General features: G+C 37.9%; 3 protein-coding genes across 8 annotated transcripts; 2 read left to right on the top strand and 1 right to left on the bottom strand.

The window, feature by feature from the left end:
• The first annotated feature begins 1,663 nt into the window (after positions 1-1,663).
• LOC113642922 (cilium assembly protein DZIP1L-like) lies at positions 1,664-13,719 on the top strand. 5 transcript variants are annotated; one of them, XR_007140689.1, is made up of 16 exons: positions 1,664-1,947; positions 4,393-4,930; positions 5,250-5,334; positions 5,945-6,069; positions 6,144-6,305; positions 7,365-7,475; positions 7,935-7,997; positions 8,132-8,278; positions 8,393-8,423; positions 8,643-8,714; positions 8,821-8,942; positions 10,761-10,938; positions 11,100-11,268; positions 12,487-12,633; positions 12,790-12,920; positions 13,298-13,719. XR_007140689.1 is itself a non-coding variant. In XM_047814343.1 (16 exons), exons 1-16 carry the CDS (start codon positions 1,889-1,891, stop codon positions 13,442-13,444), a joined length of 2,334 nt encoding a protein of 777 aa, XP_047670299.1. In that variant the 5' UTR covers positions 1,665-1,888; the 3' UTR covers positions 13,445-13,719. The 5 variants fall into 5 exon arrangements, 4 of the variants coding, with proteins under 4 accessions (XP_047670299.1, XP_047670295.1, XP_047670298.1 ...); XM_047814343.1 differs by having other exon boundaries at positions 1,665-1,947; positions 12,487-12,680; XM_047814339.1 differs by having other exon boundaries at positions 1,666-1,947; positions 12,487-12,704.
• A 4,140-nt stretch (positions 13,720-17,859) lies between these two features.
• On the bottom strand, positions 17,860-19,248 carry LOC113642775 (cilium assembly protein DZIP1L-like). Its single transcript, XM_027146409.2, has 4 exons — positions 18,720-19,248; positions 18,339-18,423; positions 17,964-18,088; positions 17,860-17,889 (listed from the first exon to the last, which is right to left on the bottom strand). The coding sequence occupies exons 1-4, from the start codon at positions 19,206-19,208 to the stop codon at positions 17,860-17,862; spliced, it is 729 nt and encodes a 242-aa protein (XP_027002210.2). The 5' UTR covers positions 19,209-19,248.
• A 14,620-nt stretch (positions 19,249-33,868) lies between these two features.
• Positions 33,869-117,195, top strand: hs2st1b (heparan sulfate 2-O-sulfotransferase 1b). 2 transcript variants are annotated; one of them, XM_027146734.2, is made up of 8 exons: positions 33,869-33,965; positions 34,129-34,346; positions 104,555-104,793; positions 109,974-110,059; positions 111,306-111,444; positions 111,674-111,771; positions 112,523-112,680; positions 115,539-117,195. In XM_027146734.2, exons 2-8 carry the CDS (start codon positions 34,223-34,225, stop codon positions 115,763-115,765), a joined length of 1,071 nt encoding a protein of 356 aa, XP_027002535.1. In that variant the 5' UTR covers positions 33,869-33,965; positions 34,129-34,222; the 3' UTR covers positions 115,766-117,195. The 2 variants fall into 2 exon arrangements, with proteins under 2 accessions (XP_027002535.1, XP_047670144.1); XM_047814188.1 differs by having other exon boundaries at positions 33,876-34,346.
• Positions 117,196-144,179: the final 26,984 nt, after the last annotated feature.

The raw sequence follows: 144,179 nt of genomic DNA on the forward strand, positions 1-144,179 counted from the left end.
TGTGTGTGTGTGTGTGTGTGTGTGTGTGTGTGTGTGTGTGTGTGTGTGTGTGTGTGAGTGAGTGAGAGAGAGAGAGAGAGAGAGACAGAGACAGAGACAGAGACAGAGACAGAGAGAGAGTGAGTCTCTCATCACTGTGCTGCAGGGAAGGTGAACTGCTCATTAAACAGACAGTGAAGGATGGACTTGTTCACTAGGATTGGATGAGGCACTGAGGCAGAGAGAATTCATGCTGATAGATCTATTTAAACATACCAATGTGAGAGTGGAGCAGGCTGGAATACTGGTCCCAAGGGCCTGAAGAAAACACTAGTGTTAGCTTATACTACAGTTGGAAATCACAAGGTAGTGTGGGAAATGAACAAAAAGTGTGTAACAAAAAGATCAGATATTGCACAGGTTTCATTCATGTATTAAAATATTTTGAATCCCTATTTTTACATTGGGTCACCATTTTAGTGTTTTAGATATAGTGAAAATACACGAGCTAGTTCAAGATCATTGTGCAGGAGTTTTAAGACTTGAAAGATTTTGTTGAATTACATTAGGAAAAACTATGAACACTGCCCTCACACAAACTTTATATGATATACTTTCTATTTTTAATGTAAGTAATAAAATACATCAATGAAACCATTCTGAAATCCTGTTTGCTTATCCTAAGAGTGTTCATACAGGTTTATATAAAGATGTTAGTGATTTTATGAAGTTTAAAATTTAATGGCACCTGTAAATTTACAACCTCCAAGATATACTATAGATAATTTGCAGGACTTCATTCTAAAGTTAAACAACATGTCAGTGTGCGTTTTTTTTTGTTTGTTTGTTTGTACATAAGCCTTTTTTGTATGTTTGGTATATTATTGCTTGTAATCCAGAACATTATGTAAAATATTTGAACGTGTTTATATGTCTGTCGTGGTCATTGGCTTCCTCTTGTGTTGTTAAATTTTCGTCTCATCAGAGGCTTTATGCATGTGATTTTTAGCAATTTGGCAAGATCTTCTAAAGCAGCACAAATACTGTAATCTGAGCAGAATCTAATCCAAAAATGTCAGTGTGTTGCTTGTGTTTAAGGGCCATGCTTAGAGGCCCAGCACTGGTGCTCAGGCTGGCGTCATATTTTAAACACACAACCAACCAACCAACCAATGAGTAGGCAGTACTGTCCAAAATACTTTTGCTTCAGTGGACTAGTGTGGCCATTCTCCTCTAACCTCATCTGTGTTTCTGGTTCCAGGAGATCAGCAGTTTGTGAAATACTCATACAGTATCAGCCTATCTGACACAAACAGCCATGACACGCAGGAACTCAGATCACTTTCTGGCTCATTTTGATTTTCCCCCCTCCCATTCAGATCTGACCTGTATCTGCATAATTTTATGCATTTCACATGATAGGGTGTTCCTATTAAAGTGTGCTCTCTCTCTCTCTCTCTCTCTCTCTCTCTCTCTCTCTCTCTCTCTCTCTCTCTCTCTCTCTCTCTCTCTCTCTCTCTCTTTTTGTGTGTGTGTCGTTTACATTCGTTTCTCAGCTTGTTTCTATAGTACATTTGTTCAGAATTTGTGTAAGAATTAGCTGGGTATAGAGTCTATTCTTACACTAATTCTGAACAAATCGCACCTGACTACTAGCTAGTGTACAGTACGTAGTGAACACAAACGTTCCTAATAGAACACAACCAGCGTCGGTGGTCTCCAAGGAAACCGTTTGTGCTTCATTGTGCTGCTCCACCCAAAGTGGAACTAAAACTCCTTGACCGGCTGTTTCCTGTGTTCCTGATGTAACACCCTGCTCTATTTCAATTTAAACTCGAATGCTTAGCTGTAAAACTTTACTGTTGCTTTCTCAGAGCAGCAGGGCTGAAAGTCTCAGCTGCTTCGGGAAATGTGCAGCAGAGAGCCGGAGCTGAGGGAAGACACAAAGCTGTGCAGTAAGTTATCCAGGTATAAACTTCACTCGGCTGCCAGAGGATATATTTATTAACGTTATACCCCCGTTTTCATAAACTGTCCATAATGTTAAAAAGACACGTCCGTTGAAAAAGATATTTTTTCGATAAAAGGAAAATAGCTATTAGAGGAAAATAGCTTGGCTGCACAGACTCCTGGTAAATGTAACGTTGTTAGCATGTAGCTTAGCATTGGTTATGCTGCTGTTTTACCGTTAGGCTGTAGGCTAGAAGTGAAACCAGATTACAGTCAATTTCATAAGTATTGGAAATTAATGAAAATTAATATATATATATGAAATATATAAATAAAGTAAATATGAGCTTAAACGTATTGGGACACATATATTATGTTTTTTACCATGAAACCGTTCCAAAAGTATTAGCGCCCCCTACGTTCAGAATCAAATTTATTGGCCAAGTTTGCTGACACACAGGAATTTGGTTCCAGCTGTTTGTGACTCTCAAAAGTACAGACATAAATAACACTATACTATACAAACTATACAAGACAATGCAGACAATGGGATACAATATAGACAGAATAAGTACTGAATTTGAATACAGAACATGACTGATCAGTTATGTACATAAAGTGTGGGAGAGCAAATAATATTGTGCAATATGCTTTTTGTACAATATATAGCAGCAGTAGTGTGTGTAATATATACAGATGATGTGATGACTGTCAGTTCTGATAATGCATTTCTTGCAGGTGCGAAGGGTCAGTGGTGATTTTTCTTGCCCGGTTTCTTGTTCTTGTGTCGTACAAGTCCTGCTATTTTTGCTATTCTAGTAGTTTACTATTCTATAGTTTGTTATTCTAACAAGATTAGACAGAGCAGTAGAGGGATTTCTGTAGCATTCTTACCATTGTGTGTCTTTATCTTAAACTTTATCAGGGTGAATTGGATTTCAACCTAAAATATTCTGGTATATTATCAGAATTCATGATCAATCTACACTGTAGTGATACTGAAACAAAAAAGAAAAAAAAAGAAATTGAGAATATGAGGTTTCCAGTTATGTAAGAAACCTTTTTTCTTTCCATGAAACATTGATTTTTGTTTCTCAAACACCAGACCTGATCATTACAATGCATTTAATCTTTCCTTCAGTTCAACTCAAGTGTGTTAACCATTTAACTAACAATTAATGTTCTATTGATCCAGGAAATCAATTTTAAACAAAATGGTTACTAATTAATTTTTCATGCAGATTTTAAACCCATTTGGTGTAGAAAACACTACCGAAACATTGTAGACTAAATCATCGTGCACAGATATGAGTGGAATTTCAAATGCAGTGATTTAAACTAAACTGAAGGAGAGACATTTTGTTGTCTAGAAATGAGAGTCAGTGGTTTAGAATGGCGCAGCAGTGCTTAGGAACTGTCGAGTGTTTATATACACTCCATGGAAACAGTAATGCACCGTTCAGCTTCAATGCTATACTGAAATTTAAGATTTAACAAATGTGTTGTGGAGTAAATATGGGTTGTACTAACGTAGCTTGAATCAGAATGAAATATTCAAATTCTGTTCTATTTATCGAAGGTTATTTTCAAGTTATTTCAAATTAATATTAAAACGACTCTTGGCAGGAGATATATTTAGAAATTTTCTTTTTTTTCTTTTGTCTTTCTGTAATTCTACGTAAGGCAAATAATAACAGGGTGTATATTTGTGCTTGGCTGTTTATATCATAGTCAATTATTTAATAAACTAGATCAAACCAGGATGTTCTTTAAAAGTCTAGTCAGAGTTTACTCTCGTACTCATGCACTCCAGACAGCCTGATTAAAAACAGCTCTCCTCTCTTACATGCCTGTATTTTAAAGTACATTTAAGTTACTCTTGTATTTATTTATTTATTTATTTATTTATTTATTTATTTATTTATTTATTTGCCACTTTTCTTTGAATATGTCTCAGTTGGGATACAGTAAGGTTGAATAATTTGGACCAAGACAGACCAACAACCAGATTAGTTTTTGTTAAACTAAACTAAACTGAGCAAATTAGTTAATGTTGTTAACAAGATTGTCTGCAGTTTATTCTGCCTAACAGATGTAGTTAGATATAGTTTTGGTGTTAAGGTGATAGTCTTAAATATGATCTCATGTGATATACAACAATTTTACAGTAAGTGGGAACTGTTCTTTGTTATTGAAGAAACTGTAATTGAACTGTAAAAAGTGTAAACTTGTCTTTTGCACAACAATTATATTATACTGTAAATAACCTTCATACTAGAGCATTTCAGTTTCTACAAAAACTTTCCAGGAATATTTTGAGATTTTATTGTGTATCATATATGTGTTTGTGCTTTTTGATGTAGAAAGGACCAATGAATGATGAATGAATTCTTTATTGTCAGCTGTATCTGCTCTCTGTGTGAGAATTTTTTTAAAAATTTTTTTTTCACTGATCTTGTTTAGAATTGGTCAATCGCCATCATCACTTCCTGTTATCCTTAAACCTGATATCATGCCAGGACAGACTTCCCCAACCTCTCCATCATGGAGTGCCTCAATTCCCACTCAGCCATTCCACTTTCGTCTCCGTACTGAGCCGATTGACTGGCGGCGCATGGCAGCAATGGATGTGGACCGTGTGGAGAGAGAAACAGACATAAATGTGTTGCAGGAGTTTATCAGTGCCGTGACTTTCTGCACCGTGGAGAGTGAACGGTGTCCTCAGTGCCGATGTCCAATTGACATTACACTGCTAAACGTTCTGCGTATGTCCCAGTTCAGCACAGAGTATCTGCTGCACTGCCAGGAATATCTGAGCTCACAGGTGGCAGCGCTGGAGGAACGGCTGCAGAGAACTCTGTCCCAGACACTGCGCGAGGAAGAGGAGCGAGCACGACTCGAAAAAGAGCTACAGGAAGTCAAACTGGAGAGCAGGCGTAGGAAGAAACTTATCTCTACTCAACAGCTCCTTCTGCAGTCCAGTGCCAATAATTACCACAAGGTGAGTTCCTTTATGTCCATAAATAAAAGCAAGCAACCTTATTTTGTCCTGGCTCTTTAATTCATTTAAGGTCAGATTATCTTAGGTCTCTTAGATTAAAAACTTGATTTAAAAAAAAAAAAAATTAAAATGTACAAATTAGGTTTTTTATTTTTAATAACTGTATTTATAGATAACTGTTTGAGTAGATAAAGCATATAAATAAAGAAAAAACACACGTGATTAAAAATGAACATTTGAACTGATGTTGGTTCAGTATATGGCAGAAGAAAATATCTGTTTTACGTAATGCAACCCATTGGTCTTTCTCTCCTTTTAGTGCCAGTTCTGTGAGAAGTCTTTCGTCAATTACTCTTACTTACAGTCTCATGTTCAGCGCCGGCACCCTGAGATCACCGATGCAGGTATAAAATACCCTTTCATTGTGTTCATTGAGCTGTGTAAAATGGGTCAGTCAGAGCAAACCGAGTTGGTATGAACATCTAAACTGTTTTTAAAACAACATGCCTTTTTATTAGGCAGTTCTGCTTTAGCTGATAATAATGATACCACTTAATATAAGGTTTTTTGCCAAATAATCCTAGTCTCCACTCATCTTACATTCAGTAGACATACAGTAGCGAAGTCCTCCGTGTGTAAAGGGTCTTTTTTGTCCAATGCGGTCTGAGTAAGGTTTATTTCTGACTATTGTCACTATATCAAACTTATTAAAAGGTCAATGCAAAGACAAAATAACACAAATGTTCTTTAGATTCAGCCTAATGTTCCCTAAAATGTAATTGAAAGGCTCGGTGTGTTCTGAAGTTTGCACCTGTATGTAATGCTTCACACATGAATAGCTGGAGCTGCAGTTTGCCCTTAAATTCTGAAAGCATTAACTTCAGTGCTAGAACCAAAGAAGCACCAGACAGCAGTTTAATACTTACATTTGGCTCTTTTAATTTGATTTTAATTAAAAAAATTATAAATCAGTTTTCAAATTGTGCAATTGTGCCTACTGTGTTTGTTTTTCAGAGAGACATAAGAAGATGCAAGTGGAGCAGATGAAGAATGAACTGGAGGAACTAAAGGAGAAACTAAGACTGACTCAGAGTCGCCTCGAAGCAGAGAGAGAGTCAGATGTGTATCGGAGACAGCAGGTGGGTTTGAGCCAGCCCTAGAGAACTGTACCTTTTAACATGCAGTCGCATACATATATGTATATATTCTACAGGAGATGGAGGAGCAGCGGAGAAAAGAAGCATCAGACCGAGAGATAATGGAGAGATGCAAAGAGGAGGAGAAAAAGACGTTTAACGATAAAATCGACGTCCTAAGAATGTTTCTTCAGCAGGAGTTTGAGCAAATAAAAAGCAAGATCATCTCCATAGAAGCTGTAAGTGTGTCGCATGCATTTACACATTACAGGCCATAGATGGAGACACATATCCTCAAATCCTAATATGACAGAACTGTTATTGGTCTGGGCCTGTATTCATGAAGATTCTTAGTGCTCCTAGTGACGGACTTCTAAGAAAATCCTTAGAAATGTGTTAGGAGTAGTGAGAAGGACTTTTAAGAGGTTTAAGAGTTTCTTAAGCAGAGGAGAAAATGGCCAAAATGATTACATTTACATTGTTTATTACATTTATAACATACAGTTGTTAGCACATCTCTACTATGATCGATCACAAACGTAACCCCTGCACGATATAGGCTCAAATATCTTAACATAGAGACGTGCACTGAAGGCTTATAATAGAACAGATTTTAAAAGCACTCCTACTTTTTTATCTAAATTTTTATTGGACGACCAGTCACAAAGGTCTTTGACACAAAGAATGTGTCATACCTAGTAATAATTGGTGGACGCCATTACTGATAAACTGATAAGATTAGACTTTTCTCCATGTTGTGGTGGGATGTAGGTTTCAAATAAAGAACGTGACAACTTTTGACTACTTGATTTAACAACTAGTCAAAAATTGTGACAGCCGTTACTCGAGGAAACTTAGCTTAAGGATTTAGAGATTTTCAGGCAGACTAACTGTGTTGTAATCTCTGTGTTGCCCCTTACCCAGTATAATTGTAGGCAGATTTAATTTAAAATGAAAAATTACAGTACATTATTTTGCCAAATTTTGTAGAGATGAGGAAAAAAATTATATCAGAATTCTGATAGCTTTATAAGAAATAATAAAGTGAGGAATCTAGAAAGGCCTGAAAACATATGACATGTTACACTGGCTTTCAAAAGCTTAATAATTCAAAGAGTAAAAAGTCTAAACATTGACTTGAAGTTACTTTCACTTGGATTTTTCAGTGTTTGATCAGCAAAGCTAAAGACCAAGAAATCGGATTTCTTTTTCTATAGGCTTGGTCATTTTCACATATTTGTTATTACATTATTAATCTAAAATCATTTAGTGTTGTGTTTGTTGTTTTGTGTGCACAGAAACTACATGAGCTGGAGAGCAGAGAGAGAAACATGTCTAATCTAAGAGGTCAGAATGAAATTGAGAAAGAACAAAGGAGGATCAGAGAGAGAGAGCTGAAGGAGCAGATGGTTTGTTTTCATATTGATTGCTGTGCTCTCTTCTTCTATAAAAAAAACTGATGCAAATTTTAAGGAAAATGGTGAAATGCATGCAGATAAAAATACCCCTTCAGGTAAAAAAAAAACCTCTCCCAAATGTAGAAATCTGTGTATCTTGTGGTCTTGTTTATGAATAATTAGTTGAGGGAGTGTGAGCTTGAGTTTGGGTTGAGTAAGAGATTGGCAGTAATTAGGCCGTGTTTAATTTACCAGTCAGTCGACATCCCTATCTTTAGTAGGCTGAGAGACAAGGGTTGAGCCAGGAGCCACTGGCAGGGTGTTATCAACCACCTGGTCGGGGACTTCTTAAGGCTCTTCCAGAAGGTGCTACAGTTACTGGGATTCTCTTCTTACTGTACATGAGCTGCAACCTTTAATTTTCAACATGGTAGGATTAGATGATCACGTCTAGAATGTTCTGTCTTTTAGAAGAATAAATGGAAGAAGAAAATTGAAGAGCTGCAGAACAGACACCAGCAGGAGAAAGTGAAGGTGAGAGTACATGATTGTATGTGATTTGTGAAGCTGCCAGGAATTACAAGAAAATTTATCTAGTGTTCTATCACAAAGATGTTGAGGATTCAAATTGCTGTGATAATTAGTGACTGTGTATTTGCTTAATGTAGCTGGAAATTGAAAACAACAAGCTGCAGAAGGCCTCGTCTGTAAAGGAAAGCACTATTTCTAGTGTGCACTCGCTGAAGCAACAGGTTCAGTCTCTCTCTAATCAGCTCAGAGAAAGAGAAACACTCATCCACTCACAGAAAGAGAAGGCGAGCAAGTTACCGTCCTGCCTGAAAATATTATTCTATCTTTATCATCATTTTACGTGTTATGTTCAGCCCTAAATTGTAATTGAACCGAACTGTTTTTATTCTTCATTCCAGTTAATGAAGTTAATGTCCAGATCACTGTCAGGTAAAATAACACAGACTTTTTGAATAGTTTGATTTATAAGAAGTTACATTCATATATTTTTTTATACACAGTAAATTGTAACAACGATGATATTGTAACAACGATGTTTTACAGTATCTACTTAAATACTATTGTAGGATTAAATACATTATAGGAATTCAAACAATCAGAATAAAAATGTATTACAGCAAATATGATTTTTTGTCACCGGTTTTTTAGAGTCACTTCCAAAAATGGCTGAGCAGAACTCTGCAGACGAAGAAGAAGAAGAAGAAGAAGAAGAAGAAGAAGGTAAGGATGAGAGTATGAGTTTGCAAACTGTTAAAGTATTTAACAATTTATATTTAAAAAAATATCACTGGCAGGCATTTAAGGTTTATTCACATTCTTGTCATGTCAGATGTGGAAGTATTCGCTGCATCACGAGTGGAACCAGAGAGAGGAACTCTGGTGCAGAATTTCAGACCCATCATTAAGAAAAGACTGCAGAAGAGACTGGAGATGACGGGAATAAGAAAGGTAGATACACTGAATTTAATGAAGGATTAAAACTATACACAGGGAACATAGGTTAGTAATGAATAGCTGGTATAAGTAGCTAAAATCTAGAAATACTCCCACTTGTACAATATACCTGCTACCATTTACTCAGACTGAAATTCTTTCTTAATTCTTCAAGTGTTTAATCCTGTTGAAGATCATGGTGCATGGAGTACAGTAGGTCACAGCAGGAACATTAGGAATGAGGCAGAAACGTAATTGGGTTGCTAGTCCATTGCAGGGCACACAATTGTTCACACACCCATTCATGCAAGAGTTTTATGAATGGTGTGGGACTTTTCAAACTTACTGTATGTGAACGGCCATCATTTACATGTTAGATACCTGGTAAGATTACTAGATAAAACTAAATCCTAGTAGTGCATCCGTACACTGTAATATATTTTGTACAGTACATATACAACCCCAAATCAGAAAAAGTTGGGACAGTATGGAAAACACAAATAAAAAAGTAGTGATTTCTAAATTTACTTTGACTTGCTGCCCCCGCGACCCGGCCCCGGATAAGCGGTAGAAAATGGATGGATGGATGTATTTCATTGCAGACAATACAACAGAACATTATTTACTGTGTTCCTCATGATTTTTATTGATTTTTTTGTTTTTTTTTTCTTTAAAAAAAACAAACAAAATTCCTATTATCTTACAACACATTTCAAGAAAAGTTGCGACAGTAAATCATTTACCACTTTGTAATGTTGCCATTCCTTTTCACAACACTTAAAAGACATTATGGGACTGGAGACACCAAGTGATTAAGTGTTTCAGGTGTAATTTTTTCTTATACTTGCTGCAAACAAGTCTTAAGTTGGGCAACAGTACGGGGTCTTCGTTGCCGCATTTTGCGCTTCAAAATGCGCCACACATTCTCTATTGGAGAAGTACCTGTATCCTTTTCCTCCACAGCCAGGACTTTGTAATGTGTGCAGAATGTGGTTTTGCATTATCTTGTTGAAATATGCATGGATGTCCCTGGAAAAGACGCCTTCTTGAAGACAGAATATTGTGCTCTAAAATCTCTATGTACTTTTCAGCATTAATGGTGCCATCACAGAAGTACAAGTTACCTTTGCCAAGGGCACTGACACAACCCCATACCATGATAGACCCTGGCTTTTGGAATTGCTTTTTGGACCTCCACATTCCTTGAATCTTTTAATTATGTTATGCACTGTTGAAGGTGAAATAAGCAAATGTCTTTCTATCTTTCTTTGAGGAACATTGTTTTTAAACATTTCAATAATGTTCTCACGTATTTGTTGGCAAACTGGCAATCCTCGGCCCATCTTTGCTCCTAAAGGACTAGACCTTTCTTGGATGCTGCTTTTGTACCAAATCATAATTACAATCACCTGTTGACATCATCTGTTTCAAATCACATCATTATTAAACCAATTTACCTGATTACTAGCCCTAAATTGCTCTTGTCCCAACCTTTTTTGGAATGTTTTGCAGGTCTGAATGACAGGAAAGGATGTATATTTACAAATGAAATTAAGCAATTTTGTATTCACATTGTCTGCAATGAAATACAAGTCAGAAGTAAATTTAGAAATCATTACTTTATTTTTTTCATTTGTGTTTTCCATGCTGTCGAAACTTTTCCTGATTTAGGGTTGTACATAAGTACCTTGTGTAGTCACTTACTGAATGTGTTTACAGACACTATTAGAAAATAGACAGTGTCACTATTTTAATGTTCATTGTACTGAATTATGTGCTGAAGCCATTCTATATTTATTGTATTGTTGATACAGTCTTTGTTGTGTTGTTCAGGGCACTAAGGGAATCTCTGCTCAGACCTTTAAGAGACTAATGTATGAGCGAGAACAGACTTTTAGGAGTAAAGCACATTTGCATGACTTGAGGTTCAGCATTGAGAACCAGCTAGATCAAAGAGTGAGAGAGCTGCAGAGGAGTCGGGGAAACTCTACGCCTAGCAGGCACACGATACGTAAGAACACAACACACCACACATGCACATATTAACACTACAGAAGCACACAGTACATTATATTATGCAGTCAAAGCAGTTTCATTGTATAAACTTCATTGTTACATAGAATGGTCCTGCTTTTTTTCTGATGAATTCTGCTCCTTGGTTGTTTTTTTTAGCGAGAAAGAAGCTTCGTAGTCCAGTTTTAGAACAAAGCCCCAAACTTAGACGGCTCAGCTCCAAACACCCCCCACAGAAACGTGAGCTTCATCAGACTCCTACAGCTGCACCACGCTCCAAAGCACCTGCACCCACATCGATTCGACCAGCACAGCAAAAGAAGAGCAGGTGCTTCCCTACACACACACACACACACACACACACACACACCTCAATAATATAAATCTATGACATGAAAAATTATTTCAAGTAACTTGTTATTTTGTAACTTATAATATTGTCAGTCGGATAACACAGAGATATCAACAGAGAATAAAATAGAATACAAATAGAATATGAATAATTTTATTCCAATGCATAAGTACAACAAAACTGAACAAATACACTGAATACAACTAAACCTACCCTGAAAATTTGTCCTGTTGTGTTAAAGTTTTCTGGACTCTTATGAAGCGGTAGCAGGGCTCTTCATAGTAGCTAAAGATTTACATCAGACTGAACAGCAAAGTGACAGCAAATGATCAAAATTCTCATTCACTGCTAGTCCTGATGTCCACAGAGTGTTTACTTGCAGCATAAGTTAATTCCAGCGACCCTAACACCGGTGTGCTCAATGACCATATCAGGGCTATATGCATACCCAGTGTGACTGACATGAAGGTAGACTTCATCTCAACAAAATAAAAAAAAGTAAAAGAATAAGAGAAGATGGAGCAGAGGAAGGTGTGAAATGCATTAGAGGACAAATAAACAAAAGAGTATGTAGATTAAAAGAGAAGATTAAGAATGCTTAAGAATTATGAAAAGGCTGTGACCCTGATCAGGATAATATATAAGATTGAAATGGAGCAGAATAGAGGGTGAACAAATGAACAAAAAAGGGAAATATTTGAATGCTTTTATATTCCATGTTTCATAGCAACCTTATCTGAGCCTTCACTCGTAGACAGACACTTTGCCCAAAATACAAAACAAAGTAAATAATTCAGATAACTAAATTGTTACTGTTTATATTCTTATATTGTTTCACTGTTCATGTCTCACTTGCTGCCTATGAAAATGTATGTAAATATAAAATGTATAAAAGAACACCATTATTACATGTTAATGCTGCCATCTGGTGTTAATATTATGAAAGGCAGGCTTTTTTTTGTATTTATCTTTTCACCATTTTGTTGCAGCTTGTTCCAAAGTTTAGCAGCTGTCGGGTCCATCTAAAACAACACGCTCTATATATTATCAAAAACCCCATATAGTATCGGATCACTGAGGAAAATGTGCTGTGTTTCACCTCACACACATCATACATGCCAGGCCTTGGTCAATATTCCCTTGTCTTATCAGCAAATGTTGATGTGTGATTAATGTATGCTTTCCTTCTCTCAGAACTCCACCCTTCAGCTCAGAAGAGGAGGATGATGATGAGTCAGGCGAGGACAGTGCCTATATCACCAGCTCCCGGGACAAACCGTCCACCTCTGTCCACCTCACATCAACAAAGGAACAGCAGAGAGCAGAACATAAGTTCAGCTGGTCAGACAGCAATGATTCAGATGAATTAGACACACAAAAACCACATGGTGGGAGAACTAGAGATACAGCAGGTTGTGTCAGTTCTATGAGACACTCTTATTCATAGCTTGTAGGAGTGTCAAGCTCACCTACCTTCTCTGTTCTCTTTGGTCTCAGGTTCAGTTGACAAAACGCTGACAAAAAGTTTAGAAAAGCAGCTGAGCATCACAAAACCTGTAGGAGGAATACGAGTCCTGCCTCCAGCCTCTCAGCCTTCACCTCGACCCTCCATCATCAAACAACAGGCGGTACAGAAAAACACACCAATACCATTAAAGAAAATTAACCCTCATGTTCTAATAGCATTTAGCTATATTGTTGAAATGCAGTTTATTAGTAAACATCACATAAAATGCACAGTTTGTTTGAACATTCATCCACACAAATGCCTTTTCTTGCGTATGCTTGTGAGTGTGTTGGGAAAAAATGCTTTTGTTTGTAACCTTTGTTTCAGTTAAATTATAAATTCACTGGTTCAACTGGTGCACATCATTTTTACTAGTACATTGTATTGCAGTTCAGGAAGACTTTGTGCTGGTTTCATCCTAACCAAGCCGAAAAGCTAATCAGTTTAGTGAATTAAGAGCGTAATTGTGGCTGCATCATGTTGTATTTCTCACTGCAGGTGTCTGATGAAGAGAGTGACCTGGACTTATCCTCCATCGAGGAGCTCACTGCGCCACCCACAGTCGGGCGCAGAAGCTCAGACGTGGCCGTCACCTCAGGCACTAGCGTATGGAGCTCAGCTGCCAGCAGAGCAGGAGCATGGTGAAGGGCTTTAATGTTCTTAAATGAACTCTTCAATTTTATCTTCATTTAAGTTTAAGTCTAAGTTTATAAATCTTAAAACTGTCACTTGCCTTCTTTAATTAGCACTTACATGCATATGTTGTACTGTTTAGCTTCACAGAAAGTGACTTAAATTAAAATGAATAATTCTATTTAAATTGAACTGCATTTAAGGGACATTTTATGTGGCTTTGTATTGCAAATAAATAAAAAAGAGAAAATATAATCTCTGATTTAATTAAATCATTACATTAGTAATATTTATCTACAGATTTCAAGTGAATTCATATGAATAAAAAATTAATTAAAATAAATAAAAAATGCATGAACGTTATTATTATTAATAATAATAATAATAATAACAACAGTAATAATAATAATGTAGCTTTTATATGTGCTAGTGGTTTGATCTGTTAATGTCTCTAATTAATGTGTTTGCAAACAAAACCTGAACTAATGACTTAATAATTATTGGGATACAGACAAAAATAGAGAACCCATATACTAAAAAAATCTATAATGAAGAAAAAAGATGCAATGATCGAATATAGTAATAATAAAAAAAAAAACAGGAGTTGATATCTGTTAACAGTTACACTACTGTATACAGTACACTATAAGCGCTGAACACTGGTAAATGTTAAGAGCACTTACTGCAGTGACTGGACAATCGGAACAAGAATCTGTTTAAAGATTCACATTGCATCTTGAGAACAAAAAACAGGCATGGCTTGATGCTAGCTTAGCCCTGATGGTAGTTAACAATTGAAAAATGTTTTAGAGGAACACAAACACACAGTATTCAACAATATGCCGATAGGCATTAAACTGGATAAGCACTAAAACTGGAGCCATACTTCACATACTGTATAAATTCACAAATCTTCCACTTCCACTGCATCTTCAAAAGAACCTGTGAAGACAGAGCTTATGAAAACGTTCTTCACTGTCATGAATGCAATACCTTCTGGCATAAAAATGCTGATGAGATGTGCCCTTTCTTATGCTAAAGTTAGTCCAGTTCTTACATTTACAATTACAGCATTTGGCAGACGCCCTTATCCAGAGCGATGTACATAAGTGCCTAAATCTCTAACATCGAATACATTAATGCTGGTTCACTAGGTTACATACTTAAGATACCATGAGTTTAAAACATTTGTTCAAAGTTACAATGAAAAAGTGTCAAAGGTTGTATTTTTTTATGCAAAAGATAAGGAAAGAAGTTCTAGTTGAAGTGTTTCCTGAGTAAGTAGGTCTTCAACTGCCGCTTGAAAATAGCCAGTGACTCAGCTGTCCGGACCTCTAGGGGAAGTTCATTCCACCACCTTGGTTCCAGAACAGAGAAGAGTCTTGTAGTATACTTGCCTCTTACCCTGAGAGATGGTGGAACCAGTCGAGCAGTGCTGGTAGTTCGGAGGTTGCGGGGTGCAGTGCGAGGAATGATGAGGGCTTTGAGGTAAGAGGGAGCTGATCCATTTTTGGCTTTGTAGGCCAGCATCAGTGTTTTGAATCTGATGCGTGCAGCTACCGGAAGCCAGTGGAGGGATCGCAGCAGCGGGGTTGTATGCGAGAACTTTGGCAGGTTGAAAACAAGCCGGGCAGCTGCATTTTGGATCATTTGCAGAGGACGTATTGCGCTCATAGGTAGACCTGCCAGCAGTGCAGCAGTTCTTCCAGCTTTAAACTTTGGAGATATTAATTTCAAAAGTGATACTTGTACTAACAAGTATATAAGACAGGACATTTAAAAAAACCTGTTATCCCTGTCAAGTTAAAAGAAACAATTTAGACCACGTTTGATAAGAATACACTGTTATCCCTAAAATTGTTTTAATTCAAACTACTTGGGTACAATAAACATAAACTCCAAAATGTTTGCACAATTACTCCATGTTTTAAGTTTGTTTTACGATTTGCATGATACATTTCATTCTATTGAATTGTTTAAATAGAATTTACTAAGCTTATTTTAGTCTGTTGTCAATGCAACACAATACAAGGAAGATGTTGATTGGCTCTTTGAACTGATGTCAGACAAGGATCTAGCGCACATTTTCATCGTTTGGTCCAGATCTCTTTGGTGCTAAGATACTATTATCAAGGAGCACTTAAGGAAAGCTTCTTATATTTTGAAGCTGCAGAGCGTCTCGATGCTGCTGGACTGACAGGAAAAATAATCCATATTCTTGAAAGATATGGCCTAGATTACCGCGGTAACCTGGTTGGGCAAGCCTATGATGGCGCCTCCATAATGAGTGGCAAGCACTCTAGTGTTCAGGCTCGTATTAAGGAAGTGGCCAAGCAGGCATTTTCCCTCCTATCCTGATTGTAACAACAACATACACAAAAAAGTTATTTTAGAGTAATAATGCAATAACAAATATGTGAAAATGACCACGCCTATAGAAAAAGAAATACGATTTCTTGGTCTTTAGCTTTGCTGATCAAACACTGAAAAGTCCACGTGAAAGTAAATTCAAGTCAATGTTTAGACTTTTTACTCTTTTTGAATTATTAAGCTTTTGAAAGCCAGTGTAACATGTCATATGTTTTCAGTAGGGGTGGCACAGTTCACAAAACCCACAGTTCGGTTCGTATCACGGTTTTAGGGTCACGGTTTTCGGTTCTGTACGGTTCTTGTAATTTTTTCTTTTAATTTTCAACACTCCAGAAATTTCCTTCAGCATTTAATATAAAGCTTGTTAGCTTAATTAGCCACAATTTAGGATACAGCATTAACATTTTTGTAATGTAATCATGCACTAACTGAATTTGACTTGACTTTAAGCACATTATTGGGACCATCTCTGAGTAAAAGCTAGGTGAGATTTTGATACAGCAAGAGAGAAGACACTGATGATAACATGCTTTTCGTTTATTTGGCAAAAAAGGAGAATGTGTATTGTTATCTCTACAGGAACTTGTGCCTTTTTAGCACACAGAGACTGAAATTAACTTGCATTTATCAAACTGCCAACTTCAGTGTAGCTCTTACAAAAAAAAAATTCAAGATAAAGAGAGGGACTCTTACAAGCTATCTTTTAAACAAGTCAAAATATTTTAAACATAAATATATAATATAATGTAATAACATAATGTAATGAGGCTATAACAATAGCAAAGGCCATAATCATATCTCCTCCACTTGCCATTTCTGCAGCACTCCTTACTCAACTTTTTCTGTCTATATGTATGTTCGCGCGAAACTATCTGAGGCGAGACTGAGCACGGGGCTACATTGCGCATGCAACGAACCGTGCGACGCACACAGGAACCGAACCGAGACAAGCGAACCGAACGGTTCGGGTGTTTTTTCATGTACCTAGACTCCTAGACTACTTATTATTACTTTTTACAATTAATTATTACAATTTTTTACCCCTCATTTCTACTTTAAGACAACAGATAAAGTTTGACAAAATAATGTACTGTAATTTTTCATTTTAAATGAAATCTGCCTACAATTATACTGGGTAAGGGGCAACACAGAGATTACAACACAGTTAGTCTGCCTGAAAATCTCTAAATCCTTAGTCCTAAAGCTAGCTTTCCTCGAGTAAAGACTGTCACAATTTTTGACTAGTTGTTGAATCAAGTAGTCAAAAGTTGTCACGTTCTTTATTTGAAACCTACATCCCACCACAACATGGAGAAAAGTCTAATCTTTTCAGTTTGTTATCAGTAATGGTGTCCACCAATTATTACTAGGTATGACACATTCTTTGTGTCACAAAGACCTTTGTGACTGGTCATCCAATGAAAAATTAGATAAAAAAAGTAGGAGTGCTTTTAAAATCTGTTCTATTATAAGCCTTCAGTGCACGTCTCTATGTTAAGATATTTGAGCCTATATCGTGCAGGGATTATGTTTGTGATCGATCATAGTAGAGATGTGCTAACAACTGTATGTTATAAATGTAATAAACAATGTAAATGTAATCATTTTGGCCATTTTCTCCTCTGCTTAAGAAACTCTTAAACCTCTTAAAAGTCCTTCTCACTACTCCTAACACATTTCTAAGGATTTTCTTAGAAGTCCGTCACTAGGAGCACTAAGAATCTTCATGAATACACGCCCAGACCAATAACAGTTCTGTCATATTAGGATCTGAGGATATGTGTCTCCATCTATGGCCTGTAATGTGTAAATGCATGCGACACACTTACAGCTTCTATGGAGATGATCTTGCTTTTTATTTGCTCAAACTCCTACTGAAGAAGGTTTATCAGGCTGTTGATTTTATCGTGAAACATCCTTTTCTCCTCCTCTTTGCATCTCTCCGGGGGAGGAAACCGGAGTACCCGGAGGAAACCCCCGAGGCACGGGGAGAACATGCAAGGTGGAGGCGGGAAATGAACCCCAACCCTGGAGGTGTGAGGCAAACGTGCTAACCACTAAGCCACCGTGTCCCCCTCCTCCATCTCCTGTACAATATATACATATATGTATGTTACTGCATGTTAAAAGGTACAGTTCTCTAGGGCTGGCTCAAACCCACCTGCTGTCTCCGATACACATCTGACTCTCTCTCTGCTTCGAGGCGACTCTGAGTCAGTCTTAGTTTCTCCTTTAGTTCCTCCAGTTCGTTCTTCATCTGCTCCACTTGCATCTTCTTATGTCTCTCTGAAAAACAAACACAGTAGGCACAATTGCACAATTTGAGAACTGATTTATAATTTTTTTTGGCAACCTTCGGGTTACGAATCAGACTCTCTAACCCTTAGGCCATGACTGCCCCATAATGGTGTCATTATCATCAGCTAAAGCAGAACTGCCTACTGAAAAGACATATTGTTTTAAAAACAGTTTAGATGTTCATACCAACTCGGTTTGCTCTGTCTGACAATGAACACAATGAAAGGGTATTTTATACCTGCATCGGTGATCTCAGGGTGCCGGCGCTGAACATGAGACTGTAAGTAAGAGTAATTGACGAAAGACTTCTCACAGAACTGGCACTAAAAGGAGAGAAAGACCAACGGGTTGCATTACGTAAAACAGATATTTTCTTCTGCCATATACTGAAAAAACATCAGTTCAAATGTTCATTTTTTATCACGTGTGTTTTTTCTTTATTTAAATGCTTTATCTATTCAAACAGTCATCTATAAATACAGTTATTAAAAATAAAAAAACCTAATGTCTACATTTAAAAAAAAAAAGAGAGACCTAAGATAATCTGACCTTAAATGAATTAAAGAGCCAGGACAAAATAAGGTTGCTTGCTTTTATTTATGGATATAAAGGAACTCACCTTGTGGTAATTATTGGCACTGGACTGCAGAAGGAGCTGTTGAGTAGAGATAAGTTTCTTCCTACGCCTGCTCTCCAGTTTGACTTCCTGTAGCTCTTTTTCGAGTCGTGCTCGCTCCTCTTCCTCGCGCAGTGTCTGGGACAGAGTTCTCTGCAGCCGTTCCTCCAGCGCTGCCACCTGTGAGCTCAGATATTCCTGGCAGTGCAGCAGATACTCTGTACTGAACTGGGACATACGCAGAACGTTTAGCAGTGTAATGTCAATTGGACATCGGCACTGAGGACACCGTTCACTCTCCACGGTGCAGAAAGTCACGGCACTGATAAACTCCTGCAACACATTTATGTCTGTTTCTCTCTCCACACGGTCCACATCCATTGCTGCCATGCGCCGCCAGTCAATCGGCTCAGTACGGAGACGAAAGTGGAATGGCTGAGTGGGGATTGAGGCACTCCATGATGGAGAGGTTGGGGAAGTCTGTCCTGGCATGATATCAGGTTTAAGGATAGCAGGAAGGGATGATGGCGATTGACCAATTCTAAACAAGATCAGTGAAAAGAAAAATTTCTCACACAGAGAGCAGATACAGCTGACAATAAAGAAATCATTCATTGGTCCTTTCTACATCAAAAAGCACAAACATATGATACACAATAAAATCTCAAAATATTCCTGGAAAGTTTTTGTAGAAACTGAAATGCTCTAGTATGAAGGTTATTTACAGTATAATATAATATAATTGTTGTGCAAAAGACAAGTTTACACTTTTTACAGTTCAATAACAGTTTCTTCAATAACAAAGAACAGTTCCCACTTACTGTAAAATTGTTGTATATCACATGAGATCATATTTAAGACTATCACCTTAACACCAAAACTATATCTAACTACATCTGTTAGGCAGAATAAACTGCAGACAATCTTGTTAACAACATTAACTAATTTGCTCAGTTTAGTTTAGTTTAACAAAAACTAATCTGGTTGTTGGTCTGTCTTGGTCCAAATTATTCAACCTTACTGTATCCCAACTGAGACATATTCAAAGAAAAGTGGCAAATAAATAAATAAATAAATAAATAAATAAATAAATAAATAAATAAATACAAGAGTAACTTAAATGTACTTTAAAATACAGGCATGTAAGAGAGGAGAGCTGTTTTTAATCAGGCTGTCTGGAGTGCATGAGTACGAGAGTAAACTCTGACTAGACTTTTAAAGAACATCCTGGTTTGATCTAGTTTATTAAATAATTGACTATGATATAAACAGCCAAGCACAAATATACACCCTGTTATTATTTGCCTTACGTAGAATTACAGAAAGACAAAAGAAAAAAAAGAAAATTTCTAAATATATCTCCTGCCAAGAGTCGTTTTAATATTAATTTGAAATAAAACTTGAAAATAACCTTCGATAAATAGAACAGAATTTGAATATTTCATTCTGATTCAAGCTACGTTAGTACAACCCATATTTACTCCACAACACATTTGTTAAATCTTAAATTTCAGTATAGCATTGAAGCTGAACGGTGCATTACTGTTTCCATGGAGTGTATATAAACACTCGACAGTTCCTAAGCACTGCTGCGCCATTCTAAACCACTGACTCTCATTTCTAGACAACAAAATGTCTCTCCTTCAGTTTAGTTTAAATCACTGCATTTGAAATTCCACTCATATCTGTGCACGATGATTTAGTCTACAATGTTTCGGTAGTGTTTTCTACACCAAATGGGTTTAAAATCTGCATGAAAAATTAATTAGTAACCATTTTGTTTAAAATTGATTTCCTGGATCAATAGAACATTAATTGTTAGTTAAATGGTTAACACACTTGAGTTGAACTGAAGGAAAGATTAAATGCATTGTAATGATCAGGTCTGGTGTTTGAGAAACAAAAATCAATGTTTCATGGAAAGAAAAAAGGTTTCTTACATAACTGGAAACCTCATATTCTCAATTTCTTTTTTTTTCTTTTTTGTTTCAGTATCACTTGTGTAGATTGATCATGAATTCTGATAATATACCAGAATATTTTAGGTTGAAATCCAATTCACCCTGATAAAGTTTAAGATAAAGACACACAATGGTAAGAATGCTACAGAAATCCCTCTACTGCTCTGTCCAATCTTGTTAGAATAACAAACTATAGAATAGTAAACTACTAGAATAGCAAAAATAGCAGGACTTGTACGACACAAGAACAAGAAACCGGGCAAGAAAAATCACCACTGACCCTTCGCACCCGCAAGAAATGCATTATCAGAACTGACAGTCATCACATCATCTGTATATATTACACACACTACTGCTGCTATATATTGTACAAAAAGCATATTGCACAATATTATTTGCTCTCCCACACTTTATGTACATAACTGATCAGTCATGTTCTGTATTCAAATTCAGTACTTATTCTGTCTATATTGTATCCCATTGTCTGCATTGTCTTGTATAGTTTGTATAGTATAGTGTTATTTATGTCTGTACTTTTGAGAGTCACAAACAGCTGGAACCAAATTCCTGTGTGTCAGCAAACTTGGCCAATAAATTTGATTCTGATATATGACTAATTCGGTTTCACTTCTAGCCTACAGCCTAACGGTAAAACAGCAGCATAACCAATGTTAAGCTACATGCTAAGAACGTTACATTTACCAGGAGAGAGAGAGAGAGAGAGAGAGAGAGAGAGAGAGAGAGAGAGAGAGAGAGAGAGAGAGAGAGAGAAACAGGAAGTGAGTCTTTTTTTTTTTTCTTCCTTTTTTTACTTCAATTTTGTAATGATCTTTTATTTCCATTTTAAACTTTGATGTTGCACATGACTGCCCTTTCTGTTCACAGAGAAACTGTCTTTCATGCTTTTATAAACTGATACAGGTTACAGTCCTTTGTTTTTACACACACACACAGACAGACACACACACACACAGAGCAGGGGCGGTTTTAGGCCTTTTTTAGGGTGGCTCCAGCCCCCCTGTCTGTGATCTCAGCCACCCAAACAAAATATTAATGCAAACAATCCATTCAATACTAAATAAAAATAACATTTATTGCTTTGGTCTTTGTCTTTTGAATATTTTTTTAATAATTTAGCATTCATTGGACACACTGTTTGTAGAGAATGCACACATACGTGAACTGATTTAATTCAAGACTGGCATCATTACATCATGCATAAAATTTTGGTATCCATTTTTGCCATTTTAAATAATACCAAAACTTTTGGCTTACTATATAGCCATATAATATATAATATAAAACTCTTCTTGTTTTAAATTCTGACTGAGGGCTAAAACCCCTAAAGATTAAATCCTAGAACCGCCCATAAGAGAGAGAGAAAGACAGACAGACAGACACAGAGACAGAGAGACCACACTTTAATAGGAACACCCTATCATGTGAAATGCGTAAAATCATGCATTGACAAAGCAGCAGTGGGATGCATAAAATTATGTAGATACAGGTCAAATCTGAATGGGAGGGGGAATCAAAATGAGCCAGAAAGTGATCTGAGTTCCTGCGTGTCATGGCTGTTTGTGTCAGATAGGCTGATACTGTATGAGTATTTCACAAACTGCTGATCTCCTGGAACCAGAAACACAGATGAGGTTAGGGGAGAATGGCCAGACTAGTCCACTGAAGCAAAAGTATTTTAGACAGTAAGGCAACACAAGCAACACACTGACATTTTTGGATTAGATTCTGCTCAGATTATTTGTGCTGCTTTAGAAGATCTTGCCAAATTGCTAAAATCACATGCATGAAGCCTCTGATGAGACGAAAATTTAACAACACAAGAGGGAGCCAATGACCACGACAGACATATAAACACGTTCAAATATTTTACATAATGTTCTGGATTACAAGCAATAATATACCAAACATACACAAAAAGGCTTATGTACAAACAAAAAAACAAAACAGCACAGTGACATGTTGTTTGACTTTAGAATAAAGACCTGCAAATTATATCTTGGAGGTTGTAAATTTACAGGTGCCATTAAATTTTAAACTTCATAACCTCACTAACATCTTTATATAAACCTGTATGAACACTCTTAGGATAAGCAAACAGGATTTCAGAATGGTTTCATTGATGTATTTTATTAACTTACATTAAAAATAGAAAGTATATCATATAAAGTTTGTGTGAGGGCAGTGTTCATAGTTTTTCCTAATGTAATTCAACAAAATCTTTCAAGTCTTAAAACTCCTGCACATTGTGATCTTGAACTAGCTCGTGTATTTTCACCATATCTAAAACACTAAAATGGTCACCCAATGTAAAAATAGGGATTCAAAATATTTTAATACATGAATGAAACCTGTGCAATATCTGATCTTTTTGTTACATACGTTTTGTTCATTTCCCACACTACCTTGTGATTTCCAACTGTAGTATAAGCTAACACTAGTGTTTTCTTCAGGCCCTTGGGACCAGTATTCCAGCCTGCTCCACTCTCACTTTGGTGTGTTTAAATAGATCTATCAGCATGAATTCTCTCTGCCTCAGTGCCTCATCCAATCCTAGTGAACAAGTCCATCCTTCACTGTCTGTTTAATGAGCAGTTCACCTTCCCTGCAGCACAGTGATGAGAGACTCTCTCTCTCTCTCTCTCTCTCTCTCTCTCTCTCTCTCTCTCTCTCTCTCTCTCTCTCTCTCTCTCTCTCTCTCTCACACACACACACACACACACACACACACACACACACACACCGACTACAACTCTTTCACTATCCAAACTGCAATTATGCTTAGAAAACTGCAACTCCACAAAGTGTGTTACATTTCTTCATGTCTTTCAATGTATGACTCCTGACAAACTACATTCCTAGGTAAGATAAAGATTGTTGAAAAATAAACCTATGATGGCTGTCAAGCATTCTGCAGTTTATCAGCTGATGTGAATCCTAACTGCTTAGACTTTTGATCTCCTCTGACCATCATATAACAGTTACTGACAGTGAGTGATTACTGATGTGAAATCCATGAAGTTCACAGAGTACTGTATTGAAACACATGTAAACTTACTTAAACCTAACACAAGGTTTCAATCATTTGTCATGTACATGATTACAGTATATACAGTAAATATTGCAGTTATTTGAAAACCCAGCATACTTCTCCTTAGAATATTTTGTACAGAAAAAATTTACAAAATGTACAGTTGGGTTACATTTAGTCAGAGTATCAGTACAGAGTGCAGGGTCTATGGAGGCTGGTGTCTTTTATATTACAACTGAGCCCATTTAAACATAAGGTGTAATATTTGTACATTAAGATGGTAACCTTGTTATGTTGTTCCCTCTTGGTCTAGAAGCTAGGATCCTGCACACCCACTGCTGTGGCCTGGGTTCCATTCCTGGGCAGGGAACCAACCAACCAACCAACCAACCCAGCCACTAATGACTGCACAAGTCAGCTGCTCCCAAGCCTGGATGAAAATGGGAGGGTTACATCAGGAAGGGCATGCAGTGTAAAACCTGTGCCAAATCACATACGTGGATCAACCCCTAAGGGAGCAACCAAAAGAAGGAAAAAGGGATGGAATTTGTGTTGACTGTAGTGTATATGAAAGGTAATGTGTAACTGGTAACACCAGAACGGTCTTAAAATATGGTGAAATAAAATTATTTGGATTCTGAATAATATAATGTACAGTATTTGCTTTTTTATGTGAATTTGCAATTTGGAGCAATTCTTGCTAATGGTGCAAAATACTGGGAGATATAGAAACGAATAGATTAATTTCCCTCTGACAATATGATTTACTGCAGCCTGAAATTCGCTTGGGGAAGGTGATTGCATGTGCAAATTGTACAGTATTAGGGTAGGATTGTATTTTTATGATTTTGTAAAAAACTTCAACAAAAAAACAACTAATTGCTAATATTTAACTCTATCTATCTATCTGTCATTCCGTCCATCCGTCCGTCTGTGCTATAACTATGGTGAATGGTAAAGATGTTGGCCAAGTCTGATATATATAATTATAATTACATAATATAGCTCTATATTGGTCCTTTCTCAGGTTTTCAAATTTTAGTATTTATGAGTTCTAAAATATATATATTTTTTGATTTGCAGTCTATTTAAATATGCAAATATTCACAAGTCAATGATTAACTTTTAGTTTTTAATTACAGTATTCAATTACAATATTTGGTGCAAAGCCTCCATTAGCCTTCATTAGATTAATCATGCACAGACTGATTGTGCATGATTAATATATTACGATGATTGTGTGCCTGATTTATGCATTACTGAATAGTTTGTGTGCACAAAGCTGTTAAAGTAGCATAAGTGCTCTCTAGATGGCATCTGAAATTCCAGCAAAGGAGAAATGATGAGGCAACAAGGGCAAGGGCATGTTCAAATAGAATTGAAACCAAGTGCTTTTAAAGCCTTTCCATTTGGTTTAGAGAGAATAAATGAAAAGGGCGACAGAAAGTGTTCTCATTTAAATGTGTTCAAGAGCGAACATTAGAGATGAAATTTAAGGGTGAAAAGTTGCCACTGAAGTATCATTCTTCACATTTCAGACAAGGTTCATCTCAGGCCCTCATTAGCTATGGTCATTTGCACTTATTCAGATGACATAATTGGAACCATACAGTTTATAAAATGCTCCTGTGTGAGACATTATTGAAAAGTCACAGCAATAAATCCCCAAAATTATGTGCAGTGACATGCTTTGTGGAAACAAAAGCATCCCTCCAGGTTTGAATGTGTCAATGTGGTGCATGTGACCTTGAGAAATTGCTGAACATGTGTTATGAACGGGATGGCCAATAATTCTGGAAGCTATTCTGCACCGATTTTTTGTGCAAGTGTGTGTGTGTGTGTGTGTGTGTGTGTGTGTGTGTGTGTGTGTGTGTGTGTGTGTGTGTGTGTGTGTGTGTGTGTGTGTGTGTGTGTGATTGGGTGCAGAGGTGTTCACATATTGTAAATACATGCATGCTGTTTGTAAATGGAAGCAATTTCAGGCAGTCAATAAATGCAGTGCAGCACAGCAATTACATGTGCACAAAAAAGCTCTACACTGATGGGAGAAATAGCAATGCTAGATATCAGTGGAACTGCTGACAGGCTTGAGTTTGTGGGTCACTCTTGGAAAATGATTATATAATGGACCCTTTTGTTATCTGCTCCATTTTTGGCAACTAATATACAGACCATTTAACACTGTAAAACTCATGATTATGCCAACAAAATGTTGTCCATCCCTTACTTCATTACTGCTTCAATGATTTAGACTTCCTTTCAATGCTCAAGCACTCAAGCCTTGAAATTTCCTTACACAAATTCTCAATAAAACTTAATCTATTTCCTCCTTCAAAATATACCGTGAAACCTCAATCTCTTTCCTAAAATGTCTTGTACTTATCTAAGCAGTTTCTAAGAAGTTTCCTTCTTCCTTCCTTCTAATGTAACTTTTTCCAACTGTATAATTAGGATTATTATTAAGTCATTTGTTATTTGTGTCTTGCTTACTATCTAAATTAAATGTGTTATTGTTATTATTGGAGGGCACAGTGGCTTAATGGTTAGTATAGTTACTCCAGGGTTCGTGGTTTTATTCCCACTTCTGTTCTGCCATGGAGTTTAATGGTTGGTACCAATCCATGGTGTCTCCTGTATTGTGCTCCAGGTTCCCTGTAACCCTGTGTAGGAGAAAGTGGATGGATGGATAGAATCTTATTACTACCTCATGTATATACTGTAGCTATGGACAATTGCATTGATTTACATTAGACAAATCGAAAGTATTCAATTTAAATTTACTATATTTGTATAGCCTTTGTAACAATACGCAAAACAGCTTTATAGAAATCTGGATAAAAATCAAGATCCCTAATAAACAAACCAGAGGCAAGAGTGGCAATAAAAAACTCACTGAGCTTGAGCAGAACCAGACTCAAAAGGAAAAACATCCTCTTCTTAAAGTCACCGGTTAGTGGGATCACAAATCATTACTCTTCTACATCTGTATATTGCAATATCCATCAGCACCAAATGTATTGAAAGTATGATTGTTCAGTATGAGCATATTATTAATAAGAGTAGTAGAATAAGCTCAGGAAAGACAGGAAACAACAGAGTAATCAAATAAGAAACTCAAATGAAAGGATTAAAGGACTTATTTAAACTTGGTCAACATTTTTTGCTGACTGACATTCAGTTTTATACAAGAGCTACAGTGTTAATGTTGTTAATAATCAAAACAAGGTTACAGCTATTGGTTTATTGACATTTAACGTATATATCTAAATCTTCACAAACTTTTCTCAAATGCACTGATTTGTACATAATGGCAGTTTAATCTTTACCTAATGCTTGCTTATATAGTTTCTGACAGTGTACAACATGACTCTCTACAAATATAGAAGCACGTTGGAGACCTAAAATCATGTATCAGACACCATTAAGCCAGAATCTTGTTCTTCCTTAGCACATACACTATTTTGTGGACACCTGACCATCATATTCATATGTGATTCTTCCATAACTGTTGGAAACAGAATTGTTTAGAATGTCTTTATATACTGTAGCAGTACAATTTCTTTTCATTGAAACTAAGAGGCTCAGAACCTGTTCATGTATGACAAAGCTCCTGTGCACAAAGCAAGAATCCATGAAGACATTGTGTGTAAACGTTGGAGAGGAAGAACTCAAGTGTCCTGAACAGCTCTGAACTCCAGTGAGAATCTCTGGGATAAACTGGAATTGAACTGGATGCTAGCAGCACCCTACTCCTGCTCGATTCACATCAGTGCCTGACCTCACTAATGTTCTTGTTTCTGAATGACTAGAATTCAACACAGCCACACTCTAATATGTAATAGAAAATATTCCCAGATGAGAGTAGGTTATAATAACAGCAAAGCAGGGACCAAACCTGGGATGCTCTGGTATAAAAAAACACCAGGGCTCTCAAGTTTTGAAGACAGACAAGCGTGACATCTCCACCCCCCCAGGAACAACCCCCCACGCCCAACACACACACACACACACACACACACACACACACACACACACACACACACACACACACACACACACACACACACACAAACAAATAAATAAATAAATCATTTGTAATGTTGGCTCCCATTTAAAACAATTCTAGATATATAGTTCATTAAAATTGTGTATTCTTTCTTAAAGATAAAAGATCGAGAGGGTTCACTGGTGTATCTTTTCTTATGTGGCGAGCCGGAACACGGAAATAGTCTGCATTTGTCAAGTGCCAAGATTGACTGGTATTTCTGGATCCCTGGAACCACTGACACTGGCCACAACCAGCTAAATGTGACATTCAAGATTCGGCCATAGAGCACATTATGTTTCGATCGAACATTTTCAAAGTCGGCATTTCACAAAGTTTGTTTATTCAATCGATCAAAGGTTTTTGGAGAACTGGACCACAGGAGCCCAAAGAGTGGCCAAGTGCCTGATTTCAATGCACTCTCCTCAGCTTGCCCTCTTGTTTTGCTTTCATTGTAAACAAATGCTCAGCAGTAGCTACCACAGCTAGTGCTAGTTCAAAGTTGTCAAACGATAAAGATATAGTCAATATGAGGAAATAATGTGTGAAATATTGCCACTAAAAACTTGTGCTTGTACTTGTCTTATTTTTAGAGATGTTTCTTGTATTCTATTACAAGTTACAGGTTTTTGTGATTACAAGTTACAGGTTTTTGAGATTAAAAATTATTACAATTATAATATACTTTTCATTTGATTTCAGTATCACAAATACTCTTCACTCTACTATTTCTGTCCTTTGAGTGTGTGATGATTTAGACATGGAGTAGAAAACTGGTGACTAGCAACATTAGCCACCAGTAAACAAACAAACAAACAGAAGGCCAATCAAATGCATTTAGGAACTGTTTCTTTAATCACCACATTTCCCCAAAACAGCATATTATCTGAAATGTTTCACCTCTTGTATTACCATAGGATAAGTACAGATAAGACATTTACATGTCGCTGCTGTGTAGCGCGTGAGTGGTAGAAGGTGAATGCGGCTATTTTAAGCAGCAGCAAATCGCAGATGATGGCAGGCAGCAATTTCATGCACAGCTGGAGTCTTATAGCTTTCATCCCTCTATTCTCAGTGTTAAAGGTGTCAAGGGACACTGCACACCAGGGACAAACCACAAAGTACAACTTTTGTCTTTAGTCTCTATACTTTGTCCTTTGTTTTTCCATTTAAAGTAGTCTCCACTGATTATGAGACTGAGATATAAGCATTTATGTAGTATGGGAAGTTCATATTCGGGCTTAAAAGCACTCTAAACAGTAGGCAGGATGTTTTCCAACTATAAGGAAAATGTATAGCAATATGTTTAACTGATAAATCACTGAGAACTCCTAATATACAAGATAAAGATTGCATAGTGTAGGGATTTCTGGCCATCCTCATTAATCTGTACAAGTCAAATTCAGCTTATTTCTTTTATTGCAATTTGCCTTTTAATTAACAACAATGTGAGTATAATATGTATATATCTATAACAAAGTTATAAATACTTCTCTTTCAGGACCTTGGTTTTGGAACACATCAGTGTCACTCTGGATGTATAAAGTCATGTTTTACTGTGGAGCTGGTGTTCTCAAGGTGACAGAGTGAACAGCATTGAATCACAAAGGTACAAGGTTGAGAATTAAAGCAGACCTGATTTGATGCGTATCGTTGCCTTTTCTATTTTACACAAAAAACAAGCACTGTAAAGTATAGCCCAGATACAGGCTCCCAGATGTCAACATACACAAGAAGTTCCAAAAATCCTCCCTTTGACTTTGGAAAACAATGAAAAGTTACTCTATTATCGCCATGACCTTGTAAAGTAATAAAGTATCTTCTAATACAGAAATAAACAAATCAGCTAAAAAGGCTAAGCTGTGAATTAAGGTTTAATTGTCACCTTTAAAATTTCTTACAAGACACAATTTCAGTAACAAAGCTGTTCATAGAGCCACTAAAACATCCAGGAAAAAACATCCAGGAAATTCAGATTGCAAAATGGAAACGTATTACAAAATGCAATTATTGCTGATTTTATACAACAAAAATCCTTTATGTTTAATTTTACATGGACATTTTCAAGCTTATCTGAATCTTCATATTTATCCATTTCTGATTGGTTAGCTCTCTTATCATGAATAAGGGAATCACAAGCCAGTCAAACATCAACTACATCCTGTTCAGAAGAGCTTCATCTTGTTAGTTTACTGCTTTGCTCATTTAGCTACTGAAAGCCAACTTGATGTATCTCGGTGAATAGAGCAGTTACTTGCTTGTAGGCTGCTACCACACACATCAGAAGCTTCATCTGCACCACACACAGGACGTTCTGATGGTGAACACAAGGCAGAGTGAAATATGCATGGGTAATGACAGAAGGTAATCAGAGAAACTGGCAGGGTAAAAATCAAGCAAGCAAACAAAGGAGGAACGTGTCCAACGTGTCTCTCATCATTAACACGGACGTTAATACGTGACAAAGGGCATGTACTCCTAATCTGGGGTAAGACTGTCCTGTTCTGCCAGGAGCAAAAGAAAATTAAAAATCCCACAGTACATTTTATACAGACTTCCACTGTTAGAGGCATATGTAGTTACACATGAATAATGATATTCTGAATCACCTCCGAATCTGACTGAGCCTCTGAATCACCGTGCAGAGAGTAAAAATTGTCTTCCGCCCCCACTTGCAGGTAAGCATGGGTCACCGTATAGAAGGCTTGCTGTGGAGGTTTGAAATGATGACATGCATCTTTGTTATGCCTCAACTAATAATCTCTTGTCTGTATGCAGGTAAAATACAGCTCATGGCTGGTGTAGTATAGGAATACCTGCAAATGAAACTCAAAATACACCTGCATTTACTCAAGTACTTATCTGATCGTGTCAATACTTTTCATCAAATTAATGAAGACTACAGTTGCTTGATGATTCCGGCAGCACTGGACATAATCTCAACCACCTAGAACAGAAACACAAAAGCAAAATTAGAACAAGATGGTATGGGCGTATCTCAGCTGCTGCTTTTCACACCGACTTTGAAAGGATTTCTCAACATGTGATCTGTAGAACTCTCCAGAATAAAACTGATTGCTGCACCTTGAACACTTGAGAAATATAACACAACCAATGTGGAATTATATTAATTAAAACTGTTTTATATAACAAACAATCAGGTGTTCTGTTTCTTTACATGATCTTGGGGAGAAAAATCAGTGGTTATTTGAATTCAATAAAATATTAGCAGAAGGATGTGAATATGTGTGAATGGTGCCTTGCAATATACTTGCATTCCATCAAGGGTGTTTTCCTTCCTTATTCCCAGCATTCCCAGATTCACCATGACCCTGATGTATAAACTCCTCTTTTCTGAATACTTTCCTGTGTTGATAAAGTTCACAACGCACTGTGATTGTTACAAAAAAACCTCCTTCATAGAAATGATAAATACATTTCTCCTTTCAAAACAATAACACATTGCCTAAATCATTTTAGTATTAGTTTAGATGTATACCATTTTCCCTACACAAGTCCCTGTGTACAAGCTGTTACTATAGAAACAGTAACATCTTTTATTTTAAAGTTGGAATTACTTACAAGCCATGATGTTATATAAATGTAGCTCACACCTTCTGACAATCAGATTTGAGCCTTCAACTACGCTCTGGTATAAATGCCATGAATGATTTTAAATTCAGGTGGTGAGACTTGAGAGACTGCTGTGGATAATGCTGAGTGAGAACTAATTTCCCATGAGGATCTTAGACCTTCAGTGAGAAGAGGCCAACCCTGTGGAGATATTGAGGCATCTAGAGATGTCCCAGCTCCAGATGATTCCGTTGTCATGAGGATTCAGGCTTTCAAAAAGGTGAAGCAAACTACATGTGGTCTTTGGGGACAACAACCTCCTAATCAGTACACAATTGTCAGACTTTATACTGTATGACTGTAGGAAACATTAGACATTATTCCTAATAACATTCTCCAGTGTTTATAACAATTTATAATCACAACCTCCAGTGTCACCCAAATGATGATGAGGATCACTTTTGAGTCTGATTAGTCTTCTCATTCTTGCTCATTGGGGATAAATGCAAACACATTTAACCCTTGTATGTTTCTCGGGTCTGTGGGACCCATATTCATAAACATCAATTGTTTCGAAAAACTTTGCTTCCTTGTAAATTTGTTGATTTTTTTCCACTCATAAATTGATTAAATTCGATTTTCTTTTTTTTTAAATTATATTTTATTAAAAAACAACAAAAAACGAGTAGCACTTTAATTAAAAATTGTGATGTATTAAAGGTAGAGGGCAAATATTAACCATATATGCTGTTTATTTTTCTTGTAATTGGGATGAAGTAAACATCTGTAGAGTATTTTAACATAACATTTTTGATTGTGTTGAATTAAAAACCCAAAAATGCAGCAGGTCCACCAGACCGTCTAATATTAATCTTGACGTTGTGTATAATATTAATATTTATATAATTAACTGTTTTGTAGCGTGCTACCTTCTGATTAGTTGCCCAAAGTCTCAACCACTGAGTCAAAAAAAAAAAAAAATCCATTTCATGTGAACTCCTCATACATAAAACATACCGGATATTAAACTGATAAAAATATGCTACATTTTGATACTAAATATGAAATGATTGTTGAAAGGATGAGACTTTAGAATATCCAGTCAGTGATACAGCAATGAACAAAGGCTGGTATGAACACAGACATAGAGCATTTGGTCTTATTTATTTATTTATTTATTTATTTAATCTTTTTCTCTTTGCACTTCTTGATGTTAGAAGACTTTAAAATGATTTGACATTACTTTTGGTTTAGACACACAGAAAAGGGAAAATCATGAACAAACTGTAGTTTTTATAATGATATACTGAATAAAGTTGTAAATGTAAATTTTGCGGTGTCGAGTATTTTCAATACAAAGTGTACTTTTGCTAACAATCTAAAGTTCTAAAGTTCTCAGAATCAAGATGGCTTTAAGTTCGCTAACTACAATTTTCCATCATAAATCATGAAACGTCAGAAGTCTAAATCCTCTGTTTAAGACTTCCAGTCCTACAAACATAACAAAGAGCCGCTGATTCCTTGTTAATTTATGGTTATCTTCACTGGTTTTAGGTTGATGACAGAAAATCTGTTGAGTCAGTTCTCTTTTTTATCTGGATAGTATCATTTTTGGTTGATATAAATGTAGAAAAAATAAAAATCTGTTTTAGTTGAAAACCTGTAAATTTCGGAAGTACAGTGAGACCACATCTGAAAACACGTTGATTTTTTTAGATTATAAATGGAAATAAACAGAGGTTTTGAGAATATTTATACATATTAAAAAAAAAAAGGTGAATGTCTTAAATATTTAATACTAAACATTCCATTCTATTTTAGGTCCCTATCTGAATGTAAGCAAATGTGTGATACTGACCATGTTAACTGCTTCATACTGAAGGTTAGATTTCCTCATGCCTAATCTCTTCTATTGAAGCGAGTGTACAGATTCCACTCTGGTGGATTTGGTCTAAAATGGATCAGAGGCTTTTACACAAACCAGTAAAAACACACACCAAATACAACTGAAATTCATATAAATATTTCACTCATACTACTTTAGCACAAGTTCTTGCTGAAAAAATAAATTGTAAATTGAATTAAATTAGAAAAGAATGAACAGTAGACGTTTTCACACACGTGCACATTAACAGCACAATTATGATTTTTCAAAAATTGAAAGTTTCCAAATCCTTGTCTTTTCTGTGTGTGAATCAGAAAGTATGGACCAACAAAACACTAATCATTCTCTACAAATATGCTCTATAATAACAATTATCTAAACAAAACAATAAGAACCAGACCCTGTGACCCTCATAACTGCCTCAGGTAGATGTCTAAACTGCGAGAAAAAGTCAAATCATTGTGAGATGCAAATTTATAATTGAGAGACACAAAAAATGGTCCAAAAGTTGTGAATAAAAAAAAAGAAAAAAAAGAAAAAACCTACAAAAATATTTTTTTCTCTCTCCTCATTTTCCTTCCTCCGTTACTGTAGATGGCGCTGTCGGAGATGATTTCACACAGAGGAATAAAGCTAGAGATCGAGAGGAAAACCGTACACACACACACACACACACACGGAGGCAGTAGCATCGCTGACAGCTCACAACTGTGGAGCACTTCAACCAGGCAACAGCGTACACACACACACACACACGTACCTCCTTAAGGCACAATAGAAACGCAAATACACGTCATGAAATCGACTTGCAGTCTAAACTAAGCATCATTCTCAGCACATTTCCTCCAGAACCAGAGCATGTGTGTCTGATCGGTGATTTCTGTGCCTGCTTTTTGCAGCATGACATGCAGATAGATCACCCTCATCAGCACCACCATCTTCATCATCATCCTCGCCATCCTCCTCTTCTTCCTTCTGCTGTAGTGTGGTTTAATGGGGCTCCTGAGGACCGTGATGCCGCCCAAGTTTCAGCTCCTGGCTCTGGTGCTTTTTGCGCTGGTCATGATCTTCATCGAGAACCAGATCCGCAAACTGGAGGAGTCCCGAGCAAAGCTGGGTAAGATCCAATCCTGCTACTCAGCACCTCAGTGTAGATGAAATGCACGACAGTTAAACTCGTGTGCACGTTTTACACAAGTTAATGCATGAAGCAATGCTTCAGATAACCAGATCTCCAAATTCTGTTTCTTCTGCAAGGGGGGAATGAATGTCTTTAACCAGGTGCAGTGTAACAGATTTGAGTGTAACAGTACTTAAGCTTTGGTTTGGGGTTTTTTCTGAACAAGTCTCACTTTCTAGTCAGTTTTTCAAATCAATTGTATTTATTTGTATAGCTCTTAAAACAATTTCCCTTTGTCTCAAAACAGCATTACAGAAGTATGGAAACAAAAGAGAAAGAAAAAGAAATATAATAATAATAAGAAGAAGAAGAAGAAGAAGGAAGAAGGAAAAAATAAAAATAAGTAAACATACAATTAAAGTTTAAAATTAATTAAAAAATAAAATAATTTAAAATGTAAAATAGTTCATACATCTCCCAAGGAAAAACTCCCTGAGAGGACATGAGGAAGAAACCTCGAAATGAACCAGGCTCAGAAGGAAACCATCCTCATTTGGGTGACACTTGACAGTAAATAATGTAAATGTAAATAATTTTCATTTCTACAACAGTTTATAATAGTGCAACCGAGAACTCATGAGGAAATAATGGGGCAGCACTAACTCTGAGTTCAGTGCAGACCAGACTGCTGATAAAGACCAGACCATACAGCTGACTGACACAACATAGTGTCAGGTGTTTTAACTGACAAAAACAAAATCTACACATAACTAAATGATCTAGAAATTAGGTGCCTGAAGAACAAATATTAATATGCGTATATCAACAAGCTGGTTAGCTTGTTTCTAACAGGTTGTGTCTATGGTGTATACAGGCTGGTTATGTTTGAGCTCAAGTACAAAAAGTATTGTGGAAAACCCTACAAATTTTTTTTTAAGGCTGCTTGATTGTCTTGACAATTTTGGCACCTTTTATAAAAAATAAATATCTTAGGAGCTGAACAGAAGGTGTTCATCAGAGATGTAACACCTGCTGAACCCACATGAGAAACAGTTGTGTCAAGCAAAGACCTGAAAAATAGTCCTGATGCTTAGTTTACTTTCATGAAACACCATTGTTTTTACTTTACTACTTGAGGTTTTCCTTCACATTGATAACCACTATTTGTGACTATAACCCAAACCTCTTACCAGGTGAATTATACCCACTAGTCTTCCTTTTTCCCATGTTTCCTTGACCACTGTTTAAAAACAGATGGACCTTTCTCAGCAATGTTTTAACACTGATGTGATAGCACTAATGTTGATCCAATACAAATGTATCAGACACAGAAGCAATCCAACGACGGTCCCTGTCCACTTATACTTTTATTTCTAAATATATTAATATATTTCAATACTAAAGTTTCTTTCATTAACGCTATTAATAACCAGAATAGGAAAACTACAGAACTGATCAATCAAAAAAGGAAAAAAAATACGAATAACACTTGTTATTGGGGTTCTACCATATTTCTGTATTTCTGTGTTGATTTGGCTGTGTAGAGCTTATGCTGATATATGTTACTGTACAAAATGCTTTACTTGTGTGATTCAGATACGCTAATGGTCTTGAAAGCGGAATCTATTGTCACTTTTTTCCCCAGCCTGCCTTAAATAGTGTCAATTTTTTTGGTTAATTTTAGGTTATATTGCAGTTCTCTTTAACACCACAATTCGTGTTTTGAACACTGTGTGGTCTGTCTACATAAATATTAGGCTGCAGATGATTCACTGACATGTTTGCTAAAAATCCTGTTTCAAAGTTAATTCCTACGTGCTCTTAAGCTGTAAAAGATACTAATGCCTTGAGCAGCTTTACCCAGACGAACATGTGCGTTAATGTTGACATTAGATTTAAATCGATGAAGTCTTAAATATTACTAAAGTATTTTGTGCCACACAGTGCCTTACAGCCTTTAATAGACCTACTGTACATTATACACCTGTGTATAATAAAATAATATAAAATAAATGCTGTAGGAACTTTAATGTGCCAAATGTCATACTATGCAATAAGCATTTACATTATACACTCTATTGTCTAACCATCCAACCACCCATTCTCTACACAGCTTATTCTACTAGGTCACAGGGAACCTGGAATCTGTCTTAGGGAACAAGGCAGGGTACATTGTAGGGTATTATCACACATACACACACACACACACACACACACACACACACACACACACACACACACACACACACACACACACACACACACACACACACACAGCACACAATTTAAAGATTCCAGTCAGCCTACGTTGCTGATTCCTGCTACAAACACAGCAGGAATCAAACCCCCAACCCTGTACCAGAAGTATAATCTGTTTCTCAGTTGGTGACAAAGGATGTTGCTAGCATAATGGAATGTGGTGTTTTTTTTAAAATGTGGGCTAATTTAAAAGAAATTTGTAAGATGCCCTCTTCACCAGAGTGTCTTCGGCCAGTCTGAAATATTTTTCTGAATAAATGTTCTTATGGAACATCAGTGTCTGATATCCCCACCCCTCAACCACTACATAAGCAAAGCTCTAATCTTTTAAAAGTACACAAAGTGTCCAACATTTCACACTTTTTTTTTGATTGGATAAGTTTTGGATAAGTCTGGGTACTCGAAATGCACTTTTTTTGTGTGTTTTTAATGTGAAAACTGTTTATACTACAATATAGTGTAGAAAAGTGCATAAGTATGTGACCGGGAACCTTTTGTTCCTTGACTATCGACCCTGTCTAAGTTAGTATGTGATAAATCATGGTATCCAACGATAAACAATGTTTCCCGGGTTGCTATTTGGATGTCATTCCACTGACATGTTTTTACATGAAATGAGAGCATGTTTTCTGATCTATATATAGATTTTGCTCTGTACATGGCTTGCGCTAGTGCATTTAACCCTAATGCCTTTGTTGTCTTCTTGTCGCTTTTTTAAAAAATAAAAAAATGAGAAATCTATTTATATCATACTGTTAGGCCAGTATGAAGTAACAAAATAAAATTAGCACACAGCCAGAATCAACAGAAATAGCACTCAGGCATTCCCCTTCATTGGCTTGCATGAGACTGGCTCCTGATAATTGCGTATGTCCTGTAATGGTGTGTGAGATGATTGAGGCTTTGCAGTGCAGGTGCACAGTCCTGGAACCAGCATGGCTCTGCTTTTCTGGCTCAACACAGGCTGGAGAATGGATCAGATGGAGTCTAAAAACTTGGGCTGAATTCCTTGATCACTTAACAAAGTGAGAAATGCGAGTGGACCTTCTGATTCTGTGTAGTAGAGCATCCAATATTGGCTGATTTTTCTATTCATAAATGTGTCTGGAAGAGAGACACAGTGTTGCTGAGAGTAATGTGGCTGAAAAGGGTGTGTAATTTCCTTTTGACTACTGAACAATTCTTTTGATTGCATATGGATTGTGTGTGTTTTTTTTTTTCCTCTGTAATTTAAGCCTCCCTTTGCATCGCTTCTTTTTTGCATTAGTGCAAAGCTGTGAAGAGGAATTCACGAGTTCTACTCTGAATGGTTGATTTGCATTGAAAAAGAAATAAAAATAAATAAATAAATAAATAAAAGATTCATAGTAATACCTTAAATTCTGTCCTGCTGAAAATGAATGAAAATCTGCGATGGCTTTATTATGACTGTGTCTGCCAGTTCCATATGTTTCTCCCCCAACGTTGTTGTTTATCCTTTGCTATTAAATGAAAAAGCCACAGGGGAACATTAATTTCCAATGGATATGCACAACCCGGTGCTGTAGTTCCGGCAACAGCGAGAAAGGCAGCGTATCAAATTGAGATATTTATGTAAATGAGTTTTTGACACAGGAATGTGATGACGCAAATGAACAGATTCTGTAAATTCCTCTAAACTCTTATCTGCTGTGGTTTCTCTGATGAACTCCAGGTATCCTACCAAATATATTTGTCTTTGGTTCCCATAAACACACTTTTAGCATGTTTTCTACTAAATTTCTCTACACCATTGCCGACGTGCCCTACACCCTTGCCTTCAGAAATCCTGTATTTGCTTTTATGGTACCAAAAAATGTCAATATTAACAATACTAGAAAAATACTAGAGCTAGGACATGACCAGCATTGGGACTTTGATATTTTCTAAAGCATAATCATGATTTTTGTAGTGCTATTGTTATGGAAACTGGTACTAAGACCACAAATCAATGCTCTCAGTTTTGCCATTGAAACTTTACTTGGTCTAAATCTGTTATTTTTTCAATATCATCTAATCCATAACTCTCACTCGTTGTTCTCGTTGCCTCACTCCGTGTCTGCTTTACATAGCAATGATATTTAATCAGACTTTCCCTGAAGCACTTGCTGGATGAATGGGCTGTGCTTAGCATATCCTTAACGTATGTCCTGCGTTATTTGTACAAATTAATAATAACAAAGTAGATGCTTTTTTTAGTTAATTCAATAGAAATTTTCTGTCAGCTTAAGAAGATATTACAACCAGCAATGTCTTGGTCTTGACATGGACTCAGCTGTGTGTGGTGTTGGTTTCCATTGGCTCTGGTTTCGGCCGATACAGTCTTGGCTAAGATGATCTTGAATGCAGCACTATACATTTCTGATTTGCTGCAAATATTAATTAAAAAACTATTTAAAACAATTCTTAGTAACGTCTGGATTTGCCAAAACTTTTTCACAATGTTTAGCACCTCTTTATAAACAAACTCAAGCAGAATGGAGTGTAATGTTAGGATCTAACCTTGATATCTAATATACATTTGTTATAACCTTTTATACAACAATGCCGAGAAGTTCTGGATTGTGATTGGTCGAATGGGGCTGATTGGTTTTCTGTATTAGCATGGCTCAGACAATATGGATGTATTAATGTGGTGAGTGTCTATAGTAAGAATTCATTCAAATTTAGATTCTAATAATAAACAGTTTAAAACTGTGTTGGTAGATAAAAAAAGGTTCAAAACGACGAAAAGCATCTATGGACAAGTAAAATGATGGATGATGATGATGATGCCCGTTTTCTGTAAAAGCTGCTTTTTTATAATTAACTTCAAGAAAATGTGACAAAGGAAAGTTTATAGCCAATATAACAAGTGCTAACAGCAATTATTTTGTTTTGCAAATACATTAAACCTAACTAAATATGAACAAAAATAAATTCTTTAATCATTAAAAATAATATTTAGCAAATCACAGTGCAAAAAACCATACAGTAGGTCACTTCAGGGCCATTGTGAATAGTAGCGGTTAGTTAAGCGTTTTGTAAAGTAATAAAACAAATTCATAATGCAGCTACCGTGTCATATAAATGACTAACTTACTGTATAAGTGAACACTCGCTTTTGAGCACAGCACAGTATTGAGATGAATCTTGCCCTACTTAACACTACAATAAGTTCTTTTTGCAGGGGTGTGCCTCATTTTTTTGCACCTTATGACTTCCTTTGAGCTGCAATAATATTGTCACCTTGTATATTTTGTTGGGTTTTGTGTGATGCCATGGCTAGGTCTGTGTGTAAATGAAAGGCGAACATTTTATAATGCCATTGTTTCCACTTAAAGAATTTGACACGATCAGATGAGGTCCCATTACGCAAGCCTGGGCACGTTAATCCAATTACCTCATTTAATTCAGAATGGTGCACACGACACTTCTTTTAATTCGAATAAGTAGCTTTTTATTTGAACCACTATCATATGCTAGCAGTGCCAGCCATGTACAGAATGTGTATGGAGATATGAATCACTCCATTAAGACGGGAGTTAATTAAATCGAACAGAGCAGAGCCGATCGAGGGTGGAAAGCATTGATGGATGAGCGTAGAGGCTTCTCACACGTGCAGCCCCACAGATGACACGTATGAAATCTGACTGAAATATTTGCCTTCTGTGGCTGTGAATTTATAGCCACTAGACTGTAGACTGTATTAAATTGCTCCCACATAACGTACTTCATTAGGAGATGGAAAGCTCTTAGATTTCCCTCTGCTGCTACACTGAAAGCTGTATATTTCACTGTCATGCTAATAAACAATGTTGTGTAGCGGGTCACTCCATAGTCTATTTCACTTTTAAGGGGAAATCCAATTTTATTTACTGCTTGTTATTTTTTTTATATATATACTGTATATACTTCAATACATGTTAGACGTGTGTGACAGGTTTCTTTGTATTGGTTAAACATCTTGATCAAAAGCCCCTGCTTTCTAGTGATGTAACCCCCGGTGTTTGGTTGCTGCAGGCATGTAATGATCTGGACTGGTGTGGATGTAGGTTTTTATTCAAGCTTATCAGATGTCACAAATAGCTCCAGTTGTTTAATCCGTTGATTTTTGTTTTTAGTAGAAGATTTATACATTACAGCACGGTGAAATTGTTTTCTTTGATTATAACAGTTCAGAAAGTTGTAGTCAGCTATGATACAGTGCCCCCGAAGCAGAGAGGGTCAGGGGCCAAACAGCGGCAGCTTGGTAGTACTGGAGACTGAACACTTGACCTTCCAATCAACAACCCATAGCCTTTATCACTATCATTATGACTCTGGTTGGGTTGGAATGAACACGTCTTAGCACATCAGTACTTTGCACAGTGACCTGTTTTAGAAAGGTTGCTGTGAATGTAAGCACTCTTGGAATTCTGATCAAAATGAGATGAATGGAACGATCTGCTGTATGGGTCCAATTCGAATATGTACACGCAGTAGTTATATGTTTGTTTTTAGTGATCTTTTGGAGTAATCATTTATCATAAGTATGCATTTTATTCATTCAAATGACTTGAATAACCTTGATTAATAAAGCGCATCAAGGAAGGCAAGTGATCTAAAAGACTCGTAAATGAACTAAAGTGGGCATTATATTTTTAGATGAAAAGCAGACGCAGTCGTGGATAAATCTCTGTAATGTACACAGGCAGAAGCCTTTTGTGATTAAAATGATAAGGAGAAAAGCCAGTTAAACCACGCACTGCTTGAGCTCCATTTTATTTGCAAAGAGATTAAACAACTGAAGCATGGAATTCAATCAGTTTGATGCAAATAACACGTAGTGTAGTCAGTTGAATATGTTTTGGGAACAGTACGCCCCGGTGGATAATCAGAAATTATTGAGCAGTGTTGAATCTCAGCAAAGTTTTGAACTGAAGCGGTGTTGCTGCATCTCATATTTGTGATCTAAATAAACCATGACAGCCACAGGGATGGACAAATCATAAATTCATTAGCTAGCTTTGTGAGCAAGTCAAAGCTCCAGTATGATACACGGTCCCATGTTTTGGTTTTGTGGGAATTTAACTGACACTGCTAAAACCTAGCAGCTAATATAATGTAATAATGTATAATAAACAAATGACCTGCTGTTGTAATATCACAAAAATGACACCTGATATAAATATTTGACCACACCAAACAATCCCCCCGTCCCCGAATCAATGCCACAAGATACACTATAATTAATCAAGAGATTGGCCGAGAATCTCATAGGACTACATTGAATTGAAGTGCATTATGTTTACAAATATACTGCTACTGTTGAGGCATGTTATGTCTGAGGCAATGTTGGTTTCTGTGGTACATCCATACAGTGGCAGTTTTAAAGTACTCTGGTCGTAGTTTTTTTAGGACAGGCTTTACTTCCAGACTTCTGATCTAGCTAAAGTTCTACTGTTGTGAACTGCTTATCTAAAATCTTGTGTTCACAGACTATTAAAGCTGACATTCAGCTACAAATGCCAAGAGTGTCAACAGCTGAATCGGGGACTGATAATCTCAGAAAAAAATAATCCCTTTTTTTTTTTTTTTTTTTTTTTTTTAAACAGATTATGGATGGTTTTAGCTTTCTAAAGGGGTTCTACTTCTAGCCTCTTGTGAATATACCGAATATCAAGACCCTTTTGTGGTCGATATTCTGCTTTTTATTGCTAATTTCAAGTCAAGTCACCTTTATTGTCACATCACCACAGCACATGTGCCATGGTGAGTGAAATACTTGGGAGCGAGCTCCAGAAATTGCAGAACCATTCACATACAGTAGTTAAGAAACATAAATACAAAATTTACAAACAGGTTAAAAAATGTGCAAAATGCTTAGTACCATTTGAAATGTGCAAATGCGGAAAATGTGGACAAGATGCAATGTGCTCATACATAGTCAGTACACACAGTGTACTACTAGACATATATACACATACATATACATATATACATACATAAATACATTATATATATATATATACACATATATACATACACATACACATATATACATACACACACACACACACACACACACATATATATATATATATATATATATATATATATATATATATAATATACATACATACACATGCACATGCGTGCGTAAGTACAAATATAAACAATATATATAAGTATTATATACATGCAATATAATGCAGTGTAATTCATAAACACATGGAGAGGAAACAGACAGGTGAAGGGAACTTAATCATGCATCCATGTTAACTGGATTGAAATATGTTTTATACAATCCCTGAGATTCTATACACCTAGATCCTGGCCACATCCAGTAATACCTGGCTCATGTATCTTGTGCTGCATCTCCCTGCATTACTCAAGCTCAGCTTAAATGTGCGAATGTTACCACTAAAATATTTCTGTTAGCACAGCAGGCACACTTGTATGTGCCAGAAAACAGTTGGTGTACACATTGCCGACAGCATTTTCAGCCCACCCGCACGAGATCAAGATCTGCTGAAGGCTTTTTTTTTCATATTTTTACATTAACGTTTAGTTCCTTGGCAGATGCACTTTTATTTATTTATTTACAAATACACATGTATTATGATTTATGATCTGATTAATAATCAACCTGTTGAGCTGGCACTTATTTCTCTCCTCTGACCCAGGTATGAACAAAAGAACAGAGATATGTCGAATAAACATTAGGGTCATCTGATGAATATTTAGTTTTTAAATGTGACTTTACAAAAGCTAAAAACTCGAATATTTTTGAACTATTGTTGCTAAAAGTGTCACAAAAGCATATGGCAGCATGAACCTTTCTAGCTTACGTCCTTGTTAGCAGCAGGTGAATTCCCAGGTTCGACACACCGAGCTGGCACGCCTGGGAGACAAAACTCATTACCCAGAAGCCCATGGGGTAGCTGTGAGCAGGACACAGGGACACAGTCTTAAATGGGTGTCCTCGCTCTGATGACTTCTAAACAAAATGCTTTTTTTTCCATGTAGATTTTCTCTAGACCTAGTGTGTAGGCTAATCTGTAAAGTTACTTAAAATTTTATTGTTTGCTTTTCCACTTAAGTGTGACTAACATTCTTATTTTATGTTGTACGGTGAACAGTAATGTATTACAAACATGCAGTTATTTAGAATGTTTGGTCACATACACATATCTCCATGTAAGGTTACACTATTTTTCTCCTTATGAAGAGGCAGCCAGTGAATAATGGCCAGTGAAGTGAATGAGGCAGTGTTTATCAGTCAGCATGTAAATCTGAATTTACAGTAGGTCTCAGTAACTGGGCTGGACAAGGAGGTGCATTTTATGAGTAGGAGTTAAAGTTATTATTCTCACAATAATAAAACTTCAAAAAAGTTTTTTTTAGGAGAGCCAGGTGGAATTAAATAGATCTGAGCGTTATTGATGCATATGGAGAAGATTCTGTCAAAAAGCAACTGTGAAATCAAGGTCAAATGAAACGTCTTATAAAGTATTCATGAGAGTGCTGTAAACCGTGAAAAACTTTTGTCTTCCACTTCTCAGTGTGTGCACACGGGTGTGCGTGGGCGTGTGTGCGAATGTGTGGGTGTGTCTGCGTGGGGGTGTGGGTGTGTGCTGGGCCTGTGTGTGCAGGCACCTGTGTGTAGGAATGCATGTGTGCATAGGAATGTGTGTGTGTGTGTGTGTGTGTGTGTGTGTGTGTGTGTGTGTGTGTGTGTGTGTGTGTGTGTGTGTGTGTGAGAGAATTTACATGTAAGAGAACCTCAATTGACTTGCTTTGAATCTTAGAATTTGCAATGAGTTGCTGCATATTTATATGGAAAATGTAGTCCAGATCAGATCAGACCAGATCAGAACACATCTTCAGGCCAAATCCATTTAAAGACTAATAAGCCCTATAAAAGCAGTACAAATGGAGCCTGTACTGCTCTGTGCAGATGGAATAGCAGAATTAATATTACTAGAAGATTTAGCACATTATACCCTTACGATGAACAGATATTTCGAAACTAATATTATTAATTAATGTATTATTAACATTTTTTATTCATTTATTTGTTCAAACAATGGAAACTGGCTTATAATGTGATTCCATTTGCACAACAGCTGGTCAGATTTTAAAAGGCTTTTGTCATGGTTTGCAGGTAAATTATGTTGATTAGCAGTAATATTGCTTTTGATTCAGTTTTTGTCTTTAACATTTTCTTTGTATAGTGCTGGATGGATGACCCCGAATTCACCTCTATAATTTCTCTCAAATTTTAGCCGTTTGGCTCAGGCTCTGCTGGATACACTGTTAAATAATATATATGTTTTATTTTGGTGGATAGTGCAAGTTAAACGTACTTCAACTTCTGCTTTAGATAAATTTTTTTCCCCTATGTCTATTAGTTACCATCTTGCATGTTTCTCATGCCTTTTACAGATTATTCTGGACATCAGTATGTGCCATGTATTAACATACTGTACACACTCCAATGCATAGAAATGAATTGCAAAGGGGAATCACTTTTGAGTCATGGTCAGCATTTGATTCTTCAAAAGCAATATCCTCTTGATTTTTTTTTTTAAATGAAGAGATAAAGCATAAGATCGATACGATAACGATTTTGCTTTTTGGTGACTTTATGTGTATTGCATTTGACGTTTTTCTTCTGCATGGTTACTTTTTTGTCTAGCATAGAATCTTCATAGGCATGATACCAATTTTAACTTATAGTTGAAGTGAATCTTGATACCAAAATGATACATTGGCAAAACTAAATAATTCAAACCTAGTTCATTGTATTATCAAATCACATGTCAGGACCATGAACTGCTGCCTAGTTGGGACTCGGGTGTCATGTTTCTGTTTGAATACCATGGGATCCTCTACCTCAATAATAATAATAAAAAAAAAAAACACTAAACAAGTAATTTGTTGCAGTTATAGTCCACAGCTCTGAATATCGTAGGAAAAGTTATTTTTCTCCTTTGTCTGTACAGCTTGAGCTCGAGCCACTGTGTGCAAATTAGCATATGCAGTCAGATAATGTGTGATGCTGGAATATCGAAACAGTATTTATCTGGAGCAGCTTTACTGTATAAATTTGCACTCAGCATTTGCTCAGGTTCATGGACCATCGCAGAATTAACTGTCTAATGTGTGCTATTCGTATCTCATCCAAGGCTTTGTTTGTTTTTTTTTGTTTTAGTCTTTCTTTTTTTGTCTGATCAATGGAGCTTGGAAAAGGTATTGCTAATTTTATGGTGCATAATTGCCGAATTTATGGTGAAACCGGTGCTTCAAAAGTTAGTGACACGACTGGTGAGTATTGTAGTAAATATTTCAATATGTCAATTATAGTGCACTTTTCAGCAGCAGTATCACAATTAAATCTTGGGCATTATCCCAAGAAGCATTCGATAAAATCATTGCTGAGTGACAGCGAACAAGAGTGACTGTACTTTCAGTTTCTTATCCAGGAGCTCATTGATGTTCTCAGTGTGCATCCAAAAACCAAAAACAACTGCATCTACTCCTAACAATCAAATAATCAGCTACTTCAGCCAAGCAGTCATCACAAAAGCTTTTCCTGGAGATTTACATTTCTATAGAATTCAATTCCAGCCCTAATCCAACAGATCTGATCTGCTTAATCACATAGTCTGTTTATGTGATGCAGGTGCTGGGGTTTGAAATGAATTCTGCTGGAAGGTAGATCTCAAGATACCATGGATGTGATCGCTGCTGTGAAGCTGGTAAATAGCAAAAAGAGACACAAATGCGCACAACAAGCCGAGAGAGGTGAATTCTGTGTGTCACAGTCCAACACGGGGCTAACCAAAGAGTCTCCAGAATACCAGCTTGACCTTAAAAACAGCTCCAGACTTGTAAAGAGACTTTCAACACTGGCAGTGTCATCTAAAAAAGCATGAAAAATTGCTAATATGAAAAGATCTGGACTAGGAAATCTTCCTGTAGGCGATGCTATGCACTGGATCTGTGCCATGATTCCTGTGACTGTAAACACAACTCATTCTGGGCTCTGCACTCGTTCAGGACTTACGCATGTCTTTTAGCCAGTGACAACATCATTAGTTTCCATAACACACGTGTACCATGACTGGCTGTGGGACAGGGAAGACTTACTGTGAATACTTACTACACATAATATCAACAACAACAAAAAAAAAACATAAATGAGTCATGTTGTTTACTCCATGAGCATTTGTGATGATGTAAGAACCCAGACCAACGCTGCAGGAAGTACTGGGAACAATCACACTTATGTCTGCTGGTCAGTTTTAGCCCACGGTTCAATTAACTGACTTGCAGTTCAGGCTTTGTGGGACCTATTTTGGTGTTTTACAAACCACACGGGCCTAAATGGTGTCTGATTGTTGCGTCATGCTCATTGCGGACAGTTTTGGCACCGTGCACTCGACAGTTGTCATCCTGTACATTGAGGCACTGCCATTGATAGATGCAGCTATTTTTTTCTGAGGTTATTTATTTCTATTTTTTTCCTTTTAAGCAGTGTTGAAGCAGTTCAAATTAAGGATGCGCTACTAACAATGCGTGATTGTATTGTGCTCATTTACTCATACTCATGCTTAACAAAGAGGTTAACTATGCACTAATCAGATACCTGGGTTTGCAGATTAAGGCCATTTTACACCAGAAGCACTGGGGAATATTGTAGTCCTGATACACACCTCTGACTTGCACACCTCAACACTGATTCGAAATTTTGCCACATTTGATTATTTGATTGTAAGAGAAATCTGAACTGAGAGGCTTTTTGTTTAAAATGGTTCTTGTCTATAAAAGTTGGATAACCCCTACTTCATAAGATCTAAAGTGCTTGATTAAGCTGTTTAGAGAGTCTGTTATACCGTACTTCTGTCGTTCTTTGTCTCCATCACTTCAGAGCAGAAAACTTGTTCTGTTTGTTTTGATGATCTTGACGTATCTTCTGTGCAAGAGCTCACGGACCTGACAAGAATCGATCTTTATGTTAAAATGAAACAGCATTAAACTTGGCCTGGTGACATAAGCTACATTTATTTGTATTCAAAATGTATTGATTAGCCTCGAACATGATCCTCAGACAGCTAATGTGGACAGTTCAGCTGCACAATAGACATTGATTGCAAACCTCAGTAGTGACTTTCTGTGTACAAATGAGGAAACGAATCCATAGCTCTCAACTGTCTCGCTCATTCATTGATGGAGGAAGTGCCAGTGCCAGTTGTAATTATAAGTGTGTTGGTTACAAAGTTTGGTTCAGATACATTGGTGCCTAATATTAGGTACCCTGTTGTGAGTTGCTTTGTTTTCTGGACTTGTGGTACTGTATGTGTGCTGCCTTATCTTACTTGAGACAAGTACTGATTGTTGTACTGTACTGATTGACAGACTTGTCTAGTGAAAGCAACTGGACTTGTGATATCTTTTATAGCTATTTTACCGCTCTTCTGTCTGATTCTAGTGTACTCCAGTTTTATCTTGATTCACTTCAGTTGAATTTTACTAGTAGAGCACTTTCACCAATCCATAAAGTATTTTTTATAGAAATCAAGCTGTAGATTTAGTTTTTGTAATTTAAACACACAATGGACTACGCATGTTGTTACTAAGCAAACGGCATGTTTTTTTGGAAACCTTCTAAGCTTTGTGAGTGTTTAAACCCTCTCTAGCTCAGTGCTGAACAAAAACACTGCTCCGCTGCTTCTCCACTCTTTTAACTGAAATCTTTGTATGGGTGAAGTGGCTAGTGGCTGCTTAGAGACTGAAACTGAAAGCCGCAAACCTTTAGAGAACAGTGTGGGAACAACTTGGTGCTTTTTTGACTGGCTCCCTCGTTTTTTCCCCCTCTATCCTCACATACCCTAACTGTAGTAAGCTGCTTGTTTTGGGATTCTCTGTGGCAAAGTGCTGAGAGAAAGGGATTTCTGGGGAAAATAGTGATTGACAGCTGCCTCTTGTAGAGAACTAATTCCTGACCGCTAGCTTTTTTTGCTTCAGCCTTATCACAAAGACTGCCTGAGAATTGTGTCAAACTAACATCTGAGTGTTGTTTGCTAAGGCGAAAGTGTTAATGGATATTTGTCACACAACTCTTCGGGTGTTGCTGGTGCCTGATGTATGTCGGTCTCGATTTGTGCTGCTTTTTATTAAGGGAATTGGGACAGATTCGGTCTGCTTTGGAAATTATCAGTGAAAGTGAAATGTACAAGGACCTAACTGGATTTACGCCACATTCGACCGAGTTAAAGGAACATTTAACTGGTAATAAAATAAATGTTACAAACAAGTAACTAAATCCCTGCTTGGGGGATTGGCTAGGACATAGAAAACTAGGTCTTTTTCTAAGAAAGTGTCTGATGAGGTCATTGGCCAGCATTTAGCATTAAGCTATGGTGTTTTTTGTCTTGACTTTGAATATAAAATATTATATGAATCTTGCTGGCATCTTCATTTTCTCTGCTTATGTTCAATGTAAAGGTGGCTGAATGTTGCGTTAGCAGGTGAGCTACAAGACCACTTTATGCCCTGGTTCTGAAATGGTCACAGTTCATCTGTTTATGCTATGTATGTTACTTAGGTGGTTATCACACTGGGTATGTTTGCTGATGTTCAAATCCTCGTGTAAATGTTCCTGGTATGGATTAAGACCCACTCAAATCTATCAAAATGGATATACATAAAAATACGTGTCAGCACAAACCTGTGTATATCCAGGACAGGTAATACTTTTGAACTGGACACTACACTAGTGATTTGTAGCTTTTACTGGTTTAATATCAATATGTCTTATTTAAACAGTTTCTTTTTTTTCAGGTTGTCTTGTAGCTTTAATTTAATTGGGATCGATAATTAAATGGTAAGTAGGGATACCTTTCTTGAATCTACCTCTGTTAAATTCTTATTTAAGGACAGATCTTTAGTATGACATTTGAAATCATGTTTCCAGGGACGCTTCCTTACCGTATCATCAAGCAGTTAATTGGCTGCATACAGATGTGTGATAAAATCACTTTGCTCTGGCTAAACCACAGTTTCTTCATGGAGAGATTGATTAATCCTGCATGGGATTTTATGCCTTGCAGCTGTAATTTCATTTTAATCAGATTCAAACTTGACCCTGTTTTCCACCTACCTTTCAAAGCTTGAACAATAAGAATAGAAAATTGTGGTATGAGGTGTGGAGCGAGAAGCGTCTGTTAGTAAAAAGAGAGGTAAAATTCTCTTTGTTTCTCTGAAACATTTACAGCTTGACAAATCCCTTTAGTTCTTTAAAAAAAAAAAATACAGACATTTGTGCATAGAAATGTTTCTTTTTGGTACATCACCTATACTGTGACACTGGGCTCAGGCAATGTGACAGATACTCCATGATATTCTGGTGGGAGGATAAGATGTTTAAGATGTTTAAAATGCTAGGATATTTTTTTCCTTTTTTTCTTCTTCAACTCTTCATCTGGGAAAAAAAAGCTTTCAGACTTGTAGCTAATCTATCATGAAAACTGATAAATGCATCATTTACAATTCAGATTGAATAACAAATTTCTGCTTACTAAATGATTTTCATAGTGTTTAATATTCTTTATAGCAAATGATTGGTTTTGTTCGTTTTATACATCTATAGACAGAATCGTTCATTTTGTTCCCTCATATTGGAGGTTGTCCCTGGTTGGCGAATAAACTAAAGGAGATCAGCACAATTCTGCTGGCTTTTAAGCAAATCTATTTGTGGTATTCTGGAGTGTGTATTTAATAATGTGGCTGCTCTACATTGTCCTTTTGTGTCCATGTCTGTCTTATCTCAAGCCAACTGCATATGAAGCATAGATTTCAGTGATATATGGTGCTGCCCAGACTGTAGACTAGGTGAGCAAGGTGGCTTTATCACAACAAACCACACCTCAATGACACCAGCAGTGTTTTATACACACACACACACACACACACACACACACACACACACACAGACACACTCACAAGGCATCCATGATCATTCCAGCTGTGAGATTTACTGTAGATTTCCATTTTTATTTTTTTTTTGCATTTCTCCCCTGCCCTACTAATGACTGTTGTGTTTAACTGGAAAGACTTTCAGACACTTTACATATTCTCTCAGCCATCTATAGAATGATACAGACAAAAAAAAAATATATGTCTTGGGAAGTAGTTGTTTTCAAAAGATTCAATTCTGAACCTGGCAGGTTGTGCATGAATGCCAGACTTGGGAATCGTGCTCGTGTGAGACATCCGTTCATCTCCATTCTTGTCACGCTCTGAGCTGGTGACCTGCTGCTGGTGTCTGTGTGTGGGCATGAATGGGTTTCGACATGCGGTCCTGCACCCATTCACTGCTCCTCACTCATACATATCCACAGCCCCCACTCTCATCACCAACCTCTGGACCTTCGTTTGTCTAATGTCTGAAAAGAGAGGCAAGATTCTAAGAAAAGAAAGAGCAGTTATGCTGTAACAGTGCTAATTGTGCTGTTTGTACCCAAACATGCATGGTAGCTATTATTGTTCTGTGGGAATGCTTCTGTTTTAATGCATCAGTCAGAATGCTGTTTTTCTGGGGAGTTTTTTTTTTTTTTTACCTTCAACCATTTTCTCTATTCCAGAAAATTCCTCCATTTTCTGAGGTTAATATTATATGACATGGGTCTTAGAGAAATATGCGCAATGCAGGCATTAGCAGTGGTGTTGTTTGGGTTTCAGACAGCCTCAGTGTTGTGGTGCTATTGATTTGAGTGGTGTGAGAGAGATCAGTGCTATCTTTTTTCACATTTGTAAACTTATGCTGACTCTCTGACCCTCACCGGTGAAACTCACAATGGGTTTGGCACAGAGAAAGTTCAGAATGTGCTTATTTAGCTTTGGCAGAGGACAGTCGTAAATAATTCAGATGACTCTCTCACCTGACTGAATTATTCGAACTGAAAAGGACAGCCGGTGTCTCATCACCTACTCTTAGACCTTTGAATTGTCCAAGTAGCACAATTGATGTCCTATAAAGTCAGATAGAACCATATTTTATTAATTATTTATGTGACAGTAAAGATTTAAAAGCATAACGTCTCTTGGAAAGATGAACATAGGAAACATGAATCTGAGGACATGTGAACATAATTGTGAGCATGGGATTTGAAGAGCTAAGAGAAGATGGGCTAAAATGGGGTGCATAGGAGAAAATGGTGAAAGGGTGCATAGAGGTAACCCCTGGTGAGAACAAATGCATGAGAAATAAGTACATGGAGAAAGGGAAAACTGGGGTAACTTGAGGGAATACACAGCTGGATAATTTGTAGAATTGCAAAATTGGGTACATGGTAGAAAATGGGGAAAGGATGGGCTTGGTAGTAGATCAGACCTGGGCAAGACCTTTAACCTACAGTTGTAATGTATCTGGTGTAAGACCTTTAACCTACAGTTGTAACGTTTCTGGTGTATACGTTATGTAAGTTTGCCTTATAACAGCAGTAGTACCATAAACATAATTTTTTTTTACATACTGTTACACCTCTGATAATCAGACAAAGCTTATTTTCGGTGCATCAAAGAAATGAATGAAATTAATGCTATATGGGGTAGATGGGTGTGTGTAAGTGTGTGTTGGGGTATGCTGTGAATGGGTGTAAGATATTACATTGGGCATGGCCATATGATGACAGGATCCTGAAATGACCGGGGACTATATGAGGCAGTAAATAGTTGGAATACACTGGGAACAAACCCATGTGAACATGGAGTATGTGACCATGGAGGATATAAAGCAAAAGATTCTTTGTGACTTTGTGACTTGTGACTTGACCTTCTGTCCTTAAGAGATTTGTTTTCAGTTTGCAGCTGCTCAGTAAATGGTGTCATCTTCATGCTTTTAGAGGGAACTAGTCTGTTTCTGTTAAATTATTTTGGGTCATTTGACATTCTCTTTTTTCTGTCAAGCTATGAAAACTGGAATTTTGAAATTTCCTTATCGCTCACAGGACACTGGACCAATTCTTGAAATAATGTTGAAAATCGTATAAAATACCATTATTTATTTTTGTTTATTTTTAAAATGAGTGTATTTCTCTTCAAAACAAATGTTTGCAAGAAGCTGCACTTGAAAAAGTACACATTTGCATTCATTAATTTGGCACACATCGTGTACAAGCCAAGAAAAATCCAGTCAGAGCACAGAGCTTAGCATTTGTTGGTCTTGTTAAGGCCCCAGAAGCAGCTCTTTGGCAGTCCAGGGAATTGAGTTCACTGCCTGGGGATGCATGAAAAATTAATCATTATGATTGACACTGTTGTAAAAGTTGCATCATAGCTTGTTTTTTCTGAAACACTTTTTAAACTATTGCATTGTTTTTAGACTCATGGAAGTGCATTTACAGTAAGATTGTACTAATACTGGGTAATGACTCTACCTAAGACAAAATCCTTTCAGATTCTGGACAATGCTGACATGATCGCATGCCATTATTTCTGTATATTTGATTCCACATTTTTGAAAATTCTTTGTGACTTTGCTTCGTTAAATCGTAATTTCTCAAGATGTAAGACCGAGCATGTCTCCTCAAGCTGTCTCTGAAAACATGGGGGAGCAGTAAAAAATTCTCTTGGCCACCACCATGCCTAGCATTAACGCTAATTGCAAATAATAAGGCACCGATAAAACTGTATCAGAGCAGTGAAACTTGCTTAATTCCCTGACCGTATGCCGCAGAATACCAAGAAATGTTATCTCGCCAAAACCTGTGTAGTTTCCGGCAGGACCAAAAAATGAGATAAAGTTCCCTTAGCATCCCGACATCGATCACAAATCTGAGACACTGCTGAATAAACTGAATTAATTGCAGTCTAGCATTAATGGTACAGCTACGTGTTCTTTGTAGGATCGTAGACCAGAGATTGACAGATAAATTGACACCAGCCTCCTTTTCCCAAGCTACCTTAAGAAAATGAGAAGTATTTACCTGTGAAAAGAACAGGGAAACAAATACATATGCCTAGAATATGACGCTTGACACAGTATTTTATAGAAATGTATGTTTTTTTAAATGCTTTTCTGTTCACCACCGGTGTAATGAGAGATTATACTGTATGTGCTTGAACCTGTCTCATATACGTGGTTTTATAAAATTGCATGTGAGTTTATGTGTAGATTTATATTTAGATTGCTGTCCTTATATTGTCCTGAGACAGTGTTTATATTAATGTATTTAAAAAAACCCAGCTGTAATATGTATATTAAATTTCTACATCCTTCTAGGCTATGGTTGCTTTTACAAGCTATCAAATGTGTTACCATTCATTGATTTCTGAGAGAATTATCCATTGACTAACGGCCTCCACCTCTGCCTTTGTGTAAACATTACTCTCCATCATCTATCGTAATTCACCAGAGATGAACTTGTAGTCTCGCATAGTCCTGTTTTTTTTTCTGAGAGGAGAGTGTCAGGGTGAGGCCTCGGTCATTCATACTGATGTTGAGGAAGAGGAATGAGAAAGTAATCGCTGTTGCCAGTTCACATCCACATGTTTACTGTCCAGAGCTATAGTAAAAACCTATAAGGGAAGCTTATAATGAACTTCTGTTTGGAAGAGTGTCAGGGTGTGCATAAGTCTATTAGGAAGCACAAAAAAATACATACATTTCATATGAAATCAATCTCTGCACAACAAACCAGCAGGGTATATAAAACATTGCTGAGTGATATGATGATCTAATATCAATAAATTATTTCAGAATAAACTTTTCTGTTATAGTGTGGGTTATGCTATATTTTATATATCCAATTAGGTCGATTTTTTTTCCAATTGTTTTCAAACTACTGATTTTTACAAAGGTTTTACTGGCAGTTTGTTATTATTGTATATTGCATATTGTATATTGTATGTACTTTTAATCATAGCCTAAACATTACATGAAATTACACCTACTTAAGAAACTAAAGAGATAAAAACACGGCTTACAGTTACACTATGTTTGTCAGGTTTTTAAAAATGTTTCACGTTTTGAAGTGACCTTTATCAGCCCCAGTGTCCTTCTAACCCTTCACTGATATATTAGTCAGGTCATAGTGGTCCGAAAATCCTTATATCTTTCACTCGAATCCATTTTTAACTGACTCTATAGGTGTACCATCAGGCAAGCTGCACCCACATCCATCAAAGACAAGCAAAGGTGCATTTAGCTTGTGAGATACTGTAACAACTGTTCTCAAGTGTGCTGCGCTTCTATTATCCTCCCATTCACACTCTCATCCTCCCACTTTCACAGGACCATGGTGGTGTCTGCAATTGCTTGATCTGTGATAAAAGTGAAAATGGCTTTGAGACCGTTGCACTCGCTGACTCTTCTTTCACAGTCCCTTGGTAAAAAATTACTTGCAAGCTGGTGTCCAAAAGCTCTTCAGCTATCTCGGCTGTATTATTCATGTCCCATCTTTTAGGGCCATCTGAGGTTAGACACTATTAATATCCAAGACGTGTGCTCGTGTTTCAGCTGTATTGTCTCCTTTGATGCGTCCTTATTGGAAAGTGACTTATAATTAGGCTAATTTTACATCTGCTGTCTGATTATTGGCATTACAGAAGCAACACTGTCTTTATTATTGCTATAAACGGGGCTTTGTAATACAACACAAAAGACACATGGATCGTCTGTTTTACTCTTGAAAAGACTTTGGTATCCCAGGGCAATGAGTCACTTAATGAAATGCAAAGCTAGAGACTTGTGGCACTCACAGCAGATTGCTAGTCTTGCTTTGGTCTTGTCTGATGACTGATTTTTCCCCCCTTTATTTCTATTCATTTATTCTATTCCCCCAATTTGACATATGATCAAGATTTTCTTTGTGCAGCTGATATTGTATAGTGCTGTAAATCATCAGAGTTAATAGGTAAGAGATAATCTCTTTGTGTTTGTTGTAGATATGATGTTATTCAAGTTGCCTTGTCTAATTGCATCCTTGTGCTGGCAGCTATGATAGATTATGGAGAAAATTGTTTTTCATTAAACCCTCTTTGAGACTGTCTTGCCCAGGCTGTCTAGGTTGGTGAATCAGTGTATGGTATACAGGAATTGGGGCACTGGTAAGGACTCTGGCTCAAATTCCAGTGACGTTGTAATTTCCCAATCAGTCACTATAAACCCAAACATATAAAATATCTAAGTATTAAATGCCATAAATTCGTTAGCTTAATCACATAAGTTTCAATCGTAATATTTTTAAAAGGTAGTTGGTTAGCTGATTATTTATATATTTTTTATCATAAAAGATTTAAAAGTTACTAGACTCAAACCAGATATAGAACATCAAATAAAGTTAAAAATGGCTAACCTAATCTTAGTCTCAATCATTTGACATTATTTTCCATGGCTTAGTGTTTGCATTTGAGGTGGTTTGGTTGGCTCTGGCCAGAGCTATATCAGGTACTTCCAGTTGGATCGGATCCCTGGAGCAGACCCCAGACCTGCTGGAGACATTATCTCCCAGTTATCTCTCAATTGGTTTGGAATTGTCTGGAATCCCTCAGGAAGACCTTGAATCTGTGCCTGAGGTTTAAGAAGTCTGGATGTCAATATGTTGCCATCAAGACTCCATCTTTGAAAAATGGGAAATAAATGAATGAATGCCTTCCTTTGTTTGGAAAATAAGGCTTATAAAATTGGCCAGGTGTAAATCTTACTCCACACAGCTGCACATCATCTGTCAGTTCTACAATCAGCATGAGATTGTGACTAGCTACACACATGGACAAAGGTTCCGGTACACATTCAATAAAGAAAAAAACCCACAATGGTCACTGAAATAACTTGAAACTATAATAATAAAAGATAACACGAATAATGACCAAAGAGCCCAGAACAGCTTCCAAATAGATTAGAGGTAAACTCCAAGGTTAAGGTACATCAGTGTCAGATCGCACCATCTGTCGCTGTTTGAGCCAAAGTGGACTTAATGGAATACTGCTATAAAAAAGCAAGACTGGAATTTGCCAAAATGCACATTGACAAACCACAAAGCTTCTGGGAGAATGTAATTTGGACAGATTAGACAAAACTAGAGGTTTTTGGAAAGACACATCAGCTCTATGTTCACTGACAAAAAAAAAAAGAAGCATAAAAAAAAGAACACTCTACCTACTGTGAAACATGGATGGGGCTTGGTTATGTTCTGGGGTTGCTTTGCTGTATCTGGCACATGGTATCTTGAATCTGTGCAGGGTTCAATAAAATCTCAAGACTATCAAGGGATTCTGGAGTGATACAGTATGTGCTGCCCAGTGTCAGAAAGCTTTGGTCTCAGTCTTAGGTCATGGGTCCTCAAACAGGATAATGACCAAAAAACACAGCTAAACAAAACATTGGACTATCTTTACCTGCCGTTTTATGAGCCCTGATCTGAAATCCTGTTAAACATCTGTGGAAAGAGCTGAAACATGCAGTTTGGAGAAGGCACCCTTCAAACTTGAGACTGCTGGACCATTTTGCTCACGAGAAGTGGACCAAAATACCTGTCGACAGGCACAGAAGTCTCATTGAGAGTTACAGAAATAACCTGATTGCAGTGATTGCCTCAAAAGGTTGTGAAATAAAATATCAAGTTAAGGGTACCATCAGGTCAGTTTCATTCGTTTTTATTTTGAAATGCTTCTGTTGAACCACAATTCAAAGCAAAGTCTGATTTTCATTAGTCACTTTTCAGTCATTTTTTATTATTACTTTTGTCAGTATCAAATTATTTCAGTAACCATTGTGGGTTTTTCTTTCTTAACGGAAGGTTTCCAACAAACATAGTTAACATGGTAAACCAATTATATTCATTTACTTCTGGCTGCATGGAGGTTGAAGATCTTGCTCAACCTCCACACACCCACAAGCAGAGGAATGCAATTTAATTGTGTGATCAATACCAGAAGAGATTGTTATGTTCAGCCATACTAGCTATTGCCTCCAGAAAACAAAAAAAGTTTGAAAAAACAACATAATAACAGCAAACAATAAACAGATCTTTATTTAATACCTGAGCATCTACTGTTCCACAGTTATTTAACTCAAGTACATAATTATTCTCAATCAGATACCAGGTGCAAATTTCTGGCAGGCTTTCAATATATTCTGAGAGAGTAAGCTATATTTCAAAACAATGATATTCCCCCATGGAAACAGGGAACTGTTTTTTTGTAAAACAATCTACATTAGCCTAACCATCTAATGATAGTTTTCAGATTTACAATTGTTTTGGGGTTTAGTACGTTCCAAAAATATTTCAAGAAATTTTCTTTTAATAATGATAGAAACATTCTTTCAAGGACAATGAAAAACACACAATACATGGACGCGTTAATCTTTCTTAATCTTAATGAAACCATTAGTTTTTCGAGACTCCAGCAGAGATATGGTGCCCTTCACACAGCCTGTGGTCTGTGTGGGCTTTGGAGAGCGACAGCTCTATTAATGGAAATATCTTTTTTTTAATTATGGGGCAGTTTTTATAGAATCATGGAAAAATATGGGTGTTAAAAAAGCGATAATCAATATATGTTGAGAATGTTATCTGTTGATTATAATGCAAATGTCTTCAGGTACAGTATAACACACACAGTCACACACACATACATACATGCATATACACCTACACACACATACATACGTGCATTCATATACACCTACACACAATACATGTGATATATATACACACATGCGTGCGTGCACACACACATACAGTACATACATGTATACACATACACTTACATACATACATACACACCCACACACATACACATACATGCATATACTGTAGTATGTATGTGTGTGTATGTATGTACACCTACACACACATACATACATGCATGCATATACACCTACACACAATAAAATTTATATATGTATATACACACACGCACGCACGCACACACACATACATGAGGACGTGATGATCCAGCGGTTAAGGCGCTGGGATCTTGATCAGATGGTCGGGCTTCGAGTCCACAAGATGCTGAGCATCAATGTTGGGTCCTTGGGCAAGGTTCTTAAAACTCACCTGCTCCAGGGGCGCCGTCCCTATGGCTTGACCCTGCGCTCTGACCCCATAACCTGGGATAAGCGAAAACGGGGGCAGTCGTGGCCTAATGGTTAGAGAGTCTGACTCGTAACCTAATGGTTAGAGAGTCTGACTCGTAACCCGAAGGTTGTGGGTTCGAGTCTCGGGCCGGCCACAACTGAGATGCCGTTGAGCAAGGCACCGAACCCCCCCAACTGCCCCCCTGGGCGCCGCAGCATAAATGGCAGCCCACTGCTCCGGGTGTGTGTTAACAGTGTGTGTGTTCATTGCTGTGTGTGTGCACTTTGGATGGGTTAAATGCAGAAAACAAATTCTGAGTATGGGTCACCGTACTTAGCCGTATGCCACTTCACATGCATACACACACATACATGCATATATACACACACATACATACACAGATATGATTACTAAGCAAGTTTTATGGCACATTTTTCTCTCACTTTTGCTTGTATTGATCTTGTTGCTAATGTGATCCTGTCTTACGGATGTAAGATAAATAGGCTTTGTCACTTACACTCTCTGAGACAATAGCATACTTCAGTTTTTGAGAGGAGTATTGATTAAAAGTACTGTTGCTAATGGACAATCTGCTTGAGAAAATCTTTAAAGAGTGTGAATTGGATGGTCTTGCTCATGCACAATAATTACTCAATGTATTACACAATAGGGAGCGTTCCAGTTCATCATACAGTAGCTAACTGTTAGTCAGGCTATGTTACCGCTTATACTTCACTTCCAGTACAGTATAAGCAGAACTTGGATTTATTTCCCAGCTTTAAATATACAGCCTGGTCTGTAGTACGGTAACAGATTTTGTTGTTTTTCTGTACTCCAGCACATAGGAAATAAACTGCAATATTTCAGCTTTAATTAGAAACTATTTCATATATATTCTGAACCACATTGAATTTGCAGCTCTATTATTCTCATGCTGCAAATTCCAAGGTGCAAAATTAATTGATATGTGTGACAGACTTCATCAGACAATGGCTATCATTTGTGGTGATGCTCTGCCACATCTGTTGTGTAGCCATTTGAGGTCCTGCAAGTCCTGTGGGTTTTTTGCTGTTCATTTGTAAACTGCAGTAACTGTACTTGTACTTGGACCTTGTATGAAAAGTTGAAGATGTTTTTTCTTCTTGGCTGGCTGGTGCATTAACCAACCAACCAATACCCCCGATCCCTATCCCTTTAAAAACAAATGACTGAGGTAAAAATGACCAAGACCTGGAGGACTGCTTTAAATTCAATAGAGAGTAGCGTACAGCTATATACTGTCACTATCCCAAAGAAAGGACAAAACAAAACAACAATCCAGACTAAACAAAGACTCAGTAGTTGGAATCTTTTTAATTTAAACATGGCCATAAGCTGCTGTATAGGTCACACCAGCTGACCAATGGGTATTGAGTAAAGGGTGAAGAACCACCACCATGTCAATTTTGCTCAATAGTCAATTTGCTCAATTAACACTTATTTGACTGTAAAAAATGATTTTTGTCTGCTTTATTTTTAATGTTATGAGACAACGCCCTTTACCAGGACAAATGTCTTGACTTTAGAGAGATTGTGACTAACTCTGTGATGCATCAATCAACATGGTAAACCATTTGCTTTCATTTCCATTTATTTTTGGAAAAAGCACTCACAGACAAGGGGAAGAATGCAATGCTGCTCTCTGTATCTGTATATGTTTAGTTGATGTGATTAATACCACAAGGATTTTAATTTGGCTTTTAAAGCTTTTAAGCTTCAGCTGTCCAGTTTCAATGAGTCTCTGCCTGCACTAGCCTCATGTTTTTGTTCTTGGCTGGCAGTGAATCATGATGCGCTCATTTGCTCACAATTGTGAGAGCAGCAGGTGAAATTCACTTTGCCTTTCATGCCATTCACCTTCCTCATCTCTTATCCATTTATTTTTTTATTTTTTGCTAAATAAGATTACACTCCCACGGCAGCATTAGTGCTTAATGTCATCGCTGCTGTTCTTGATGTCAGATTTATTCCTAAATCAATCCAAAAATGGAAAATACTCTTCTTTCAAAAACCCTATACACTGATTTAAATGTCTAACAGCACATCTGCTATTGTTAAGTGTATTGTATCATTTATAGCATCATTAAATACATATTCACACAGAAAAGAAAAGACACACAATACACAGTCAAGCGTACAAATTTTACAATGTTGATATTGTCTCAAATGGAACAGTATTCTTTTTTAACTAATCGGATGTATACACCGTTTCTCAGTCGATAACAAATGACATAAATCAGACATAATGCGACATAAAGCTTTAGCAGAATATGGTGGACAACGTGGGCTAATTTAAAAGACATTTGTAAGTCTCGTCAACTGGAATGTCGTCATCCATCTTGAATTTTTTTAATTTCCAGCCTCAGCACCTTCCACTACATAAGCAAAGCTGCAAGCATTCATGAGTACATGGAGTGTCCTACATTCTACACTTCATTTTTCCCCTGAATAAGTGCATCATTTAGATACTTGAAGTGCACTTCTTCTTGTTGGAATTTTTGGTTTCAGCATAGTAGTCACAGTATTTATACGACACAGTGGTGCAATAGTGCATAAGTATGTATTTTTGACGCCTCTACGGACACCTAGAGGCAGAGGCATTGTCTCCGTTAGTCTGTGTGCCTAATGCACAGAATAATGCCTTCATTCTATACAGTAGAGATAGGGATATACTGTAGGGCTATATTCAGATTCTAGTTAAACACAGGTACTGAGGCGTGAACACTGTAATTGTTTAACATTTGGACCTCAGACAAAACGGACTTAATATTTTGCATGAGAGTTGTGCTTATGAGGTGAAAGCTGCCCATAAACACAAATTTACCTCAGTTTTTTGATTCTTATTTTCAATGTAAGTCAGCTTTGTCTTACACCAGCCTGAACGAGGAGCAGTATTAAGCTGAGCGTCACTGTCGTTCAGACTATTTCAACCTGAAACCTTTTCATTCCCTGAATATTATCACAACATTCTGAAAGACAGGCTGTTTATTAAAATCTTGTAAGATAACTGCAGCATCTCCTTTTTCGTTTTTTTTTTCTTCTTTCTTTTCTCCCCCACTCTGTTTTCCAATGCTCTTCTACGAGTTTCCAGCCAGGTCTGTAACATGAGCTAACTTCGTCTGGTTATAAAAGGAGCAACAATGTCTAGAACGGTGGAGCAAATAGGGTATAAAAAGAGGTAACCATTTCATTGGCTCCAAGCTCAGGTGATGCAGACACAACAGAATCTCTTAATAGAAAGAGGTATGCAATATAAAGAAAAATAACTGATAGGTTTATGGGCTGATACTGACAGCCAGGAATTTTGAGATCTGGGTTTGTTTGGGGATTTTTTTAGGTTAACGACATGCAAAAGATAATCATGCATTATAAAAAGAATAACTAAACACCCAGATAATTATATGTAGAAGTTTTTATTGTGGCTTTGAGTATAGTGTAGAGTTCTACAAGAATTTTCTAGTCATAGGTCAGTGAATACATTTTAGTGGTTTTTATACTGGGCAATGGTCTGAATCTATGGGCCTTTTTACACCTTTCACTTTTCTCTGATCTAATAGCTATCTGATTTGTTAAAACTGTTCCATTTACATTAGGCCACATAAATGCCTCCGATCTTTCTACTCCCGCCCAATATGCAAATATATTTTACCTCATTTCCGGGGTAATTGAAATGGAACACGCTTTAGTGTATGCGGTTGCTACAAAAAACAGCATTTACTGTTTGCTGCATTTTCGCTGGCAGCAGCAGTGCATTTTAAGACCAAACGAGACACCTGGGTGAAAGATTGGACCCAGCGCTGGTGGGAAAACACATTTGCTTCTGGCCCGATCCACGTACTTCCACGTGCGAGTGACGTACTTCTGTTTGGGAGGAGTATAGCGCTGATGTATGTGGCTTGAACAACCACATGCATTTACACATGTCCAGTTTCATCTGAAATGCATCCCAGACCACATCCTGAAGTGGTCTGAGCGATCGGATTTATCCGCCTCGAAACCGTTTCGGAGGGCATTTACACCTGGTCTTTTTACCATCAGATAGCTATCTGATCACAGAAAACGCATGAAGTGACCAGGTGTAAAAAACCCCTGAGTGTCATTGTTCTGGCTGCCCGCAGCACTGGTCTGGATTCTGACACACTTTATTCTATTGAACCCTTATGCATTTGCTTTCATCTTGCATCATCACAGAGAACACAACCGAACGCATGTGCAGTCAGGCATCTCAGCACTTTTGTATCCCAAAAACACTTTTGTTACACATGTGTTGTGAAAATTAACGCTGTCCTCATGCGCAGATCTGAGTACAAGTTGCGTTTAGATTCACAGAAACTGCGGCACAGATCATGTGCAAGCGATCTAATCTCACATCATCTCCTACAGGTATTCGCTGGTTCGATTCCACCGTCTGCTTTCACCGTCTCACTTTCCATACAAAGTTGTGGAGAGTCTCAACAATTTCTATCCATACGATCTTTTAACGACAATCTATCCTTCTTTTTATCCTCTTAGCCACGTGTACACTGCACCCAGAGCAGGAACAGAGAAATTCATTTTGTGTACAATAGACTTTGAATATTATGCCTTTGAAGACTCCATTAATTTTTTTCAGCTTGTTGCCTGGGGGGTCCTTCAGTTTTCTTCCACACAGGAACTACTGACAGTTTCCAGTTTGCTGTGTTAATCATGCTGAGCGGAAGTCATTTTTCTTGTTCATCTTTTAACGAGACAGGAGCTTTAGGATGAATAAATCCAGCGGGTCTACTGGCACAGCCTGTATTAGTCTGTCTACAGATGCACAGTCATAAAAATGCATTGGAGGTCAGTGGAATGGCCTTTAAAATTTTGAAAGGTTTTTGGATTTTGGTTTAATTGCTGGGGTGTTACAGAGGCTGAATTGTTAATAAGTTTTATAAGGACATTTGATTTTAACAGTGGGTGTGTTGAGTGTATGAGTGTGCATTTGTGTGTGGGTGTGTGGAGGTTTTTGTGGGTGGATAGTGGTTGGGCTTGTGTAGATTTGTGTGTGAATTGTAGAGATGTTTCTTCTTTGCCACAATTCTGGCTTTAAAGATGTGGGCTCTCCCATTCCTCCAGCTTTTGGGATTTTGGGATTAAACAAATGGTAATGAAGACTGATGCTATCCACCTATTAGGGGGAGAGACTGTGTGACTGAGTGAGAGTGTGTGTGACTGAGTGAGAGACTGTGTGACTGAGTGAGAGTTAGTGTGACTGAGTGAGAGTGTGTGTGACTGAGTGAGAGTGTGTGTGACTGAGTGAGAGTGTGTGTGACTGAGTGAGAGTGTGTGTGACTGAGTGAGAGTGGGTGTGACTGAGTGAGAGTGTGTGTGACTGAGTGAGAGTGGGTGTGACTGAGTGAGAGTGTGTGTGACTGAGTGAGAGTGTGTGTGACTGAGTGAGAGTGTGTGTGACTGAGTGAGAGTGGGTGTGACTGAGTGAGAGTGGGTGTGACTGAGTGAGAGTGGGTGTGACTGAGTGAGAGTGTGTGTGACTGAGTGAGTGTGTGTGACTGAGTGAGTGTGTGTGACTGAGTGAGAGTGTGTGTGACTGAGTGAGAGTGTGTGTGACTGAGTGTAACTGAGTGTGTGTGTGTGTGTGTGTGTGTGTGTGTGAGAGAGAGAGTGTTTGTGTGTGTGTGAGAGAGAGAGAGAGAGAGAGAGAGAGTGTGTGTGTGTGTGTGTGTGTGTGTGTGTGTGTGTGTGTGTGTGTGTGTGTGTGTGTGTGTGTGTGTGTGTGTGTGTGTGTGTGTGTGTGTGTGAGTGAGTGGGCAGGAGACCAATAGAAAGTATTGAGCACATAGTAAATGGTTATGGTTTGGTGAGAATTCTGGCCATCTCATAGGTTCCAGGTAAGATTTTTGTGTTTTTTGGGATATCGGTGCATTAATATAAAAAAATAACATGTACAGTATAAAATCATTACAATTATACTGACTCATTTTATGCAGGCCAATGAGCAAAAGCAAATTCTGTCTTTAAATATCCACAAACTAAAGCAAATAAACTAAAGCAATTAACACTTCATACAGTACAGTCTTAAACCCTGGGATTACATTCTCAGAACAATTCTTTTTCTTTGAAAAACAATTGATTTGTAACCATATTTTTATGTTTTTTTTATTTTATTTTGACATGTAATTAATGATTAATTAATTAATAATTTAGTGTTTTTCTACCTTTTCTTTCTATCAAGCCGTTTTTGTTAGGTTTTGCTGTGTGCTGTATGCACAAGATATGAGACACGTGTTCAGTTTCTGGGTGTCTGGTGCTAAACATCTAGTAAGGTTTTAGCACCACATTGTTTCACACTGTACATGTGGCATGTGGTAGCCTATTGGTTAGGGTGTTGGGCTACCAATAGGAAGGTTGTGAGTTCGATCCCAGGTCCATCAAGCTGCCACTGTTGGGCCCCTGAGCAAGGCCCTTAACACTCAATTGCTCAGCTTTATAAAAAAAAAAAAACACGAGATAATGTAAATAGCTCTTGATAAGGGCGTCTGCCAAATGTGCATGACCAGTGCATGACTGAATGTTTTTGGGTCTGACCTACCATTCATTTTAATCTTAATCCCTGAGACGTGAGCCGTTGCGATCTCTGTGCTTCGAGTCTGCTGTGAATTCTGGTTTAGTGTGACAATGTTGAATATGAATGAACCGTTTCAATATTGTTTTTTGCAAGTTTTGCACATGGCTGAATGAAACAAGGCAGCAGGTTGTGTTTGGCCTGCAGTGTTAGACTTTATATTCCTGTGCTCTGTGTAATCTGCGTCGACCAGTCTGTTTTAAAATATTGCAAGACCTACAGTGATCTCTGTGTTGAGCAGAATAATCCTAATATACTGGTTTTGACCATATTGTAAGAAAGTTCTGGACTAACATTAAGTTTGTTCTTTTTTTTAAAGACCTGTTTATGGTGCGTAAACTCTCGCACCATAAATGTGCCATTTGACATGAAGTTAGGCTTATAAAATAAGATTTCCTTTTCTTTCTATTTCTTCTGAGAGCTGTGTATTAAATAATCTTGTCAGCTCAGCGTGTTGCTATGCAATGTTTTTCCTGCTGTCTCTCTACAATGGAAGGTCCTGTGAAGGTCATTAATAGAGCTGGCTTTTTCAGGGCATTTTAGGGAAGTAAATAAATTAGTCATGGGGATGCATGGGCTTTGCACCAGAAACAGGCTTGTACTGTATGAAAAAGCTGTCACTTTGAATTTAGGCCAAATAACTGAATCACCGAATCACACATTATCCCTGTACCTTCACTAAAGTAGAGATGAGTCTAGAAATATCCAGTGACTTACAGTACTACTGACCTGCCTTTATATTACTCGTCTCATTTGCATAGCGGCTTATTAGTAAAAATATTATATTAGTTGTTTTATTTCCTTTGTGAAATAAGGGGGGTTAAAGGAAAAGTCCACCCTTGAAACACTAAATAGTTCTGATTTTGTTGACTGGTGCTGTTTTATTCCTATGAGAAGTTAGTGGTGTTCTGGTGTCACATGGGGACATTGCTGTCACAGTTACAATGGTGTCTTATAGGAGAAAAGCTTTCAGCGATCTCAAACAGAACTAGCATAACTACCTCCTAGCAACCGCTGAGCTAGAACTTCTCTTCTCACTCAATATTTAAACATTGTCATATTAAAGAGAAATCAAATATAAATGTATTGAATCTCAACAAAAATTGGACTCTGTGGTATATGTTACAGTTATGCTTCAAGCTTTCAAGCCTTGTCTCTTTGCTGCAGCAGTATCTTTAAGTAGAAATAGAGGGCTTATTAATGCCAGAAGTCTAATGGCATTGTGTAAATAAATGGCATAGTGATGGCATAGCAAACTGAATTAAAAACAGGACGACTTCTCGATAAAACATATTGGTCAAGTTTTGTTAAAACTAAACTTCAAGTAAGACGTTATAAAAATATGTGTTGACCAATGTTGATCTTGGACCAATACGAGTATGAGACTATCATCAGTAGTCTCAGGCTGTGTTTACACTTGGCAATAAAACCTGAAGTTTATCTGGATGTTGTACAAATACGCATTGAATAAGCGAGTGTAAACGCATTTGTGATCGGAATGTTATCTGACCAACCTGTCTTGATTTGGAGGTAGTTGAGAACACATTGTGATCAGATCTTACTATAATGTAAACGCAATCCAGCTGTCGTTTCTGTATCCACAGGTCAACATCACACAAAAATTCACCTACTTTCATTCTACAATATGCAATCGAGGGTGGATTAGATTGCAAATATAATTACATAAAATATAGAAGTTTGCTTTCTCACCTGAAAGTTGCAGAACCATTCATTTTCTATGCACATTTTCCTCTCCACAGCTGACAACGGGCCTGGTTTCTTTTTGCTGTTTCCATTACGCCAGCCTTAGTAATATCTAAACAACTTCAGGTCGATTTTTCAGGTCGATTTTTCCTCTGCAGACAAGCATGGGAAAGAGAGATACTAGAGAGATATCCAGATACTGAAGCCATGTGTTATTAACAAGTATAAATGTGCCATGTCTTGATTAGCTAATTATTATACTAATTAGTGTGCTTATTGTTCACGTATTAGGTCTCAAGCTTCATAATATTACAGTTTGGTAACTTGCACTTAATGTACGCCTTTTTAACTGCACTAGTTATTGTGAAAACAAACTTCAGCACAGACTCACTAAGTCTAAATGCTGTTTGAGGCACCATACTGTATGTAGTTACAAAACAGTTAGTGGCCTGTAAACATGATCATGTTGTACAGTAAGTTTGTGTATGCTTCCCAACAACATACATTTCTTTCTCCATGTGAGCTACAAGAAATCTTTATACAAGAGCAAAATGTGCTTATCTAATAATGGGATAAAAGCCTGACTTCACATCTGCAGGGCATATGGTCCTGCTGCTGCCGCTGCTACTTTATTTATATACATTTTTTAGAAAATGTGGACACCTTTGCCCATGTTCCTCTGCTGGAGATATTGAGATGTACAGATCCATACAGTTTTGGTTTTTTGGTGTGTGTTCAGGTCAGAAGAACAATGTTCTCACAGACTAAATATAAGCAGTGTGTTGGGAAGGTTACCTGTTCTTCATCCTTTCAGCCCACTGATCTGCCTCTTGCAGGTCCTAACGTTTTCTGTGAAAGTACTGTTTTTTTTATTAGATTAAAACCCTGTGTACAAGTACACTGGCATTCAAAATAGACTTATCAGGTATTTTCCATACATAACAACAAACAAATTATTTTATTACTGCAAATCTGATATATTCTCTTTGCTTTCCGAATGAATCCTTTCCCCCTCTTTTAGGATAACTTGTAGAACTTCAGTGGTTTAATTCAAAACCTTGTAATTTTTTATGCTTATGAATAAGTACCTATTCTTGAAATAGGTTTATCACTGTTTATTTGAAGATGGAAACATTTATGTGTGTATGTGGGCGGGACCTGTTTTTAATATCTTCATTTTTTTTAAACTATAAAAGTATTGACCCGGTAGGCAAAGTAAATACAGAAATACAAATTCTTAAATCCCTGAGTGTTTAATCTATGATGAGATAAAATGATGAGATTATCTATATATGAGATAATTAAGCATCACTGTTTTTAGAGATCTCTATGTGTTTCAAAAATAATGGAAAACAAGTGTTCTAGTACATTTCAGATTACTTCATTTTCACCATTCTAACATTTTGTGTGGATCTGTGGGAAGCTGTACATGGTGCAAGTAGAAGATGTAATTTTATGGGTGAAAGTTTGCTTTATGATGTCTTGGCTAAAATGAGCAACATCTGGGCACCTTTTCATCATTCCATCAAGAACTATAGATCAAAGTAAATATTGCAGCATGTATAGAATATCATTGGCAGAAAGTTTGAACACGGTTGCCAAGTTTTTTGATATTCATCTGAAAATTCCCTTTGAAGCAAACATTCAATTTGACCTTTCATTCTTTAGCTTGTATGTGGCCGGAAGAGCAAGTTTAGAGGCCTGCTGTTCTCAGCATTCACCAATAACTTTAGAAATCTTTTTCTTACTCTGATAGAGCTGGACAAATTTGTCTGATATACTTTAGTTGTTTTAAGTTTTATTCCTAATAAGTCTGTAATAGAAATATTGCAAAATACATTACAATGCATCTCAAACCATCCCATATAGCCATCTTTTAGTAAAGCTGTATTTAGGCCAAATCTAACTAAAAATTCCTGCCAAAATTCTGACAAAAGTTTCTGTGGCACTGATTTTCTTCATACTTGCACGTATATGTTGATAAATGCCATCCTGGTGCATATTACTCTCCTTATTTCTACATTTACCTTTCTTTTTTAAAATTTACTATGAATAAATTTATTCATGCCCCGTATCTTCAAGTACAAACTTTTCAAGGTGATTGAAAGGAACCTTTTCATTCAGGCATGATTATAATATAGAGTTTGATTTTAGAAGCATTGTTTAAAAATTACAGCTGGCCAAGTAGACATCTCAGTTTTTTTTTGACATTCCTAAATAATTATGGTTATCACACAAGAAATGAGCATGATATAAAATGTAGAGCATCTATTCCAAGCCAGGCCAAATGTCCTCTAGGGCAAATGTTATGACACTGAAAGATGTCCTGAATCCATTTGCTCCTGATGTGTATGGACCTGATGATGACCAACTAGTGATCAAAATAGCATTGCATTTCTGTCAGATATACAGTAGAGAGAATGTCGAACTGAAATTGTGTTGTCCTTGATAATGGGACAATAAGAACCTTTGGTCCAAAGTCATTTAATCTTTGACAAGTCTCGGTGTAGTGCTGCAGTGCAGTAGTGTTTCCTGCAGTACTTACCCTCTACCCTGTAGTCTCTGGAGAGTTCGAATGGAGTACAGCGAACTGTGTGAGAATAGAGTCACTGGCGATGCAAAGCTGTCCACTAGGACAGCACCAACACCACCCCCACCAGCCTTTATGTAGTCGCCTCAATCTGACTTACTGCCCCTACTCACTGTTCCCTCCCCTCAGTTTCTCTGTTCTAACTTGTAATTGCCAGGAGACGTGCAGAAAGCACTTGCTTCGTTAATGTTCCTAATTGTGCGAATAAATGCTCTCAGTGCGTAATCGAGATCTCAGAGAAAATGTATGAAAACATGGACTGTGGTTTTAAACTAAAAAGAGGTTGAAATTGGCCAGTTTTTCATATATAAAGAAGTGTTCAGTGGCAGTATCAAATCACATGAAGAATCTAATGTAATGCTGAAAAGTCTGAATAAAGGAAGTGTTAACATTGACATCATCATTGTTGCAGATTTCTCACTGCAGATATCACTCGAGAACTGTAGATCTGTAAAGATCAGCAACATTTCCCTTTCTGGAAGATATGACTTAATTAAAACACTACTCTGACTGTCAGAGAGACAGAGAACAGAGATAGGTTTATATCTGGTTTATCTTTTCTGAATGGTGTGATGGCAAGAGTTCATAATGTGTACTGAACAAAGCCTGTTGGTGTGAAGAAGACAGGATGGAAGATGTGATGATAGATAGTACTTTGTTTAAGATGGTAGGGAAAAGCCTTTATATAACAGCCTGGCTTTAGATAACATCCTGGCTATAACCACCTTACATCAAAACAACAGAATCTGTCGCTGTAAAATTCTAGTATGTAGGTTTACAGATTTATTTAAAATCTGTAAACCTACAACTTTGGGCTCCTGAGGGATGCAACAGAAGAGTGTTCATCTTATCATCAGGACATCTCATGGCCCAGGAGACCAAGACAGCTAAATTTGGTGTGCTCTCAAGGTGACAGGCTTGGCATTAATCTCCTGTGTGTCAATCATAGTGTTAATAGATCTGGAAGGGGGCAGTTAGCACTTTCCTGTATGTGTTCACTGTGATGCATGAATAGGAGCACTTTGAAAAGCTTCACCAATCTTGGACAAAGCATGTGTTAACTTTCAATTTGATTTTATTTGTATAACGCTTTGAACAATACATAGCTTTACAGGAATATAAAAATTTGAAAGTTACATTTTATTGGAATCAGACTCAAAGGGGAACTCATCCTCATCTGGGTGAACTGGATAGTGTGATTTATAGTAGATTTGCTTTCCGTAACTGTCCACTATATAGCGAAGTGCATTTTTTTTACAAGAAAAGACAAGACAAGAAGTCAGAACTTTATTATCCTGAAGGAAATTGTTTTGCCAGAGACTGCTTCAGATCACAATAGAAATAAATATAAATGAAATATAAATAAAATGTTCTATATATACAAAAAAGTACAAAAAGGTGCTAGAGATCTAGAACATGCTGCACATACTATGATATTGCACATGATATTATATTAACTTATATACTGTAATTATTGTGAAAAAATGTTCAGTGATGGAGACCCGAGCGTGAAATTGACCGTGGCAACAGCAGATCAAAGCCACCTTTTCCGTCTCCAAGTGGTACTAATCACAGCAATCCTGTCTGCTTCCTTGTTGTTGAATTGAAACCTGAAAGCCTGGAATTAGCACTTGACCAGTTTAGGAGAACATGGGATAAAAAAATTCTTCAGAAATACATAGTTTGATTTTTTTTTTATGTAGTTGGCTGAGCTATAGTGAGATCATGCTACTGTATAAGGCAATAAGGTGGCTGTATGAATTAAAATGGGTGTTTTTTATGTGAACGTAACATGATACCGAACTACTTGTTATATGGGTTGAAATATGATTCATGAATTCATCATTATAAAGAATAAAGTCTGTCAAAATTCCACTGGAGGAAAGGTGAGGGATGAGTTTCTTGATTCACTGTAACTAAGGCTGCACTGTGGTCTAACGGATCAGGAAGAGGGCACCGGAGTCAGCAGTGTGGAGATCATTAAAGACTTTTCTATAAACTGAAGAGAAAGCATACTGCAATGGCTTGAGGAGCTTGTTCTGTAGCTGAGTGGCTAGCACTCTTTCTGGCTATTAATAGGCTGATTAGTTTGAAAGGTCAGGAAGATCAATACCATTTCTTTTTTAGCGAGGATTTCACCACAGTAGTTTTACGGAGCAGATTAAGGGAATCTGATTCAAAGAAATTGTTGATGAAGTGGGAGATCAGGCGTGAGATTATAAATGCGATAGGTTGATGAGGGAGGTTGGGATAGGATCAAGCTGGCAGGTGGAGGGATTAAATTTAGAAAGTACAGAGGCAGAATCTGAATCAGTGTGTGCCAAGTGAGTCAAAAAGTGCTCAGAGCAGGATGGTTCAGAGTAAACAGGAGATAAGGGAGCTAGGAAGAAATGGTGGATTTTGCTAATTACGGAAAGAAATGAAGGCTTCACCTTGGTCCAATGAGCTCAGAGGCCCTGCTAAAAGTGCTCAAGAGGTTTATTATTTATAGCATGAGAGTTGGGCTTGCTAGTGCCTCTGTTGATATGTGATGATGAGTAAGCAGTATTTAGCACACCTCTAGACTCTGGTAATGGGGTCAGTGTTCTAATGTGAAGGCTCAGGATGACTTGCACAGAGTTCTGGAGTAATCCAAGAAGAAGTGTTAGTGGACAGGAGAAGTCAAGTCCAAAAGTCCTGAATTAACTTGATAATGGAAGAAGATTATATCTATAGGTTTTTGAAGAGATTACTGAGGTATATAAATGTGGTACCTATTTTAAGCAAACATAATATTAATTAAAGCTGCAAGCAGCATTTCTGTATCCAGTACCCAGCCTTGAGTGATTTACTTTTTAGCTTACTGTATGTGCATGTCTGGACTATAGACAGTGATGGAATTCTCTTGACTGTGAGAAAAGGTGTAGATGAATAAATGGGCAGCAGGGTGGTATTACTGCTACAGCTGCTGCTACTACTGTGACAGTTCAAAAGTTATGCACATTAACATACTTCTAGATTAGGCCCGAATTTGACCCACTGGTGGCACTAAAGCGTCACTTGGTCCAAACTTGGTCAGAATGTTCCTTAAACCCTCCTTAATCAGTGTGCCTAATTTCACAACCATTGAGAATCTTCCTGGGAAAATAAAACGAAGAAGAAAAAGAATAAGATTAAGAGGAAGAGGAAGAAGAGAAAAATGGAAAAAGAAGAGGAAGAGGAAGAAAATGAAAAAGAAGAGAAAGAAGAAGATGAAAAGGCAAAAGAAGAGGAAGAAAAGAGAAGGAAAAAGAAGGGGAAGAGGAAAAGGATAAAGAAGGGGACGAAGAAGAAAAGGAAACAGAAGGGGAAGAATAAATGGTAGAATAACAACACCTTCAGTGCTTGGCCTTCTAACTAGGTTATATTAAAAGTATAAAATAACATTAGGGCCTTTATATTGCTGAGGGGAAGCTATGAGCTTTCCACCTCTTGTTATTGTACTATGGTCTGGTTTTAATACCTGCACTTTTTATGATGTAATACTTTTGACTTTTCACACTAAAAAATCAGCTTTTCATATCAAACACTACAGTACATCACAATTGTATATTTGTAAAGTTATAAGATAAAATGTATTTTTAAGCCTCAGACAGCTTTAAGGTCTAAATTTCAACAGATACCCATCTCTGTACTATATTATACTGTATTATATTGTGATGTCTAGCAACTAGGATTCTGTTAGCTAGCATGATACAGTAACTCTGATAATACAAACTAAGTTATTAGTTTTCCTTGTAAGCTAATGTTTTCTTTGGTTTCATACTATAAACAGGGGGAAAATGCATGTTCAAGTATTTCATGAAGAAATAGGCCTGTTCAGACTCCTAGGGGAAGTTCCACCATCTCGGTGCCAAAACAGAAAAGAGTCTTGTATACCAAACTCTTACCCTAAGAGATGGTGGGACCAATCGTACAGTGCTAGTAGCTCTGAGGGTGCGAGATGCATTGCAAGGATTGATGAGGGCTTTGAGGTTAGAGGGAGCTGGTCTATTTTTGGCTTTGTAGGCAAGGATCAGTATTTTGAATCTTATGCGTGCAGCTACTGGAAGCCAGTGGAGTGAGCGCAGCAGTGGGGTGGTATGCGAGAACTTAGGCAGGTTGAATATAAGTTGTGCAGCTGCATTTTGGATTGCATTGTGTTCATATGTAGACCTGCCAGCAGTGAGTTGCAGTAGTAAAATCTTGAGATGACAAGAGACTGAACAAGTACTGAGCAGCCTGTGTGAACAAAAATTGCCAAATACTTCTAATGTTGTAGAGAAGGAACCGACTTGAGCGTGTCACATTAGCAATACGCGAAGAAAAGGACAGTTGATAGTTACCCCAAGGTTGCGAGCTGTAACTGAAAGGGAGATCAGATCGTTATGCAGGGATATTGCAAGATCATGACCTGGGAATGAATCAACAGTTCAGTTTTGCTAGGATTGAGCTTCAACTGCTGAGCCGTCATCCACTATGATATGTCTGCCAGACATGCTCAGATCCGAACAAAAGCTGTGAAATTTAAGGGTGGGAAACAGAAGAAAAATTGTTTATCATCAGCATAGCAGTGGTAAGAGAACCCGTGTGAGGAAATAACTTTACCAAGAGAGGAGAAAAGAAGAGGACCAAGTACTGAGACCTGTGGGACACCAGTGGAGAGTCTGCGTAGAGCAGGTTACACTCCCCTCCATGTTATCTCATATTAGCGTCCTTCCAGGTAGGAAGCAACCATTCCCATCTTGATATACACTTTACACTTTTCTACTTCATCTTGAGTGAAAAATTTGAAGTTTTACTTCAGTGTTTCCCATAGGGTTTATTTAGATAAGCAATTGTACTTGAATGACAAATTTTGGTACTTCTAGCACCACCATTTGGTGTCATTTTCACAATATTAAAACTGTGTGACGTTAGCTGCGTAATGTGAGACTGAATATTGTATATGAATATTTTCATTCAAACACAAGGTAATAATCTAAATGACTAAAATCCTTTCTCAAGTAAAAAGTACTATGAGATTGCAGGAAAATTAGCCCTGTGTAGCATCACAGCCAGGGGAAGATAGCAGGGTGAATGGAGGCTGGCATTAAATGCCACCACTCTAATTAGACCCGGAGGAGTCTACAGCCTGCTGGCCAGAGAAATCACAAGTACATACAGCCATTGATCCTGCCTTCTCCTTCATCCTCCATTGATCTCAGTTGCGTTTCCCAAAGATGTGTCCCTGTGCCCCTTAGCTCGAAAGAAGGCATGAAGTACAGTTCTGTCTGTTCTCGTATTACAAAGCGCTCTGGGTGAATCTGTAATACTGCCTAGTTTGCTGGTGCATTCACTGTTTAATTTCCCTTTGCACATCCTCACATGTAAAAATTAGACCATCATATAAATTCAGTTTTAATCAAAGGTGAATGTAATGATGGATGTGAATGGTAATTTTACTGCCTGATCATTTTGCTTTCTGATAATAAGAAATCAGATTAAGAAGAGCATGGCCCTAATGTTAGTGATTCAATTTCAGTTAATAATGCTCATTCTAGCCAGAACCAAATTTATTGGGTTTTGGATTAATATAATTTAATAAATTGATGTGGTTCACTACTGAAAAGCATGAAAGTAGGCCAGACTCATTATAATGTGGTCATGTATGCATGAAAAGCCCTATTTTATTATAGCTTCAATGTTATTGTGAGGTATTGTGAGCAGTTTGAAGTTATTAAATTTTTTACATGATTGATTAGGACATAGTTGGTTTAAGGGAGCTTGCAAACGGTCTCTGAGTCAGTATTATAAAGCTGTTTTGATCTTTGTAACCGCATACATATCCTTACATCCTTTATATAAATGTCTTCACCTTTCTGAGCAACATACAAAACTGCAAAAAACTGGCATTGTAAATGAAAAGATCTTCAATATTGTCAAAATACTCTACTATTTATTATTATAAGATATAGTCAATCAAATCTAAGATTATTAATCCTATTTCTTGACATATTTGACTATTTTAAGCATTGCATTTTTTGTTCTGTCGACAGATTATTTTGCTTATACTTTTATGCATTAACTTCTAGAAAGAAGTGAAATGATGTCAACAGCAATAGCAAAACTATGTTTGTTGTTCTGTCCTGTACTGTTGTGTACTTCATGTCTCATGTGTAATGTACTGTTATGTTTGCACCAGTTGGGAACTTGCGATTAAGAATTTCACTGCGACTTCATTGCACTGCAACTTCATTTTACTGCAACTACACACAGTACATACATCTCTCTGTGTGATAAATAAAGAACTTGACCTGACTGCTGCTTTGTTAAACTGCTTAAAGTAAATAAAAACAGTATGGTGTCATGGGGGATGTGGTAGCTCAGTGGTTAAGGTATTGTACTACTGATTGGAAGGCATAAGTTCAAATCCCAAGTCCACCAAGCTGACCTGCTGAGCAAGGCCCTTAACCCTCAATTCCTCAGCTGTATAAATGTAAGTCTGCCCAATGCTGTAAAGGTTAATGTCAGTTTGGTGCAATTCTGCAATTTGTAATTTCTTAAAGTCGAAGGGTCAAAGTGATCTAGGCAAAAAACCCAACTGTATACAAATCCAAATATAAATCTGTAATCATGCATCTGGAGCATATCCAAGGAATCATGGGATCAAGGTAGGACTACACCCTGGAGACATTGTGCTGTCGCATTTCAATATATATACTGGCCAATTAAGTCAGTTCAGCTTAGCTTGTCTGGAAGCTTCTCCTTTAGGGAACCAGAGTGCTGGACCCCTTGTTAGTTTGGCTGAATATGAAAAACTTTTGGTGCATCAGGTTGTTGGATTTTAACATTGGGGAAATGGTTTTAATTCATTTGGTTTATCAATTTTGTGCGTCTCTGTAGCCCTGTTTCCACTCACTGTTTCCAAGATTACTACATTAGATGGTTATCATTGTGATTCCAAAATGTCTTGTTTTATTTGTAAAGCAAATACATTTTCAGTCATATAGTATAATATACAGTAGTATAGGGTTAAACCCACTAATGTTTTTATAGTTTCATCAAAATTGATTTTTTAATTTGTTGCTTTTGGCTTCTAGTTTTGGTTTAAAATTTTTATAGTTCCCATAAAATTTCATTTGGTTTTGCTTCCTTTTGCGTCAGTGTGATTTCCAGTGTTAGTCAATACAATGAATCAGTAAATTGCATATTGATCACAAGATGTATCTGGTCTGATTTCTTGACCAATTGTTTAACACCGTACACAGGTTTGCATGTTTTAATTTTATTAACCATGTTGTTTCTTTTTGTGCAACTTCTTTTTTTTTTTCCAGAAATGGATCTAACATGGGGTTTTATAAAAAAAAAAACATAATGCATGCACAACATAAACGTAATGCACGCTTCTGTATGACTGGAGTTCTGTGTGGTTGAAGCACTCTTGATTTGACTTAATAATTAACCGATGATAAATTGCGATCATGCTGGAGCAAGGAGAACTCTAAAGTAAAGTAGCACCATCCTTCATGGTGGGACTTTAAGAACCCTGGGTCCGGCAAAGCCATTTAATCTTTGTCAAGACCCAGCATGCTGCAGTGCAGTATCGTTCCTGCAGTGCTTACCCTCTACCCCGGAGTCTTTGGAGAGTTTGAGTGAAGTACAGTGCTGGAGGAGGTGCAGAGCTGCCCAGACAAACAGGATCAGACATCCACTTCAGGTATTGCAGTGTGTCAGTGGAGGAAGACACTTTGACCTAGAGTACAAGCTTCCAAAAACCAATAATAATTATTTTGTTGCCCTTCGGCTGCTCCGTGTTTGGGGTTGCCAAAGCAGATCATGTAATCTGCATATTTTGATTTTATCACAGATTTAACCTCGCCATTCCTGATGTTAACCCCTCTCTGGCTGGGTCGGTTCCCTGCTCAAGAATCAAACCCTTGCTGTGGTGATAAGCACATGGGATCCTACTGCTGGACCACCAGGGAATAAGCAATAATAATAATATATCCATTTCTACAGTCTGATTTTCTATTATCACATTACCACCAGGTGTGCAGTGTGCCCACTGTTGTTCTGTGTTGAGGTATTGTGCATTCTGAGATGCTTTTCTGCTCACCACATTTGTAAAGAGTGATTATTTGAGTTCTCTCCAATTTGGCCAAGTTCCGTCTAGTACAAAACTTTAGTGAGTGTAAATCCCAGAAGATCTTCTTAGTCCTGCCCGAGCTTTGATTTAATTTTTCATCTGCGAATGCTCAACCATCAACAGAAATAATACAAAGAGTTCAGGGTTGCATCCAGAGCATAAGAAAAAATTAATAATAACATTTAAGTTTTAGATTCTTACAAAAGCAGACATGACTTACTAACCCCAAGCTTAAACCTCACCCTGATCACCACTGACTACCAGATATTAAGAAGGGCCTGGACAGCCAACATAATTTCCGGACACATAGTCAGACTCCATTCAAAGCAGGAGAAAAATGATTGTAAGCAAGGTCATAACAGTATGATTTGGAGTTATATGTTTTTATCTGAGCGTCTTGCTGAGAGAGATGTGCCTGCAGTTCGTTAAGCACCTAAAGGAAGACAGCAGGGTGAACGTAGGCTGACGTTAAATGTCACCGCTTTAATTAGTCCCAGAGGAGTCTACAGCCAGAGAAATCATGTATACGTTTCTGCCATTGACGTTTTTTTATCCTTCACCCTCTATTGATCTCTTAATTGTGCATCTCAAAGATGAGTCCCTTGGCTTCTTAGCCTGAGGAAGGCAAGATGTGCAGTTCTGTTCTTTTAGTGACTGCAAGACAATTGAGTACCTTGATTTTTAAGAAATTCTGGATGTGATTATTTTTGTTGTTGACCTTGAACAACATTTGCTCATGTGAAACACTGTCAGATTTTCAGTCTGAATGGAAAATTTACACAGAGCACACAAAACAAGCGAGTTGGTGGAAACTACGGCTAAAACATTAAAGAGAATATTTTTGTGAATATTTTGTGATACTTCCCAGTAGCATGTACAGTCAGGATACTGCTGCTGTAAATCCATCTTTACTCAGGGTGCTGTCACTGCTATCAGATCATGGTTATATGTGGTCAAGTATAAAACATTTAGCTGGTAGCTCCTATAGTTATCCTCATATAGACTGGAATGAAAATAAGGCAGTATAATATAAAGATGACAGAATAGGTATATACATCCTACAAGCCCAGATTTACCACTAGTTGGTTAGTCTAGCGCACTGTGAGGGAAGCTGGAATAATACGATCGGATGTGCACGATATAATCTTATTTGGTGTGTTATAAGATTTCATGTCCAGCTTAATTTTGCTCTGCAAGTCTATGCTCGGAAACCGTTTGATGCATCTAATGTGACTTCAGTTTTAATGAAAGGCCATTCCAGCAACAGAGGTCTGCTGGCTTTATAATTTGATGCGCTTGATTATGCTTCCATTCAACATTTTTAAAGCGAACCCTTAATTCTATCAGTGTTTCAGTGACGTCTTTGGATAAATGGTATATCCGGATTTCAGGTGCAGTAACAGTGACCTGAAAATAGCTTATTAACACTGCAAAAGCAAACTGAACCAGTTAGGCAATGTAGATTAATATCACTGTCTCTATAAATGTGCTCAGTTCATTAACTAATCACATTAGTGCCGGGAATATATTCCTTTAATTGCTTGCTTAGGTAACTGTTATATCTATTGTGAAAAGCACCCACTGTTTGATGTCTGAAATCAACCACCTGCTTTAACGACCCATTAAAAGTGAAATTCAAGAGAAATAATATGTCATCAGCATGTAGGGGCTCTTTGTAACATGCTGTAAGTGTAATGTAGCTTTTGTTTTTTTTACTCGAGATTTCAACACAATACCGTATATGAAGTCTAGTATAGTGTTAATGTTTTGTCTTGAATTGACAGTTTTTTGTTTTTTTTTACGTCATTCAAACAACTGTATATTGTTACACATACAGTAGTGTGTAGTGGACAAATCAGTAGCCTGTGTAATCACAAGCAGCTTTTGTATCAGGCCTCATAGCTTTGAATTTGTAGTTGCCCAGCAGACAAAAAGCTTCACAACCAGGTTAACAGTATAGCTTTAGTACTGAAATTTCAACTTATTATACCTCATAGTAGTTCTACACACATTGATGCTGTAAACAGTGCGCATGCTACACCACCAAACGCAACAGCCAGCGAGTGATCTCACTGTTAGTGTAACAACTTTTACTGTTTAGCACACATACATTACAGATGATCTGTTCTCACCCTTAAATCTAATATAATAAAGTGTTATATAATTATAATTTTAATTTGATTAAATACTTGAAAAAATGCTGTCAAATAACTCTCCTCCTAACACAGCAGATAGCTTTGTGTGAAGAGTCTTAGTCAGATATATGTTTTTTCTTTTGCAAATTGTGAAAGTATTCATGCCCTTGACTAATTCTGTAATTTTCAACTACTTTTTTATTGTACGGTTACCTTGAATTGTTGTTGAGAAATATTTTTAACATTAGAATAATAATAAAAAAAAACATCTTTTTTGAAAAAGTAATAAGATTTCCGGTTACACAGATGAAATAAATTGCCCTGACAAGGACTCAATTACAGTACCATTGGTGTCCACCTGTGAATCAATTTTCTGCCACATTTTTTGGATAAAAATTCTATTGTTGAAAGCTAATTGGTCAGGTTGTGAATCTGAAAAAAGGTGAAAATCAAAGCGCATTTCAAAGAAGAAGGAGAAAAATAATACAAATTAATAAGTCAAGTCAAGAAGCTTTTTTTTGTTATTTTAACCATATATAGCTGATGCAGTACATAGTGAAATGAAACAATGTTCCTCCAGGGCCATGGTGCTACATAGAACAACACAAATCTAAGGACTGATAGTAAGTTGTCCTAGCCCCAAACAGTGCAAGACAAAAGACAGTGCAGACAGACGATACAAAACAATACAAGATAAAAAACACAAGATAGCTCCGACCAGTGTGCATTCTGAACGTTGTACAAAACATGTACAGTGTGCAAAGGTATCGAGTTGTGATCGTGCAAAAGAGGGTTGTAAACACAGGGTTAAGGCAAACACACATACTCTTCTGTTAGATAAGCATAATAAATAAAGAGCCATGTACAAAATAATATCCAAGTGTTTGGATATCCCAGTGAGCCCGGTTGGATCAATAATCAGGAAGTCGAGGTTGCATCACTGCGCTCAGCTTCTGCCAAGAGAAGGCCACCCCGCAACACTCAAAAAAGGCGACTAGCGTGAGGAGCCACAGAGGGGCCAGCAATCACTTTTCAGGAGTACAATGCCTTGGCTTGGAGTAATGGTGCACCATATCAAGAACACTGCATAACACCAGCTTGTATTAGAGCATGGCAAGAACGAAGCAGTTACTCAAAAAGTACCATCTGATAGCACGTCTGTGGAAAAGGTTTAGTGCTCAGACGAGACCAATATAGCGCTTTATGACCAAATCTCAGTGCTATGTGTGGCATAAACCTAAAACTTTCCATTGCTCAAGCTACACCATCGCATACACAGCAGGACCTTGCATCTTAGAATTGAAGGACAACTGGATGGAGCAATAGGGAAATACTGCAAGAGTACCTGCTTCAATCTGCTACAAATCTAGGAGGAAGTTCTCCTTTTAGCAGGACAACAATCCGGCCAGGGCAACATTGGAGTGGCTCCAGAACAAAATGCTAAATGTCCTACAGTGTTTCAGTCAAAGTTCTGGCCTCAATCACATTGAGAATCTAAGGCACTGTTTGAAGATTTGAGTTCACAATCATAATCCAACCAACCTGGAGCAAATTTACCAAGAACAGGCCAAAATCATAACAGCTGGCACATATACAGTATATCACAAAGACTTGAAGCTGTTATTTCAGCAAAACATGGCTCTACCAAATATGAATGTGTGGTGTTTGAATGCATATGCCAGCAACTTATTTCAGTTTAAAAAAAAACAAAACAAAAACCTAAATCCAATTTTTTTTCAGAAATTGATTTTCAATTTCCAGAAGCAGTTCATGAGGCATTTTGCAGTTCATTTCCCAAGTGAATCCTCAGCTCACACCGTTTGATGGGTTTTCTTTATCAATGCTTTGTGAAACACATTGCTAATAACACTTGCTGAAATTGGTAGTGCCGGGCAAAGCTGTACTTGGAGCTTTAGTGGGTTAAGTGATTTCTGGTGGACTCTTCTTTTGTCTCTTAAGAGCCTGTCCATGGGGAGGTGGGGGGCTGTGCTGTAGATTATTATAGTAGTAGGGTTTTTTGCATTAGTTTTTAAAGACTCACCATGCTGCAAGTTAAAACAAGTAACGTTTGGAGCTGTTATATATTTGACAGAAATGTTTACTTCCTTTCTTAGAAAATTCCAAGAGATCCTTTAATTTAAATCTTAGAACATTTGTAGAAAGGAAACTACTTATATTCTTCAAAATGAAAAAAAAAATGCACCATTATGGAATGTGTAGAGAATATTATGTGAAATATTGTGTTGTAGCATATTTTTCAGGGTTTTTAGCCTAGCTTTGTTGCACAGAACAGGTTAGAGGGCAGTCATTTATCTGCACTGTACTGTATGTGATGTGTCTCGTGAATAATCTCTGCAGTGATTAATACCCTGCCTCTTAATCACACTTGAATATATATTACCACATACATATGTAGCGAGAGAGTGTGTTGTCAGCAGTTTAAAGGTCCACTGAGGATATCTGGTTTCCTAGGTAAGCTGTGTGTGTGTGTCAGTTCATGGCTGTGTGTATGTACAGTATGTGCGTGTGCATCTTTTAACTGCATTTAGCCAGATACTATTGAGTGAACTACTAGGTTTCTAGTTTATTAGGAGTATTGGTGTTGAGATGCAATTTATCGATAAAAAATGGACTCCTATCACACCCAGGGGCATTAGTGAGATCCCAGAGATGTTTCAGTGTTCCAGTATATCCCAGAGGTGTTTATTGTCACCCAGTTTGTCTGGAGTTTGCATGTCCTCCCTGTTTATCAGGAGTTTCCTCTGGGTATCCCTGTTTCCTCCCTAAGTCCAAAGACATGTGTTGTAGGCTGACTGGCATCTCTAAACGTGTGACAGTTGTGCCCTGGCTTGACACCTTATCCGGGGTGTCCCCTTGCTGCCTTCTCCAAGTCCTCTCAGATAGGCTTCAGGTTCCTCGTTAAGCAGTACAGAAAATCGATGCATATTTTGAAAGTTTAGGAAAAACAGCATGGAATTTACTTAAGATTTCTTTTAAATGTTACATGTTGATGGAGTTGCTGGATAGCTATATGACATGATGAAACAGACCAGAGCCCATTCATGTGTCAAAACATGGTTAGAATGGGCTCTAGAACTATTAAATGCAAATTTCCCCCTTTTCACTTTTACATGGACTTTTGAATACTGTAACATTTTCAAAGCTGCTGAAACCTCATCATTTGTGATCGGCTTTTCCAGGCTGCCACACACATACTTGGATTGACCTTTTAGCCCCTCAGTGCTGATTTCTCGTGTCCTATAATTAAGTTCAAGGCTATAATTTGACAGACTACTGAGAAAAAAACAGACCTACCTTTTTATCTCCAAAGAAGCCCTGCCATATTTTGATGAAGTCTTTAGAGTTTTTTAGGTGATGGTTTTATAACCTCTCTCCACCTTCTTTGACCTTTCTCTTCCACATTCAAACAGCTGTGAAGAATTTGGGTGTCACCACTGCCCTGAACATTAGCCAACCATGCAGAACGAGAAGCTGACAAACGATTTTGCACTCGTTCACAAGTCGTAAACGAAGAAAAGGGACTTTTATTTCTGGCAGCTTGCTGCTGAATGATGACAGTCCTCTCCGCTAACGATGCTGCATGGTGCCTGAGCTCGTAAAGCAACATCCTGAGCGAGTCTGTTGCCACGAAGGCTCTTTTTTCCCCTGTCAAGATTGGATTGCTGTGCCCAGAATGCCTGTCTCTTAAACCTTAAGGCTTAGAACAGAGAAATCAATACTTTTCATTGGATCTTCCTTTTTCTACCCAACAGGAGGAAAGAGCCATTTTTTTTAAAGTGCTGTTGACTTTACTGCTCTTAGAAATCACTGTGGGTTTTTTTTTGCAACTGACTTCCTCAAAATAGTTTTTTGTAAGTGACTTTTTCCAACAAAGATGAAAAAAGAGTTGGATCGCATACAGTCAGGATTTGATATCTGTGCAAGCAGCTCTTATGATATGTCCCAGTAGGTCTATAGTTTTCAAACCAACCTCGAACTGAAAACCCTATCTTTCACTTTCTTTGCTCAAGGCGACAGCAGTTTCTGCGTTTCGACTCCTTACGGCAGTGTCATGAGAGTGTTGTCTGGAGCTTTATCTGAGCCCCCTCTGGGACAGTTGTTTCTTAATCTTTATACTGGAAGCTCGTATTTTCTAACAGCATGGCTTGATATGAAGTGTCTTGGAAATCCTGGAGATAAGTAACCATGGCCATAGCATTCATAGTGATTTTAAGCTTTGATTCATTTGGAAAGTTTAGTATCCTTGATAAATGAATTCTCAATCCCTGCTGTTATAGAATGTACTTCTACAGTCGTTGTGGTCCTCCTTGTTCAGGTTTGCCACAGTGGATCATCTAATCTGCATATTTTGATTTGAGCAGGTTTTAAGCCAGATGTCATTCCACACACAACCCTTCCATTTTATCTAGGCATGAGACCAGTACTGAGAGTTAACCCTATAGTGTCTGGGATGGTTCCCTGTCTTGAGAGCACATGATCCTGTCGCTTGACCAGCAGGTACAATGTAAACTCTATAGTTTACTTTGTACATTGCAATATTAATTTTTTTTATTAAATTTATTTGTATTTTAGCGTTTTTATCAATGGACATTGTCTCAAAGCATCTTTACAAGAGTGTAGAAACTGAATAAAAATTTTAAATTTAAATTTTAAGATGATGGTGGCAAGGAAGACCACCCTGAGATGATATGAGGACGAAACCTTTAGCGTAACCAGACTCAGAAGTGAACCCATCCTCATTTGGTTGACACTGGACAGTAAATGATGTAAATAATGCATTTATATATATATATATTGTCCATGTAGTTTACAAACACAAAACATTTCTGGATATGGTAGCATTTTAAGCATGACTGAATGGTAACAAGAATTTGCCCTTTAATGCTTAAACATTAATGATTCATTATGGCTATTAATAAGATAAATCAGACATAAAGTGTTCATGACAGAACATCTGACCAATTCCAGACATCACCTGCTCTGCTAGTAATTAATCTTAATTGTGTCTTAATTTTGCTTATACCTGCCTGTGATGTGATTGTTCCATTAAAAAAATCCTCACAAAATCCTCATCCTCTTCTACCCTCTTCAGTGCTCTCTTTCTGGGTCTGTAGTTAATCATTTGATGACCCCGACTGCAAAAAAAATTATGTTCATGGGTATAATTAAATGTAGGCACAACATATTTAACTGTCATGTATTTTCTTATCTTTCTAATTGACTTTTTTGTCTTTTAATTTCGTAGATATGTAGTTCAGAATCGTGTCTTATGTCGTATGACTCCCTACATTGTTAGAAGGTGCAAAATAGCTTTGAGTGGATTTTTTTATTGATCAGTCCTCACAATCATTGTACTGTTGGCAAGATTTTACCACAGACTACTGTTGTGACAGCTCCTTTTTTTAATTCTACCTAGCTAAAAAGAAGCCTATTACATTATTTTCAAATCTTACAGTGTGTGCAAAATTGGTGTCTTGTTTTTACTTTTATAAAGTAAAGGAATTAAGAACTAAAAATAAACAGTGTCTAGGGCTATGAAGCTCAAAAAAATGTTTGCTACTGTAACTGAATGGTAACCACAGAGGCATTGGTATTTGCTTATAAACAATAAAACAGTGGTGCTTGATGTTACCACTTGTGACTAGCGCTGTATGTTTGATACAGAGACATTATACTTCCCTGTCCTATCATCTTTAAACATTATTTGCAACATTATAGTTCACAAGCCATGTATTCAGCTTGCTAATCTATTTTCTGTCTTTAGCCCCGTAGCTAGTTTTTGGACCCGTAGCTAGTTTCTACCTTTAGTGAACTGATTTGCATAAATGCGTGTGATTGGATAAACAGAGGATCTGCTACAGACACTGAGCTGCTTACTGCCTTGCTACTATATTTTTCCAGGTACTCGATTCAATGCTCTAAAATATTTTCTATGTGCTTAATAAAAGATTTAAAGTGGTCTATGATGGGTTTAAGCATACTGATTGCTATGCCTGCCTCAGTCTCTGTTCTAGCCTTCCTAACCTCCTGCCTCACAGCTATAATTTCGTTAAGGAGAAAGGTTTGCTTTTTATTAGACAGCTGGAAACGTCATGCTCCCTAATTGGGAACAAGCATTAGTGAAGTCTTGTCTGATCTTGGGTTAAAACATGGTAGGGGTTGGCAAGGCTGTGAGAAGATTTTGGCTGCTGGATTTGAGTAACTCGAGGCCAATGAGATTGTCGATTTAAAATGCACTTGGTGTGCACTAATTGGGACTGGAGGATTTTTGCCAAAGCTGAGGAAGAAGGCTGAAGCAAGAAATCAGACTGCTCTACAGCACGATGATGGCAGACGAAAATGAGACTTATTTGGCCTAACGCTTGGCACCGGTGCGTAAAGCTGAAATGAAAACAGAATATAGCAAACTGTGCTGATTTTCAATTTTCTTCTCAAAGCACAAATAGAATCATGTAATGTGTGATATTTAGTTAATACACATTCTATGCTTGTATTTGATTTGCAAAGAATTGGATTTTGTGTTAAATTTCCACAGTGGTGGTTAATAGTTCATATGAAGGTAGAAGGTATGAAGGTAATCCTTGGATCAGGGATCTTGGAGCCGTGCAGGTAGACGGCATTGCTACCTGCTGTACTCCAGTTCGCCAGCAGAATGCACATCGACTTACAGTATCAGGCACTTTCAGTCAGTATAAACAAATTAATTTTATATCAGACTCATGGATATAAAATAGTCAGTCAAGACACAGTTGGCTTTTGGTTTGGCTGTTTTTCTCTCTCTCTCTCTCTCTCTTTCGGGATAACCTTAAACAGAATTTATGTGGTTGAAGAGAATCTGCTAGAATTTGAATGAAAATTTGTAAGATGCTTATGTAGAAGCACTTAGCACATCTCAAAGAAGCATTTATGTGAAAATTCTGAACGACTACAGTTTCTTAAAGCCCCGAGTGTCTACTTTCATAAGAGCCATTAACCAGCACTGTGGAGTGTGACATAGCAAAGAAATTGCTGAACATGGACATAACAAAATAGGCACAAATTACATTTTTTTGGCCTCTAAAAAACGATGAAAATAAATGAAAAAGTCGAGGGGACGAATGCTAGGTAACTTTACAAACCCTTTCTCGAAGCCTCATGATCCTTCTCCAGAGATTTCAAAGATGAGCTTAAATCAATGTTTCTCCCTGATGTTTGAGTGACAGGTCAGTGGTGTATCCCTGGTCTCTTATAAAACTCCCGTTTGAACTCCTTGTGCATAAATTCGCAGCCTGTCTGTGTGGAGTAGTCAGTATGTTATTTCTCCAGAGAAATGATTTGCAAGGGAAATGCTCTCAATCTTCAAGCGAAGTATTGAAATCTTTTGTGTTTTGCACCCGAGACTCTGAAACGTTCACTGTTTGTGCATTTGTTTGTTTGTTATCTAAATATTGAGGAAGCATTCGAGATGAAAAAGCTTTCCGAGGAGAACTTGCGCTGCTTTATCCTGTTGAATGAATAAACAAGCGCCAGGTGTTTAGACACCAGTGGGAGAGAAGGAGTCTACTGTAGTTTATGTGAATGGCTTACATCTCCTTAATTAGTGCAACGGGATTGAAACTTATTTTTGTCTTGAGGCTTGGTGGAAGTTCAGCTCTGCTGCTGAGCCAAATGATGAAATGAAGAAGAAACTCCCAGATATGAGTAAAATTCAAATTTTTCACCCCCCACTGGAGCAGTTTGGTTTTTTTGGATCCAGGACATCAGGACAAGTACAGATTCTTAATTTTAACAATATAATTACAGAGTTTCAAAAGAGTCTATACTGGACATCATCGCTGAATGCGGTGTGACTTGATCTGTTATGTGTCCAAAGAAAAGCATTGCTTCATCTGTCTGCAATTACATTTTCCTCTATTTCTACATTCTTCTGTGGCTGAGCAACATACCAGGAGTTGTGTTTTTTTCTCTATTTAAGCCTGCACTGAGCAGCTACTATTTGTGCCCTTCATGCTACAGCTCTCATCCTTCAGTCACCTGTCTTGTTTGTCTCTCTAAATCACACTTGGAGGACGTCAATCACATCGAACGAGCATCCTGTGCCGTTATGCTCGTTGTCTGTGATGTTTATCGCCGGTGTTAGGGGAAGTCATTTGAAGTCGTTGGGCCGTAAGCGATCAAGCACTATGAACCTGGTCTCTGTGACGAACAGATTTTTGTTTTATGAGCGTGATCAAGAAGTATACGCTGTTTTCGATCACATCATAATAGGTAATAAGAGATGAAGCTAAATTGCTCCATCGAGCTTTATGGAAGGGACGGCTCATGAATAGATCATGAAAGGTTGAGTTAAGGGCATGGCAGGGGAAGACGTTAAAATGAGATGCAGAGATCGTAAAATGGTGAAATGATTGCATTTAGGTCAGGTATGGTAGTGAAAGACAGGCAAAGATTAAGTCAAGGTTAAATCTGTGCGACTTCCTTGTCTTGTTTATTTGAAAAAATAAGTCTAGACTAGCCTCACAAATCCAAATTTGTCTGTAAATATGGTAAGTAAACAATTGCTTTCACAGGACAGGGCCAGTTTATATTAACACTGACCAATCACAGACCTATGGTAAACTGGGAAGACAACTGGAATAGTTTAGAAATTGGAATACATGGGATTATGTCTCGCTCTAAAACATTATTTCTTAATGTACAAAACTTTCACTTTGTTTCACTTTGTTTCCATCAGAAACCAGTGCATGGAAGTGTGTGTGTTATTAGGTACACCTTACTAGTACCGGGTTGGACCCCCTTTTGCCTTCAGAACTGCCTTAATCCTTCGTGGCATAGACTCAACAAGGTACTGGAAACATTCCTCAGAGATTTTGATCTATATTGACATGATATCATCACGCAGTTGCTGCAGATTCGGCTGCACATCCATGATGCGAATCTCCCGTTCCACCACATCCCAAAGGTGCTCTATTGGACTGAGATCTGGAGACTGTGGCCATTTGAGTACAGTGAACTCACTGCCTCGCGAAGCAAGGTAAATATTTATAAGTAACTATAACGTGTTACAGTGGCTTCTAAATATTTTAACAAGTTGAAATTAACGGTACTGGAATTAAGGTTACGCTTATTTGGTCTGTTCGTCCGGCGAACAGGCCGTGTACCTTTATTAATTCTATGAAGGCGGTATCTTCCCGGCCAAGAAAGATTTGCTTTCCTTTTACTGTATACCGTAATTTAAATTAAATTAACTCAATAGAGCATGTAGTTCAGACCAGATATTGCAGGTACCTTAATTTGTGAGCGATACTCAGAGACAATCACTTATTTGGCACAAAAATATGGCATTTAATGAATGAGACAAACACAACATAAACTAACTACACAAACAAACAAAAGAAATAGGGAAAACGAAGATTAAAATAAAATAAAACAAAAGAAATTAAAATTGGGGAAAGGGAGGAAGAGACTGGAAAGAAGAAATTAGAGAAAGGAAGGAAAGGAATGGCAAGCTTAAACTTCAAAATTAATCACACCCTAACTGGGAAATCATCACAGAAACTTAAATTCACCTTAAGATTCAATGAAAGATTCCTACTTAAAATTACGCATCTAAATTGATTGGTAGAGGAAACGGTTACTTGCATTGGCTTACTGCACAAGGGTCCGGATGCAACAGAGAAATCTCTGAAAAGTCAGTTAGGGTGGGGTCAGATGTTCTTCCAAGTTCTCCTGAAGATCAGAGCAGTTGTCGTTCTTGGAAGTGAAGCTTGCTGGAACTTCTTTGAAGGAAGATGGAGTCGTCTTCAAGCTGTTCCGAAAGTCTGACCACGGATTAGTGGTGACAATTTAAAGGACAATTTAAAGGTCGTGAACTCCACCCATCTTTGGGGAGATGACCAATATTTCCCCAAAGATGGGTGGAGTTCACGACCTTTAAATTGTCACAAACACCACTAATCCGTGGTCAGACTTTCGGAACAGCTTGAAGACGACTCCATCTTCCTTCAAAGAAGTTCCAGCAAGCTTCACTTCCAAGAACGACAACTGCTCTGATCTTCAGGAGAACTTGCCTTAAAAGAGCAAGCCTTAAAAGAAGAACACATTACAAAAAGGGTTATAAGAATGAGAACCTTAGAGTACCTTATCTTCAGGTTTTATTAGTAAAAGGAATGTCTCATTGTGGTGTGTGTGTGTGTGTGTGTGTGTGTGTGTGTGTGTGTGTGTGTGTGTGTGTGTGTGTGTGTGTGTGTGTTCTGATTGAGGGCCCCAGAGAAGCCGCATGGGGTTATCTGGTCTTTGTGTAGGCTCCAGTCATTCTGGAGCCAGGTGTGTGTGTAAAACTGGGTTGCTCATCTGTTAATTGAGGAGTAGATGTTGAAATTTAGGGTGCCTGGGACATGAAATCTAAAATGACCGGTACCAGACGCTACATCCCCCACACTATTACACCACCACCAACAGCCTGAACCGTTGGTACAAGGCAGGATGGATCCATGCTTTCATGCTGTTGATGCCAAATTCTGACCCTACCTTCCGAATGTCGCAGCAGAAATCGAGACTCATCAGACCAGGCAACATTTTCCCAATTTTCTATTGTCCAATTTTGGTGAGCCTGGGCGAATTGTAGCCTCAGTTTCCTCTTCTTAGCTGTCAGGAGTGGCGCCCTGGTGTGGTGTTCTGCTGCTGTAGCTCATCCGCCTCAAGTTCCGACGTGTTGTGCATTCAGAGATGCTCTTCTGCATACCTTGGTTGTAACGAGTGTTTATTTGATTTACTGTTGTCTTTCTATTAGCTCGAACCAGTTTGGCCATTCTCCTCTGACCTCTGGCATCAACAAGGCATTTGCGCCCACAGAACTGCCGCTCACTGGATACGGTATTTTCTCTTTTTCGGACCATTCTCTGAAAACCCTAGAGATTTTGTGCGTGAAAATCCCAATAGATCAGCAGTTTCTGAAATACTCAGACCAGCCCGTCTGGCACCAACAACCATGCAACGTTCAAAGTCACTTAAATCAGCTTTCTTCCCCTTTCTGACGCTCGGTTTGAACTGCAGCAGATCGTCTTGACCATGTCTACATGCCTAAATGCATTGAGTTGCTGCCATGTGATTGGCCGATTAGACATTTGTGTTAACGTGCAGTCGTTATACTTAGCAGTCATATAAGTATATACATATATATCTACATATCAGATTTCATCCTTGAATTCTGAAGCTTGTGGAGAGCTCAGGATGTACATGGAAGGCTGAGGCTTGGGACTAGACCAGATTTACCCATAATCCTGCTTATAACACTGTTTTTGTGATTCTTTTATAGTTTCATTGCTTGCTTTCATATTCGATTCTTTCCTTCAGTGTCATTTTGAGAATTTTCTATCAGCAGGAACCAGCCATGCTCATTAAAAGCTCATGAAAACACCCGAGTGCTGTCACAGTGTGCTGCTTTTGGAAAGCTTTCTCCTGACTGAAGGGAGGAGTTTGCTGGCAAATAATAAATAGATCACACTTATCCACTTTTATAAACGTATAAGCATGCAGTGTCGCTTAGTCAATTGTTATTTTACCGTGCTGGTAAAATAGTCCCAGCTCATATCTCAGTCAGCTGAATGTGGGAGGCCTGGCACAAAAACAGTGCATTACAGTGGCAGCTGGGCTGTTACGCATGATAAATTTTAGCCTTCATTTGAGGAGAATGTGTGCTTCTAGTCTGCATTATTGGCTCACCAGATGAGCATGTCGGTGGTGTGTCAGAGCGAGGGACCAACCTCTCCTCCACGACCTTTACCCTCCCACCACAGCTGTGACAGAGCTGTGATGAATCTGTGCGCATTTCATTAAATAAAGAGTCGTTAATACTGTATCAGTGCGTGACTCACACACAAGCACATACTTTTGAGAACAAGGATAAAGAGCAGTTTATCACTATAGAAGGCTTACTTCAATGATGGTATGCAGTTAAGCAGCAGGTTGGGGATAATTAAAGATTCATTTGAAAATGATTTCTGGTTTCTCTGATGCTGAAAACTTAAACTTGTTAGAAAATACAATATATACTGTAGTATAGATTATCAGTATCTCCTGGTGTGTCCCTGGTGGATCCTGTGCTCTTAACCCTGCCGCCTGGGTTTGTTTCAGTGCTGGTCGAAAACCCCAATAGAATAGGCTGATTGCGTCAGACAGGAAATCTAGCGTAAAACCTGTGCCTAAATCAAATTGCTGTGTGCTTTTGGTCATAGCACACAGCATATATTCTTCTTTTACTTCTCCTCCTTCTCCTCCTTCTTCTACTTCTTATTATTCTTCCACTTCTTTTTCTTCAATTGGAATACTCTGTACAAGTAGATCTGTAGTTTCATTTGAAGATATGAAAGATGAAGATAGGCCTTAAAATGTTCTCTAAGCTGGAACAAAGCTTACCAAAGCACTAATCCTTTAACTTGTGCTCTTAGCGTGTGAACCTCTTTACTGTATAACCTTTGATTCCATATTCTCTCTTAAACCCACCATTGTGTCGCTTATGAGAAACAACCTTTATTTACGCTCCTCTATCTGATTTCAACCTTTACTTATTTTTAAAGATGCTGAAGCTCTGGATTATACCTCCATAACCTTACACTTTATTGGTATCTCCAGTAAATCCCTAAATAAATTATATACTGACTGCAGATCTCTGTGCTATAATCTGCTGCTCAATGCATTTAAAGCACTGCAGCTTCTCCACTCCATTTCTCACAGAGCTTATCTATTCTTAGACTTACACACTCGCTGCACCATCGGTGGTCTACTGGTGGCTTCTAAGACCAGAACTAGCTTTCGGGGGCAAATCAGTCAGCACTAAAACATTTACCTGACTTCTTATTGCAATACTTTTCCTTGATTGAGATGTATCAGTGCATACAGAAAGGTGGCTTTCAGAGGCCATAACTTATATGTGATATATTGGTGTTCTGTAGATGCTTTCTAACTTAAAACAAAAAACAAAAAACAACAACAACGGGTGCATTTGAAAAGAATATTAATATGAAAAGAATAGATTTTTAAATGTTTAGCAATAAAATCTAGCTGCTTAATTTGCTTCACTGCATCTTAATATTTAATAGTTACTTAATCTTAATTAACTTAATTACCAGTTTTAATAGTGCAAAAAATCCTACATGATTTTTGACACCACAAGTATCTCAAAGAAGTGTTCATCTCATTTTACCAAAGGCCCAAAAATGTCAACATGCTCCTATGTAAAAAGAACACTCAGGATGTTAAAATTTGTAGTTTCTCATCAGTATGTCTGTTTTTACTTAGCTCGCTATTTGCAATATATTAACAAAAAAGTTCCCAAATAAAAAAGTAAAATAAAATATTTTTTACCACACACACACACACACACACACACACACACACACACACACACACACACACACACACACACACACACACACACACACACACACACACACAAACACACACTTTTTTCTCAAAGTAAATGGTGATATCAAACCCATTTCTGCTTTTTGAGATGCTCCAAGTGCTTTTTCATAAACATCTAATATATGAACCCGTTATCATCAGCCACTAATATTCTGTGTAAGGTTATTCTAGCCTTTAGATAGGATGAAGATCTATAATGAAGACTTCTGCATTCTGTTTACATCACTAACAACATACATTCTGTTTACATCACTAGTGTATTTGGAGCCTAGTGACAACAGTGAGAGCAAAAATATAATATGAAAGCACTACAGGACATGCACAAAAAAAAAAAAAAAACAGACAAGTGTGCATACTATATATTGTAAAGTACATTGTGCAAAAATATAGGGTTCTAAACAAAAATAATCTAGCTACATAGGTTTTTGTTACCAGAAAAAAGGTCAGCAATATAATAGAAGGCCCTGCAGTTCCAGTCCAGGGCAGTACTAAATGAAAAATCAGATCTTTTAAGAAAGTAATAATAATATACCCTAACATACTCATCCTGATCAAAATTTTACACCACAAAAGCACCTGTTCCACTCTAAAGCAACTCGACCTTGACTGTGAGAAGAAATCCCATTTGGCGAGCAAGCTTTATCATCAATAAGCGGACTGACTATTTTTCCCGCTGTGGTAGTTACAGTGCTTATCCACCATGATCCTTGAAGGAAGATAATTAAGCTTAAAATAAATAGTAAACCAAAAACATGTCCACGTTGTTTTGTTTTCACAAATATTACAGAGAGAAAACTTGGGGTTTTGTCTATCTTTTTACTAGAATTCAGTCATAGCAGCACACACAGCTGTGTTTTACGAGACGCCACAAATATAAGCCATAACAAAAGAAGATCTTTTTGTACAGTTGTAGAACATTTTTCAGTCAGGCTGTGCTGAAAATTTTACAACAGTATGCCTTTTGTAATACAGTAGGTTGCTGTTAATGCAAGTCAAACAAAACATGATAGTAAACTGGTCAAGTTCAGCTAGAAATTTGTACCTGTAGTGCAATTAGATCAAAATTAAAAACAGAGCAAATAATTGCATTTAAATCAAATTTACAATGCTGACAAACCCCAAAAAAATATTATGTAACCTTACATCCAGTGTAGTATCATGATTTTATGAATGGACATTTTTACATCATTTGGCAGACGCCCTTATCCAGAGCGACTTACATTATCTCGTTTATATATAACTTTTCGTTAAACACCTTGTTCAAGGGCCCAAAAGTGGCAGCTCGGTCGATCTGGGATCGAACTCACAAGCTTCCGATTGGTAGCCCAACACTTTAACCACTAGTCTACCACATGCCTACAGTGAACTGAAGTAAAAACCATAGCAGTGCAAGCACAATATCTAAGAAATTCTTTTAAAAGAAAAAAGTTATAGGTTTGCATTATGAATGAATGATTTGATTCTTTTCCACATCCATTTCAGGGCGTTTGTTGTAGTCTGTAGCTTATTGACACTCTTGTCATGTAAGTTGATACTACCTGAGCTGACAGAATATGCTAACCTTCATTAAACAGGTTTTAGTGAAGCTCTACAGGTGATGAATAAGGACTGCTTTAAGATGTTAAAAAGATACTGTTTATACCCTGCATACACGGTGACTTGATTGGATTTGATTGGAATTATTATTATTATTATTATTATTATTATTATTATTGGTCTTGTGTTTAAACCTTGAACTTAAATGATTTGATTGATTTGAGGACCACAAAGGTTTAAAAACCTAAAGGATATTTTTGTTCTTAGAGGAACCCTTGTCTGTACACAGTGACCGTATGTTCTTCAATCAGGCCCAGCAAGGCATAAGGTGACTCCAAATAAAGCATCTGTATCATTACCCGCTGTGTTTCCACTGAATGTGTGTGAGGTGGAATGAGCACATCGCAACGCTTTTATGTTATTCCACATTGTCTGGGGACTGAAGCAATGCTTTTATTTGCTAACTAGCTCTAAGCAGGTTGAGGTTGTTCTAGCATTGAGGCTTTAAATACCTTTAGTGTGTTCAGAAAAGCTGACCTGTGTACCATAGAATGAGCAGCATTCATTTAGATTTACATCATTTGGCAGATGCTCATTTTATACAGCTGAGCAATGGACGGTTCAGGGCCTTGCTCAGGGGCCCAGCACAGGCAGTGTGCTGGACCTTGGATTTGAACTCACAACCCTCCAATTGGTAGTCCAACACCTTAACCAATAACCTACCACATCCCCGTGTGTCCTAAAGACAGCGTATGTGTCACACATTTGCCAGCTACAAGCTGGAAAGAGTTAGCTAGTGGGTGGGATGTGGTGAGACCAAATTGGGAAGAAAATCTGGAAATAGTAAATAGAGCAGTCTCTATTTCTTCCTCACTTTCTTTTCACATTAACTTCCATTTAAAACCATTTCAGTCTTCAACCGTGCTCCTGGGACCCATTCCTCAAGACAGCCAGACACTGTACGGATCTTCACCAATCATCTACTTTGACTGGATGGTATTCTGCATCAAGTCAATTTGTATAGAGACGGTTTTTCTGTTCTGTTCAGTAACCAAAAAACAAACATAAAATTCATAAAAGAAATATATCCAGAACACAGGATAGAATCACTCTTCTTTATTCACCTGCTCCAGTTGTGATCCAGATCTCATAATTAAATGATTCATCCTCTCATCCTCATGAAGAATCCTCTCTTGACTGTATTATCCACTGAGTTGCTACACAGAGACAGAAAGAGAAGGAAAGTGATGGATCTGTTCCATTAGCTGTTTGATTAGCTGTGGCTCCTTTGAGGATTTTTCTGTTGTTGTGGTTGTGGCTGCTCTCGCAAGACCCGACACACACCTGGCGCTGACACATTTATCCTTGATTTGTTTCTTCGGCTTGGAGCTTTCTCCATTTCTGAAACATTTTCTACTGTTATGGATGGTTCCATTATATTCACTAAAATGTTCTCTTTCCAAAAAGTTGCGAAGACATTCGAGTTCATCGGAGTCAAGAAGAAAGCAGGACAAATCCTGCTCAAACATTTTATACCGTTTTTCCTCTTTGCGGTTTAAATGGGATTTTGCTTTAAATGTAAATTGAGTATAAGAACTAAGTATCTCTCAGATAGCAGGGTGATACGATTGTCTATTTGGATGTCTTTAAATGGTAATCACAGGATGATACTATTGTTTAAATGATAATCATGGTCACGTATACCCCTTTGTTTCCTGAAGGTCCTTGATGTTCTGCTGCCGCTCCGATACTAACAATTGATCAAGGTTATTCATTTAGAGTTCTAAATATTTAAGTTTAAGCTTAATTTTTAAGCCTTTTTGGAAATTAGCTTTTTCTGACATGTATCTTGGAGTGGAATATGGGTGCATACAATTTGTAATTTCTTGTACACAATGCAACTCCCTATAGCTTTTTTTGTCTGTTTTTTATGCTATTATGTATAGTAAAGCATCTAGATTTTACTGTCACCCTAAACTATTAATGCTACATAAAACTAATGATTTCTTTGTCCTTGAAATCACACACGCAGGTTAATTTCTTCCTGAACTAGTGCAGACCTGAGTCACGGAATAGATCCGGCATTTCCGGACTCACACTACATCCTACAGCTAGTGTTGGGTTTGGTGCCTTGCTACGTGTCCTCTTGACAGTATTTCGTACAAACCTAGTCTGTTTCAGACTAAACTGCCACTGTGGAGAACTCCTTAATACTCCTGGACTATATATACAGTTATGGAAGCATAAAATAGAAACACTATAAATTGCTATTACAATCCTGATTCTTAGCTATTAAAGTTTAAACACTTTTGTGTCTCTGATGGCTGAGAAACCAACTGGGCATAATAATTGGAAACAGTGGGAAAAAATTGTCTACCGGCTGCTGTGCTGAGAATGATTTACAGTGGATCTGTGGAGGTCTTTTTGTATTGATGGAACGGGTGGATGAGAGCTGACGAAATGTCAATAGCAACTGGCTTCAGTGTGTAATTTAAACAAACAAACAAAAAAAAACTTTTGGAAAGCAACATTTTTCTCAGGGTCACAAACACAATGTTGTTAGCATTGTTAGGAATTTTCTTAGAAGAGTATAATATAGCTAATATATGTTATTTCCATAAATATATAGCTAAATAATATATCTGATCTACAGTAGATGTATATATACAGCTGGCTGGAAATGTACTCTTGACAGGAATTCATATATTCCCTTAGACTGTACCAATGCACAATGTAGGAGACTCGCTAGCTTTTCCGTTATCAGCAGTATTTTTAGTTCAGTCAGTTAGGATTCTAAGGGGCTGTGGTACTGTAGCTCAAATAATGGGCAATGGTAACTCAAGTAAAGGGAAGTGGTAGCTCATGCAAGGGGCACTGGCAGCTCTAGTAATACAAATAGCGGGCAGTGGCTGTTCAAGAAAATGGCGGTGACGCCTCATGTATAGTCAGTGGTAGCTTAAATAATAAGCAATGACATCTCATGTAAAGGGCAATGGCAGCTCAGGTAAGGGGCAGTGGTGGCCTAAGTAAGGGCTAGTGGTGGCTCAAGTAATTGTCAGTAATGGCCCAAGAAAGAGGCAGTGGTGATGGAAGTAAGGGGCATTGGTAACTTAAATGATTAAGGCTCTTGGTTGTTGATTGGAATGTTAGGATTCAAACACTAGCACTGCCAAGTGTCACTACTAGGCCACTGAGCAAGACCCTTAACCCTCTCTGCTCCAGGGGTGCTGTGACATGGCTGATGTGTTCTGACCTCAAGTTCCATAGCTGGGTAATGTGATTAAAATAATGTCAACCAGAAAGAGGAAAATGCAGCACACTGGGCTTCGACTGTCTTGAGGTGGCAGGAAGAGGTGGGGTTGTGGGTTTTGTGTTGTCTGGGGGGGAAGTGGAGTTAATGAATTTATGATTTGATAACCATTGAAATGTGTGCCTTCAGGGGATACGGACACTGTTGTACATAGTTTCATGTTTATGTTGTTCTGTTTTGTTTAACACAAGCTACAGTTTCATTGTTACATGTTCATCTAAGAGACTGAGTGGCAAATCTGAACGTTTCCTTGTTCGATGCGATAAAGAATCTGGAGCGTGTCTCTGTATGCATGTATTCGGTTTCCTTTCCACATATTCAGAAGAGAAAACCCTCTTAAGCATTTAGCCTAATTAACTCCCATAGGACTTTGCTTAAAGGCAAAACACACAAACTTCACTCGTAATTAGCCCCCGTCTCTTCAACATCATCATCCGAGGCTTAATCACCTGGAAATGAGTTTGTGTCTTAAAGAGAACGAGAGAGGGAGAGAGAGGGAGAGAGAGGGAGAGAGAGAGAGCAGCTAATTAAACAAGCTCACACAGAAGTACACCCTCACACATCTCTTCTCTTCTAACAGCAATTTATTTAGAGAAGTGGCCATTCTTTTTTGCCCTAGCGGTGTGAAACTAAGTAAGATGTCGAAAAATGGAGCAGTCAGGAGTGTGGACAAATGGACAGAGACAGACAAGGAGGGAAAGTTTCCCTTTGGTGGGAAAGCTGAACCAGCGTCATTCCTTCAGCGAGAAAGCAGCCTGAGCTGTCTGTCTTCACCTCCATAGGATAAACACACTCCCACGCTCCTTCACTCTCTCCTTTCATCTATCTTTCGTCTTTGCCTCCACCAAAGCTGGGACTCACCTCAGGGAGAAGCCGGCTTGGAGTGTGTGAGGGACCGAGACTGATGTATGGAGGCTTGTTAAGGTCTGATCAATATTTGAAGTGGGTTATTTTATGCACCGCTGCAGAAGACAGATGAGAGTGTTATCAGCCAGAGCTTGGGGTAATTGCTGCATTGGAAGGAAGCAAGAGAACAGGCAGAAAATGATACCGACAGATGAGCAGGATGGGCCGTCATCATATTTTGTCCTGCTTGCATGACTCTGTGCACATGTGTTCATTAAAACACTGCACATATGGTTGACACTTCTCAACATCCCAACAGCCAACACATCCTCTATTAGGCAATGCTTCCTTAGTGAGAATTAGAGAATTCCTTAGTCATTTTTTTGTTTTGTTTTGTTTTGGTTTCTCCTTTTCTTCATTCAGAGTAGGGTTTGTCTATAACATGAACGTTTTCATACATACCAACAGAAATTTTATACTGTTTTAAAATCTTTGTGTTGTAATCACATTAAACAACTCTTTCATAAAGTCAAACAGCAACTTCATTTATTTATGGTTGGGTGGATCTTGAGCCTTTCCTAAGAACTCGCTAGTTTATCATATAGTACCGTACACACACAAACGCACACACACACACGTATTCATACCTAAGGTATGAATATATTTCATAGCCGAAACTTACATAGACATATGGAGAACATGCTAAACTCCACCCAGATTATAACCTGGTCTCAGGGTTAAAGGGGGCTGGTTAACTGCACCACCACACCACTGTTAAATACACTGTCCAGTAACGTACCGTCTAAAACAAACCACTTGTGAATATGTGCATATATTTTACAACTCATCCTCAAAAGTAAACGTTTCAGTGTTCTGGGGATGCAACCCTGTTTTCCACACTTTAAGTTAGAATCTCTTGATGACAAAGCAGAAATTATTTACACACAAACATGTTTTATTTTTTGTGACCCTTTTGGTCACCCTGGCACCATAACCTGTTTAACTGTTCAACAGGAAAATCACACTTGTATTATAAATATGATCCCCATCCAACTATCACAAACATTGACATAAAAATCACCTGCCTAATATTGCATAAGTCCCCCTTGTGCCACCCAAACAGCTCTGAGTCATTGAGGCCTGGACTCTACAAGACCTCTATACTGTTTGTGTGCTGTATGCAGTAAGATTTGAGATTACATGTACTTGTTTGTCAAGCTTATCTTACAGATGCTCAGTAAGATGCTTGACATATATGCACATGATATAAAAGAAAATGTGATTCATCAGATCTTCTTGAAGGCCTCATTCTGTCATTCCTCACTGATCCAGTTTTGCTCACATGCCTATTATAAGTGTTTTCAGCGGTGAGCTGTTGGACAGGGGTCAGCTGTTGGAGGACCGGGCTGCATCTGTACAGTCTCATACACAGAAACCTGTAATGCACTGTGTGTTGTGCCGAATTTCTATCATATTCAGTATGAACCTTTTCAGTTATTTGTGCAATAGCTCTTCTGTTCCACCTGCCCATTCAGCATGTGCATTACAGAGCCAAGCTTGTCCATAACCCTGTCCCCGGTTCACTGATTTGTCATTGGTGCATTTTTGGTGTGTATTAACCAACGGAGTCCTGGAGCACCCCACAAGTCCTGTTGTTTTGGAAATGTTCTGATGCTCCAGTCCACTCCAGTCCAGCTCCAGCCCACTTGTCAATGGGGGATATATTATTCAGCAAGTAAACAATGTTATTCACTTCACCAGATAGTATTTGTAATGTTATGGCTCATTGGTACAGATAAAAAATCAGCATCAGAAATAGTAAAGCTGGTAATATACAGCATCAGAAAGCTGAAAGAATTTTCTGTTAGAGTCAGAAAATAGGTAGAGTGAGTGACGTGTAAATGAGACACCAGGTTAAGTTAGGCATGCTGAGACACCTGATTTTCCTCACTTTAGTCAAACATCTTGAGACTGGCCATGTTGTGAAGATAGAACGATCATTCTGATGTGACGCAAATTCCAGCAATTAATAAGCGAGTAAACAAGTTTGCATGTTCGCAGGAACGCACCTAATTACAAGTGAGTAAGATCGTTCATTTTTAGCAGGAAGAATCTGGGTGTCAAAATGTTTGTGTGACACAAAGCTCTCATCACCACTGTTTCCAAATTATGGCAGGATAAGGAGAAATTGTTCAGAACAAGATAAAGCCTGGCTCAAGTGTTCTCACCCTTGTGATGCTTCTTTACTTTGGCTCAGCGAGGAAAACGGCTTAAAAGAACATCTGTGTTGCGGTTTTAAGGCATGATGTCTTGTAGATTATTCTAATGAAATGCAATAATCTGGTTTTGTTGGTTGCTAAATCCTGCTTTCTCTGCTTAGAATATCTGTACTCACAAGTTTCAATGCAGCCATACTTTTAAACAAAAGTTCAGACTTAACCGTTATCCCGTTGGTAAGCATGTTTTCCTCACACCACCGTGGTTGAGGGTTCAACTCCCGCCATGTGTGTGGTAATTGCATGTTCTCCCTATGCCTCTGTGGCTTCCTCTAGTTTCCTCCTACAGTACAAAGATATGTGTTTTAGGCTGTCTGGCATCTCTATATTATTATTATTATTGATGTTTATTTGACAGGGACAAATGCATAAAACATTGTTTTATAAAATACAAAGTAGATGCCATGCATACAGGATTATAGCCATGACTAATTTGCAACCCTTGTCCCTGATTAGGCTTGTAAAGTTAAAACAGAAATTACATAATATTAAATCAAGAATTTATAGCTATTAAAATACATGCAATAAATACATTCCATCCATAAGCTAATATTGTCCATAGTGTGTGAGTGCGAGAGATTGTGCCCTGAGATAGACCTGTAACCTGCCTTGTGCCCTGAGTCTCCTGGGATTGGCTCCTCTCAGTAGTATAAGTGATGTAAAGACTGGATGGATTGATCTGATTTATATGGTTCACTGAAAAACAAGAGCACTGAGTGTCTATGCAGAACAGATGATCCTGATGATCTACAGCTACAGTATTCACTTACCCTAGTCTGGGATATAGATTACTTGTTTCTTGTCTCATTATAGGTGCGCCAATTTTTAAACCAGCACAATCCTTTTTTTTTTTTTTTGCTATTCAAAGAAATCCTCGTGTATTTTCCAGAAGTACTACTAATGAATCTGTGTTGATTGATTATATTGACATTTTAAAAATGTGTATGTTTCTGCAAAGGAGTGCAAACCTTGAACTAGTGTCTAGCGTACATTTACGTTTAGTTTCTAATTCAAGTCTACAGAAGAGCAGCAATGGCTTCAACAGGATATTAAAATCTGCTGTTTAAAATATGAGAGCTGCACTTTCCTCATGCACTTCTGAAAAGCAGCAGTAGTCTGCTAAATCCAGGAATGATGCGATCACGCTGTATTAGGCCCATTAATTTCAGAGAAACGATGTTTAAAGGGTTTAATGGGCATCCTTAATGGGAATACTAGACATTAGACATGATTAATCATCGGTGAACCATGTCAGAATTTCTTTTTCTTTTTTGGGTTGTAAAGGTGCATCTTTGTCTGTGTGTGTGTGTGTGTGTGTGTGTGTGTGTGTGTGTGTGTGTGTGTGTGTTTGTGTGTGTGTGTGTGTGTGTGTGTGTGTGTGTGTGTGTGTGTGTGTGTGTGTGTGTGTGTGTGTGTGTGTGTGTGTGTGTGTGTGAGAGAGTGTGTGTGAGTAAGTGTGTGACAGTGAGTGAGTGAGTGAGTGAGAAAGTGAGTGAGGAAGCGAGAGTGCGTGCATGTGTGTGAGAGATAAAGTGAGTGTGTGTGTGTGTGTGTGTGTGTGTGTGTGTGTGTGTGTGTGTGTGTGTGTGTGTGTGTGTGTGTGTGTGTGTGTGTGTGTGTGTGTGAGACAGTGAGTGTGTGAGAGGGAGAGAGTGTGAGTGTGTGTCTGTGTGTGAGACAGTGACTGTGTATGTCTGTGTGTGTGTGTCTGTGTGTGAGACAGTGAGTGTGTGTGACATGGAGAGAGTGTAAGTGTGTGTTAAAGACACAAAGCATCATGGGAATTGAAAGACTATACTGCAATAGAACATGTTCTGAAGTCCAAAAAAGCAAAGCGGTGGTGTTACTAGCCAATGTAGAGGGTTGTGGTCTATCTCTAAACCCAGCTGCTTGATTTTTTTAGTGTTTTTTTTTTCTATTACTGTTGCTTTTCATCTCTCCACTGCTCTGTGAGTAAGATTTCTTTAAAGCAGTGGGTGAAGATGCCTGGGGGAAGTCTTTAACACACCTAAAGCCTCTGCGGATTTATAGCCTGTGTTCTCACGCTTGCTTTCATTCTTTAATACTTGTGTTCTTGCCTTTACTTGCACTATCATTGTTCCTTTTTGTACCCTGTATCCAAGTCTTTATGTTTCCTTTTTTCTGTCAAAAGTCATCTTAGAACCCCTGCAAAACATGTCATGCAAAACAAAGCATTAACTGAAGTTAGTGAACTCTCACTAGCTATGCTTTATTGCAGCTTTACTCAAACTTTTTGATAATAGGTGTCACCGAGCCTCAACCCTTTTTTCCCCACAGTCAGCACCTACATGCAGACACACGAGACATGGTGCTGTTCTGTTGACTTATTAGGCATGAATGACAGACCTGAACTGTGATGGGATGGGCTCAAATTGTAATAAGATCTACTCTCTTCAACTCATTATATGGCTAAACCTTGTTATTAAACGTCCAAAAATATTTAATCAAAAGCGGCCTACATACATTACACTTAACACCCAGAAGGTCTACGTATACACTCTATAGCTAAAAGTCTGTGGCTCCATGGGCATCACACTCGTATGTACATTTTGAACATCCTATTTTATTCTCATCCTCACTTTTCGGTTATAATAACCTGCACTCCAGACTGAAGGCTTCCCACTGGATTTTAGAGCATGTCTGTGGTGCTTTCTGCCCATTCAGCCACTAGAACATCAGTAAGAATAGTGATGTCAGACGTCCTAGCGTTCATCCTAAAGATGTCCATTGGGTTTGAGGTGAGACAGGAATATTCTCTGGAAGGGTCTCTCATTCAGTGCAGGAGATCACACGTATACTCCTTCACATCTAGGAGCAATTTAGAGGCATTAATCCATCTCACAGCATGTTTTTGGGAGATGGGAGGAAACCTGAGAACCAGAGGAACCCAGACTGACTTGGGAGAACTTGTGACAGTAAGACAGTCCTGAGCTCGGGTTTGTAGAGTTGTGAGGTAGCAACAATCAGCCTTACCAGAATGCTGGCCTCGACAGTTATTGTGACATTAATGTATCACATCAACACTAGAGTGTAGTACTACAGCAGAAACGACTTCTACTGCTTTTATTATGTGTATATTTCAGTTTAATTGCATAAACTGGTGATGTTTTGATGGATTTGTGAACTAAACTAAAAAAGTCTAAATTAAACTAAACTAAATTCCCTTCTCTCTCTCTCTCTCTCTCTCTCTCTCTCTCTCTCTCTCTCTCTCTCTCTCTCTCTCTCTCTCTCTCTCTCTCTCTCTCTCTCTCTCTCTCTCTCTCAGAGCGCACTATGGCCAGGTTCGAGCTTCGTGAGGTGGAGCAGAGACAGAATCATGACACAGTTCGTGAATCCCCTGCGCTCTCTGAAAGCGATGATTTGCTCATCATCTACAACCGTGTGCCCAAAACTGGCAGCACGTCCTTCACAAACATCGCCTACGACCTCTGTGCAAAGAACCGCTACCACGTTCTGCATATCAATACCACCAAGAACAATCCAGTCATGTCCCTGCAGGATCAGGTTAGGATGCAAATTTCTTAAACATTAAAGACTCTGAGCATTGTCTATGTCCTTTGTGACTCAGAATCCCGCTGTTCTCTCAAGGTTCCTGCCTTATTCTGTCTAATGGAGTTTTTTCCCGCCACTGTTGCCTCTGGCCTTTTCACAAGGGATTTAAAGCTAGACTCAGAGTTCTGTGAAGCTGCTTTGTGACAGTGTGACAGTCTGCGGTTGAGAGCTGCAACTCTGATATCAGTGGCAAGGACAAACGGAAGTGAGATTTTTAATGTAAGAAAACTGTAATAATATTAATCTTAATATTAAAACTAATATAAATCTTTAATTATAATAATAATAATAATACTAGTAGTAATCATAACAATTGTGTACTTTCCCATACCCAAAGAAGTAATAAAACAATCACCACAGATTAATTACTCTGTTTAATAATACATAGACAAAATACAGTTTTATGCTACAAATTATTTACAATAAATAAAACCACCAGATTTCCTCAACATGATCCTCCCTGCTTCCTGCTAATGATTCTCCTCAGTCACAAAATAAGCGAATAAACCTGAAAACCAACGGCCTTGATAATAGAAAATAGCAAAATAAAGCTAATGTTAGAACAGGAAAAATACCCAAAACAGAGCTAATGTTAAAGGAGATAAAAATACCCAAACAAAGCTAATATTAAATGACAGAAAATACCCAAACAAAGCTAATGTTAGAGCAGGAAAAAAACTCAAACAAAGCTAATGTTTGAGCAGGAAAAGTACCCAAACAAAGTTAATGGAAGAGCAGAAAATATTACTCACAAATTGACTAATATCAGACGAGAAATTACTCGAACAAAGCTAATGAATGAAATCAAAAACAGAGCTAATGTTAGAAGGGGAAATGGCAGACTACATCTAGCTAGCTAACACAGAGCCGATATAATCAAGCTAAACATGCTAAATAGTGTACAAAAATCATTTCAATATAAAACTAGCAAATGGATGCAGATTGACTTTCTTTTCTTAAACAGCGTCATCCCAAATACCAAAGTGTGTTGTATGCTTATCATACCATATTCAAATTTTATTTGTCACACAATGCTTAACAATCATACAAACTTCCACTTGTAGTGAAATGGTTTTTACGACACTCCTACTGTAGATACAAAACAAATAGAGCTAATTAACACCAAGGTAAAAGGAAAAAATGAGACAAATACAAATAATATATTATAATATGGAACAAATATGGCATATAGAGAAAACATAGTCGAACATTGCAATTGGAGAATAAATAGATAATATATGTTTATATCATTTGGCAGACGCCCTTATACCGAGCGACTCATGTATCATCTCATTTATATACAACTGAGTAATAGAGGGTTAAGGTCCTTGCTTGATGGACCTGGGATCAAACTCACAACCTTCCTATTGGTAGCCCAACACTTTAAGCAATAAGCTACTACATGCCCAGATGTATAGAAAAGGTAGTAGACTAAAGGGGTACTAGATGGTGGCTAAAGTGGTTAAGCTGCTGGGTTGTTGATCAGGGTTTAAGCCCTAGCGCTGCCACCATTGGGCCCTTGAGAAAGGCCCTTAACCCTCACTGCTACAGGGTCACTGTATCATGGCTGACCATGTGCTCTGACCCCATCCTTCTGGCACAAAGCCCCACTAACTAAAGGCTGCTTGAAGAACCTCATCAAGATGAACAGGTCAATCCAGTTGAAGCATGGGGTTTAGTTTAGACAACATTTAGTCTGTGAGACATTTTGCAGACATGCTTGTATTCTACAGCATTTAATCTGTGGATTATCTGGGTTTAAAAGTTATTCTAGAGTGTGTGGGAAGATCTTAAACTATCAATTTGTGTTTGTGGTATTGTCTTTTTACTTGAACTAGATTTGTACAAATTCCTAAGCTGTACAAAGTGCAAAATACAGTTCAACAAATATTTTGATATCCGTGTGTTCAGGTTTCTACTTATATTGTGATTTTTTAAAAACTTTTTTAGTATCCTTCCTAATTGTGTTTACTTAAAGCAAATGAATAGATGGGAAATGAATAGAATGCTGAATATGAATATAGAAGCAAAATGCTACTATACCAAGATTTCTTACCATCTCAGCTCAGATTTGGTGTGTGAGCATTTCATGTTCACCAGGGCTCAGATTTAGGAGAATGGGGAAATAAATTTAGGTCAGCATTTCTACCAGAGATAAAGCATGCACAGCAGAAAGTTTTGGGAGGTCAGTGTTGGTCATTGTTGCTGAATAAAAATACAACATACACCTTTTGTTTCAATAGAGTTTTTTTTCATTCTGAGCAAAACTAATGAAAGACCGAGAAATAAGATTGCTATATGGTAGCTGGCCTAATATTTCTCAGAAGAATAATTTAAACATGTAGACAGAACACATTGTTACCTCCTAATTTATATGAATGTGACTTAACAGTGCCAAGGCTGGTGAGCAAAAGTGCATGAGAAGCTAAATGGGCCACCATATATTTATAAAGCTCGCACCTGCTAGATTATTAGGAAACCAGTCTTTATATAGAGGGAGCCGTGTGTTGTACAGGTGTTGATGCATTGTTCTGAAACATGGCCAGATAAAGGAGGGTAAACACGAGTGGAGTTAATTTTACACTTCAAACTAAACCTCCTATAGAAGTTAGAACAGCTGCCTCAGCTTCATAGTTTGTTGAGTGGTACATCGAGTGGAATACCCGAGTATGTCTTTAGAATCGGGGTAGAGAGAAGCCAAATCTCTACAGTTCAACAATTTCTTGGTGCCTAGCTACAGCAATATAGACACTAGAACAAGATCAAGTGGATAACAGGATGATGGACTAACAATTCTTTTTAGTCCGTAGTTTTGGTTTTGCCGAGTTTAAGTGGATGATCAATGATTTGTTAACGTCTGAATTTGTGAGCCAGTAGTACTTGGGATTATGGTCTCATTGGTAGATACTACATGGAGGAATGGCGTCATAAACATTACCGCACTCATTTTTTTCTGTTGCTTAGCATGTATCTATGGGAGAAATCTCATCCAGCAGTGTACAGTACAGCACACCAGGGTTTTTAAGGGATTTTTTCCCCCCTCTGCCTGCTAGGATTTTCATTTTAGTGATGTTGTCACTGCATGACAGCTTTAGACATCAGTGCCTAAACCCCCATTGAGCAAGCCAGCAGTAAAATATCATTCTAGTGTATATAGAGCGTATATAAAGTATATAGCTAGTGATGAGGGTGGAAATATATTAATCATCACAGAGGTCAGAGTGGTGTAGGTAAGCGTGTCAGGTGGGTCAGTGAGCAGTTATGTAGTCACAGTCAGGAGCTTGTATTCCCAGGATGGGAATGTATTTGACTGTGTGTCATGTTCAGCAGCGATGGGTCACACGAGTGCGGTCGTCTCTTTGTCTCAGCCGCTGTCACACATTTCTCATCACTGATTCCATCTCCATGGTGAATAAAGAGCCTGGGAAAGCAGGCGTACAGCATGAAAGGGCTGCTGTTTAATGGAGAGGCAGCAGCAGCTGCACAGATCCGCTACAATTTTTTATTAGTATAGAGCTTTTTTAATGTGCAGGGACACTTGTCTACCTCTTGCATGCTGGCCGACAGAGAGCACGCATAGCTGTTGTTTCTTCTATTTCATTGTCCCTAAATCTCCTTTTTTTAATGCTTCGTATTGCAGTGAGGATTCATTTATTCTATCCAGAGTGACTTACATTTATCTCACTTATACAGCTGAGCAATTGAGGGTTAAAATCCTTGCTCAGGTGGCACTGGGGTTTGAGCCACAACCTTCTGATCAGTGGTCAAATACATTAACCACTGAGCTTTCACATCCCCACACATCTTGGGATTGAGACCAGTTTGTTGGACTTTACTGGAGGTATTAGTGAGATGCTGGAAATATGTACCTTTTAAATTGCTTCTTTGGGATTTTCTAATTACATAAGATGTTAAAACTTTTGCAGGATGTAAGTGAACGGTGACCACCTGTGCCCGATGTCAAAGATTTAAGTCGCTGAAAAGTTTTGGAATATGATTTCTTAAAAAGTAAAGAGAGACTGAGAAACATCTGTATGTGTCTGGGTGGGCATGTGTGTCTGCAGGTTGTGCATCTGGGTGTGTTAATGTCTGTGTCTGTACATGTCTGTCTGTGTGTGAGAGAGAGAGAATGTGCATGCGTGCGTATTTGTGGTTGTGTCTGGGCATGTGAACTTGTGTGTGGTTGTCTCTCTGTCAGGGTGTGCGTGCGTGTGTCCATATGTGTGTTTGTGCATACTGTACGTGTGTGTGCACGTATGTGTGAGCAGGTCTGGGTGCATGTGTGGTGGGCATGTGAGTGTGTGTCTGGGTGCGTTTGAGTGGTATGTGTGCGTGTGTCTGCATACGTGTGTCTGGGCGCATTTGTGTGGTGTGTGCATGCATGTGTCTGCATGTGTGTGTGTGTCTGGATCCTTTTTCTGGAGTGTGTCTTGGTGTGTTTGTGTCTTTGTGTGGTGAGCATGTGCATGTGTCTGGGGATGTGTGTGTCTGGGTGCGTGTGTGTCTGGGTGCGTTTGTGTGGTGTGTGTCTGGGTGTGTTTTTTTGTAGTGAGCATGTGTGTGTGCGTGTACGAGCATTAGTATTCCTGTCACCTCTGTCCCTAACACAGAAAATAAGCGTCTGTGATGGAGAGAAGAAAGGTGTCATTAGCGCTTGGCTTTGCTGAAGTAATATTCAGTCGACTTTGTCTCCACACTCCCTGAGCTGTTCACTGAGCTGAGACGCTGTGGATCAGAGAGAGAGAAGGTGTGGTGTGTGTGAGGCAGAGATGGGGGACTCGAGTCATATGATTTGACTTTGAGACTTGAGACTTGCTTGACAAATATTAAAAAAAGACTCGACTTGACTTTGACTTGACATTCATGACTTTAGACTTACTTGTAACTTGCACATGTCTGACTTACTCCCACCTCTGGTGTGAGGGTGTGTGAAGTTTCTTCTGGAGTGTGTGTGTGTGTGTGTGTGTGTGTGTGTGTGTGTGTGTGTGTGTGTGTGTGTGTGTGTGTGTGTGTGTGTGTGTGTGTGTGTGTGTGTGTGTGTGTGTGTGTGTGTGTGTGTGTGTGTGTGTGTGTGTGTGTGTGTGTGTGTGTGTGTGTGTCTGTACTTATCTGTGAGTTGGTGTGTTTTGCAGGTGAGGTTTGTTCGGAACGTGACTTCCTGGAATGAGATGAAACCAGGGTTTTACCACGGACATGTAGCATACCTGGATTTCTCCAAGTAAGTATTCCATCATACAGCTTCTAAAAACTTAGTGATAAATGTTATGATTTCTAGAACATCACACGTGGCTTTAATTTGATCCCTGATGCTCAAAAAATTCCCACAATTTTATGGGACATGTCCTCTGTCTATTACTGCAGACACGACTGAATTCCGATATTCATCTATATTTCATGTCCACGATGTCCATCATTAAAAGCTTCTAGGTTGGAGCAGTGACTGCATGTGGTGTAGTCACTCAAAGGGAAGTGGGACAGGATGGGAGACGTTATCTGATTTCAGGAGTGTTGCTGCACTCTAGTGGTTCAGAAGTGTTGTTGCACTCTAGTGTTGCTGCACTCACTCCATTGGTCTATGACATTGCAGTAGATCTTGGGTCATTGTGTTGCTCTAAAGAAAATATATTCTTAAACACAAACGTGCCCATAAAAGAGCTTTAGGGACGTGATTCTGAATGTCAGTTTAACTGCTTTTGAAACAGGAAGTTAGGTGAATACCAAATATTCGTCCACCGATTTGAGTGATTTCACTACAGCAAATCGAGTTCAAGCCACGCCACACCTCCATTTGTTTCTTAACGGTTTAGCTAAATAAATAAATAAATAAAAAGAGGAGGCGGGTTGGTTTAAAGGGGGTGGGGCAAATGTGTTCTGAAGAATATTTGATTGGATGCTGGTTGAAGGAGTGCAGGATGAACCAACAATATATTATAAATTATAAAATTTAAACAAGAAATTTAAATCGTCTACAAACAAGAATATCTACTCTCTCTCTCTCTCTTTCTCTCTCTCTCTCTCTATACATAGTAGTATTTGTGTATACAGCTTCAAGAGACTCATATAAAAGCTATAAAAGGCCAATTCTATTAAGGATGCTGTTAGGATGTAGGATTCTAATTAGATCTGATCCCCATATACCCATCAGTCCTGAGACATAATCTCTATTTTAATGGATGCACGAGCTATTTCTGAAATTGAAATGAAGTGCTACATGCTTCAGGTTTATTAACCCTTGGAAAAGTTTTAGGTTCTCCTGCTTTATTTAATCCAGCGTTGGACGTGAGTGTAAAATTTTTGATTAACGAATATGATTACAGTGTTTTGAAAATAAATGTGTAAATCTCCATGCTACGTGCTGAGAGTCTTGGAAAATTAGAATGGATGAAAAATCATTTTTAATATACTGTAGCACACACAACAACAGATTTGTGCCTCTTTGTGTTTTTGTATTTTTTTTGCTTCAGGTTTAGTGTGAAAGCAAAGCCCATCTACATTAATGTAGTGCGTGACCCTATTGAACGCCTGGTGTCCTACTACTACTTCCTGCGCTTTGGAGACGACTACAGACCCGGCCTGAGGCGGAGAAAACAAGGAGACAAAAAGGTGAGAGACTTTTTCTAAATTCTGTCTGCAGAGAAAGCAGCTAGAGAGGGTGTGAGCTGTGTGGTATGATGGTGTCTGAATAAAAAATGTCATTTCTGGGGAGGTTCGATTCGTCTCGGATTTTTACGATTCGGTCTGTGTGCATGAATGTTGCAGAAAGAGAGAAGGATTATAACGTATATTTTCTTTCCATTGCATTTGTGTGTGCGTGTGCATGCTTTGTTTTCAGACGTTTGATGAGTGTGTGGCTTCAGGGGGATCTGACTGCGCTCCAGAGAAACTCTGGCTACAGATCCCATTTTTTTGCGGCCATTCCTCCGAGTGCTGGTAGGTTTTTTCCACCTGAGGCTGTTTTCTCTCCTTTATAAAAGGTAAGACACGATGAAGGACGAGTCCCCGGACATGTCAGATATTTTCTTTTTCTGTTCAGAACAGAATATAAAATTAAATTCTGAATTGAATTCTCTGAATCTTGAAGCTGCGTATTCCAAATTCCCACTGCTAAAATATTTTCCAAATCATTGCTACACCACTCTGACTTGTGTAGAGCTCAGAGCTTATATTCTCCCTCATGCCTTACTTCTTTTCTTCTGCTTCTGATTGGTCAGAAGGTGTTGATTCATTTTGCCATCCAACAGCTCTGGCAGTAGTTTAGGCTTAAGAAATGTCTCCATTGTGGGACGAATAAAGGTATAACTTATCTTATCTTACAACACTAACAAAAGAAAACAATTTTTCTGTTAATACACGGTTCTGTAGTAGCTGCTAATTCACAGACATACATGGTGAATTCTTCACATAATCAGATACATACATTTAAAATAAATAAATAAATAAATAAATAAATAAATAAATAAATAAATAAAAACGCTTTATATACATGCATTATTGAACAAAAATAGTTTGATAAACGAATGATTTTGGCACAAGGCATTTAATGGACTTCGATACAAATAAAATATTAATGTGACTAAAAGGCTACAGTGGATATTCATGTACAGTATGAAGTTGCAGCTGTATGTTAACATGTCATGTGAATTATGTGGTGTGTGTTGTGTGTGTGTGTGTGTGTGTGTAGGAACGTAGGGAGTCGCTGGGCTCTGGAGCAGGCCAAGTACAACCTGGTGAACGAGTATCTGCTGGTGGGAGTTACAGAGGAGCTGGAGGACTTTATCATGATGTTGGAAGCGGCACTGCCACGTTTCTTCAGAGGAGCCACTGATCTCTACCGCACAGGTGACGCTGCACTAAACCAAACATGCCCGGTCTTATCCTCAGAGGGCTGGTGGGAGTGCAGGTTTTTATCCCAATCAAACAGTAGCTACACCTGTTTAGTCAGATGATCTAGTCAGATGCACCTACACGGCCCTTTAAGGATCAGATTGTTTACTCCTGTTCTAGATAGATACATCGTCATCTTAAGAAGTATGGATACTGCTCATAAAAATAAGCAGATGACTTACATTTATGTTTAAAGTTTCTGGCAGACGCCCTTATACAGAGCGACATACAAAAGTGCTTTGGAGTCTTTATCAGTGCCTCTGGGGTTTCCTCCGGGTACTCCAGTTTCCTCCCCCGGTCCACAGACATGCATGGTAGGTTGATTGGCATCTCTGGAAAAATTGTCCATAGTGTGTGAATGCGTGAGTGAATGAGAGTGTGTGTGTGCCCTGTGATGGGTTGGCACTCCATCCAGGGTGTATCCTGCCTTGATGCCCGATGACGCCTGAGATAGGAACAGGGTCCCCGTGACCCGAGGTAGTTCGGATAAAGCGGTAGAAAATGAGTGAGTGAGTGAGGGTCCTTTCTTAGAAGCCCAGGGGTGACAGCTTGGTGTATTACAGTATATTCAAGTCAAGTCAAGGAGCTTTTATTGTCATTTCAACCATATATAGCGGTTGCAGTACACAGTGAAATGAGACAACGTTTCTCCAGGACCCTGGTGCTACATAAAACAAAGATAGGGCTAAGGACTTATTAAGTTAGTCCTAGCCACATAAAGTGCAACTGTGTGACCTGGTGCAAACAGTGTAGGACAAGACAAACAAGACAGACAAGACAGTGCAGGACAAGAGAAGAAAATTACAAGGCAATACAAATAAAGACAACAAACAGACACAGCGCCGACCAGTGGAAATACTGTATGTTCAAACAATATATTTAGAAATACTAGAATGAACACAGTGTTGTAGCAGCATATTATAGCAGCATATATTGTACAATATTGTAATATTAATGATCAAACTTATAATCAACCCCATTTCTGAATGTGATGTTTTTGGTCAGCATTGTAGGTACCGATTAGCGTCTTCTGGAGATTGTGCTGTTAGACTTCCTTTAATCAGTGGGCATGTCTGTTAATTATTCTTGAGATCATCTAATCTCCTTCTTTTAAACTGTTCCTCCAACCTTTGGATGAAGGTCAAAAGTGAAGTTAAAAAGGCTCAGAGATTATGGAAAATTTTACTTATCATGGAATAGCTTATTTTTTATTTATTTATATTTTTATTTTTATTTTATTTATAAAAGTGTCCCCTAAACATAGACATTATTAAATCCAATCTATTTCTCCAGGAATTTGAAGGTCTTTAATAGGGCCTTTTTACACCTGGTCACGTCATGTGTTTTCTCTGATCCGATAGCTATCTGATTTGTTAAAACTGTTACATTTACATTAGGCCACACAAATGCGTCTTGGCGAATCGAATATCAATCCGATCTTTCTACTCCCGCCCAAAATGCATATATATTTTACCTCATTTCCGGGGTAATTAAAATGGAACACGCTTTAGTGTATGCGGTTTTTAGAATGCAATCAAAAAGAAGATGAAAAAACTACAAAAAACAGCATTTACTGTTTGCTGCGTTTTCGCTGGTGGCAGCAGAGCATTTTAAGATCCGACAAGACACCTTGCTGAAAGATCCCTTGTGAGTGACGTACAGGTACTTCCGTTTGGGAGGAGTATAGCGCTGACGTATGTGGCTTGAACAACCACATGCATTTACACATGTCCAGTTTGATCTGAAATGCATCCCAGACCACATCCTGAAGTGGTTTGAGCGATCAGATTTATATCCGTCTCGAAAGCGTTTCAGAGGGCATTTACACCTGGTCTTTTTACCATCAGATAGCTATCTGATCACAGAAAACGCATGAAGTGACTACTGTAGGTGTAAAAACCCCCTAAGATCCGTTGTATCAAGTCTTCTGTGTCGATGTTGTCTCGTCATTTAATTGTTTTTATTTGTAATTAGATGTTTTGCTTTAGTCCTATTGTTTTTTCTATATTTTGCTCCTAGTAGACTAGGTAAAATTTTATAATGAAATACTACAAATTCTTAATGCACTGCATGTTTACGTAAGTTCACATGGGCCATTGTTGAAGAAAACTACTACCACTGTGGAGTATGACAGGACGAAGAAATTCAATACTGAACATGAACACCACAAAACAGGCACCTATTGTTTTTTCGGCCTTGGGAGAGAAAAATAAGACTCGAAGTCGACTGGAATCCAGCCAGCTCAGAATACAGCCTATAGAGAGTGTACAGTGTAGAGTGACACGCTGTCTGCTCCTGTCCAGTCGGTCAGGTCTGCTTGTAAAATTGTGTCCAAATGTTGAAATCATTCCTCAAACATCGTGTTAAGCAGAATATTTATCAAGCTGCAGTAGAGAATTCTCTCTGTAGTGCTTGTTGAAGTTTGGTCCAGAGAAGATTACTGTGATTTATATTCATGGATTTGTGAATTCTTCAGCTGTCTCACTCAACAACACAATTCCATTTGCAGTTCCAGCTCTGCTTAGTAAAATTCTACTTTTAACATAATCTTTTCATTAAACTATGCTTTTTAAAAACCGGCGTTCTCTCCTGTATTCTTTGAACCATCCCATTAATCCATTTCGAACACTGTATTTTAAAGTAAATCGTGGACTTCAAAACATTGTATTTTTGTATGGTAAAATGTGCTAAAACATGCACTATGTAACAGCGAGCTCTGTCTCGGTTATCAATCATACATTCTGTTTGAACTCGGTGCTTGTGTACTTGGTGTAAGTGCAAACATACTGTAATGAAGTGCCTCTGTCTTGTAGGTAAGAAGTCCCACCTGAGGAAGACAAGCGAGAAGAAGCCTCCGACCAAAGAGTCCATCTCCAAGCTGCAGCAGTCAGACGTGTGGAAGATGGAGAACGAATTCTACGAGTTTGCGCTCGAGCAGTTCCAGTTCGTCCGTGCTCACGGTGTCAGAGAGAAGGACGGAGAGCTGTTCGTGCTGTCGCAGAACTTCTTCTACGAGAAGATCTACCCAAAGGTTAACTGAAACAGGAGAGAGAAGCCATGACTTTTAACCTCTGTATTTTCCATCTTCACCACGGAGGAGGACAAGGAGAAGAGAAGAGAACGCTTCGAGTAGGAAATGCCGTCTGTGGAAATAGAAAAAGAGCTGTTTGTGATTTATTACCTCCTCAGTCATAGTACAGTGGAAATTCTACTGTATGTACGTTATACAGTAACACTGTTTATTGTAGAGATGGAGAATATTTAAACTATCCCGTGAGCGGTGAATACAGTACAGGAACTCTGATATCCAGTGCTCTTCTTTCTCAGACTTTATGGCAGCCTGGATAAATCACACACGAGCAAAAAAAGGTTCAAATAAATTATTTAGACTCCCTAAAAAGAGATAAAGGGTACATTGAAAGGGAAACTCAACAGGGTGAAACACGGGGCTACTTTATTTGCACCAGCGGCACATTAAACACATTCTCAACTCTTTTTTTTTTTTTTCCCTTCCTCTTTGGCATTGTGCGTTTTTTTTTTTATAATCGATTGCCGTGTACAGTGTTTAGCTTGAGTATTATACCCCAATAAAAGGTCAAGTAGAACTCCGAAATAATGTATATAATGCCTGTTTTACACAGACAGACTAAGAGAAAGCAAGTCATACAGTAGACGTTGATCGTCATCTTTGGAGTGCAGAGAGGAATAAAAGAAGGAAAAGAAGATGCAGTACTTGAAATATTGCGCTTCACAATCCCAGTTTTTTTCTGTTTGTTTTTCAATGTAACTTTAGGGCAAAGGATTTTCAATGGACCACTGAAGAAAAAAAATCAAGTAACCTGGGTAATTATCATCAGTGTGCAAATAGCGTGGACAACTGATGTCTAAAGATGAATGTGTCTGCCTTTAGCTTGGACTGTGGTCCTGTAGCTCCTCAGAGGAACACTAACTGAACACTTTGATGATCTTTGTGGAGATCTTGTGCTTGTTGGCAGCTCTGGATTGTCCAAAACCACAAAAAAGAACTAAATGTTTCCCCCTTAATTTTGGTGTTTTTGTTACTGTTTCTGTAAAGATGTGCTGCTCAGAGAGGAGTCTGGGTACAGAGAGGTTTAACAGCCAGGAACAGAATTTACTGGAAATCATCTGAGCGCCTCTATTTCCCGTCCTGTGACACACACACACACACACACACACACACACACACACACACACACACACACACACACACACACACACACACACACACACACACACACACACACAGAGAGATCCTAACTAGCTCCATGTTCAATAGTGCCTTCATAACCATAACGGTCAGCTCTCATTCTCTCAATGGTCAACATCATCACTCACTTTTCTAGGCCATGTGTTTTTTCAGATACCTTTCTTTTCAATTTTCTGTTCTTAATGTTTTCTTGGTGAAAAATGGTCTTTAATGCATTTTAATAAATCCTGAACTGTCGTTGAGGTAATGCCTTGTTGAGTCTTGTTGGGACATGTGGAGATTTTTTTTTTTTTTTTTACTATTTTTAAATGCAAGCCAAATCTTCTCCGGGTCATTAAAAAGGTTGGCTGGAGAACACAAGCTGAAATGTTTCATAAGTAAGATTTACACCGATCTCCTGGTTATTTTTGGCATTATTGAGTGGTGTGTAAAAGCAATAAGAGTGTGCAATGAGGAACTCTTCAGCTTGAGATGAATGGTAATGTTTAGAGACTATAAAGTTACACTGAACCTATAGATAGCAACTTCTCAAGTTGGAACATAATCAAATAGAATATTTATTTACTTTATGAAACATAATACCCCTTCTCATACACAACAGAAAGTGTATAGCCCGTCTCTCAGGCATCACCGGACAATTTGGGTGCATAAGGTTGTGAGTTTAAAGTTTTCCCTGATCTCACGGATAACAACCATCATGTTTTAAATGTAGAACTAAACCTTGTCCAAAACTCTTAACATACTTTTCCCAAAGCTTTACAATTCTAAAAAGTAAGTAATTCTATAGTTTATTATTCTTATAGTCTCTTCAGCTTTCTTAGTCCTGGCTTCCTTTAGCTGCCCACATCATATTTAAACCCTGATGCTCACCTACATGACCTTTCCCACCTACTGACCTTCTCCAACTTACCTGAAGACACTTATCAATCCTGTTCAGCACCAATTTTCAATTTAGGGCTCTTGAATAGCTCGAATTTGATGCACCATTCTCCAAGATACAACAGAAGACTTGCATCAAGACCTTTACTGATTCAATGTCTGTATTCAAATATCGAGTGGTGTGTTCTCCTTTAATGCTGTATTAATCTCTACTAACAGGGTTAGACCTTGGCCTATAGTATGTTATGGGGATACAAGGACGTACATTCACATTCTCATTACTGAATTGTAATTGTAAAGATTACTAAATTCAAGTTTATTAAATTCAAGATTCTAGTGTAATGATGGAACACATTACGAATATGTGTTTAGCTGCCCGGGAAAAAAAAATATCCAAAGCTGTCCCTTCAGAGAAAGTTTGTCATTTTCCTCCACTTTATTTCCTGAATCCTATAAAATAAAGAGCTGTAATATACCAGGCCAGTCTCGCATCCTCAGGTGGCTTACAACACACTGCTAAGTTTCATCGTCTATAATTTTACAGTCTGGCCTGCCTTTGCTCTTTGCCTTCCAGGTTAACATGTGCCTCTTGGCTGCTGCCCATGTAGAAACCACTGCTCTCATAGCAGGAGACTCACCTGAAATAAATCGTGATGATTGATCTCTGTGGTGGGGTGAAGCGGGAAGCGTTTGGCCTTGTGTCCTGGCCTGAAGGAGTGGAACAAACTGCAGAGTCACTGTACTTCTGGGCTTTGCTGGAGCTCTCTGACATGCACAACCTGAGCTGTATGACAGATGCCTGGTGGCTGATGTCGACTGTAAATATTAGATGGCATTTTATAACATCTACCAGGTTATGCTGTGACTGTCACCAAGCACGCTATGTCAAAATAGTGCTTATTTGGGTCACTATTACAGTAAATGTAACCAGTAAAATAACTGATATCGGATCAGTTCCATGAGACAGAGCAGAAAGTATATCAGCTCTGTACACTTCAGAATTCATCCTGCTACTGCTGACTCTTGCATCAGAGATTATAATATGAGGAAAAAAAATTAGTGAGGGAACTCAAAATGTGTGGATCCATTTGAACATAAAATCAGTTGAACAGAAATCTAGTGTCAAAAAAAACGGGTGTCTTCAAGGATAAAATTCAGACCCGAGTGCAGGGATAAAATAAAAAGGGATTTATTGTGGAAAAGGCTAGAAACACAGAAACACAAAACATGGAAACGAAAACAACAACAAACTAAAGACAAGGACTCAGCAAAAAGCAGACACAAGATAAGGTATATATAAGGAGGACTATCACCATGATACAAGGAACATGTGTGCAGTGAAGGGAACGGATTAAGGGAAAGGCAGGGATAACACACCTGAACACATAACAAAAACAAAGGCAAATGGTACAGACAGAAGCCTGCCAGAATTTTCCCCTAGTAAAAACATAAAACCTGTCAATGTTCTCTCAAAGAATTGCAAAGCTTAAGAACCCATGGGTTTGAACTTTATTAGTAGTGTAAACTCTGTTAAACCGTTAATAAGGTTCAAACCCATGGGTTCTTAAGCTTTGCGAAGAAGCCTTTATACATTTATCTCAGGGTTGAGAGATAGTGGTCTTGCTCAAGGACCCAGAACTCTTCCTTCATGGTGGTTAGCTCACACCACCTGAGCCCAGAGATTGCAGGGATTCTGCTGGAGCTCCAACTAATGAAAGAACTAAGAGAAACAATTGATCTTATGAAATATAACTTAATTAACTTTGTTTCTTTTTTGTAGCTTCAGGCATATTCCAGTATTGTATAATTAGTCCGTTGACACAGACTGATAATTACTGCTCCTCAGTAATAAAAAAAAAAAAAAAAAAAAGTCTCTGTGCGATATTGATTGTGACTGATGAGCTTGAAGGCTAATTAGGAGCAGAAAATTCCACTGCAGGTCGAGTTTGGATTTCTACAGCCATCATATGATAGAATAATATTCTCAATAATTATTTAATTTCATTCGCTGAAGCCGAAGCAACAATGCCTTATTTTAAACACGCTGGGTTTCAGTGAATACACATAAGACTGATCAAAAAATATGAGAAAATAGAGAAAATATGTTAGAAATAAGAAACCTGTGGGCTTGCTGTTCTATGAAATGAAAATGATCAGAACTGGGGTGGTGTGATGGGCTAATACTCTCAGGTCAATTAGTTTCCTGCTATAGCAAGTCTTGAAGTGTTTAATCCTGTTGTTTACACTATTGTATAATATAGTGTACTATTTATATTTACACTTAATAATGGGGGATTGCTGTCAAAAACATTATCATATCAACCTTTTGCACTAAAATGAAGCAAATAATTTAGGTGGAAAAAAGTTAATGTATATCTCTTCAGTTTTAGTTGTTCACTCAAGATGTGTTTCATGTCTCAGGTTTATGTTTTATCTATCTATCTATCTATCTATCTATCTATCTATCTATCTATCTATCTATCTATCTATCTATCTATCTATCTATCTATCTATCTATCTATCTATCTATCTATCTATCTATCTATCTATCTATCTATCTATCTATCTATCTATCTATCTATCTATCTATCTATCTATCTATCTATCTATCTATCTATCTATCTATCTATCTATCTATAATAGTAGTGTCATACCAGTACCACCAATTTTGTACACCACCACGCTGGATTTAAAATGAATAAATCAAGATGTAGTTAAAAAATACGCATTAACTGTTTGAGTTGCAGCAATTTTGTACAGTCTTAACAGGCTTTCACAGGCTTAAAAGTAATTGGATGAATAATAATACTTGGATGCAAATCCTTTGCAGACAATGCCTGCCTGAAGTCTGAAGATCATGTACATGACCAAATGCTGAGTTTCCTCACTTGAGCTGCTTTGCCAGGTCTTTACTGTAGCCTCCTTTAGTTGCTGTTTGTGAGTCTTTCTGCCTTCAGTTTTGTCTTGAGTAAGTGAAAAGCCAAGGTGACCGACTTAGCCATTTAAGATCATTACATTTCTTTGCCTTAAGAAGCTTCCGAGTTGCTTTCATGGTATGTTTTGGATCATTACCCAGCTGTACTGTGAACAGTGTTGCAGCACTTGACCCGGTTCCACTGGCGGTTGTACTGTACATGTCCATGACATAACACTGCCTCCAGCATGTCTGACAGCTGATGTGCTATGCTTTGGATCATGAGTCCTTCCTTTCCGTCTCCATACTCTTTATCATTCTCATACAAGGTTTCATCGGTCCAAAGAGTCTTGTTCAAGAACTAGGCAGGTGTGTTTAGATGGTTTCTAGTGAGATCTATTCTGGCTTTTCTGTTCTGGAATGTTACCAGTGGTTTGCATCTTGAGGTGTATTTACTGTACCTCTACTTTTACCTTCATGAAGATGAGTCTTGATTGTAGTCTTTGACAATGACAAGCCAACCTAATAGAGAGTGATCCTGACTTGTCTAGATGTTATGAGAGGTTTTTCTTTACAAAGGAAAGAATTCTATGATCATCTTCCATGGTCTTCCAGGTCTTTTGGTGTTACTGAGCTCAACAGTGCATTCCTTCTTTGTGATGAATTGCAGACTAAAGTTTCTGCTATATATCTTTTAGGTCTGTTGTATTTTTCACTTTTAATGATGGCCTTCTTCACTTGCATTGACATCTTTGGACACATATTGAGAGTTCCTGTGATCGGCAACTTTTTAATCTCCTTAATTTCTCTTGAACATGAAACTGTTTATCAGTCCATTTTTCAAGTACTGTTAAGCCTGTGAAAATGGAGGAACGGGTTAATGCAACAATTTTTGATAAAACACTTGAATTAAAGCTCATAATTTACAACGATGCATTGATTAAGTATATCAAATCCATTGTAGTGTCGCACAGAGGCAAAATTACAAAAATTGTCAATGTCCGAATTATTATAGCCCTGAAAGTGTAATCTCTCTTAAAAAAAAATGTCAAATGGAAAATATGTACATGTATGTTTTATTAGATGTTTTAGTATTTGTTAGGAAATAATATTTTTGTATTTAAAAAATGAGTTTCTTTTTTATCAGGGGTTGTTAAGGCTCTAACCCACATTTACTGTTTCTTTTCATAGTACTAACATGTATAATAATCACATTGTAATATTTATTTTACATGACTCAACACAGTATATATTGCAGCCTTTCAGAAATGTATGTGAGAGTATTAAATTACATTTTTTGTGAAGCATATAACGGTTCACATTAGACAAATCACTACTTAAAGACTTATTTAAAATAGGTCATTTTGAGCACACACACACTACCACCACCAAATATATATACAGTGTATATCTCTGTATAGGGTTCATTTCCATGACAGCTTTCAGTGCTCTTGGCTCTGTGTTCAGCAGAGGGCGTGCTGTGCTTATTCGCTGTACCCGCTCAGCTGGATCTGTTCAACGAGACCCTTTAATGCACCTGTACCAAGCCAAAGGGAACAAACGAACTGAGGCATTACCATTAAGAATACAGATTGCTCTATTAGTGCAGCACTGGCTTTCAGCTCTGGTGGCGACTATAAATAAGGCTCTTTACTCTGTTCTGGGCAATTTGTGGCTCTCTCTCTCAGTGCTCTCGCATAATGACGCAGCACTGCTTAATTCACCATGTGCAAATGGTGGGCTGCAGACGTGACTTTTTGTTCCAGAGGACAAGCTGAGTGCTTCAGAGAGCCTTTTTTTTCCCCTCAATGACCTCCGTAAGAAAAGGTCTGACTTGTACCAGCAATTTACACATCGGACCCATAAAGGCCCTGGAGCGAGCTAAGCACGCTAATGGCCATCGGTAAACTAGAAAACATGTCTGTTAAAAGATTGGCCATGTATCTGTCATTTTAGGCCTGAGTCTTTCAAGCTCCGAATTTATGGCTTCGATGTGGTTCTAGAGTTGTTCCTACAACTCTGCAGCCACATCTAAGCTTTAAATGGGACCAAAGCCCATGTTGTTAACTGCACTCATTACCCAATAGTGGTGCTGTGTTCTTGAAGAAAGAGCTTTTAAATCAGACTGAAAATAACAACCTCATTTAACTAATGAAGTCTGGCCTGGTTCGACGACCACAACCTTTTGGAGCCTGGACAAACATGGTTCTTTTGAGTAAGTGGTGGACGACAAACTGGAAAATCTGCAATTCCATACAGAAAGGAGAGCAGACTGTATGAGCAGAGACCCCCCACCTGCAGGACAGACGAATGAAGATCATGGCCAGCTCATGGCCAAATGCAGTCATTATGGCTGCTTGGAAATCTCCGGCATCCGGTGGAAACATGGCACTGTGACGACGGGATTAAAAAGAAGTTTAAGTGCAATAGAGAGCCAAAGAAAACTCACAGGTTCTTTTCAATTTTAGCAAATCCAGGCATCATGTGTAAAAAAGCAGAAAACAGGGCTGCTGAGTGAAAAGAAGCAGGGGAAGCTAAAAGTGGTTCCTCTTTACTTTTGGATGAAGGCCAAAGTGAACAAATGGCATAGGAACTGCAATAGTGACCACTCAGCTAGGCATTAAAGTAGACTAAACAAGTAATAATGTGAGTGACTTTACTCTCTGATTCTATAATTAGGGTCATAATAAATCTAAATGAATTGTCGCTGATTCGGGTAACCATCTTCTATCTAAACGTACTTGCAGGTTTTAAAAATAGAATTACTGACACACACCACCATTGGTTTGGCTGGAAAGTTGCATGTTTGTATTCTTTGACTGCCAGAAAATAACTGAAGGAAGTCTTTCTTAACTTGTCTAGAATAAGCTTGGACTATATTATGCTTCAACTGTACAGAAATAATTCAATATTTTCTACAGAGCTGCTGATGTTAATTAAATCATAAATAAGAAACATTTGTACAGTTTAACTACTGTACTAATTCACTCAGATGTAAAACCTTCTTTACTGTATGCCTATGATAATTGAGCCACAATACATTGAGCCACTTCTTTTAATGGTAAAGATGTTCTGGTGCTACATCGTGCTACATTCTATCGCATGTGCAATAGAAGTCATTAGAAATACACAAATACAACATGTATGCTAATAATCTGCAGGTTTAAAATCCGTGTGTTAACAACAGACACTGGTGTGTCAAGCAAAATGTATGTTTACACTGAATAGTGAAATATAGTATACACTTAAATTCCCAGACTCCTTCTCAGTTAACCTTGATTCTTAAATAAACAGTAGAACAGAGGAGGATGTACTGCATGTTTCCTTGATTGTATCTATAAGGCTGTGTCTGCCTGAGACGAACTTGGGGAATGAAAAAAAAAAACTGTGAAATGAAAAATTCTATTCTATTCCATTATTTTTATTAATCTTTCAATTACATCTGCATGTAAGTTGTATGTGACATTAGTCTGACCTTGACGAAAGATCAGGACCCCACTTCTCTGTATCTGCTTGCTTACCTTTTGTACTGTTTAGAGACAGAGCCTGAGCATCCTACATACACGTACACACTGACACGAGAAAGGGGGGTATGAGTGAGTGAGTGAGTGAGTGAGTGAGTGAGAGAGAGAGAGAGAGAGAGAGAGAGAGAGAGAGATGCAATCAGCAATTCAATTGTAGCTTTTGTAGAGGCTCACTGATGAGCTTTGCCAAGCAGATAATGGTGTAGGTTTACATTATTTACCCGCTCCTCTCCTACGCTCGGCTGACTCTCCTCTCATTTGGCATTGTGCTCTTTTAGAGGTTACAAGTTGAAGGCCTGCATTATCAGCACGCTCCATGTGTCATATTCAGTTGGACTGGCATTTTACTGAATGGGTTTATGTTTTCCAAAAATATGTTTCTTTCTCTTGCACACCTGTACTGTATCTTTCCTTGCCAAATGTCTTTCTCTGAATCCTGAAATTCCAGTTTAATAACATTTCACTATTTGACACTTTCAGCTCACTACCTCAAACCCCTACATTGTTATTTTAGACTTAAATACGCCTCCTCATTCGGTCATTTCTACTTACTAGTAAATTCCAGTAACCCTCAAGCTCCTGTATAATGAGTGCTTATCTTAATGAGACTTCATATGTGTGATTAATTGCAATATCAATACTTCTTTACTCCTGAGGGAAATCCGCAGGTGATTATGATGCTTAATTTATCAGCAATTACTAAATTTAATCCTGCTCTGTTTTTCTCACATGGTGTTTGTTTTAGACCCAGCATAATGCAAAATTTGTGTGTGAGGAAAACCCAAAGTGTATGACCGTGATGTGTTAAAGGGGCAGTTTTAATTTTTTTGCAATAAAACAGTGACCTTTAACACCTCAGACCAGTCGATCATCTCTGCAGAAGCTGTTTAGTGAAACATTTTATTCTACCTGGAATTCAGAGCTTATTTTCAGACTAGACAACAAATAAACGATAAGCAACTACAGTACTGTATGACTTTTGCATAATGGGCCTGATTCCTACATCTGTATAAGCAATAAAACACAGTGGGACATGCTGTTATACGACAATAAAGGGCTGGTGTAATGCTGCCCACTGCAGAGCAGAGTTACTGTTACCACCAGCACCATTCCTAGATGAGTTATTGCAAAATAATTGTTTATTTTGTCTCATACCAAAGTTTTATTTGCTAGTTTGTTTTAATTTTACTCAGTTTTAGTTATGTTTAATGTACTTCAGGTTATCACTTCCTGTTCCTCTCCTCTCCTCTCCTCTCCTCTCCTCTCCTCTCCTCTCCTCTCTTCTTGCTCCAAACCACTCTGACCAGCTTGTAGTTGTAATAAAACAAAATTTAAAAAAATACAGCCCATTATGTTACAGAGAAGTTTGAAGACTTCACTATGGTGGTAAAGGTACAGCTTTAGCTCTGTGTTACAAAGCACTGACACTAGAGACTAAAAAAATGATATAATAATTAATGATAACAAATAATTGACTCCTCCAGGAAAGCTGCACTATACCAATGATTATTTATTCCAATTATACTAATGATCATTATGCTTTGAAACATTTAAATTAGCATGTGTGTTAACAAACAAAGTCCATGACCTAGTGACCCAGTATTGAGCACTTCAGTAAATTGTTCTGGATAAGGCCTTCTGCCAAATGCTGGAAATGTCTGCCATAGTCCTGCTGCTATCTGATATTATAAGTATATAAATTAAAAATATTAAAATATTATAACTATAGCGGCCAAAATAAAATTAACCAATATCAATCATATTTTAACCTCTACCATCAGAAATCTACTTATAACAAAGTATATACACTTCAAAGTATTAATAACATTCATTCATTCATTCATTTTCTACCGCTTATCCGAACTTCTCAAGTCACGGGGAGCCTGTGCCTATTTCAGGCGTCATTGGGCATCGAGGCAGGATACACCCTGGACGGAGTGCCAACCCATCACAGGGCACACACACTCTCATTCACTCACGCAATCACACACTACGGACAATTTTCCAGAGATGCCAATCAACCTACCATGCATGTCTTTGGACTGGGGGAGGAAACCGGAGTACCCGGAGACACACTCCACTCCACACACAAGGCGGAGGTGGGAATCGAACCCCCAACCCTGGAGGTGTGAGGCTAACCACTAAGCCTCCGTGCCCCCCTGTATTAATAACAATTATGTGTAATATTAATTTAATCAATATTTTCATACTACTACACTTTTTCTACAAAAAACAAATGATAATTTGACTTGTGGGGTTTGTTCAGCTTCCTCCTCAATAGACACTGGACTGCAGCATCAGGTTTATCCTCTATTGACTTTTTTTTTTTTTGCCTGAGCTCGGTATTACTATGAGGATTGATCACCCACATCTTATTAACACAATTCAATAAATTCTTATTCCATTCAAATCCATTTCTATTTTTTTTAAAGGTTAATCAGGTTCTCCAGTTGTAATGGATGCAGTAACAGCCAGAGGCCACTAGGAAGCACTGCTTTCACATTTACTTTAAATGTTCCCTGTTTTCCAGTTTTGGTCGAGCCAGTTGCTTCTGCTGTGTGTTAACTTTCTACTGCTTTCTGATTTGCTTCTTTGCCTCAAAATCTTATTTTCCGTTGTGGTATTTGCTGGCTGTAGTTTCACAGGACACAGTTACTTTTCTGTTTACCTTATATTACTAGTTCTTTTTATTACTTTATGTTTCTATTTTTGTAAATGACTTTAGGAGGAAGTAAGAATAGGCCCATTTAACAGAAGGAGAAAATACACTGGGAATAAGAAAGCTGTGTCTGGGGGTTGACCTGCACATTCATCTGTGTACAAGTGCCAAAACTTGGTTTTCTCAGGCCACACATTTCTGCAGGCTGCTTTTCTGTCAACCGGCAACAAAGAGTGTATTGAGGAGGATCGGCCTGGTGAAGCTTTGATGCCTTTCCTACAAGCGTTTGCACAGAGAAACCGGATCAGTGCTAAATAAAACAGGTGCAACTAATTACAATAGTCCACAGTCCTGGCTCTAGGTCTTTCTCTCTCCCTATGCTACGTTCCCACTTCCATTTTTCCCTTTCAGAGGATTCATTTTGCATCGAGCCAGTTTCCTTGAGGCTCAGACGGAAGATCCGGTCTCTCTCCCCAACCTCAAAGTTAAAAACAGACCTACGGAGTTGCATTAACAGTTGCTGGATGTAATTTGATGTATGAATCTGTCGAGTTAACACCATTCCTGCAGCCAAATATAATACATGCAGAACGTATGTGTCGGACCAGCGTGCGCCATGGATCAAGGACTGTGACAGCTAAAAAGGCCAAACCTGCAGAGGAATTCTTGCAAATTGTGTAGTCTCTATGTTGATTTAGTGCTCTCTGAAGAGTCTGTGGTTTTTCCTCTATCTTTTACAGATTTATCTTTTCCAAGACACTTTTCAACCCTTAGATTGCTTCAGAAAGGGAGGAGGGAAACGGGTTAATGTGGAGCTTTGCGACTTCTGTGTGCTGGTGTAGGATTCCAGTATGGAGCAGATGCATTACAGGCAATGAATAAGATACACACACACACACATACACACACACACAGGCGAATGGCCTGTTTTTGTCGAATGTGTATTATAATTCATAATGAATTACATCACTATAGGCTTTTGTGCTGCTCTCTGGTTCCCTGCAGCTGCTGAAATAAAGGAGTTTTTGAACCTGCCCTTCCCATCACACCCATAAAACATGAAGGTGTGACCAACAATGGCCCCGGGTGTCAGGTTCAGTTCTCTCCCCAGAACTCTATAACTACAGTCCTACCATGGCGGGTAAGCCAATATCAAGGGTGTTTGCCTAAGGCTTAATTTTGTGTGTGTGTGGTGGGTGTGTGCTGGTGGCAGCAGCGGCGACTATAAACTGCATGTAGCTTTTACTGGAATCCAAAAAGCACCCAGCTCACAAGTGGCTCAGAGCAATGTCCGGCTGCTTCCATAACAGGTGTCTCTAATCAGAGCTCCATTTCTTTCTAGAAGAGAGCTGCATGTCTCAAAAAGACTTCACAGTCTTTTGGAGGAAAAAAAGCACATTGTGAAATCCAATCTCTCTGCTGGACTCCTTTTTATACCCAAACAGAGAAGTTAAGGGAGTGTGAGGATGTTTAAATCCAGAGCGCTGACTGGGACTTATCCAGCAGTCTCCTGATATCAGTGAGACTTTTCGTGCTCCTGAGAGGCAGCGAATATAAATTTGGGGGATTATTTATGTCCTCTTGTCTCCCCCCCAGTTCTGCTTGACAGCAGGAATTTGATGGCGAGGTGAACAGCCAAGTCTGTATAGATAAATCATATGAAAATTTAAGCTTCTCACAAACAATAATGCATTGTGTCTGGAACCGATCAGATCTGGCAACATCGACTCTAGCTCAGAATCAGTTACAGATTTTTGAGAAGGAGCTAAGAGCTGACCCTGCTGTTCAGAAGGGCAAGGATTTCCATTTTGGTGAAATGCCACATTTGTGACAATGGAATGACTGAAAAAAGGCATAAGTGGTGCTGCAAAAGCCAAAAACATTTCACAATCTATTTATAAGTTATTGATGGCCTCAGACATCTGCCGATCTCTGAGCAAATATCAGCCTCAGAACAGTATTTTTCCTCACAAATTCCCCCAGAACATGTAGAAATAAAAGAGTCTGTCCATGTTTCTGTAGATGTTTATTTAGTTTTCTGCATCTTTTTACTGTGCTGTTTCCATTTTAGCTGAAAGATAATTGAAACTCTTTAGAAGCTAAAATTAGGACATTTCTACTATGTTTACTTAAATCATTCTGAACTGAAATATCTCATACACTTACTATATTTCACCCAAGTATAATATCATAGCAGTTTAAATCTGGAAATGTAATAATAGTCAAAAGGGATTAAAACTACATTTAAAGATACAGGAGCATCACAGCCATTTTGACATCATTGTGGTTGAATCGGTCTGTTTCTTTACAGCACATTCAAACCTGTATGAGAAAATCACACTTTTAAAATCTTTACTGCTAGACTAAAATGTAAAAAAAAAAAAAAAATCCAATTCATATGGTGAAGCATATTTTCAGTTTGTTAAGTTTTCTTTTAAGCAGCCAAAAAAATAAAAATAATAATATCAGCCACTGTTTTATCCAGTGGGGTTTCCCAGACCACCACTTGGCACTTTGTAACAGTCAGTAAGTTTTCCGTCACAGGAGAGTCTTCAGGTCTGAGTTCACTGTAACACAACAAGCTGCATTTCTTTTTCAGGTTAAGAAAGTAAAAAGAGAGATTGGTGAAGGAATAACTGTGTACAGCTGCTATAATATAAGTGATAAAAGGATTAACTTATCTTGTTGATGTTCCACTACAGTACATTCCATGCCAATAAACGTTAGTCACCAATAAATGTACAAACTGTTGGTGAACTGTACAAATTGTTGCCCAGTTTTTGTGGTGTAAGAAAAAATAAAACAATCCAGAACTGAGTCTTTTGGAAACTAACTTCAGGGTGGTAGTGCATTATTGTTTTTTTCCTTGTTTAGCATACTTTATTTACCCAAAAATCAGGACCTTGTGATCATATTAAATAAAATGATCCAATATTATTCTATTAAATAGGCAAAGCTAGCAGGCCTTACTCATCACCTTGTATAGCAAAAAACAAATCCCTCAGCTACAGGTCGGCATGACCGGTATTCTCCCTTAACACTGGTCCTCAGCCAATATATATGTTTCCTGTTTCTGCTCGTGACTGCCTTACTCTGTGTTAGTGAGAGGAATCAGCCTCCCAGGAGAGTGAACAGGCCCAGTGAGCAAATCCAATCCCAACAAACTCTGTCTCCCACTCACACTTAAGCCTTCACCTGCTGCTCATTTCGCCCTGACTGATGATGAATCAGCACATACAGACTCATTCATCCCTAGAATGAATGCACAAAAAGACAACTAATCTGGCCAAAGTGTTTCCCCCATACACTCCATTTTCATATATTATAACTCTAATAAGAAGGCAATGTCAAACTTGGGATAGTAATGAGTTTAAATAAAAACAGCATCATGGGCTTTGGAGAAGACATACTGTACTGCTGTCTGTAGATTTGTTAGAGTGGTTTGTTTGAGACATTTTTTTTTCTTTTTTAACAGATCTTTACTATGTTTTCGGTAAAATTCTGAGCCCATGCCCAAACACACAGGAAGTCATTTGATCTATTTCTGGTTTCAGGAGGGACAGAGTGGAGGTGAGTCTTCTTGAGTGGCATATCCTGTGCTTTTCTACTCTTTTATTGTGTACAGAGTGACAGCTGGTATGATACTAATGCATCCAAATGCCCAACACACACATAGTGCCCCTATATCCATTAAGCTGCCAGCACTGGGACAGTCGTATGGACTGCCTGAGAGATGAGAAACAGACAATTTAACAGGTTTTATTATATGCAGACTTTTTGTATTTTCCTGTTGTCAATGTACTTGTTCTTCTTTAAGATGGCATTTGGGGCTATTCTCCCCCTCTCTCTCTCTCTCTCTCTCTCTCTCTCTCTCTCTCTCTCTCTCTCTCTCTCTCTCTCTCTCTCTCTCTCTCTCTCTCTCTCCCCCCCTCTCTCTCCCTCTCTCTCTCTCTCCCCCTCTCTCTCCCTTTCTCTCTCTCTCTCTCTCTCTCTCTCTCTCTCTCTCTCTCTCTCTCTCTCTCTCTCTCTCTCTCTCTCTCTCTCTCTCTCTAAACTAACCTTAATTCCAATTCCAAGTTCTTCTCAGTTATGACTAATTTGATACATGTGCATTGTTACAAAATGTCACAAAAATGCATTAGTGGCTTTTAGAGTAAACCAGAGGAAATGAGTCATGTCTCAGCTTTCTTTGACTTGAGGCAAGTTTGTACAAAGAAAGAAGAGTAACACACAGAGCATATTTAAAAAAGCTGTACAGCGGATAAAAAAAATTACACCCCCCGGTGTGTATATTATTATAATTTAAAAAAAAAAATCTAATAATAATAATAATAATTTGTCTTAAAGTTGATATTTCACATTAAAGGTGGAAAACGATCTCACGTGATTGATCTTGCTTATTTTTTTTTTGTAATTCGTTTAATTTAATGTACAACAGCAATGCTACTGGTGGCGGATGGATTTACAGCGACTCAGTGCCTGTATAAGTCGGGATGTATAACTCAGCTACAGAGTGATCAGTTTGTTCTGCTGGGTATTATATACACTGAGACCTTGATGCCTTCCTGATTCTACAGTAGCTATACTTTGCTTTTCTAACAGTATAGAGTGAGGAGTGTGTGCCAATTCAGCCATTTATAAATGTCTCTGTATTTTGGAATTCATTGTTTTGAGATGAAATAGCAGCGTCCTTGTCCTGTCGGCAGCCATCTTTGATTTGCCTCATTCCACAGCCTTCTGTTTTCAGCAATGTGAGGAAAAAAGAAACCTGACAGAGACATATTCTTTCTGAGCAGGATCTCTGACTCTCTCTCTCTCTCTCTCTCTCTCTCTCTCTCTCTCTCTCTCTCTCTCTCTCTCTCTCTCTCCATCACACACACAAACACACTGTTTCATTCATTCCCTTTCTATCTATCACACACAATTTTACAGTCTGTCTTTTTCTCAAATATCTAAAATATCCCTTCATTCTCTCTCTCGTTCTTCACCAGCTTTTTCTCTTGCTCGCTCTTTAAGTATAACAGTATATAAAAAAGTAAAAAAGTTCAAATCCCCCCTTCCTTGTAAAGATGTTCCTTTGTCGTTTATTATAGGTTTATCACTATAATTTTCATTCTGTCGATGTAAATGTCTATGTATTATTGTCTGTCTGTCTGCTGATTGGAGTGTTGAATGTATTGGATCAACAATCATTAAGTTCAAATCATTTGAAGAGATTCTCACTTTTATCAGGTTTGTTGTAGATTTGAACGGTGGTGTGTATCATAGTTTTATCCCTTAGCCAAACAATCTGATAGACAATGTTAGTTCTCCAGAGTAAATATAAACTAATATTACTCTTTACCATTCAACCATTGCTGATATAAACATACACACTGCCCCCCCTCTATCTCGCTCACACACACACACACACACACACACACACACACACACACACACACACACACACACACACACACACACACACACACACACACACACACACACACACACACACAGAGAAACACACACACACATACACACAAACTCATTTGGTCTCATACTCTCTTTTTTCCACTCAGCTTTTTCCAAATGTGGACAGCAAAAGCATTAATCACAGCCACAGTTCCAGACCAACAAGTAAACGCTTTCCAGCTACCGGACAGGCCCCAGTGCCCTCTGCTCCGTCCTTAATGAAAGCTTTATCTTGTTTAACAAGCATAGAAAAAAACCTTCTCCTCAGATCAATCAGCCTCCCTTTCCTCTCTGAAAGCTCCCATAGCTCACAATGCTCAAAGGAAACATTCTGTAGTACTGTTGGGAAAAGTAGTTCTCATTCTCAATCAGCCCCCGTATCCCCTTCCTAAAAAGGTCCGTGCTGAATTCTGGCCTTGTCCTACTGACTCTGTGGTCAACAGCCGGGGTTAGAGGCCATTTTCCCATGCTATCCGAAAAAGTCAGCATGAAAGAGACACACCGCATCGAGAGAAGAAAGGACATCAGAATTGGCCCTGTTGTCAGCAAGCACCAGCCTGATCCCAATTTGCCTTTCTCCGACTGATCCGTCAGCGAGCTCTGATCAAAAAGGGATCCTGAATCTCCCGGCATTCCTTCAATCCAGGAGATGAGTGTCCCTCGATGTCCCTTTGCCACCACTTCCTGTCAGCCTGATTTGAAACAAAGACCCACTCATTCCTGCTCCTTCCTTAGAACCAGTGCTAAAATTCAACACAGATGAGCTTATCTTCTCACTTGTAATTCATTTTGACATATTTAAGAAAGTATAAATGAGCTTAATTAGTTTGGACTGAAGGAGGACATTGTCATAGTGCAATTATTGTCACTTTGAAATGGTGTCACTGGACCAAAAACAAAAATATTTCTATCTTTCAGATAAACAGAATATGTTTATTGAGATTGGGATCAAAATGGGAATCAGATTTAAAAAACGGTTTAAACTCTGATTAGCAAAATGTTCATGTAAGCAAAATCTTGCACAAGGCTCTATATCGTAAACACTACATGTGAGGGCAGTGAAGGATGAGAGAGCAGGAGAAAGAGTTACCATAAAGATGCTGTCATTTGTAAAAGAATGTATGTACTGTATGTGTGTTGGTGTAGTCGAAACCAAGTCATTTCTCTGGGCTCTACATGCATAAAAACATGTGGTCCGGCACTAAGCATGAAAACAATCGCCTGCATTCATGAGTGTTTCTCCATTTATTTCTTCTGGCAGGCTGTTTACTGATGTTTTACGGAAAGTAGGATTTTCAAAGGGAAAACGAGCAATCATCATGTTAATGAGTTTTTAATATGGGATGAAATACTGTATATTTAAATAGAGCAGATGTGTCTGTGTCCTACAATTAGAGGCATATTTACAGCAGAGATCTGGGCTTTGAATCTCCTAGAAATATTTTACAACAAGTTCAAAATGCTTGTTTGTGGGAGGTTAAGTTAACACACATGCAAAGCAACTGGTTGCATGTGTGCAGAAAACGTGTCAGTTTTGGACAGTAATTGAGCTATAATGATAAAGACATCGTTATGATTCCATATTTTTCTGCACCAAATGGTAAATAAACATATACCATACTTTGTTTTATCAGACTGTATTGGCCACAAGCTGCTTTGGTGAGAAACAGAATTAACCAATCAGAATCATGCATTTTCTCTATTTCTTTAAACTAAAGGTCAGAACTTACTGAGGTTTCAGATAATAGAACTTCATGGATATTTTATGGATAATAGAGTTCAACAGAGCTGGATTTCTGAAAAGAAATGCAATTTTCCTTAATAACAAAAATTTAATTTTCAAATTTTTTAAAAAAGTTTTTGGCATTGTTATTCTCAACAATAGATCGTAGATTATACTTTAAATTATGTAATGTTTATTTATTTCCTCACTGAAACCCCCTTATAACATCATTAGCATTCATTAAATTTTTTTTTTACAGCATGGACATTGTCAAAAAAGCAGAGATACAGAAATTGGTTTACTTAATTAGCTGATAATTATGAAATGATATTAAATATTAACATTATTACATGATTAATATTAAGATTATAACATATTAAATAATACAACAATTATATATAAGTGATAAATGAATGCTGAAGTATTATGTGCTTTGATATCATAGGGTTTGACACACATGGATAAAATAAAGACCCAAGCAGGGACTGAGGGATTGGAGACAATATCTGCGCTGTATAGATTCGCTTACATTACTTATTTAAAGTTTTTGGTTATGCTCATTTATGTATGTTATGCTGTTCCATCCAGAATTAGATCAGTTCCTGCTGTCTGGCACAGAGCATTATGGGTAGTAAGGCTTTCAGGGGCAACTGCAGACATAAAGGCAACATACTGTACTGTATACCCAGCCTGATCTTATCAGCAACACACTAAAGGTCTATATTAGTGTCATATGTCCTGTACCTCATATTCCTTATTTTTTTCCAAACTTTTGTGATATTCACCCAAGTTCAACCACACGTTATATTCCTATCTGACCTTTGTTGTGTACCACAGATTTGGTCATAGTTTCCTGTACTGGTTAGCAATTGCTTCCTCTAGATTCCATCTGTTCCTGGGTCCTTATTTGTTAATAGCTTCCTGTCCTTGTGAACACAACAACACCCAGACCCCCTTTTGATTGGTTGGAATCTCTTTTCACCAAAACCAGTCCAGTCTATTAAGAAGTTTCCTTTGTGCTTTTATTCACCATAATCCTTCATTTTCATTAATCCCCCTCAACCAGTTTCGGTGTCTCCTGCCCTGTTCCATCTGCTGGGTTTTTCAGGTCAGGTTCAAGCCTTGACCTGGTTCTTATCTCTGTTCCTATACTGGTCTCTGTGTCTGAACTGTCACAGCTTCTTGTTTCATCTCTGATTACAGCCTACAGAGTTCTGTCTCTGTCCCACTCCAAACCTACCCCTGTCTAGAGAAAACAAAATGTTTACAAACAGTTTACATCCCTGATTCAGTCTCTCCCTAGATTTAGGCTTCAGGCTTTTCTGAGGCATAGGTTCATATCCCCAGCTGTGATGGTATTTTTGTGTAGTTCTGGCTCAGTGGTTAAGTCTTTGGGTTTCTGATAAGAAGTTTGAGGGTTTGAGTCTCAGTCCTGCAAACTGCCACTGTTGGGCCCTTGAGCAAGGCCCTTAACCCCTCTTTGCTCTTAGGATACTGTATCATGTCTGATGCTGGTCTGATGCTGGACCTCAATTTACTAACAAGCTGGGATGTGAAAGTATTTTCACAGTGCTGTAGTGTATATTTGTCAAATAAATGCTTCTTTATATTTTGGGCCATGCTTAAAGAGAACCCTGTCACAGGTCTCCCTTTCTGGAAGTGCAGTACTCACAAGAGTGGCCTGGACGTCCCGGTCTGCCTCCAAGTCACCTATTGGGAGTTGTTCAGCAAGGGTAGACTAGAGGAATTAAGGGCTTGACCTCCATGGCTTAAAATGTTTTGGATTCCAGTTTGACCTTTGCCAGTTCTATGGAAATTTCTTCACTGGTTGCATTTTATATGTGATATGCTCTGTATTATCTGAGGTATGAAAAGTGATGATTTCCTGTGTGCTTTCTACATTTAGTGAATGAAAACCTAAATATATACAGTATGTTTCTCTAAAATTCTGAGAGGCTTTGATAGTTAAAGTGTATCAGTCACTCTGTACAGCCAGCTATCAACCCTGCAGCAGAACCTGAAGAGCAGGAAGAGCAGTTATTCACATGGATCTATTCATCCCTTACGATGACAAGGTGGAATTTACTTATTTCTCATGTGATGTGTGGTGCTCACAATCAAACAGTCCCCCTCAATTCAGTTCCTTAGGGAAATTGCTATGAATGCTGATGGCTTTGTGGAACTCTTGCATAATCAAGATAACATTATATCGATGTTTGTATTATGTGCTGTACTTAGAGTACAGTGAAACTCAATTATATTAAATATGCAGACTGAAATCAGCACACATATGGAAAAGACTAATATATGTAGTCTAAAAGGCAAAATATAGGGTCTGTTGAATAATCCAGATTACAAAGGACAGGCTTTCACTGCACTAATGCAACAGATAAGATCTCCATTTCCTGCAATCAGAGGCTCTTACTCTGCATAAGCCATTATAAAATGGTACTTACAGTCCTATTTTCACTCTCTTATCCTATTAGATATACAAGTCCTATTTATTTCCATTACCTCATTGTGCACCGGAAAAAGCCCTCATAGAAATTGGACCAAGCCATTTTGAACAGAAAAGATGATGAGCGATATTAAGTTTGAACTCACAGAGCATAATTGAAATGTAACAATCACAATTTGTCATTATGACATAAGATTATGTGAAGCACCTCAATTAGATGTTCTCTAAATTTCAGTTCTTTCTGTTTTGCTCATTGTGTCTCATTTCAGACTGGAAACACTACAAAGCAAAGAGTAGGCGATATTTCCGGTAGATTTCCTGTATCTGGCTAAATAGTTTACAGGCACCAAATTGTTTGTCCAATGGATGCATGTGTACCTGTTCGTAGGAGCTCAAACTGTGAAAGTGTCTCACAAAACCCTGATGTCATGGAACTATAAAGCCACATATATCACTTAAATCATCAGTCTATGAAAATCAATGGATCTACATTTAAAAGTGATTAGATGATAAGGCTGATATCATTCCTTGTTATTGCAAAAATACATTTTAAACCAATGAAAAGTGTTTGTCACAAGAAACCATGTTCATATTTAAGTTAAATAGCTAAAAACATAATAACACCTGCACACGATATACAGCAACTAGAACACACAGTTGGTCCTGTCCTAGCCAGTGCAAACTACACTTTACCTTGGAATATATAATCAATAAAAATGGTATTATTCATGCATTAATGTGGGAATCCATTTACCTCCCGCTTGAAACACCCTTTTCCATTAGCCATTCATTAATACGAACAAACACATTCACCACTACGAAGACTTTTTAATATTCCATAAGTCAAATGGCTAAACCATATGTCATTAATGACTGAATGATTAAATCATTTCATAAATCATATGAATTTCCTGAAAATTATGAGACAAAAAAAAAGGTTCTGTCATTACCTTTTGACATTAAAGTTTATAATGTTTTTGATATTGACAATGCTTTGAATGTTGCATTTTTTTAAGTTTAATTAAAGAATGAAATTGGTTTATTGGTTAAAATTTCACTTTATTTCGATATTGTCACTTTACATCCATACAGTTCCATATATTTATTAGTCATTCTTTTTTACAGTTGTGTAACAAAACAAAAGTTTTCATACTCTAAAAGAAAATTCTGAATCGTTGACATTTATTTGGAAAATATGACTGATAATGCAAAATATTTTTCTCTTATTCAAGGATAGTGGTCACGTGAATTCATTAATTATCACATAGTTGTTTGACTCCTTTTTAAAACCTAATGATAACTAAAATCACCTCAACAACCCTGATCAAATGTTTACATATCCTTGAATGTTTGGCCACATTATAAATACACAGGTTGAGACACAGTGGTTTAAATGGTTATTAAAGGGAAGTTTCTACACCTGCAACTCATTGTAAATAGTTCAAACTCTGATAAAGAGGTGGAAAATAAGAGTTTCTGTTAAATACTAAGTCACGGTCAGGTAGATCAAGAAAGATTTCCCCCATTACTGCCAAAAGAATTGTTCATGATGCAAAGAAAAACCCACAAACATCTTCAAGAGAAATATAGGTTGCTCTGGAAAAGAAGTGGTGATCTGCATGGTCGTGTTGTCAGGAGAAAGCCTTTACATGCCACGAAAAGGCCCGTCTTCAGTACGCCAAACAACACCTAGACAAGCCTCATAGGTTCTGGAGCAGAATCATTTGGTGTGATGAGATCAATAATTGATGGCAAGATGAATGGAGCATGTTATCAGAAAATACTGGCAGACAATTCTACATTCATGCATTCTACACCATGAAAGCTGCACATGAGACATGCTAGAGCATGACAGTCATCCAAAGCACAAGGCAAGGTTGACCCTCCAATGGCTACAGCAGAAAACGATAAAGGTTCTGGAGGCCATCTCCGTCTCCTGACCTCAATATCATTGAGCCACTTTGGGGAGATCTCAAACATGCAGTTTGTGCAAGACAACCAAAAACTTTTAGAGGAACTGGAGGCATTTTGCAAAGAAGAATGAGCAGTTATACTACCTGAGAGAATTAAGGACCTCATGCACAATTATTACAAAAGACTGCATGCCATCATTGATGCTTAAGTGGGCAATACACTATTTTAAGAACTAAAGGTATGCAAACTTTTGAACAGGGATAATTTCATTGTCAATCATTCTGTTACATATTAACTTGAGTCCTATAAAAATAAAATAAATTTGTTCTCTCATCTTTTCTTTTAAAAATGGTATGTATCTCACAAATTCCCCCCAAGGTATGCAAATTGTTTATTGCTACAACTGTATATTATACTTATCTTAAAGTTAATGTAATATTTTTATATATTTTTCTAACAATAGATTTTTTTTATAACAATAACTGCCATAAAAAAACTTCACTACCTGTCATACTGTGTATGATTGTGTATGTGAAAAATAAATAAAAAACTGAATGTCCTTAATATTTTCATGCCATTAGCATGTATACTGTACTAGTTAACAACATTTTGTGTACTTGCTAACTTTATAATTATATACTTAAACTAAGCCTGTTACTTTCAACTCTATAGCTCAATTCAGCCATTGTCCGGAATCTGCAGTGAAATACTTACTCCAAAGAATAAACCTCTGCTTTAAGGTTGTTTCATTAATTCATTAATAAATATTTATTTTTAGGAGTAACAAGGGCTACACTGCATTGCAGATGTGGTACTGTATCATCCTTAAATCTAAAGCAATCTGTTCATTTATTTATAAAAGTGACTCTGATATGTCTTATAAATAAATCAGTGGCTGATGCATGGATGTCCAGTTTTTTTTTTTATATCACAGGTTAAGTCAGTGGTGCTTTACAGAAGTAAATAGGATGGCTGATTGAAAGATTTGGGTTGTCTGGCCATGAGTGGCAGAGCTGCACCAAAATCAAGATCCAAAAAGGTTTGTAGACTCCCCTGATCATCCGAATGACCGTAAAGAGCACCCATATCCATTCATGTTTAGAGAAAAAAGTAAGACTGTCAGAAAAGCAAAATTCATCTGAGTAAAAATGGCTCAGTGTTTGCATTCTACTTGATTCTAATTATTTTTTTCAATAAAATATATATTATACATTATTCCAGTTTGCAAGCCCAGAATGCACCACTTCAATTTACCCAACAGATTTTATAATCATTTCTTGACATGAGACTAGCAGTGTATCTGCATTTCACGGATTTAAGTTGCTCTTGTTCAAATCTGACTGTAGATCTGTTTTTAATATACATAAGGTCCATATTATTAGAGATTTATGCCATTCTACGTTACAGCAATTGCCATACGCTGCCATTTGTAAATGCTGCTTACGAGTTCAGACTTGTTTACCATCAAGCCATTGACGCTTTCCATATCTGATAGCAGTGTGACTGTCAGTAATTAACTGCACATTAATCAGAGAGTGCATCATCTGCAGGCAAATTAAAAATGCAAATGAAATATGAAGCAAATATCAAAACATGTTAGACTGGCGATGACAAATGATCTGCAACTTTCCCCTCCATTATTTCTCCTCCTTTTCATGTTTTAAATAAGCATTGTCTTGCTAACTCACCTAGAGTAATTTGTTAACCTGACAACTCCCATATATCTTGCAAACATTTACCTGAGTGCGCTGTGGATCAAGTCTGCATCTTTTTTCCCTCTTTTTTAGTTTACAATCTGTCTTTGTGGGTAATTTAAATATACCCATGGATTTGACTTAGCAAATCAGAGCAAGCACATTCATCATATGTGTGACCCATACATACACACATTTAACTCTTCTATTGTGCAGTGCTAATGCATCAGTCTATATTGATTATATCTGCAATTGCTCTTTCTCTTGTTGATTCCAGCTTGCCCAGCCGGCAGAACAGAGGCCCCTCTTTGAATTGGCCTTCAAATGTTTTTTTATCCCTCTCTCTTTTTTTTTACTTAATAATATCTTGAAAATTTGAGCTTCTCTTTACTAAAGCTTTAAAATTGTAATGAATCCTGTCATTTTTGCTTTCAGAAATTTGCTCCATAGGGCTGCCAGATTTCTGTAACTGGCAAATAATAGAAGGCTAACCAAATATTAATCTCAGATCTAAATACACTGGAAATCTGCCTTAAATCATCAACATGATTCAGGACAAAGTATTCAGCTGTATTTGTATAGCACTTTTTACTATAGACATTGTCACAAATCAGCTTTAGAGAAATATACAGAAATGCACATTCAAAATATATATTAGAAATTTAAAATTGATCTATAATGAGCTACCAGAGGTGATTCTGGCAAGGGAAAACTCCGTAAGACGATATAGTGAATAAACCTGAAGGATGCAGAATCAAAAGGGAATCTCATTTGGGTGACACCAGGTAGTTGGATTATGAATAATTTTCCTTGTGTAACTGTCTGGTGCAATTGTGGAAGAAGGAAATTCCACTTTTAACTTGAAGTCCAACTGTTCACTGATGGAGACATGAGCGCAAAATTGTAGTCCAAAGCCATCGTCATGTTTTTTTAGTCCTATCATCCGCAGCAATCATATGAACATCCAAGCTGCCCATATAAACCATCCTCCACATCTTCAAGTGATGAGAACTCCAAGCAGAAGTAGGACCATGCACTGAGCTTCATTCCAAAGCTTTGTTTGCTGTCTGTGTGGAGTTTCTCTCCATGCATCTTCTCCCCATGTTCTTGTGGATTTTTACTTTGTTCTCTCCTTTCCATCCACCACTAAAACATGCTGCAAGGTGGATTGATGATTCTAAATTACCCTTAGTTGTGAATGAGTCTGATCATTTGTGTTTGAGAGACTAATGTTTTGTTCAGGGTGTATCCCAACTCTCAGTGTTACTAGGACAGGCACTAAAACAACCATACACCATCACGGACCAGGATAAAATATTTACTGAAGATCTGTTAAATTCCATAAGGGCATGTAAAGCCCACTAAGGCATGCTTGTGGCTTCAAGCATTTTAAAGAAAATTGCTATAGCATCCATATGATATATGACTAGACAAAGAGTGTTATGTTATGTCACATAAAGGAAATTGGGATGAGTAAATCATGTGAGTGTTAAGCAGAAAGGAGCTGAAATATAAGTAGTTGCAAATAGCAACACACCTTGTGCAAACCACTTGCACATGGCTAAGTATAGTCTCGTTGCTTGACAGATGTGCATACGGGTCTCATTTTTCATCCGGTGGAAGATTAGTTATTAGGTTGAATGCAGAAGGTTATGTGAGCAAAGAGCTCAAAATTCAGGTTGCGGCTCTGCTGTTGGTGGGCCGTGCCAGCCAGTGGTGCCTTACGGAAGTAAATAGGATAGCTGATTGAAAGATTGGGGCGTCTGGCCATGAGTGGCAAAGCTGCCCCAAAGTCAGGCATGCAAAAACGTTTTCAGACTCCCCTGATCATCCAAAATGACCATGAAGAGCACCCATATCCATTCAAGCCTAGAGAGAGAGAGAGAACACTTATCTCTGGGCAATTACCCTCCCACATGCACACAATGAATAAAATGAAAGATAGCCCAACGATCCGAGGTCTGGAAAATTGTAGATAAGAGTCAGGGGATCAGATAGTACTAGCACAGATAGATCAATTGGCAAATAAGTAAGATATATTAGATGTGTAATATCCAACTAAGTTTAAGGCTATATGAAATGAATAACCTGTCCTCTCCCTCTATAAAGTCTGTGTATAATTATGCTCTAGAACCACCACGGGAACCATCAGCACCATTCCTCAGTGTTTTATACACGTGATCAGGACAGCAGAAACGATTCTCCCTCTTCAGCCTTTTCATTACAGTTACTTTGCCATCTCGTCTGCGGTTTCTAATGGCCAGTTGTGGAATTGAGTGCAATTTAACTCTCTATTACTGAGCGTTGTTACTGACTGTAGGTCTCACATAAAAACAGTGGAAGTAGCCGGGCTCAAATAAGAAACTGGTATGACCTGAGTGTTCAGTTTCAGGAAGGGCTTAATTAGAATCATGGGAAAATTCCCCCAAGAGATGAAAAGAGGCTCAATTGTTTCTCCCGTCTGTTGTTGTGTTGCTTTTGTTATGTTCATATTGTTTTGTCTCATTATTTCCAGAGCCAGTCTAAACGGTGATAATGGTAGTGGGTGTCCACTGAGAGGAATAGCAGTTCAGTTCAAAATATCACCCGCTCAGCTTGAAAAGGGCAACAAAACACATCCAATTGATTGACTCTAGGTTTTTAACTTTTTGAAGAAAGAGATGAGCTGGATATTATATGTGAAAGAGCTCCTGGGAAAAGACTGATACTCGTTTGATGCAGTATTGTTGTCTATGCAGCATGTGTAGAACTGCTAGAAAAATGATGTTTATCTCGGTCAATGATCTCTGGATCCTTATTCAAATCATTAGTGAGGCATTTAGATGAACCATAATTAGATCATGATTAGACCAAAGCCCAATGTATATATTTACACCCACAGCATGACATTAAAGCTCAATATTATTTGTTTAGCCATTCAATCTTCTTCCTTTTCTACTTGACCTTTAGACTTCAAATTAGTTATATTTGATTCTTGTAATTAGTTTTGGAAGTTTGTGTCTATCGATGAAGCAATATTAAATATACTATAATAAACAATAAAAATTAAATCTGTTTTTTTTGTTTCCAAGCCCAATCTGTCAAATGTAATTTATTACTTTATACTGATGATATATTGCAATCTCTAAATAGAATATATCATAATATATTTTCAATATATTTCATTTTTCTATGGTTGCCTAGGCAGCTGCTGTGGCATATATGAGATGGCGGCTCCTCCGTCTGCAGCAGAAGGGGGGCTTTCTCCATGGGAAGTTCCTGCAAACAGAGCGCACCCACTTTTTAAACCCCATTTATCTTGTTAATGTGCCCCACTGATTACCTGATTGCACTGGATGACTGTGGAGAAATCTGATTGCGTGAAATTATACAGAGCAGAAACTTTTGATTGGGAGGAATGGCTCTGGGATGCTCATTGCCACCGTTTGACGGGGGCCCCCATAAAATTTGGCCTCATTGATTTCAAATCAGCAAAGTGCCACGTGTAATTGTAATCAGAGCCAGTGTTCAATGTTGCTGAGCAGCTCTATTTTAAAACCTAACTTCCTTGCTGTGCAAACTTTTGAGCTTTAAAGGCATGGCAGTTGCATTACACTTCCTGTTAATTGCATGTCTCTGGATGAGCTGAGGTCTAAGGTGAGATCTTCACTTTTGCTTCATGTGAGATGATGAAGAACTAAAAGCAGCTGCCTGCACAATGCCCCCTCATTAGTAGTCAATCAGACATACACTTGAAGCGCAATTACCAATGGCCTAATCAGAGCTGTGCACTGGTCAAGTGCTTTTAATGGAGATTCATTTGCAATTTTTTTTTTTACAAATAAACTTCAAGATATTTTAATAAATTAGTCACAAATCTTTCAGTGTTATTGAGTCTAAGGACTATGACCAAATTTAGTTTGTATAATGCATTACATCATCAGACTTTTAAAGCATGATTCCTAATGCTAGCAGCTTTGTAAAACACGTAACAGTAATGTTTCAGCGTTTAGATACAGTATACAGTA

Source organism: Tachysurus fulvidraco, chromosome 5 (assembly GCF_022655615.1).
Source record: "Tachysurus fulvidraco isolate hzauxx_2018 chromosome 5, HZAU_PFXX_2.0, whole genome shotgun sequence".
Classification (NCBI taxonomy): Eukaryota; Metazoa; Chordata; class Actinopteri; order Siluriformes; family Bagridae; genus Tachysurus; species Tachysurus fulvidraco.

Bases quoted from the DNA above. Each gene is read 5' to 3' on its own strand.
- hs2st1b (XM_027146734.2), top strand. From the start codon at position 34,223: ATGGGGCTCCTGAGGACCGTGATGCCGCCCAAGTTTCAGCTCCTGGCT. The intron at 34,347-104,554 runs GTAAGATCCAAT...TCTCTCTCTCAG, and splicing joins GGAGTCCCGAGCAAAGCTGG to AGCGCACTATGGCCAGGTTC. The intron at 111,445-111,673 runs GTGAGAGACTTT...CTTTGTTTTCAG, and splicing joins GAAAACAAGGAGACAAAAAG to ACGTTTGATGAGTGTGTGGC.
- LOC113642922 (XM_047814339.1), top strand. From the start codon at position 1,889: ATGTGCAGCAGAGAGCCGGAGCTGAGGGAAGACACAAAGCTGTGCAGT. The intron at 8,279-8,392 runs GCGAGCAAGTTA...TCTTCATTCCAG, and splicing joins TCCACTCACAGAAAGAGAAG to TTAATGAAGTTAATGTCCAG. The intron at 12,921-13,297 runs GTACAGAAAAAC...TTCTCACTGCAG, and splicing joins CCATCATCAAACAACAGGCG to GTGTCTGATGAAGAGAGTGA.
- LOC113642775 (XM_027146409.2), bottom strand. From the start codon at position 19,208: ATGCCAGGACAGACTTCCCCAACCTCTCCATCATGGAGTGCCTCAATC. The intron at 18,089-18,338 runs GTATAAAATACC...TTTGTTTTTCAG, and splicing joins CCCTGAGATCACCGATGCAG to AGAGACATAAGAAGATGCAA. The intron at 17,890-17,963 runs GTGGGTTTGAGC...TATATTGTACAG, and splicing joins ATGTGTATCGGAGACAGCAG to GAGATGGAGGAGGGGGACAC.